Source organism: Elephas maximus, chromosome 10 (genome assembly GCF_024166365.1).
Source record: "Elephas maximus indicus isolate mEleMax1 chromosome 10, mEleMax1 primary haplotype, whole genome shotgun sequence".
Lineage (NCBI taxonomy): Eukaryota > Metazoa > Chordata > Mammalia > Proboscidea > Elephantidae > Elephas > Elephas maximus.
In genome coordinates, this window is record NC_064828.1 from 109,653,411 (window position 1) to 109,797,589 (window position 144,179).

General features: G+C 44.8%; 1 protein-coding gene across 1 annotated transcript; it reads left to right on the forward strand.

Moving 5' to 3' along the window:
* The first annotated feature begins 1,965 nt into the window (after nt 1-1,965).
* Nucleotides 1,966-60,249, forward strand: C10H14orf132 (chromosome 10 C14orf132 homolog). Its single transcript, XM_049897546.1, has 2 exons — nt 1,966-2,346; nt 52,387-60,249. Exons 1-2 carry the CDS (start codon nt 1,966-1,968, stop codon nt 52,603-52,605), a joined length of 600 nt encoding a protein of 199 aa, XP_049753503.1. The 3' UTR covers nt 52,606-60,249.
* Nucleotides 60,250-144,179: the final 83,930 nt, after the last annotated feature.

Below are 144,179 nucleotides of genomic sequence, written 5' to 3' on the forward strand. Positions count from 1 at the left end.
CTTTAGTAGATTACGGGCGGGGAGGTGTAAGGGAATGAGAAGACTGAAGAATGATTCCTGGCCCTACTGGTTGGATGGGGATGCCTGGTCCAACACTTGCCCTCATGAGGCTGTGATAGTTAGTTTTATGTGTCAGCGTGGCTAAGCTATGATAGTTCCCAGTGTTTGGCCAAACACTAGTCGTTGTCATGGAGTAGTTACATGTGATTAAATCAGGTAGCCTTGGGTACAGCAGATGTCCTTCCATAATGTCATGTAATGTAATCACGTTCCATAATGCAATATAATGTAATATAATCATTCAAGCAGTTGAGGCCATACTATTATAGTGTGTATCTTAAATCTCATCACTTCTGAGTTTACAAAGACCAGAATAGGACACAGAGGCACACACACACAGGGGAAGACAGGTGACACGTGAGGATCATCTACCAGTGAATGAACGCCAAGGTTCACTGGCAGACACCAGAAACTGGGAGAGAGGCTCACAGAAGGAATCAATGCAGCCCAGACCTTGATTTGGCCATTTAGCTTCCAGAACTGTGAGAAAATAAAGTTTTTTACTTTAAATTCATCCACTTGTGGCATTTCTGTTACAGCAACACTGGTAACTAAGGCAGGGGCCTTTGGGGGACCTAGCAGAGTCCTCCTTTACTCTGGGCAGACACAGCTCCTCACCCAGGCACCTGGCTCTGTGCGGGGAGAACGGGCTGGGTTTTAATCTCACTCGCCTCTCCTCCAGGCACCCTTGTGCAGTGTGCAGCTTGTAGGACAGTACTTGGAGGACATGGGTGGTACCATCAGCTGCTTGTGATGGAGCCAGGTGGGAGGGGGAAATCCTAGCTCAGCACTGGCCAGGTAAATTTGAAATGTCAATAGCCACCCAGGAGAAGCTGCTGGGCAGACAGTTGGATACACATGTCTGGTGCTCAGGGCAGAAGTCTGGGTGTCCTCACCTGATAGTTTACGTGTCTAGACGAGGTCACCCAGAAAGAGCATCAGATCTTTCTAATGTGTATGCCTGATTGGAAACCCTGGTGGCGTAGTGGTTAAGTGCTACAGCTGCTAACCAAAGAGTCGGCAGTTCGAATCCGCCAGCCACTCCTTGGAAACTCTATGGGGCAGTTCTACTCTGTCCTATAGGATCGCTATGAGTCGGAATCAACTCGAGGGCACTGGGTTTGGTTTTGGTTTGGTGTGTCTGATTCTGTCCCTATCCAGCCTCGAGCTTTTCAGCAGCTTACTGTTGCTGTCAGGATAAAGTCCAAACTCCTGGCCCAGCCCAACAGGCCCTTCTGGATATCACCCTTGGCCACCCCTCCAACCACCCCGTCTCCCCCCACTGCCCCATTATCCTCTATGCTCTGATCATACTCAACCACCGTCAGTTTCTCCACTATGCTGGTTCTTGCTCACCTCCCGGCCTTTGCAGAGGCTGTTCCCTCAGCCTGGAATCCTCTTTGCCCTTCTTCATCTTCTTCCCTCCTGCATCTTTCAGCACCCCCAAGTCTACCCTAGGTGAAATGTACTGGAAGGCAACTGCTCCTTTTACCACGTACCGGATACATTATCTCATTTAATCCTCAGGTTCTATTATCCTCATTTTACACATTAGGAAATCCAGGCTCAAAGAGATGACTAGCTTGTCCAAACCACACAACCAATACATAGCAGAGCTGAGACTGAACTGCGTTTTGCCCAGGAGTTCCCGCGCCAGGAACACACCGAACCCTGCGCGCCCAGGCACCCCGATCCTGGTGTTCGGGCCCCGCAGCCACGCAAGCCAGGCCCAGGAAGGCATTGTCCACGATCCCTGGTGAGCTAGGTTCCACCGCACTGGGTGGGCAGCAACAGCGCGGAACTGGAGTTCGAGGCAGGTCTTGCACGGACAAACTCGGCGACCTCGGGAATGCACCTTGGCAGGTGCCGGCCTCAGTTTCCCCACACCGCCCAAGCAGAGAGTTGATGCTGAGAGCGCGCAGGGGTTCCGCCGGGCCCCGCCTCCGGGGGTGGGGCTGGAGCGGTCACGTGGAGGGGCGCCTGGTCCCTGCGCCCCGCCCTGTCCCTGGTGCCCGGACCAGCCGCCCTGAGCCTGTCTGGAGCTGGGATCCCGGAGGCAGCCGAGGGTGCCGCGCGCGTACAAGACGCGCCGCCACGCCGGGACTGGTGAGGTCGGGGCCGAGGCCGCGAGGGCCCGGGGACGCCTGCTCGCTGCTCTGCCAGGGCCCGGCCAGGTGTGCGGGCGGCTGGATCGGCTGCAGCAGCTGCAGCGAGGACTCGAGGTCGTGGGGTGGCAGCAGCCGCGGCAGCAGCGACACCATGGATCTGTCCTTTATGGCCGCGCAGGTAACGGGGCGCCTCTCCGCGCGCCTCAGGCAACCAAGTTTGGGGAGGTCCCGGGGCGCGATCTCGCCTTCCCTGCCTGGGCTGGGCGCGCCTGCAGGGCTCGGGACCTGGCAGTGGTGAGCGTTCGAGATCCGCGTCCTGGTCCTTTGTCCCGAGCCGGGCGGATCCGTCACCCCCACCCGGGGCGCGTGTCGGGGTGGCGGGTACAGCTCCCCGGGGTGGGGCGGCTATGCGCTCTGCGAGGGGGTGAGTTCAGCCATTCCCGCCCGGGCCCCTCCCGCCAGCTGGGTTCCAGGAAGCTGCGAGAGGTCGGGGCACCGCGAGTCGCCCCCCTCTGAGCACCTCCCACCTGTCATCCTCCGCCCCTGTGCCCCAAGCCCTCCAAGGCCGGAGCAGCCCAGACCGGCTCCATCCCCGGTGGGCAGGCAACCTCCCTCTTCCCCTTCGGTCTCCGCGGCGCGGCGGGAATCTGTCATTCGCTGAAGACCTCGAGCTCCAGGGATCCTCACTTTTCTCCCCCGGGAGCGGGGGGCCACAGCCCTGCTGCCCACTCACCGGGGGCGAGGAAGGCGGTGAGACCGGCTTTGTGACCGCCGGCGCCGGCGCGCAACGGTGGCTTCATCTGCTTTGTTTTGTGCTGAGTCTGATTAGCCTTCAGCCTGGGGCTTGACCGTAACTCTTTCCTGGATAGGAAACAGGTTCCCAGTGGCAGAGCAAACAGATAACCTCTCAATGCTTGGCGGTTACACCAGGAGAATCCCCTTGAATTCTCCCTCTAGTGTTGGATGGTCTTTGTGTCTGCACCTTGATGGTCTTGAGCCAGAACAAAGGCAGACACCTGCTTCCTCGGGCTGACCCAGTGCTGACCACAGTGTCGCTCCAGTAAAGGACGGAATTGGTCCAGGACAATAAGTCCCAACGTGCCATATTCCAACCTTGCACCTTCCATGGGCTTGGTTACCTTGGGAGCAGAGAGGTATGGCAGCCACCCAGGTTCCCTTGTGCCTCCTGGTGTGTGGAAGAGGCCCACCTGCTGGTGCTGTCTGTTACAGGGAATGGGGTTTAAAAGGGCACTTTCCTATTCTCCAAACTTCACCCCTGGTGGAAGCCTGTGTTTAAAATTCACAGAGCCCCGACTGTAGGCCTGCAGGCTTCCCCAAACACAGGCATGAGAAGACGTAGACCCCTCCCCCCACCCCTTGGCTCCCAGCAGCACTGATTTTCACTCCTTGGCAGCCTCCTAACCAGTTTTCCATAATGCTAATTGCTCTGCCGAGAAATGCTGGCCTTTTTGTACTAGACTTTGTCTCCTGTTCCTAAACCCACGCTTATAAAAATTGGCAGGTGGACGTGATGTTAGAATAGCGGTGACTTCAGCAGGCTCTGCCGAATTTCCGGAGGGAGAGGAGCCCACATTGTATCTGCCCCTGCTTTCCCCCTGGACCCCACCCAGGGGAGTTTCCTTGGTTATGAAATAAATTGATCAGTGCCTGGGATGCTTGGAACATCAGGATTTGCAGTGGTAACTCTATAAAATAAACAGGGCTTTTCAGCGCCTATAAGCAGAGCGGGCAGAGAGACTGGCTACTTTCTTTTTTTTTTTTTTTTGCTTGTTTACTGTTGAAGTTTGTGGTCAGGAGATGCTGCCAGACTTTTGGCATTGATTACAAGCTCAGTACTGCACTAGGTACAGGGGCCAGAGACCTGAAGAGCCATACAAACGGGGAGAGTCACTAAGGTTTGTCAAGCACCTACCCTGTGCCAGCCACAGGGCACTTGGCTCACTTTATTACCTGAAATCCTTAGAAGTCTATGACATCTGCACTGTTATCCCCATTTTACGGATCGGAATGAAGTAATTTGGTGTGCCACGGACACATGATTTGAAAGAAAGAAAACGGCTTCAAATCTCTGAGCCTGTGCGTTGGCAGAGCAGCTGGGTTTTCCATCTTATTGCTTCACCTCGAGAAAGACACAATATAAGGGCCCAGTTTTTGTCAAGTCAACTTCAACTCATGGCAACCCCATGTGTGTCACACAACTGTGCTCCATGTGGTTCTCAATGGCTGCCTGCCTTCCAAGATACCTCTGGGACGACTCAAACTCCAACCTTTGGGTTAGCAGCCAAGGGCATTAACTATTTGTACCATCAAGGGACTCAACAGTGACCACTGAGTGTGTGTAATAGAGCCATCCCCTCTCCATCCCACCCCACACACAGCCTTTCCCTCAGCAGTGGGCAGATGACAGATAAATGTTAGTGCAATCATATACCTGTTCAACAAATGTTGAGGACCTGCCTTGTGCCAAGCTCTATATCAGGCACTTGGTTGGGGACGCTGGGGGACAAAGTTAAATGGGACTTAGATCTTTCTCTCTGGTTGCCTGAATCGTATTGGGGGAACAGTGAGCCAAGCCAAGGCCCCACAAGAGGAATGGATCAAGTGCTGGGCATGGTAAGGCACTTGGCACATGGTAGGCCCTCAACACACATCTGTTGAATGACTGGATGAGTACAAGACCAGATGTCTGTGCCTGGAAGACATTAACAGGAAGACAGTGAATGCGAGGTGTCACATACCCACCCCCTGAACGCCTGTTCTCACCAGGACTTTGAGAATGGGGTTCTAGATGGATTAGAACTACAGGCAGATTCTTCTGGTGGGATTTCCCTGGGAAGAGAGGCATTCTAGGCAGAGAGTCATGGGGTCAGGGAAGTCCAGAATATATTTAGAGTTCATCAGAGAGCTGGAAGGTAAGGGGCACAGTAGGCCTGGGAGAGGGAGACCAGGGCCATGTTCTGGAAGGAGCGAAAGCTGGGGAGAGAAGTTTGCATTGAATCAATAGTCAGTGGGAGGCATCACAGGTATCGAGCAGGGGTTGTTGCTAGCTGCCATTGGCTCGGCCCCTGACTCGTAGCGACCCCATGCACGATGGAACGAAGAGCTGCCCCGTCTGGAACCTTCCCTGTGATTGGTCACAGATGGGACTCTCGTGACCCATAGGGTTCTCATTGGCTGATTTTCAGTAGATCACCAGGCCTTCCTTCCTAGTCAGGAAGCCCCACCAAAACCTGTTCAGCATCGTAGCAACAGGCAGGGCTCCGCTGACAGATGGGTGGTGGCTTTGCGCGAGGTGCATCGGCCAGGAATTGAACCTGCTTCTCCCGTATGGAAGAATTCTACCGCCGAACCACAAGTCGAGCGGGGCAGTGATATGTGATCGAAGCAGTGCCTTGGGAAAATCCCAGCCCCTGCGGAGGATCGGAGCTGGAGGGGTGACAGGTGAGGTCGGGAGTGCTTGCTTGCTTGATAGTCAATTAAATGGATGAAACCAGGTCTGTGTGACTCCAAAGCCCAAGCTGCATACCATGCTGTGAAATAGGATTCCTAGTTGTGGCTCAAGGAGACTTAGAAGCATCTAAGCCATTTTAGAAGGATTTCCCTCTCAAATGCTGAACATTAAAAAAACCCTTCTTGAGTGTGTGGCGTACACATGAATTACCTGGCAAGTCCTCTTATGCAGAACGAGCCCTTCTTGGTGCAGGTAAATCAGGCTGTGTGTAAGGCTTAGGTGAGACTGTGGGCCCTGAAGGTTTGAAGAGGATGGACATATAGGGACTGTCCTAGATTCCTAGGGCTGCCATAACAAGATACCACAAAGTGAGTGAGTTTAAAGAACAGAACTGTATTTTCTCACAGTTCCAGAGTCTAGAAGTCCAAATCAGGGTATTGACAGTGTCATGTCCTTCTGAGGCTCCGAGAGAGGAATTGTCCCATGCCTCTCTCCTAGTTTATGGTGGCTGGTGGCAACCCTTACATTCCTTTGCTTGTAGACAGATCCTCACATGGCATTTCCCCCCTGTCTCCATGTCTGCCCTTCTCTTTTTGTAAGACACCAGTCATATAGGATTAGGACTCACCCTGCTCTGGCGTGACGTCATTAACTGATAACACCTGGGAAGAAAAGCCCTATTTCCCCAAACAGGGTCTCATTCACGGGTACGGGGGTTAGGACTTCAACATACATTTTAGGGGGACACAATTCAATCCACAACAGGAACCTCCTATATGCCGACCGGTGCTAGGTACGCCAGCATATGATGAAGAACTCAGAAAACCTGTCCTGTTGAACGAGCCATACCTGTGGCATAAGACCTTAATCTAAATTTTGTCTTGCTCTCTCCCTATAGTGACTACACTAAACCCAAACAGAAAAACCAAACCACTTGCCATTAAGTTGATTCCAACCCATAACAACCCTATAGGACTGAGTAGAACTGTCCCATAGGGTTTCCAAGGCTGTAATCTTTATGGGAGCAGACTGCCACATCTTTCTCCTGCATGAGTGACTGGTGGGTTTGAACCGCCGACCTTTTGGTTAGCAGCTGAACCCTTAACCACTGCCCCACCAGGGATCCTTAATCTAAACCCAGTAGTTATCAAATGTTACGGCCACTAAAATTACCTGGTGGCTTTTAAGGGTCCTGCTGCCCACACCCCACCCTAGACACACACATCAGAACGTGGGGGCGGGACCCAGGCATCAGTATTTTAATTTCCCAGTTGGTTCCAGCTTGCAGCCCACGTTGAGACCCAGTGCTTAAACCCACTCTGTAGCACTGTAGCACCAGAACCTTGGCTTTCTGGTCACTCTTAGGTCATAAAAAGCCATGTGGTCACTGGAAGTCACCAAACACAGTACCGATTGAGCAACTTAAAATATTTACACCACACCACACCTACACCACACCACACCACCAGTTGCCACCAAGTCGATTCTGACTCATGGCGACCCCGTGGGTGTCAGAGTGAACTCTGCTCCACAGAGCTCTCAACAGCTGATTTTTCAGAAGCCGGTTGCCAGGACTTTCTTCCGAGGTGCTTTTAGGTGGACTCAAAGCACAACCTTTTACTTAGTAGCTGAGCACATTAACCATTGTACCACTCAGGGACTCTTAGGCTTAGAATAATATAGCCTCGGAACTTGCTCTTGAATTGAGGCTGCTTTCTCCAGATCACACCTGCCAGAGGTGGGACACCTATAGTCAGAGTAGGTGACTTTATTATTGCCATCATACAGACAAAGCGGAAACAGAGAGCCAGGGTGGCCCAACCAGCAGCAGAGGAGTCAGGAGCGGAGCCCGGTCTGCTGTCACAGGACTCGTCCCACCTCATAGGGCTGTCCATGTGCTGGAAGGGGCCAGGGATCCTGCACGGATCCGCTTGAGGGAATCCCTCCATCCTCTGGTGTACGCAAAATGTTGTGTTCGTGTTCATCCCTTAACCAGTTCTTAAAGGGGCCTGGGGCCCCATAAAGAATAAGGACCTTTAAAGATTCTATAGAAAAGTCCTGATCAAAAAGGGGGAGAAACACAATTCCAACTTACCATGGAATCCAGATATTCGGGAGCCATTGAGGCTGGATGAACCCCCAAAACTGTTTCCCTGAGACAATCTTTAAACCTTAAACCGGAAATATCCCCTGAAGCCTTCTTTAAACCAAACAATACAAACACACACATACACCAGTTGCCATCGAGTCGATTCTGACTCCTAGCGGCCCTACGGGACAGGATGGAACTGCCCAATAGGGTTTCTAAGGAATGGCTGGTGGATTTGAACTGTCGACCTTCTGGTTGGCAGCCAATCTCTCAGGTGTTTAGCTCAATTAGTAAAGGATGCTTGCTTTGAGCATTGTGCTCTTTTAAGAACTATCTATATGGGATCAAATTGACAACAGCAACTCAAAAATTTAGATAAGAACCTTAGAGGGCCGTGAATTTATGTTAATGGAGGAGGAAGAACTCAGAGAAGGATGAGAATGGTTGCACAACTCAAAGAATATTATCAACATCACAGAATTGTACATGTAGAAATTGTTGAATTGGTGTATGCTTTGTTGTGCACATTCTCAACAACAACGACAAAAAAGAATAGGGATCTTGGCTCTTGTGTTAGGGGCCACTGGCCTCAGAGAGAGGCAATTGAAAGACCACTTCTCAGAACCTCAGTTTCATCATCTGTAAAATGGGGACAAATTGCCTTCCTCATGGAACCATTCATTCAGTCATTCAGTTTCCTGTGTGAGAGCTGTGTGCCAGGCCCTTCCTGTGTGAGGCACTGAGGGAGGGGGGGCAGACACAGACCCTGCTGTGTGATACATGACAGGATGGAGATGAACCCAGGTGCCCTGGGAGCCCAGAGGAGGCACCTAGCCCATCTCTAGAGCCCTGGCCTCAGGAGGTAAGAATTGAGCTGAGTCTGAAAGATATATAGATGTGTGTAGCCAAAGAAGGAATTGAGACCATTCCGAGCAAAGAGAACAGAGTGTGCAAACACAAAACCAAAACACCCAAACCCCTTGCTGTCTAGTTGATTCCAATTCATGGAGACCCCACGTGTTACGGAGTAGAACTGCTCCATAGAGTTTTCTTGGCTATAATTTTTTGGAAACAAGTTGCCAGGCCTTTCTTTCTTGGCACTGCAGGAGGGTTCTAACTGGCAACCTTTCAGTTAGTAGTTAAGTGCCAACTGTTTGCACCACCCAGGGACATCTGTGCAAAGACAACCCCCCTAAAAAACGAAACCCATTGCCATCGAGTCAATTCTGACTCATAGCAGCCCTGTAGGACAGAGTAGAACTGACCCATAGGATTTCCAAGGAGCGCCTGGTGGATTCAACCTGCTGACCTTTTGGTTAGCAGCCAAGCTCTGCAAAGACAAGGAGGCTTGAAATAGCATCTCCTATTGGGGGCGGGGGTTACAGACAGGTAGTTGGCTAGGCAGAGGGACAGGTGTCAAGGTGAGTAGGAGATGAGGCCAGAGAGGCTAGGCCAGGCAGGTGACCTCATGGAGTGAAGCAGGATCGGGGCTGGGGCATGGGGTTGTGGTGGACTGGAGAGCAGAGGCCTGGCCTGGAGGGGGTATAAGCTGTGGCCCCCAGCATGCCATACAGACCCATGGGTCCAGGGCTGCCAGAGCTTCTGGTTTTTTCAAGAAAGCTTAAAATTCTGATTTTCATACGAAGTTTCTAGATTGTTAAATGTTGGCAACAAGTTAAAAAAATTTTAACAAGCCAACCACCCACAATGTGGGTTGTTTCGGTTACTTGCTGCTCATTATTTCAGTTGCTTAGTGGCTTAAAATTTTATTTTGCTCACAGTTTTGTGGGACAAGAATTCAGGAGATCTGGGCTGGGTGTTTGTTTCCTCTGCACATGGCGTCAGCTGGGGCAGCCAGGGCTAGAGCCTCCACTTCCAGGGTGACCCCTCCCTCACACATCTGACCACTCTCTTTCCATCTGGCATTTCATCCTCCAAGGATTTCTTCCGGTGGCTTGGGCTTCCTCCCAATATGGAAGTCTCAGGCTTCTTGCACTTCCTGTGGGGCAGCCGGCTTCCCCTAGAGCAAGCATTCCAGGAGCTGCAGGCGGAAGTTGCAGGCTTCTCATGATGCAGCCTCAGGAGTTCCAGAATGTCACTAAAACCACATGCTCTCGGCCGAGAAAGTCACGCAGGCCAGTCCAGATGTGGGGGGGGGGGGGACGGGGGGGATATCACGCCACGTCTTGATGTGGGAAGCAGCATGTGCACACAGGAGGGAGGGAAGGAGTGAGTGGCGGCCGTCTTGGCGACTGGCTACCACATGGACCACAACAGAAAAGTTCTGTAGGCCAGGTTCATTCTGGGGCTGCCAGTGCAATATCTCTGGACTGGAAAAAGAGACCTAGGACAGGTGTGGGAAGAGCTCAACAAAACCTTGTAAACTGCCATGCAAGCCCAAGGGAGAAGCATACTACCAAGGAGGTGGCCATGACTTCATTAGGCTGAACCATATGAAATTGCCAATATTTGGCCCTTCTTGCTCTAAAAAATGGAAATTTCATATGGTTCAACCTAATATGTAATACATGATGAAAGAGGACATTTCTTGAACTGTGAAGGGGAACAGGGCTGTGGTACATGGGATAGGTAAGGATTCCTACAGACTGAGGGGGTGCAGAAATAACTGCCTTCTGGTGAGATCTGAGGAGGCTGTGTTTGAGGAGCTGGCCCTACCCCCTACCTACTCCCTCAGCCCTGCTTTAAGAATCTATACCCTGTTGGGCGGGAGGACACAGCCATAACTGGAACACCATGGTTACCCCAGATGTGTCTTTCTGGAAGACACGTCATGCATAGGATTAATCATCACTGAGATGCCGACATATCCCCCGTCAGCTCACCCTGGGAATTTGGGGGACATCATGCTTGTTAAAGTAGAGTGTCGGTGAAAGAGAGGAAAACCCTCAACAAGATGGACTGACACAGTGGCTGCAACAGTGAGGTCAAGCATAACGATTGTAAAGACTTCTCAAGACTGGGCAGTGTTTCATTCTGTTGTACATAGGGTAGCTATGAGTCAGAACCGACTCAAGGGCACCTAACAACAACAACATAGTTAATTTGCATTTTAATCATTTTTCATGGAGAAAAAAATCATTAAAAATATCTAGTGTTATTGGAGAGGCAATTCTGTTATTTCTTGAAACGGTCTTCGCTATACTAAAGGGCCTGTGGAATCGTTTCAACAGATCTGCAAGAAACTAGCAGAAGTTTTCCATCCTCAGAGGAATACACCACTGCCCAGAAAAGTAGAATTCCATGGAGTCTGGCAGTCTGCTCAGAGAAAGTTTTCCCCAGCCAGAGAAGTGCTCCTTTTTCTGAAAGCTAGAATTGTCATTAAAATTCAAATTACAATCTCAAATGTTTTTTAACCAAAGGGCCTGTCTTGTACTTCACATTCTCATTTAAAAGATTAAATATTTTATCATTCTAATTAGACCTGCCCTGGGAGAGGCAAGGGTGTAATGAGCAGTTAAAGAAGGAGTGAAAATCTGTAGTACACTGTGTAAATCAAATTTCTAGATCCCGTTTTAAGAGTCCAAACATTCCATTTGATTCGGAAAAAATCAGATCTCATGGAGCTAAGAGAACTGGGGCATCTGGAGTTGGATTCCAAGTTTCCACTTAAGCGGATGAGTGTTTATGGGGTAGTTGCTGTGTGCTCAGTCCTGTTTGGGGGGCACGGACTTCAATTCCTTTTACCCTGATGTGGAAGAACATCTCTTCCCCTCAAGATATCCATGTGTTTTCCCGTCATAACTGCCATTTATCAAATGCTTTTGTGAGGTACCAGGCAGCACAGAGTTGAATGGCTTGTACATAGCATCTCACTAAATCCTTAAAACAGCCCTGTGGAATAGATACTTCTCATATCCATTTCATGGAGGAGGAAACTGAGGCTTAGAGAGACAACAACACTATTTTTCTGTTCCCCCTCTTTCTCCTCTCCTTTGGGGACTCCAGTTACACGTATATTTGACTGCCTGAAGTTATCTCACAGCTCACTAGGGCTCTGTTCATTTTTTTAGTCTTTTTTTCTGTTCATGTTTTGTTTTAGATAGCTTTTATGGCTATATCTTCAAGTTCACCAATATTTTCTTCTGCAATATCTAATCTACTATTAATCCCATCCACTGTATTTTTTATCTCAGACATTATAGTTTTCATCTCTAGAATTTTAATTTGGGTCTTTTGTATTACATCTTCCATGTCTCTACTTTACATGTTCAATGTTTCCTCTGTCTTTTTAAACATATGAAGTACAGTTATAAAAACTTTTTAATGTCCTTTTCTGCTGACTCTAAATTCATGACAGTTCTGGGTCAGTTTTGATTGATTGATTTTCCAGATTATTATGGATCATCCTTTCCTGCTGCTTTGCATGCCTGATAACTTTTTTAATTGAATACCAAACACTGTGAATATTAACGTGTTGGATGCTGGATTTTTATTATTATTATTATTCCTATTTTTTTTTCTTTTTATTGTGCATTACGTGAAATTTACAGCTCAAGTTAATTTCTCATTCAAAAATTTGTACACATATTGTTTTGTGATATTGGTTGCAATCCCCATGATGTGACAGCATGCTCCCCCTTTCCATCCTTGGTTCCCTGTGTCCATTCACCCAGTTCCTGTCCCTTCCTGCCTTTTCATCCTGCTTTTGGATAGGCACTGCCCATTTGGTCTCATATATTTGATTGAACTAAGAAGCACGCTCCTCACATGCTTTTTTTTTTTATTTTATGGATTTATAAATATTCTTGACCCTTGATCTGGGTTGCAGTTAAGTAACAGTTTGATCCTTTTGGTTCTTTTTAAGATTTATTAGGTGAGATCATAGCCATATTTAGTCTAGGAGTAATTATTCCCACTTCTGAGGCAAGACCTTTCTGAGTATTCTACTCAATGTCCTATGAATATGAGATTTTAAAAGTTGACTGACGGAAACGGGCATTATTTCTGGCCCTGTATGGACGTCAAGCTCTGTTCCTTGCAGTAGTTTCAGGTGCTTCTTTGTCTGGTGTCTTAGATATCTAGTGCTGCTATAACAGAAATACCACAAGTAGGTGGCTTTAACAAACAGAAATTTATTTTCTCACAGTTTAGGAGGCCAGAAGTCTGAATTAAGGGCACTGGCTCTAGGGGAAGGCTTTCTCTCTCTGTAAGCTCTGGGGGAAGGTCCTTGTCTCTTCAGCTTCTGTTTCCTAGTTCCTTGGAGATCTCCATGTGGCTTGGCATCTATCTTGGCACCCCATCTCTGCTTACTCAATCTGCTCCCTTTATATCTTGTAAGAGATTGACTTGAAACACACTTTACACTTATCATGCTTCATGAACATAACAAAGACAACCAAATCTCAAATGGGATTATAATCACACACACGCATAGAAGTTAGGATTTACAACACATATTTTAGGGAGACCCAATTCAACCCATAATACCTGGCCTCAGGTAGTTTCCTTATCCACATGTGCTCATCAGTATTGTGCTGAATATTTGAGAGGTCCCTCTGCAGATCTCCAGGGTTCTCTCTCTGGACAGGTCTCTCCTCTCCATGCTCTACCTCCAGCTGCCTTGGTCTCCCCAGACCCTCAGCTGCTTCTCCTCAACTCAGAGAGTCCACTGGGATCCACCTGCCTGGGTTCCCCTTCTTCTCCAGAGCCTGGGAATATCTCCAGGCAGTAAGCCAGGGAAACTGAAGGGCTCACCTTGTTTGTTTCTCATCTCTCACGGGTCACTTTCCTTCACTGCCTGGTGTCTGATGTCTTGAAACCATTTTCCTGTGCTTTGTGTTTTTTTGTGTGTGTTTTTAGTAGTTTCAGCTGGGAGGGTAAATCCAGTCCATCATTGCATCTTGCCCAGAAGCAGAATTTTCTTAAGCCTGTGTTTTTAACAAACTACGCTTCCATCCGCCATCCTTTCCTCCCATTGTGGAAAAAGGAACATAATACTTGAATCTGAAGCTGGACCACTACCCCTCCTCCCAGCTCTAGAACCTTGGTCCAGCAGTTCTCTTTTCCCCCGCCAAATGCCGTAAAATGGGAAAAACATATTTATCTCACAGGCAAGCCTCTGGTACCAGAGACAGAAAGCCAAACCATGCATGGACTGGCCCGGTTTCTTTGCACCCTGCCATCCCCACTTGGGTCTCTCAGGATGTTCTGGGTGACACGGAAGGAGTTTGTGAGTCAGGTGTCAGGCCTGCATGCCAACAGCCAGAAATTGGCCAGGGCCAGGTTTCTTTAGGGCTGGATCCCAGGCACCTGGACTCAGGGAGATTCATTCCTCAGAAAGATGAAAGCAAGGGGGCAGAAACAGATATTGCTCTAGCCTCCAACCCAGGATGGCAGCCTCCCACTCAGCCAACAGCTGGAACCTTGTTTGTCCCCTCCAAACCCCACAAGATCCTTATCCAGGCCCTCATCCATCTCAGCACAGAGGTCTGGGAGCTGATTAGAAATGCATTAAGGCTTTGCTTCCAGCAGCTTGGAGGGAGACCTAAGGGGTGACTAATGCAGTCACCTGCCTCTCCTCACCAAGCAGAGTAATGCTGCCTGTGTCTCCCGCCCCCTTTCTGACTCTGAACACCTGCCAATCCTTCTTCCCTCTCTGTAGAGATTCCACCTGGGGCTCACTGTGTATCCCAACAGCCAATCAATCAGGCAAGGTTGGCCATGCAGACAGGCTGTGCTGCGGGTGCTAGGAGCCAAGAAGAAGGTATAGCCAGCCTTCGTCATCTTTGTCATCCTCACCACATCGTGTGCTTACGTAGAGAAAGGGTTCTTAGGATTGCAGACAGGTGAGCAGGAGCCCGCTCTCAGGTGGGAAGAAGAGGGGGACCAATGGTGTGGATGAATCTTGAACACCTACTAAGTGCCCTGCTCTGTGCTGCACGACCATCCTGTGAGGGAAGCTCTATTAAACCAAAAACTAAACCGATGGCTATCAAGTTGAGTCCAACTTATATGACAACCCTATGTGTCTCAGAGCAGAACTGTGCTCCATAGGGTTTTCATGGCTATGACCTTTTGGAAGCAGATTGCCAGGCCTTTCTTCCAAAGTGCATTTGGGTAGGTTCAAACTGCCAACCTTTGGGTTAGTAGTCAAGCACTTAACCATTTATGCTACCCAGGAACCCCTAAAATACTATTAGAGTGCCCATTTTAAAGAGGAGAATACTGAGGCTCAGAGAGTTTTAGTGTCTTGCAGAGTGCCACCAGGTAGGAAGGGGCTAGGCTGGGGTTTGAGGCCAGGTCTGAGCCCAGAGCCTTGGTGCCAGTGCTGTAAAGCAGCAGATGGATTGCAGAGTGCTGGGTGAGGGTCGGGGAGATTTAAGCCCCAAACAAGTGTGGCCTGTGTCGTAAACCTTTGCAGCCCAGCCCCTTGTTAGCCCATGTCCTCCTCCCTGCACCCTATCACGGGCAGAGTGGACTGTGGCTGGAGCAAGTTGTCCCAAAGCTCAGCCAGGCTGGCGCCAGGGGCAGGGCGCAGGAGGCCCCCAGACTAGAGAGGGGGATAGGAGGGGGGAAGCTCGTTCTCTGGGCAGAGATCTTGCCCCCACCCCCCACCTTCGGATCCCCATCTGAGGCCCCTGAAGGCAGAGGACCATGTCTCATTGATGTCAGGGTCTCCGGTACCAAGCCCAGGGCCAGACCCAGCAAGTATTTAATACATGAACCAAGGGACAGCAGGGGATCAATAAACAGATGAGAATAAGTGGGTAGAAAGCCACGTCTTGCATCAGCTGCCGGGCACTTCCTCCCTGGGTCTGGATCCTAGCTCTCCCCCAGGCTGGTAGTCCTGCACTCACAGCCCACATCCTGTCACTCAGACTCCCCAGTCCCTGCACGCACCCCCGTCCACCTGCGGGGTGTCCACTGTGTGCCAGCCCCGGAGGATGGCACGCTCTCCATGCTGTGTTCTGTTTCATCCTCTGAGCAGCCCCACATTGTCCCAATTTACTAACGAAGAGAATGACACCCAGAGAGATTGAGACACCCTCTCCAGGTCTCACGGTAGATCCCTGATGGGATTTGTGTTTGAATAGAGGTCTGGCTGGCCCGTTTTAGCCTCCAGAGGTCACTGTCAAAATGGTGACTCAAAGGTAAGGCGACCAAGTATCCCAGTTTGCCTGGGACTGAGGGACTTTCAGTGCTAAACCTGGATAGTCCTGGGCAAACCGGGGTGGCTGGCCATCTCACTAAAGGCCATCTGGGACTCAGAAGAGCCCATTGGATCCCCCAGGGAAGGCCGAAATGATGTTCCCAAGTTTAGTGCACCTCACCGTGTACTTCATGAATATTCTTGCTCTTTAAAAATAAATGGAATAGTATTCCATTGTATTCTAGTCCACTCATTTATAAAGAGGAGGAATACTCATGAAATGTGATGAAGCACACTAAACTCAGCACACGGATACTCCGTAACAGAGACAAAGGCTTGATTACATGCTACAATACGGATAGAGCTTGAGGACATTACGCTGAGCGAAACAAGCCAATCACAAAAGGACAGATATTGTATGACCTCATTTATATAAAAAGACAAGAAAAGGCAGATGTCTAGAGACCAAAAGTTATTAACGGTTACCAAGGGCCGGGTGGGTGGGGGGGACAGGGGGGTTGACAGTGATGAAAAAACCGCGTTGGATAAAGGTAATTTGGCGCAGCCATTTATTGCAGTTGCTGTCAATAAGCTGTGTACCTGTAAAAAGCTGAATTGACAAAAATCATGTTGGCTTTTAAGATGCAGTGAAAAAAAACAATTATAGGACAGAGTTGTAGGAAACGTTTTTACAGTTTCTTTGTTTCAAAAACTACTATTAATAAATTGAAATTATTCAACCATAAAAAATGAATGGAATAAATCAGATACAAAAGGATAAATGTTGTATGATCCCTCTTATACGAAGTCTCTAGACTAGGCAGATGCATAGAGACCAAGTTGATTAGTGGTTACCAGGGGTGGGCAGTTTAAGGGGCACTGAGCTTCTGTTAAGGGTAACGAAAAAATGTGGAAATGGACAGTGGTGATGGCGGCATGAATGGAGAACGTAGTTAATGTCACTGAATTGTACGTGTAAAAAGTGGTTGCCACCACCAGTCTTTCAGCATGTGGTACTGTGGTAGTTTGCGTGTTGCTGTGATGCTGGAAGCTACGCCACTGGTATTTCAAATAACAGCAGGGTCACCCATGGTGGACAGGTTTTGGTGTAGTTTCCAGACTAACACAGACTAGGAAGAAGAGCATGGTGATCTACTTCTGAAAATTAGCCAAAAAAAAAAAACCAATAGATCACAATAAAAATATTGTCTGATACAGTGCTGGAAGGTGAGCCTCCTAGATTGGAAGGCACTCAAAATACACAGTGGCTACAGCAATGGACTCAAGCATACCAGCAATCAGGAAGATGGTACAGGACCGGGCAACGTCTCGTTCTGTTGTACATGGGGTCACCGTGAGTCAGGGCCGACTTGGCGGCAACTTACAACAACCAGGGGAGCTGACCCCCATGTCCCACGGTAACACTAATACCTTACTTCGCGTCCCTCTCTTTATACGTACATACCTGACTCCTCTCTCTGTCTTTGAGACCATCAAAGGCAAAAGCTCTGCCTTCTTCCTCTTTGGATCTTCAGTCCTGGTCCATAATAAATGTCTGTGGAATGAGCACAAGGAGCCCTGAGTCAGGGAGCCCAGGTGTGAGTTCTGGCTCATGTTTGCATTACTCTAGGACCCTGGCCAAATCACCCATGTAGAATTATGGGCCAGAATATGCCAGAATCCCTCTGCAGCATTCCTTATGAAGGGTGCGTATTTTCAGTGATGGGAGGCTCACCACATCACAAGGCAGTGACTTCCACTGATGTCAGGTAGCTTTGGGTCCAAACATGGCACTCCCCTGTGCAGTGGACAAATCACTTCACCTCCCTGAGCCTCCCTAAGCATGTTCAGCTGTGCCGTGGGTGATGGTGGATATGATGATGGTGGTTATGGTAAGTTATGACAAACCTCAAGATTTTGAGGTTTAAATATGGTAATGGGGTATCTAGCAAATGCTTCCATCCACTGCCATCAAGTCGATTCCAACTCATACAGATCCTCTAGGACAGAGTAGAACTGCCCTTATAGAGTTTCCAAGGCTGTAATCTTTACGAAAACAGGCTGCCACGTCTTTCTTCAGCAGAGTAGATGGTGAGTTTGAACTGCCAACCTTTCAGTTAGCAGCCAAGCTCTTTAACCCTTGTGCCACCAGGGCTCCTCAGTAATTGCTCAGTAAATAGTAATTACTCACTACGAGCTTCCTCTCTTGGGCAAAAAGCCTTCTTCCCCTTAACTCTGCCTGTTGGTCCCAGCCTGGACTCAGGAGCCACAGGAAGTGAGTCTAATCCTGCTTCCATGTGGTGTGATTGCACGGGGCAATGGAGAGCACCTGAGAGGGGACGCAGGAGGCCTGGTTCCAGTCCTGGTCCTATCACTTATGACTTGGAGCGAGACGCTTTTCTTGGAGCCTAGGTTTCTTTGTTTAGTGGGAACGGTAACATCTAGTTCACTGAGTGGGCAGAGGAATCAAGTGAGGTGATGCGTGTAAATGCACAAACTACAGGATTGCACAGATTTCGGTAATTACTGTCAGGCGTGAACACAGCCATTCTGTATCCTCCTTCTCCATCACCCAGTTTTTGGACTGAATTTGCCATTTCCCTCAACTATTTTCCCAAATGAATATTCGTTTTGAATCTTCAGCACTCAGACTTCTAAGTCCAGGTCAGTGTCCCTATAAAACTGTTTTCTCAGAACAGGACATGGTGCTCCAGAGGGACCTATCACCTCCTTGAATCTGGTCTTGATACACCCATTAATGTGGCCGCTGAGAGCCAAACTCCGCCTTCTGCAATGGTGTGTACCTTTGACTTATACTGATGAGACATCTGTCTTTCCTGAATGCAACCATCCAGCCAGGGCACTCCTCCAGAATTTTTGCAACTATTTTTTGGAATCTTAGCACAAATATGTCAAGAACTGTGAAGGATCTGAGATTTTACCCTGCTCGTATGTTAGAAACCACTTACCGTCGAGTCATTTCTAACTCACGGCAGCCCCTGACATGTCAGAGCAGAACGGTGCTCCGTCGGGTTTTCAGTGGCTGATGTTTGGGGAGGAGGTCTCCAGGCCTTTCTTCTGAAGTGCCTCTGGGTTGACCCGAATCAGCAACATTTTAGTTGGCAACCAAGCATGTTAACCATTTGTACTTCCCAGGTACTACACTTGCATGTAAACGTGTTGCTGCCGGGTCGATTCCGACTCACAGCAACCCTATATAACAGGGTAGAACTGCCCCATAGGGTTCCCAAGGCTGTAATCCTTACAGAGCAGACTGCCATATCTTTCTCCCGTGGAGTGGATGGTGGGTTCGAACCGCCAACTTTTCAGTTAGCAGCTGAGTGCTTAACCGCTAATCCACCAGGGCTCCTGCTTGTACATTAGCCTGCCGCAATGTCATAGATGCTGGCAGAAGACACGAGACATTTGCCCCAGAGGGAGACATCATCTTTATCACCCTAGTCAGGAAACAAACGTGCCCTCTGCCCCAGAGGAAGACACTCTCTCTACCTTCACGGCTCTTGTGCAAACATCCTTGAAAAGATGGTCCAGAACAAAAGCTGTCAATGCCTTTGCTCAGATCACGTGCAGACATGCAGGATCCATAGAGAAGTGTCTCCCAACAGTGTATTTTCTTTTATCCCTCATAAATGGAGCTGCATGCATCTGGGCTTGCGCCTCAGCTGGGATCACCACTGCTGTGTTACCTTAGGCAACCTACTTAGCCTGTCTGATCCTCAGTGTCTACGGTCTGATAAAGGAGGTTTAGGTTTACTTCCTACCTTCCAGAAGTGCTACAAGGGAGTCCTTGAAGTAATGTTCTGGAATCATCCGCACTGTGCCTGGTATAGAGTAGACCATGGTGAGAAGGAAGCAGGACCCACTACCACCATGTCTAAGAGCCCATCCTTCAGGCCACTTGATTCTCTCCTCCTCTGCCCGTTGTTCCTTACTGACCCAGCCCTCCTGGTTCCTGTCACATGGGGCAGACTTGATGCATTTGAATTATAACATTGGTGAAGAATATTGAATACACTGTGGACTGCAAGGAGACAAACAAATCTGTCTTGGAAGAAGTACAGCCAGAATACTCCTTAGAAGCAAAAATGGAGAAATATCATCTTATTTACTTTGGACATGTCATCAGGAGGGACCAGTACCTGGAGAAGGACAACGCACTTGGTAAAGTAGAGGGTCAGTGAAAAAGAGCAAGACCCTCAATGAGATGGATTGACACAGTGGCTGCAAGAATGGGCTCAAGCATAACAACAATTGCAAGGATGGAGCAGGACCAGGCAGTGTTTCGTTCTGTTGTACATAGGGTTCCTAACAACAATAACATCTGCCATCCCTCCCTGACCCAGCCCTTGTGGTTCCTGTCACATGAAGCAGAAGCACCACTCTGGTCCCGAGCTCCCCAGCCAGTACTGAGGACCCAGTAAGCTGGTGGCAGGAGGCCTGGAGCAGAGAGCTCAACACCTGGGGTTCACACTTGGGCTCTGGGACCCCAGGGTGAGTTACTTTCTGCGTCTCAGTTTCCTCTTCTGTAAAATGGAACCCACCTTCTGGGATTTAAGAAAGGATTAAAGGGGATAATGGAGATGAAGCCCTTGGAATGTGCCCACATATGACAAGTGCTCAGTAAATGCCACTAAGGTGCCATTTCAGTATAAGAGGCTTGCAGAGAGTCACATCTGAGACTCAGGGAACGCAGTGTGGTGCTGAAGACAAGCGCCTGCTGCCTGGTGAGTAAAAGCACCATTCTAGCTGCTCCCTGGAGGGAGCTGATTAGGAAAAGCCAAACAGAAGCAGCTATGAGGGGTGAGCTAGCTTTGCAGGCCCCTCGCAGATCATTTGGCATGCTGGTGGCATTCCACGGCAATCTGTTGGGCACTCACCTCAGGCAGGGCCCTCTGAGCTTTCCGTGTGAGGAATAGAGAACTGCCCAGGGTACCCTTCGGGGGGTCAAGTGACAGGGGAGCTTCAAGCTGGGCCTCCAGAGCCTGCTCTTGGTCTTGGTGATGCTGCTCACATAGTGTATGCCCTTTAGGGAGGGGAAGGAGCCCTGGTGGTGCAGTGGTTAAAGCGCTCAGCTGCTAACCAAAAGGTCAGCAGTTTGAATCCACCAGCTGCTCTGCGGGAGAAAGATGTGGCAGTCTGCTTCCGTAAAGATTACAGCCTTGGAAACCCTATGGGGCATGTCATGGATTGAGTTATGACCCCCAAAAATGTGTGTATCAGTTTGGCTGGGCCATGATTCCCAGTATTGCGTGATTTTTCTATACGTTGTTTATGTCCTATATGTTCCTGTATGTTGATGTTAATGAAGGAGGATGGGCAGCAGTTGTTTTAATGAGGCAGGCCTCAATCTACAGGATTGAATTGTGTCTTGAGGCAATCTCTTGAGACATAAAAGAGAGAAGCAAGCAAAGAGACATGGGGTCCTCATTCCACCAAGAAAGCAGCACTGGGAGCAGACTGTGTCCTTTGGACTTGGGGTCCCTGTGCTTGAGAATCTCCTCGACCAGGGGAAGATTGAGAACAAGGACCTTCCCCCAGAGCAGACAGGGAGAGAAAGCCTTCCCCTGGAGCTGACGCCCTGAATTTGGACCTTTAGCCTAATTTACAGTGAAGAAATAGATTTCTCTTTGTTAAAGACATCCACTTGTGGTATTTCTGTTATAGCAGCATTAGATGACCAAGACAGGGCAGTTCTATTCTGTCCTGCAGGGTCACTATGAGTCGGAATCGACTCAATGGCAATGGGTATGTGGAGGGAATGCAGTGTTCCCTCTCTGGGCTCTGTTTAGGGACTCAGGCAGGATGGTGGTTAAGGGTTTGAGATGTAGAGTCAGACAGACCTAGATTTGAATTGGAAAAGCCAGTCCTTAAATTCACATGGAATTGCAAAGGACCCCAAATAGTCAAACAGTCTTTAGCACCATGCTTCCCTGAGTCCCTAACTGGAGCCCAGAAAGGTGATGTTACGCACCCTCCCCAAAGAACATAAAGTATGTGAATAGCATTGCCCCCCAAAAAGAGAACAAAATAGGAGGACTCACGCATCCTGATTTTAAAACACACAAAGCTTCGATGATAAAAACAGCCTGGTGCTGGTATAAGGATCAACATGTAGACCTATGAAATAGAATTAAGAATCCAAAAATAAACCCGTACATCAATAAACCCATATATCTATGGCCAGTTGATTTTTAATAAGGGTGCCACATCCATTCAAAGGGTAAAGAATAGTCTCTTCAACAAATGGTACTGGGACAGCTGGGTTTCCACACTCAGAAGAATGAAGCTAGACTCAGACCTCACTCCGTATACAAAAAATAACTCAAAATAGATCAGTGACCTACATATAAGAGGTAAAACCATAAAACTGTTAGAAGAAAACAGGGGTAAAGTTTTCAGACCTTCTTTTAGGCAATGGATTTTTAGATACAACACCAAAAGCACAAGCAACAAGAGAAAAAAATAGATAAATTGGACTTCAGCAAAACTAAAAACTTTTGTGCATCAAGGGACATTATCAAGAAAGTGAAGATGGTAGTTCTATTTTTAGTTTTTTGAGGAATCGCCACACTGTTTTCCATAACGGGTGTACCATTTTGCATTCCCACCAGCAATAGATAAGGGTTCTAATTTCCTCACATCCTCGCCCACATTTGTTATTTCTCTTTCTTTTTTTCTTAATCTTAGCCACCCTAACCCAGACCCAGTGCCATCAAGTCAATGGTACCTCCTTGTGGTTTTGATTTGCCTCTCTCCAATCGTCATAATATTGAGCATCTTATCATGTGGTTGGTGGCCATTTGAATGGCCTCTTTGGTGACATGTCCATTCAAGTCTTTTGCTGATTTTCTAATTGGGCTATTTGTCTTTTTGTTGTTAAGTTGTCAAAGTTTTATATATATTTTGGTTATTAGATTCTTATCGGATATATGGTTTCCAAAGAGATTCTCCCAGGCGGTAGCTTGCCTTTTCACTTTTTTGGTAACATCTTTTGATGAACAAAAGGTTTTAATTTTTACAAGGTCCCATTTATTTCTTTTGTCTTTTACTGTTGGTGCTTTTGTTCTTATAGTAGATAATCCACTGTTAAAAGATAGGCCCAACAGTGTTGTCCCTGCATTTTCTTCTAAGAATTTTATTGTTTCAGTTTCCACATTTAGGGCCTTAACCCATTTTGAATTTGTTTTTGCGTATGGTGTGAGGCATGGACCTTGTTTCATTTTTCTGTATATGGAAATCCAATTTCCCCAGTGCCATTTACTGAAGAGACTCTTCTTTCCCTATCTAATGAACTTAGCACTCTTGTCAAAAACCAGTTGACTATGTGTGGGTTTATTTCTGGACTCTCAGTTCTGTTCCATTGGTTTATGTGTCTCTTGTTATACTAGTATCAGGCTGTTTTGATGACTATAGCTGTACAATATGTTTTCAGATCAGAGAGGGTGAGTCCTACTTTGTTCTTGTCTTTCAACATTGCTTTAGCAATTCAGGGCTTTTTGCCATTCCGTATAAAGTCGAGGATTGTTTTCTTCTATTTCTGTTAAGAAGGCTGTTGGAATTTTGATTGAGATTGCATTGAATCTATAGATCACTTTGGGTAGCAATAACAACAACAAAATAAAGTTACAAAAAAAAAAAAGAAAGAAATTGAAGAGACAACTACAGAACGGGAGGAGATATTTGGAAAGCACATGTCAGATAAGGATTTAATATCTGGAATTTATAAGGAACTCTCAAAACTCAACCACAAAAAGACTAACAACTCAATGGAGAATAGGCAAAAGACTTTAGACATTTCCTCAAAAAAGACACACAAATGGCCAACAAGCACAGAAAAAGATACTCAGCTTCATCAGCTTCATTAGTCATCAGGAAAATGAAGATCAAAACTGCAAAGTGATACCACTTCACACCCACAGGATGGCAATTGAAACAAGTGTCTGTGAGGATATGAAGAAATCAGAACACTCATACATTGCTGGCGGGGTTTGTAAAATGGTGCAGCTTCTGTGGAAAACACTTTGGAGGTTCCTCAAAAAGTTAGACACAGAAATACCGTCTGATCCAGCAATTCAGCTCCTAGGTATATACCCAAAAGAATCAAAAGCAGTGAGTCAAAAAGATACATGTACACCACTGTTTATTGCAGTGCTATTCACAATAGCTTGGGTCGCACTGGGAAACCCAAGTGTCCATCAGCAGATGAATGAGTGAACAAATCGTAATATATATGCACAATGGACTATTATTAAGCTATAAAGAGAGATGAAGTTCTAATACATACCACCACATGGATGAACCTTGAAAACATTATGATGAATGAAATAAGCCAGACACAAAAGGATAAATATTGTATGATCTCACTTATATGAAATCTATGGAATAGGCAAATCCATTGAGAAGAAAGGACATTGGTGGATACCAGGGGATGGAGGAAGGGAGAAATGAAGGGAAAGATCATCACAGTGCGCCTGTGAGTTGGTGAATTGTATTATATGTAATTATTCCTCAATAAAGATGAAAAGCTTCTTTATTGAATAAGGAAGGCCAAAGAAGAATTGATGCCTTTGAATTATGGTGTTGGCAAAGAATATTGAATATACCACAGATTGCCAGAAAAATGAACAAATCTGTCTTGGAAGAAGTACAACCAGAAAGCTCCTTAGAAGTGAGAATGGCGAGATTACGTCCCACATACTTTGGACGTGTTAACAGGAGGGGCCAGGCCCTGGAGGAGCACATCATGCTTGGTAAAGCAGAGGATCAGTGAAAAAGAGCAAGACCCTCAGCAAGATGGATTGACACAGTGGCTACAACAATGGGCTCCGACACAGCAATAATTGTGAGGTTGGTACAGAACCAGGCAATGTTTCATTCTGTTGTGCATGGGGTCGCTATGAGTCAGAACCGACTGGACAGCACCTAACAACAACAAAGATGAAAAGAAAATGTCTCTTCCATACCGGTCCCCGTGGCTAGAACTGCCCAGCACTCTGCTCCACAGGCCAGGGATGAACTGTTTTCCTGAGCTTGCAGGGGATTAGTCCAGGTGGAGTCTAGGCTCTCCCACATACCTTCTCCTCCCACCTGGTAAGGCTCAGGGTTACTGTATTTCTCCCCACCCCCCACATTCCCCAATCACCTGTAATACACAAGGCCCATTGTCCACTGCCAGCTCAGAGCCCAGGAGGCCTCAAGCCTGCCAAGTACATGCTGAACTTGGCCTGAGCTCCTCCCTTAGACCCCTCTTGTGCAGATGTTCAGGTCCCTGGGTGTCTACGCTGGAGTCTTGGTCCACCTGGGAGCACTGGTTTCCCATTTAACCAGGGGAAGCTAAAAGGGAGACACTGAAGGCTTAGACCGTAATCTTAGATTTTGTTGCAACTGGAAGGATGTTGGCATCTGGGCTCCTTCTTCACAGGGTGGAGCCAGATCCTCCAGGGAACAGTTAACGCCAGGACAGGATCTGCACCCTTGGTTGGAGCCTACCTGTAGAAGACAGGCCCCTTGGACCACCTGCTCTTCTTCTACCTTCTATTCTCAGTCTTGACAACTATCCTGCCCTCATGATACCATAAAAAGCCTCCACTTTGGAGGAACACACTGTCCTGCTGGATCCGCTCCCCAGCTGTACTGCTGCCTTTAGAGGAAGACACCAAAAACACAAACCCATTGCTGTCAGTCAAATTCCGACTCCTAGTGACCCTACAGGACAGAGCAGAACTGCCCCATAGGGTTTCTAAGGCTGTAATCTCTGTGAAAGCAGATTGCCACATCTTTCTTCCTTGGAATAGGTAGTGGGTTCAAACCACTGACCTTTTGGTTAGCAGGCGAGTACTTAACCACCGCACCACCAGGGCTCCTTGGGGGAAGACACAGCTGCCTTCAAATCCCAGCCCCACCATAGAAGCCACAGGGTGACAGGCAGGGTCTTAACTTGGCTGTCACAGGGTGTGACTGACCTTTGTCTTGAAGGGCCGAGTGGAGCTTAGAAGAGCGAGCACACAGTGCCTAGCACAGCGTACTGCACCGCAGGTCATTCAGACCTAAGGAAGTGAGGTCCGGGGAGGGAAAAGGCTCCTGTGCGTCACTGACTCAGGGCCACACACGCAGGCATCAGTGCCGCCTGTCACCCACGCTGTCTGATGACTGCCCTGTGCTGCTCTGATTGGCCAGGCTCCAGCTGGCCCAGCCTCCCGACCCTGGCTTCTCCCAGGATCTTGTCTCCAACATTAAGATTCGGTTCACAATCTTTGAGCTCCTTCTAGGAGTCAAGGGTGGTGCTGGGTGGCCAAGAGATTTGAGCACTGCATCTGAAAACTCACCTGTCTGTCACTTTGTCTCACTGCTTTGTTTTTGCACAAAGCAGCAAAAGCTTTTAGCCACGTTCCTGATTTTAAGACAATTGGCACAGCTGAGTTTGTCCAGGAGCTGAGCTGAGCTGGGAGAGCAGAGCTGAGCTGCTGGGTGTCTGAGGAGTCAATTAAGATGAATGGAAGTAACAGGCAAGCCTTTAGTCACTTACTGCAAAAGTACAAAGCAAGAGAAACCCAGAGGAGGCGTTGACTATCCCCGTGCCTGATTTCCTCAGGGATGGCGCCCGGGCGAGGGCCACGTGGATAAGCATAGACATGGAGACCGTCTCAGTGTTGAGGGAGGCCCGAACAAGAGACTTCTGCTGTTTTACAGACCAAGCAGGGAGGGCTAGGGGCAGAAAAGTACTGAGCACAGAGTCAGAGTAGGGAAAAGTGTCTCGAAGGCTCACTCCCCTTCCGCCTGCCAAGGAGGCTTCAGCAGAGGCACCTGAGGAAGGCCTCTGCCAAAGGCCCTATAAAGAGCCCTCTGTAGGGAGGCACGTGGGCTAGGAATACAGATGTTTGAAAGAGCAAGGCTGGTGGGGCAGGGGGCTGAGACCTCAAGTCCTCGACCGCACAACCCTTCAGAGACTGCAGTTCCCGGGCTGTGCACCGGGCCTGGTTGGGAGGGCAGTGTCCCTTGAGGCTACCAGATAGAGCCATTGTGATTGCCTCTGGTCAGGCCTAAAATAATCACACACAGAGTTTTTTGCAGAAGCCGGACACCTCAGAGCTGACTCAGGCTAGTTCTAGGGGGTTCAAGACCATGGGCTACTGATCTCCAGGTAGAGAAATAGTCTCCTGAGGCAAACCTAGTTTATAACCTTGGGTGAGCAAACAGTTTTCTACAGCAAATATTCCCACAAATGGTAACAGATATCCATCGACTCAAGGTTATGAGGCAATAGTTCTTAACCAGTAATCAATTGCCATGGGGCTAACTCTGACTCATGTCAACTCTGTGTGTGTCAGACTAGAACTGTGCTCCACAGGGCTTTCAAGGCTCATTGTCCAGAAGCAGACTGCCAAAGCTTTCTTCTGAGGAGCTTCTAGGTGGACTGGAAACTTAGAATTATTAAAACAAATCTTTCATTATTACAGCAAAGCTGGTCGCTCTTGATAAAAAGAATGAAACTCGACCTTTTGAGGGTAAGACACAGAACAGATATGGCTTTAACTTAAATGTTACATAAATATTTAACAACTTTCCCTCTTATCTGTCTAAGCAAAGGGTAACTGTGGACTCAGTGCTTTGCATCCTCAAAAGCCCTGTGTCAATAGCCTCATAATCTCTTTCAAATTTCAAGCAAAAATATCTTGTGGATTCTTCTGTATTATCATTTGTCTGTTTCTGGTTTTGGTCTTTTATTGAGGGGTAACTTGCATACTAACCTTGTATCCTGCTACTTTGCTGTATTGTTTATTAGTTCCTGCAGTTTTCTTTGTTCTTTTTTTTTTGGAGGGGTAGTTCTTTGAGATTTTAAACATAGACAATCATCTGTTTTATCTCTTCCTTCCCAACCTGTATTCCTTTTATTTCCTTTTCTTGTCTAAGTACATTAGCTGGGACTTCCAGTGAGATGTTGAATACGAGTGGTAAGAGGGGACATCTTTGTCTTGTTCCCAATCTTAGGGAGAAAGCATCTACTACCTCCCGATTAACTATGATGTTAGCTGTCCATTTCTGGTAGATGTTCTCTGTCAAGTTGAGGAAGTTCCCCTCTTCTTAAATACAGTCAAGGGCATAACTCTTAAGCATACATACAGCCTGATGAACCTTTACACCTTATGCAGAGAAGAGTTAGGAGAACAGGGTTGAAATAGCTCTATCCTTTGAAAGACCTGCTGACAAGGTGGGCCAACTCATAACGACCCTGTGTACAACAGAACAAAACACTGCCCAGTCCTGCACCGTCCTTACGATTGTTGTTATGCTTGAGCCCATTGTGGCAGCCACTGTGTCAGTCCACCTTGTTGAGGTCTTCCTCTTTTTCACTTGCCCTCTACTTTACCAAGCATGATGTTCTTCTCCAGGGACTTGTCCCTGCTGATAACATGTCCAAAGTATGTGAGATGCAGTTTCACTACCCTTGCTTCCAAGGAGCATCGTGGTTGTACTTCTTCCAAGACAGACTTGTTCATTCTTTTGCAGTCCATGGTATATTCCATTTTCTTTGCCAACACCACAATTCAAAGGTGTTGATTCTTCTTCAGTCTTCCTTATTCATTACCCAGTTTTCGCCTGCATATGAAGAAACTGAAAACACCGTGGCTTGGGTCAGGCACACCTTAGTCTTCAAGGTGACGTCTTCGCTTTTCAGCACTTTAAAAAGGCCCTTCCTCCAGGCATCTGTCAGCTTGTCGTACTTGGGGGCTTGTGTGTTGCTGCAATGCTGGAAGCTGTGCCACCGGTATTCAAATACCAGCAAGGTCACTCATGGCAGACAGGTTTCAGCTGAGCTTCCAGACTAAGAAACTATTAAATGATGCAGGAAGCTTCAAAAGAAGATGGAAGGAATACACAGAGTCACTATACCAAAAAAATTGGTCGACGTTCAACCATTTCAGGAGGTAACGTATGATCAGGAACTGATGGTACCGAAGGAAGAAGTCCAAGCTGCACTGAAGGCATTGGGGAAAAACAAGGCTCCAAGAATTGATGGAATATCAAGTGAGATGTTTCAACAAATGGATGCAGCACTAGAAGTGCTCAATCATCTATGCCAAGAAATTTGGAAGGCAGCTACTGGGCCAACCAACTGGAAGAGATCCATATTTATGCCTATTCTCAAGAAAAGTGATCCAACTGAATGTGGAAATTATCAAGCAATATCATTAATATCACATGCAAGCAAAATTTTGCTGAAGATCATTCAAAAGCAAGCTGCAGCAGTATATCAACAGGGAACTGCCAGAAATTCAAGCCAGATTTAGAAAAGGACATGGAACCAGGGATATCACTGCTGATGTCATATGGATCCTGGCTGAAAGCAGAGAATACCAGAATGATGTTTACTTCTGTTTTATTGACTATGCAAAGGCAGCCAACTGTGTGAATCATAACAAATTACAGACAACATTGCGAAGAATTGGAATTCCAGAACACTTAATTGTGCTCATGAGGAATTTGTACATGGATCAAGAGGCAGTCATTCAAACAGAACAAGGGGATACTGCATGGTTTAAATTCAGAAAAGGTGTGCGTCGGGGCTGTATCCTTTCACCATACCTATTCGATTTGTATGCTGAGCAAATAATCTGAGAAGATGGACTATATGAAGAAGAACAGGGCATCAGAATTGGAGAAAGACTCATTAACAACCTGCATTATGCAGATGACACAACCGTGCTTGCTGAAAGGGAAGACGACTTGAAGCACTTATTGATGAAGATCAAAGACCACAGCCTTCAGTATGGATTACACCTCAGCATAAAGAAAACAAAAATCCTCACAACTGGACCAATAAGCAACATCATGATAAACAGAGAAAAGATTGAAGTTGTCAAGCATTTCATTTTACTTGGATCCATAATCAACACTCATGGAAACAGCAGTCAAGAAATCAAAAGACGCGTTGCAATGGGCAAGTCGGCTACAATAAACAATAGATCTCTTTAAAGTGTTAAAACGCAAAGATGTCACCCTGAGGACTAAGGTGTGCCTGACCCAAGCCAAGGTGTTTTCAGTTGCCTCATATGCATGTGAAAGCTAGACAATGAATAAGGAAGACTGAAGAAGAATTATGCCTTTGGGCTGTGGCGTTAGCAAAGAATATTGAATATACCATTGACTGCCAAAAGAACAAACAAATCTGTCTTGGAAGAAGCACAACCACAATGCTCCTTGGGAGCAAGGATGGCAAGACTGTGTCTCACATACTTTGGACATGTTGTCAGGAGGGATCAGTCCCTGGAGAAGGACGTCGCACTTGGTAAAGTAGAGGGTCATTGAAAAAGAGGAAGACCCTCAATGAGATGGATTGACATAGTGGCTGCAACGATAGGCTGAAGCATAACAACAATTGTGAGGGTGGGACAGGATCGGGCAGTGTTTCGTTCTGTTGTGCATAGGGTCACTGTGAGTTAGAAGCAACTCGACGGCACCTAACAACAGCAACAACAAAGAGGTCATTTGCAGCAGATTTGCCCAACGCAATGCGTCTTTTGATTTCTTGACTGCTGCTTCCATGGGTGTTAATTGTGGGTCCAAGTAAAATGAAATCCTTGATAACGTCAATCTTTTCTTCGTTTATCATGATGTTGCTTATTGGTCCAGTTGCGAGGATTTTTGTTTTCTTTATGTTAAGGTGTAATCCAAACTGAAGGCTGTGGTCTTTGATCTTCATCAGTAAATGCTTCAAGTCCTCCTCACTTTCAGCAAGCAAGGTAGTGTCATCAGCATAATGCAGGTTGTTTATGTGTCTTCCTCCAACCTTGAGGCCCCGTTCTTCTTCTTATGGTCCAGCTTCTTGGATTATTTGCTCAGCATACAGATTGAATGGGTATGGTGAAAGGATACAATCCTGACGCACACCTTTCCTGACTTTAAACCATCCAGTATCCCCTTGTTCTGTCTGAACGACTGCCTCTTGATCTATGTAAAGGTTCCTATGAGCACAATTAAGTGTTCTGGAATTCCCATTCTTGGCAATGTTTTTCATAATTTGTTATGATCCACACAGTTGAATGCCTTTGCATAGTCAATAAAACACGGGTAAACCTCTTTCAGCCAGGATCCATCTGACATCAACAGTGACATCCTTGGTTCCACATCCTCTTCTGAATCTAGCTTGAATTTCTGGCAGTTCCTTGTCAACGTACTGCCACAGCTGCTTTTGAATGATCTTCAGCAAAATTTTCCTTGTGTGTAATCTTAGTGATACTGTTGATCATTTCCATAGTCCATTGGCTGGAATCTTGGAACTTGGATTTTTTTTTTTTTAATAATTTTTATTGAGCTTTAAGTGAACGTTTACAAATCAAGTCAGTCTGTCACATATAAGCTTATATACACCTTACTCCACACTCCCACTTACTCTCCCCCTAATGAGTCAGCCCTTCCAGTCTCTCCTTTCATGACAATTTTGCCAGTTTCTAACCCTCTCTACCCTCCTATCTCCCCTCCAGACAGGAGATGCCAACACAGTCTAAAGGGTCCACCTGATACAAGTACTCACTCTTCATCAGCATCTCTCTCCAACCCATTGTCCAGTCCCTTCCATGTCTGATGAGTTGTCTTCAGGAATGGTTCCTGTCCTGGGCCAACAGAAGGTTTGGGGACCATGATCGCCGGGATTCCTCAAGTCTCAGTCAGACCATTAAGTCTGGTCTTTTTATGAGAATTTGGGGTCTGCATCCCACTGATGTCCTGCTCCCTCAGGGGTTCTCTGTTGTGCTCCCTGTGAGAGTAGTCATCGGTTGTGGCCGGGCACCATCTAGTTCTTCTGGTCTCAGGATGATGTAAGTCTCTGGTTCATGTGGCCCTTTCTGTCTCTTGGGCTCATAGTTGTCGTGTGACCTTGGTGTTCTTCATTCTCCTTTGATCCAGGTGGGTTGAGACCAATTGATGCATCTTAGATGGCCGCTTGTTAGCATTTAAGACCCCAGACACCACATTTCAAAGTGGGATGCAGAATGTTTTCATAATAGTATTATTTTGCCAGTTGACTTAGAAGTCCCCTGAAGCCATAGTCCCCAAACCCCTACCTTTGCTCCGCTGACCTTTGAAGCATTCAGTTTATTCAGGAAACTTCTTTGCTTTTGGTCCAGTCCAGTTGAGCTGACCTTCCCTGTATTGAGTATTGTCCTTCCCTTCACCTAAAGCAGTTCTTATCTACTAACTAATCAGTAAATAACCCTCTCCCACCCTCCCTCCCTCCCCCTCTCGTAACCACAAAAGTATGTGTTCTTCTCAGTTTATACTATTTCTCAAGATCTTATAATAGTGGTCTTACACAATATTTGTCCTTTTGCCTCTGACTAATTTCACTCAGCATAATGCCTTCCAGGTTCTTCCATGTTATGAAATGTTTCACAGATTCGTCACTGTTCTTTATCGATGCGTAGTATTCCATTGTGTGAATATACCACAATTTGTTTAACCATTCATCTGTTGATGGACACCTTGGTTGCTTCCAGCTTTTTGCTGTTGTAAACAGAGCTGCAATAAACATGGGTGTGCATATATCTGTTTGTGTGAAGGCTCTTGTATCTCTAGGGTATATTCCGAGGAGCGGGATTTCTGGGTTGTATGGTAGTTCTATTTCTAACTTTTTTTTTTTTTTAATAACTTTTATTAAGCTTCAAGTGAACATTTACAAATCCAATCAGTCTGTCACATATAAGTTTACATACATCTCACTCCCTACTCCCACTTGCTCTGCCCCTCTTGAGTCAGCCCTTTCAGTCTCTCCTTTCTTGACAATTTTGCTGACTTCCCTCTCTCTCTATCCTCCCATCCCCCGTCCAGACAAGAGTTGCCAACACAATCTCAAGTGTCCACCTGATATAATTAGCTCACTCTTCATCAGCGTCTCTCTCCCACCCGCTAACCAGTCCCTTTCATTTCTGATGAGTTGTCTTCGGAGATGATTCCTGTCCTGTGTCAACTGAAGGTCTGGGGAGCATGGCCGCCGGGATTCCTCAAGTCTCAGTCAGACCATTAAGTTTGGTCTTTTTATGAGAATTTGGGGTCTGTATCCCACTGATCTCCTGCTCCCTCAGGGGTCCTCTGCTGTGCTCCCTGTCAGGGCAGTCATCGATTGTGGCCGGGCACCAACTAGTTCTGGTCTCAGGATGATGTAGGTCTCTGGTTCATGTGGCCCTTTCTGTCTCTTGGGCTCTTAGTTGTCGTGTGGCCTTGATGTTCTTCCTTTTCCTTTGCTCCAGGTGGGTTGAGACCAATTGCTGCATCTTAGATGGCCGCTTGTTAGCATTTAAGACCCCAGACGCCACATTTCAAAGTGGGATGCAGAATGATTTCATAATAGAATTACTTTGCCAATTGACTTAGAAGTCCCCGCAAACCATGTTCCCCCGACCCCCGCACTTGCTCCGCTGACCTTTGAAGCATTCATTTTATCCCGGAAACTTCTTTGCTTTTGGTCCAGTCCAATTGAGCTGACCTTCCATGTATTGAGTGTTGTCTTTCCCTTCACCTAAAGCAGTTCTTATCTACTGATTAATCAATAAAAAACCCTCTCCCACCCTCCCTCCCTCCCCCCCTCGTAACCACAAAAGTATGTGTTCTTCTCAGGTTTACTATTTCTCACGATCTTATAATAGTGGTCTTATACAATATTTGTCCTTTTGCCTCTGACTAATTTCGCTCAGCATAATGCCTTCCAGGTTCCTCCATGTTATGAAATGTTTCAGAGATTCGTCACTGTTCTTTATCGATGTGTAGTATTCCATTGTGTGAATATACCACAATTTATTTACCCATTCATCCGTAGATGGACACCTTGGTTGCTTCCAACTTTTTGCTATTGTAAACAGAGCTGCAATAAACATGGGTGTGCATATATCTGTTTGTATGAAGGCTCTTGTATCTCTAGGGTATATTCCTAGGAGTGGGATTTCTGGGTTGTATGGTAGTTCTATTTCTAACTGTTTAAGATAACGCCAGATGGATTTCCAAAGTGGTTGTACCATTTTACATTCCCACCAGCAGTATATGAGAGTTCCAATCTCTCCGCAGCCTCTCCAACATTTATTATTTTGTGTTTTTTGGATTAATGCCAGCCTTGCTGGTGTGAGATGGAATCTCATCGTAGTTTTAATTTGCATTTCTCTAATGGCTAATGATCGAGAGCATTTTCTCATGTATCTGTTGGCTGCCTGAATATCTTCTTTAGTGCAATGTGTGTTCATATCCTTTGCCCACTTCTTGATTGGGTTGTTTGTCTTTTTGTGGTTGAGTTTTGACAGAATCATGTAGATTTTAGAGATCAGGCGCTGGTCTGAGATGTCATAGCTGAAAATTCTTTCCCAGTCTGTAGGTGGTCTTTTTACTCTTTTGGAGAAGTCTTTAGAGGAGCATAGGTGTTTGATTTTTAGGAGCTCCCAGTTATCTGGTTTCTCTTCATCATTTTTGGTAATGTTTTGTATTCTGTTTATACCTTGTATTAGGGCTCCTAGGGTTGTCCCAATTTTTTCTTCCATGATCTTTATCGTTTTAGTCTTTATGTTTAGGTCTTTGATCCACTTGGAGTTAGTTTTTGTGCATGGTGTGAGGTATGGGTCCTGTTTCATTTTTTTGCAAATGGATATCCAGTTATGCCAGCACCATTTGTTAAAAAGGGTATCTTTTCCCCAGTTAATTGAAACTGGTCCTTTGTCAAATATCAGCTGCTCATACGTGGATGGATCTATGTCTGGGTTCTCAATTCTGTTCCATTGGTCTATGTGTCTGTTGTTGTACCAATACCAGGCTGTTTTGACTACTGTGGCTGTATAATAGCTTCTGAAATCAGGCAGAGTGAGGCCTCCCACTTTCTTCTTCTTTTTCAGTAATGCTTTGCTTATCCGGGGCTTCTTTCCCTTCCATATGAAATTGGTGATTTGTTTCTCTATCCCCTTAAAATATGACATTGGAATTTGGATCGGAAGTGCGTTATATGTATAGATGGCTTTTGGTAGAATAGACATTTTTACTATGTTAAGTCTTCCTATCCATGAGCAGGGTATGTTTTTCCACTTAAGTATGTCCTTTTGAATTTCTTGTAGTAGAGCTTTGTAGTTTTCTTTGTATAGGTCTTTTACATCCTTGGTAAGATTTATTCCTAAGTATTTTATCTTCTTGGGGGCTACTGTGAATGGTATTGATTTGGTGATTTCCTCTTCGATGTTCTTTTTGTTGATGTAAAGGAGTCCAAGTGATTTTTGTATGCTTATCTTGTAACCTGAAACTCTGCTGAAGTCCCCTATCAGTTCCAGTAGTTTTCTGGAGGATTCCTTAGGGTTTTCTGTGTATAAGATCATGTCATCTGCAAATGGAGATAATTTGACTTCCTCCTTGCCAGTCCGGATGCCCTTTATTTCTTTGTCTAGCCTAATTGCTCTGGCTAGGACCTCTAGTACAATGTTGAATAAGAGCGGTGATAAAGGGCATCCTTATCTGGTTCCCGGAACTTGGATTTTAAAAGGGGTCCCATCATTCCCTCAGTGATAAGAGTGGCTCACTATGCCTAAATGGCTCGTACAAACAATGTTCTTTATGCGGAGTGCCTGCTTTCCTTCAGGGAGTCTGGAATTTTGGTATGTGCTGGGCAAAGGGTGCCTATGTGACCAGCCCCCAGTAGAAACCCCGGGCGCTGAGTCTCTAATGAGCTTCCCTGGTAGACAACACTTCGTAGGTGTTATCACAACTCATTGCTGGAGGAATGAAGTGCATCCTGTATGACTCCACGTGGAGGGAAGACCCCAGAAGCTCGTTCCTGGTTTCCTCTGGACTTTGCCCCGTGAGCCTTTTCCCTTCGCTGTCATTGCTTTTTGTCTTTTTGCTACAACAAATCATAGCCATGAGTATGACTAAATGTTGAGTCTTATGAGTCCCTCTAGAGAATCAGTGACCCTGGGGGTGGTCTTGGGGTTCCTGGACATAAGTATATAGATAGACGTCATGGTAACTTCCAACCAGATCAAGATGTAGAACATTTCCAGGGGCCCCAAAGGTGCCCTGTGCCACTCCTAGTCAGTGCCTCCAAGGATTCCATCACTGGTACCCATTGCTCTCACTGTCCCCCAGCCCTGCTGGAAGTGCCTTGGAGTGTATCCTTCACCTTCCACCACTCCTCTCTGTCTCTCTTTGTGCACAAAATAATTCCTTTTCCTTCCTTCCTTCTTCACTTCCTCTTTCCTTCCCTTCCTCTTTCCCTCCCCCCGCCCAAACTTACTCACAAACACGTCTTTTGGCTCCTGGAAAAAGCTGCCCCTTGACCCCATGCTGCTTTATTCCACCAGAAAGAAAATCCCTTGGTGACACCATTTCTATTTTCCATCCCCCACCCCACCCCCAGCACATAACTCTCCCTCTTTGCTTGTAAAAACCTTGTAAATACTGACTTACATGAAAGTTATGCATCTTATCAAGCCCTCCCAGGGGTTTTTAATCATCGGCCTTCTTGCTGAAGACTCTTAAAAGGTTTAAATCCCTCACCCCTCCTGAGAACATTTTAAAGCAAGGCAGAGCACATCAGAACAATTTTTCATTGCCATTCGCTTTGTGATTTTTTCCACACAGCCGGACACTCCAGCATGCTATAGAGATTAACAAGCAATGTTGAAAAAGGCTCTAGAGAGCCTGTTCTCTCAAGCAGAGAGCTTCTGGGAAGGAGGGAGAGCAACCACCTGGGCTCACTCCAACAGGCAATCCATTAGGGAAAAAGGGAACAAAACAGGAGTCAGGAGGACCGGCCTCCGTGACCTCCAGGCATTGGTTGTTCATCTTCCATGTGGGGTGGGCACAGGTTACCAAAGGGGTTCCAACTCCATTGTCAGGGCCCTGGCCTGTCCCCGCTGGGTGCCCTGAGCAACTCATAGCTCTCTAAGTCTGTTTGCATATCCGAAAATGGGCTGACTATGTCCTGCGGCATCCAGTTTGTTAGGAACATTGAATGTGCTATTGTGTACACACAGCTTAGTAAAAATAGCCATAGTGATAATGATGCCACCTAATACTTGTTGAGCGCCCACTAAGGGCCTGGCACTGCCCTAAGCACTTTATCTGTGTTAATCTTCGCAGCAGCCAATGCAGGAAGTGCTCTCATCATCGTTCCCATTCTACAGATGGGGAAACTGAGGCCTGAAGGTCCACCCACCTGTCCAGGTCACACAGTGAGCTAGTGGCAGAGCGGGATTTGAAGGCCTGCAGTTGGGCATATCAACCCCCGTGCTATGCTCTCCTGGTAACCTGCCAGACTGCACCGTGATTGGGATATTCTTTAACCTGAGGACAGTGCCTGCTGAAGGTGGTGCGTTCCTTGACATGGAAACACCCATCCCCAAATTCCTACTCCACTGCCACAGGCTCCCAGGTCCCTGCCCCACCCAGCCTCCTTATCTCTCTCTGGGCTGTCGTGAGTGCCTCTTACCTGCTGGGCTTGTCTCGCATCCTTTCCTGCTCCATCCCTTCCTCAGCTCCCCCTGCTCATGAGATAAAGTCCCAAGTCCTTTGGCTGACCCTCAGTCTCTGTGATCCAGGCCTCCCTCTAGGCCTAGAACCCAAATGCACCTTCCTGGCCCTGCTTCATGCTGAAGCCCATGCTTTGACCATGGAGCTTCCTCTGCCTGGAATGCCCTCTTCCCCTCCATTATGGATTGAATTGTATACCCCAAGAAAGATATGGTAAAGTCGTGACCCCGTGGTACCTGTGAACATGACCTTGTTCAGAGATAGAGTCTTTGCAAATGTTATCAGTTAAGTTAGCATGAGGTCATACTGGAGTAGGGTGGGTCCTAGTCCAATGGGAGTGACGCCTTGTACAAAGAGGAGAAGAGACACGGAGGGAAGATGGACATGTGAAGACAAAGGCAGAGATTGGAGTGATAACAGCTACAAGCCAAGGAACGCCAAGGGTTGCCGTGAGCCACCAGAAGCTACAAAGAAGATCTTCCCCTGGAGCCTTCAGAGGGAGCATGGCCCTGCGGACACCTTGATTTCAGACTCCAAGGAGCGGCTGGTGGATTTGAACTGCCTTATCGTTGACCCTGTGCTGGTAATTACACCCAGATCTTTCCATCTGTCTACTCATTAAATCCTCACAGCAAACCAATGAATGAGGAATTGTATTCTCACTATCCCCATTTTACAGATGATAAAAGTAAGGCTCAGAGAGGGCCAGGGTTAGTTCAAGGTTACACAGCGTGTTACTAGCCAAATCAGACATTGAATACAGGTGGCCCAGCTCCTTGTCTCTGTACTTTCTCTGTGCTGATGTGGGTGAGGTTAGCGTTACATGTTACCATTGATCATGTATGTTATCACACCTGACTTCTTTTTTTTAAGAATATTTTATTGTGTTTTCGGTGAAGGTTTACAGAGCAGTTTAGGTTCCCATCCAACAATTTCTACACAAGTTGTTCAGTGACACTGGTTACGTGCTTCACAATGCGTGAACACTCTCATTATTTCTGTTCTGGTTGTGCCATTTCCATTAATCTAGTTTCCCTGCCCCCTTACCTTCTCACCTTTGTTTTAACTCTCATATAGGTGATTTCTTAAAGGAGCACAGTACTTACTGGAGATATTCATTATTTTTTTGAGCCAGTTTGTTATTTAGCAACAAGGTGACCTCAAAGGTTAGTTTTGGTTTAAGGTTTGAAGAGTATCTCAGTGCAATAGTCTTGCAGAGTCCTCCAGTCTCAACCAGTCCAGTAGGTCTGATTTTTCATTTGTTTACGAATATGAGGTTCTAGTCTACTTTCTTCTCCCCTTCTATCAGGCTCCATCTGTTGTGGCCCTCATAGAATGGTCGCTAGTGGTAGCCGGACACCATCTAGCTCTTCTGTTCTCAGGGTAGATGAGCCGTGGTTCGTGTAGACTATTTGTCCTGTAAACTAGTTTCTTCTTTCACTCCTGATTTCTTTTCATAAATTCACTTAAGGAGCTGCTAACTGCTGTGGTTTCAGTGTTTTACAAATGGCAAACACAGCCCAGTCCTGTTGCTGTGGCTGCGTGTGGACGTCTGAGCAACAGTAACACCATTAAAGAGGGTTAAATTGGTGTGTGCATGTGTGTAACTTCCCATCTTCTTTTCTTTTAAGCAAAACGTGTTAGCCTCCATGTAACCAGTATGTAACAGACGATGCTTTTGGGTGAGCAATATTGAAGAAAGAAACGCCTCAGCATAATTCCACAGCTTTCTCGTGAATCCTCAGCAGAACAGTTATTCTCACACTTACTCCTCCATCTTGGTGGCCAGGGTCGTCCTGAATGAGGAGTAAATCAAACTTCCTGAGGATAAACCCTCTCTCCAGCTGGTCTGGGGCAGCAGCACACTCCAACTCAAGGTCTGCGCAGGCAGCTTTTTATATGCTGACGGCTTTTTGCCAGCAAGCTGCTCCATCCATTAAGTGCCTACTGTGTGCAACCTAGGGGACTCCTCTTCCAGCACTGTATTGGACAGTATTCTGTTGTAATCCTTAGGGTTTTCATTGGCTAATTTTCAGTCCTTTCTTCCTCATCTGTCTTAGCTTGGAAGTGCCACTGAAACCTGTTCACCATGGGTAACCCTGATGGTTTTTGAAATACCAGTGTCATAGCTTCCAGCATCACAGCAATGCAAAAGCCAGACGGGTGGTAGAAGATGAGCCCACTAGGTTGGAAGGCACTCAGAGACTGTGAAGATGGCACAGAATCGGGCAGTGTTTTGTTCTGTTGTACATGGGGTTGCCATGAGTTGGCACCGACTCACTGGCATCTAACAACAACGACAGTGTGCAAGCAACATGTCTGAACTTCCCCAGGGCCTTGAGGTCAGGGTGTCATCCCACAGTTGGGTAAAGAAAATGAGCTTGGGACGAAGTAAGCTATCTTAGTCGCCTAGGGCTGCCGTAACAGAAATCCACAAGTGGGTGGCTTTAAAGATCAGAAATGTATTTTCTCAACAGTTCAGGAGGCTGGAAGTCCAAATTCAGGGTGTCGCTCCAGGGGGATGTCCTTCTCTGTCTCTTTCAGCTTTTAGTATCCGGCAATCTTTGGTGTTCCGGGCTTGTAGATGCCCCTGGCATGTGTCTGTCTGTACATGGCGGCTTCCAAAATGTCTCTGGGTCCCATTCTGCTCTTTTTGTAACCCTGAAGGATCAGGTTTAGGACCCATGCTACTCTCGTATGACCTCGTTAACACAGCAAAAGAAAACCTCTGTTTCCAAACCGGGTCACATCCACAGGTGCAAGGGTTAGAATTTTAACACCTATTGAGGGGAGACAGAATTCAATCCATAACACAAGGCGTCTATGGCTACACCCCCAGCTAGGGGCACGGCCAGAATTTGCACCCAGACCCAAAGCTTCAGGCTCACTCTTTCCAGCTCAGCCATGCAGTGCGCATCACCATCTCCGATTGCTCCCAGTTAATCAGAAATGGAAAAAAAACTAAGAGGGCCGGTGGATCTTTGTGCTTTCCTGCCATTTAGCTACTCTTCTCTGCCTGTTACAGAGGCTGGCCTGGAGAGCATAGCCACCTACGTGTGCCATTACATTAATAATCTGAAACTCCAAGGCTGCCCTTTTCAATTGGAATGAAGACATTTTCCACCTCTTCCTAGAGAAAATTCTCCCTCCCCAGATCTCAGCCAGCCGCTGGTGATGATCACGGACACCCAGTACACTTCTCCAAGCGCGCAGGGACATGTCAACGGAAACCCAGCCAGGTTTCTTCAAAAGAGGACTGAAGAGCTTCCTGGGCCCCTGGGCTGCTGGCCACAGCCTTTCTTGGGGCCCCCTGTACCTCGTTAGCCTTCTGAGTGCTCTTAAAGAAGCCACAGAAGAACACAGCCTTGTGCTCTGAGGTGATTTTCTTTGTAACAGGCAGGTTACCCCTGGAGCATAGCATGGGCTTGCTTCCAATCAAACAAGCCAGGGAGCATTTATTGAGTGCGTGCTGTATGCAAAGCACTCAGGATCACAGATGGCAGCCCAGGTCCCTTCTGCACAGAATCACAAAAGGGACGGATGTCAGTACACCAAAAACCGTATGACTTCCTGCACAAATTGAAGAACGTCTTCATTCGATGCTCGAGAAAACCCTTGGAGGTGGATGAGGCAGGGGTTACCGTGTCTGTTTGCAAGTTTGGTCAACTGAGGCCTGAGCTGTAGCTGTGGGACAAGGACTCAGCTTTCCTGGGTCTGTGACCTTTGTCCCTGGCTGAGCCCCTCCTCACCCCCAGAGTGGATGGCTAACCTCAGGAACAGGGTTCATAAGGGGTAACCCTCTCACTGGACATGCCAGCTGAAAAGGAATTAAAGTGCCCTGTGGCACATTGGTTAAGCATTCGGCTGCCAACCAAAAGGGTGGCAGTTTGAATCCACCAGCCACTCCTTGGAAACTTATGGGGCAGTGCTACTCTGTTCTATAGGGTCGTTATGAGTTGGAATTGACTTGACAGCAACAGATTTGTTTTTTGTTTTACTTTTTTTTTTTTGGTAGGAGTGAACAGAGTCCTGGTGGTGCAGTGGTTAAGTGCTTGACTGCTAATCAAAGGGTCAGTGATTCAAACCCACTAGCTACTCCACGGGAAAAAGTTGTAGCAGTCTGCTTCCATAAAGATTACAGCCTTGGAAAAGCTATGGGGAAGTTCTAATCTGTCCTACAGGGTCACCATAAGACAGAATCGACTTGACAGCAATGGGTTTGGTTTGGTTTCGGTAGGCAGTTTGGAGTTCCTGGGTGTTGCGAATGGTTGACACACTTGGCTGCCGGCTGCAAATTGGAGGTTTGAGTCCATACATAGGTGCCTCGGAAGAAAGGCCTGGTAATCTGTTTCCCCAAAATTAGCCTTTAAAAACTTCGTGGAACACGGCTTTACTCCGACAGTCATGGGGCCGCCATGAGTTGGAGTCAACTCAGCTGCAACTGTTTTTTTTTTTTTTGGTGGGCCCACAAACCCAATGCCATCGAGTCAATTTCAACGCATAGCAGCCGTACAGGACAGAAATAGACTGTCACATCTTTCTCCCAAGGGGAGGTTGGTGGATTTGAACCACTGACCTTTCAGTTAGCAACTGATGGCTTCAACCACTATACCACCAGGGCTCCAAAGACATCCTCTTTACCCAAGGAACAGGACTGTGGGTCTTTTTGAGGAATAATGAAAATCACTTCCCAGTCTTCATTTTCTTTCCTGGCCGTTAGGTTTTTCATGCTGGGGTTGCATTCAGGCCCACTAACTTGGTCGGCTTTGCTCTTTGCAGGAATTCCGTGCATGGCACTGAGCTCCTTTGTCATCTCTGCTCTGCTTTATTTATAACACAATGGGCTCTCCTTTCCTCCTGTGTACAGGCAGGGAGTTTGACATGGCTTTCTGAACACAGATGGGGAAAAAGAGTCTTCCTCTGGCCTCTGACCCAGTTGGGTTTACCAAAATAACTATGAGTGTGGCTGCCCATGGCCCGAACTGGCTTATGTCAGCAACAATCAGCTTTCTGAGATGGTGACCAGAACAGCCAGGGGAGGACCAGGGAAAAATGTCATGGAGTCCCTGGTGGTAGAAATGGTTAATGCACCCGGCTGCTAACTGAAAGGTTGGAGGTTCGAGTAGACCTACAGGAGCCTTGGAAGAAAGGCTTGGACACCTCCTTCCAAAAAATCAGCCACTGAAAACCGTTACCCAATTGGAGTCCGTGCCCTGGAGCAGTCAAGCCAATGAAATGTACTCCAAGTCAGAAAGAGTGAGAACATTTATTCAGGAGATAAAATACATCAGTGGGAACCCAGCAGCAACACAGGCTGCCTCTGTGGAGTCCCAAAGAGCAGTTTTTTCATCAGAGTTTCTGTATCATTTTGGCAAGGATTACGTAATGTTTTTAAGTACATCGCCCACAGATGGTCATATACATCACAAAACAACTACAAGAAACTCTTCATTAAACTAAAGATATGCATGTTGGACATCTGGACTCTAATCTGTATGTTTGTAACAGGCTGAAAAAACCTACATAAGAATCTCTTAGCTAGTGGAACTGGTCTGCCAAGTCTGCCCTGGCTGAGATAAGGAGCAAGAAAGAAAGCTGCAGATCAAAAGCACCGGGCAGCTTTCCTGGCTGTCGTCTTGCAGGCTGAAGGCCCTTTCGCAAGAGAACAAAGAAGAGGAGAGAGACCAAGGCCACAGCAGCTGAGCAGGCTCCGCACCCCTTTGGAAGGGACTGGTGCAGCAGGTGCAATAAAAAATGCTTAGAGATGACTTAGAGCATCGTTAGGGCATTAGTTATGTCAAGCTCTCCATCACCCATTTTGAATAGGAGAAAACATGTTGCGAGGTGTTAGGGTCACAAAATCCTATGGAGTAAAGTTCTACTTTGACACGCAGGGTATCACCACGAGTTGGATCAAGTTAGTGGCAACTGGTTTAACTTGTAATTCTGGCAAGTGGTTGGACAGAACAACCCCCTTTCTCTGCCTGAGAAACTCCTACCCATCTGTCAGGTCCCAGTTCAAGGAACACCTCCTCATTGAAGCCTTTCAGGATCTTCCTGGTACAATTAGCCCTGCTCTGCTTCGTGCAGCCCTTGTCCCTCCTTCCCACTCTGAGAGGTATCCTTATGGGAAAGGGGTACAGCAGACTCACCGGAGAGCGTCATCAGGTCTGGCTGGGGGAGACTCTGCCATTTTTAAAAAGGAGTTTCAATGGCTGTGATCTTTCAGCCTTGTTTCCCAGGAGCCTGTGGGTGGATTCAAACTGCCAACCTTTCAGTTAGCTCTTAACTGTTGATCTCGCCTAGGGACTCTCTCCTGTTATTAGCATCTTGCATGAGTGTGGTACATTTGTTACAATTGAGGAATGAATGTTGATACGTTCGTATTAACTGAAGTGCCTAATTCACAGGAGGGCTCATCTTCCGTGTTGCACAGTCCTGCGGGCTCTGACGAGTGCGTGCATGATGTCGTGTGTCCACCGTGACGGTGTCATACAGAATAGTTTCATGGCCCTAAAAATACCCTGCGCTCCACCTATTCATCCCCCTCAACCTTCACCCTGGGCCGCTGGCAGCCACAGATCTTTCTTCTGTCCCTATTTTTTTTATGGTGTTGTTTTCTCCAGAATGTCAGGTAATTGGAATCATACAGTGTGTAGCTTTTTCAGACTTTTTTTCCCACTTACTTGTTAACTTTTCATAAGCCACTTGCACATACGATGCAAATCCATTGTACTTATTTTCATGAATGTCTTCCTCTATCAGCTAAACTCCTCCGGAATAGGGATCCCAGGCTGTTTTTCTTTGTGTCTCTGTCTTCCAGGCGGTAACCCTGGCATGTACCAGATGCTCAATAAAATGCTTGTTTAGCCACTGAATGAATGAACAATTGAACAAATTGGCTATCCATCCATCAACCCGAGACTTTATTCCACTCAGTGGATGCAAATTTAACACAACTAGAAGGACGACGAGGAGCCACAGAGGGGAACACCCATTGATGATGTTGGATCATTCCAAAGGTGTTATTGAATTAATCGCCATAAAATAGGTACCAATTCATGAGAGCCTTGGCTAGTGAATTCCCCAGAGGAAATATAAAAACTCCCCATTGGTTTGTGTTTGCTCAACTGCTGACATCCTGGGGAAATGGCACGAGCTTCTCAGAATCAAGCCAACAGAGGCAGGGCAGGCCCGCCTTCTTAATGTCCTGAATCTGCCATAACAAAATACCACAGTGGGGGGCTTTAAAGAACAGAAGTTTATTTCCTCACAGTTCTGGAGGCAAGAAGTCCAAACCAGGGTACTGATTGTGTCGATTCCTTCTGAGAGAGGAGGTACTCCGTGCCTCTCTCCAAGTTTCTGGCGGCTACCAGCAATCCTTGCCATCCCTTTGCTGCTTATGGATGCATCTATCTTTGTCATCACATGGAGCCTGTCTCCCCCCATGTGTGGCTCTGTTTCCATGTCTATCCTTCTCTTTTATAAGAGACCACTCAAAAGGGATTAGAATTAGGACCCCCACCATCATCTCTCTGGTAGAGGTCCCTGGGTGGTGCACATGGTTAACGTCCTCGGCTGCTAACCAAAATGTTGGAGGTTCAAGTTCCTTCCGAGGTGCCTTGGAAAAAAGGCCTGGCAATCTATTTTCAAAACGTCAGCCGTGGAGAAGCTAGACAAATGGAAATAGGGAACCCAAGGTCGAGAATGGGAGAGTGTTGGCACATTGCAGGGTTGGCAACCAAGGTCACAAAACAATATGTGTATTAATTGTTTAATGAGAAACTAATTTGCTCTGTAAACCTTCATCTAAAGCAAAATTAAAAAAAAGAATCAGTCATTGAAAACCCTGTGGAGCCCAGTTCTACTCTGATCCATGTGGGCTTGCCATGAGTCCACTCAAAGGCAACTGGATTCTTGTCCTTTGATATGATGTTGTTAACTGATTAGATCTGCCAAGAAAAACTATTTTCCCAAACAAGGTCACCCTCCCCGGTGCAGGAATAGGACTTCAACCTATCTTTTGGGGGGAACACAATTCAATCCTTAACACCCTCCACCTACCAGCCACAGAGCAATGGAGAAGAGGTCGCCCAGAGTAGTTAGGGAGGGTGGGGCCACCCTGAACTGGTCTGAGCTGTTTCTCCTTGGGGTTCTCAGCCAGGCTCCTTCAGAAACAAGCTGTGCTCAGCCCTGGGGCTCGCAGGGAGCCCCCTAAGTCTTCACTGTGCGTGGGGGGCACACAGTGGAGGACAGGGTCCCCGGAGTCCTGGACCACCACCTTGTGAGTATGTCTGTCTGCCCCAGGGCACGTGTTTCGCTCACCACTGGCGATCAGAAGTGTGCGCTGAGGAGCCAGCAGCTCCTCCCACTGCGTTGTGCCGAGTTTCTATAGTAACGCTTTCAAAAGTGGTGAATTTGCCTTTTCCCCTCAATTATGTGATGCTCTTAAGCTTTCCAAAAATATCCTTATTTTCCTGGTTCTACTGGGGGTTGAGGCATATTTGGCCCTCAGCGAGCAGTGCTGCCTCCTCTCCGTGTGTGTATGGCCCCCTTGGCATATACACCTCCTTAAGGAGAAGTCTTTAAACCTGGGCTGGTTGTAGTTTCTTCCCTCCCATTCCAAAGGTCCCGGGGGAGGAAATTAACAGAGCAAGATGGCGTCCTGCTTCCACTGAATATTCCTCGCCTAGTGCCCTGAGCAGGAGCAGGAGCTGCCTTTTGTACTCAGCCGGGCATGTTTGCAGATGCTCCCCCCACTCCCCACCTGGCCACCTGTAGCCTGGGCTCAGCCAGGAGCCTGTGTGCCAGGTGTGGACCATGTGGCCAAAGGAGGTTCCCCTCTCTGCAGGGTGGTTCCGATTGTCCTCTGAGGAGTTGCCCATTTTCCTGGGTGACCCAGAATCCTACAATCTCTGCCTGGCTGTTTTGAAATAAGTGATTTCCCACTTTAGCTTCCCAGGAAGCCCAGGTGGATGGCTTTTCCCTGGGTCACACCCTATGGGGTGGTTCCTATTGTTATCTTCATTTGACAGATGAGAAAACTGAGGCACAGAGAGGGTCAGAAACAGTCCCATGTCACACAGCTAGGAAGAAACAGCTGGGGCCTGCTTCTTCAGCCCTTGTCATTAACGCCAACCCGCCCAGCTCCTGTCTAGCTTTCATGTCTCCTGACACCACCCATTGTCTTGTTCCTGTCTCTGTTAATATGCATGTAATACCATTTCACGACTGCATGTCTAGTCTGTATCCCTTTAAATGTTGAGCCCTTCAAGGGCAGGGGTCATGGCTAACCTTTTCACCTCCCTAATGTCTTCCCAGCAGCACCTGGCCCAGGTAGGTCTTCAGTGTTTGTTGAATGAACAACAAATGGAAAGCTGGCACTCTGAACCCATCCAACCTTTTATTTAGACTGTAGTGATGAGAAAAATTATTTTTATAAAGTTTGCAGGCTGGTTGGTAACTTCTCCAGAATTTTCCAATGAACTAAGTCACCCAGAGAGCCTGGGCCACAGACAGTGTGCTCTGAAAAGACAAAACTTCCAATATGGTCCATCGGTGACATTCTGAAATTGCAGGTCTTTCTCTGATTGGCCCCTCATACACTCATCAGCTTTAGTAAATAAAAATACAGGAGGCCCAGTTAAATTTGAATGTCATATAAACAATGAATAGTTTTTGTATAAGTATGTCCCATGCAATATTTGGGATATGCTTATAGTAAGTATGTGTATGTGTGTGTGTGTGTGTGTGTGTGTGTGTGCTGGTTGCTTATCTGACACTCAGGTTTAACTGGGCCTCCTATATTTTATCTGGCAATCCTAGACACACAGAGCCTCACTTTAGGCCCAACCATGACTGACTTCTCCAGCCTCCTCAGTCAGTATTCGGAAGGACTTCTGAGTGCTGCAGTTCCCTGGGTGGCACAGGTGGTTTGCCATCAGCTGCTAACCTAAAGGTTGGTGGTTCAAACCCAACCAATAGCTCTGGGGATAAAAGGCCTGGTGTTCTGCTCCCGTAAAGAATACAGCCAAGAAAACCCTGTGGAGCTCAGGTCATCTCTGTAATACATGGGGTCGCCCTGAGCTGGAGTTGACTTAATTTAACGAGTTTGGTTTTGGCTTTCTGAGTGCCAGGCTTGACCTTAGAGATCACCTCTCCAAGCTGCTCCCCGGTAAGTAAGGCCCAGAGAGGGAAGCATGGCTCCAGATGGGAGAACCCAAGTCTGCTGGCCCTGAGCAGCCCTGCAGCCCCACAGCCTCCTGGGGCATAAGCCAGTCTGAATGCTTTTACTCGGCACAAATTTGACTTTAAAATCCACAGCCCAGGAGAATCAAATTCACTTGTGGCTGGGCCAGGAGCCTGCAGGCCAAGGCAGGCCAGGTGCCAAGAATGGCTTCTAAGAGAGGAGGGTTTCATGGAGGCCAGGATCTCTCCACAGGCCCACTTCACAGAGTCTCCACAAACAAACTTCTCTCTCAGTTCCTCTCCCCTCTGAAAGGTGCCCATTGTTCAGGAAAAGGTCTGGCAACAGCGCTTTGAAGATTTCTCTTTGAAGCATTTTCTGTTCCTTTCTCCAGGGGAGGCTGGCTTCTCAGAGATTTATGTAACCTCCGCCCCCTCAGCAGAAACAAATGGAGACCTGCAGGCTTCCCTCTCCTCAGAGAAGCTCCAGAGGAGGGGTGGGGGCTTCGTGGCCCCCTAGAGACAGTGCCCCAGTGTCCATGGCAACCCGCCCCTCCTAGGCCCCCTCTCTGCACACTCGGGTCACCACGTGCCATGCAGCCCCAATCCTGAAGGACAAAGATCCTGGGGGCTTAGGTGTATCCTGGGTTCAGAGATGTTTAGTCCCACAGTGATGATCTTAACTGTCACGTGTGGGGGACACGCCCCAATATTCAAAGCACTGGTTTCAATTTTATAAAATATAAAAACATGCCAAAAAATCACAGAGACCCATGTACCCACTGACCAGACTGGACCATGTTTAATATCTCATCATGTGTGCCTTATTTTTTCTTATCATAAAATATTACAGGCAAAAGGAGTCTCTGCCCTCCACACCCCCTTTCTCAGGGCACAGCCTCTACCTTGAACCTGGTTCATGTGGTCACAATTCACGTTTATACTTTCATTTACCTAGGTTTGGATCCATGCATGACACAGCGGTATCGTGTGTGTGTTAAACTTCAGGAATGGTATCGGAAGTTATCTGGGGACTTGCCTTTCACTCCCAGACAGTGGGAGAGCCTCCATGAGGCAGTTTTATTATTTTCCCTGCTTTTAAGTGACAAACCTGAGCCTCAGAGAGGTTAAGAAATGGACTTGGAGACAAGCCAACAGGGCAACATTGGTTCTGAGACTGAAGACACAGTCTGTTGACTCCACGTCTCACCGTGACCTCAGGGTTGCTGCTGATGGCCCTTGACTCCATTCCTTCACACGCTTTTATTTCAATTTCATTTGGGTAGAAAAGGACATCCTGGTTGGTAAAGTAGATGGTCATCAAAAACAAGGGACACCCTCAGTGAGAGGGACTGACACTATATTCACAATGGTCTCAAACATACCAACTATTCTGAAGATGGCCCAGGACCGGGCAATGTTTCCTTCTGTTGTACATAAGGTTGCCATGGGTCAGAGCCAACTAACAAGAACACACACACACTCTGAAAAACTCGTTGCTGTCGAGTCGATTCCAAATCATAGCAACCTCATAGGACAGAGCAGAACTGCCTCAACAGGTTTCCAAGGAGGAAAAGAGTGCCATCTTAACCTTTTTAAGTTTTCAGCTCAGTGACGTTAATTACTTCCACGATGTCGTGCTACCATCACCACTATCCATTTCCAAAAGTTCTCCATCACTCCAGACAAACTCAGCACCCTTCCAGTGATAACTCCCATTCCCTCCTGCCCCCAGCCTCTGGTAGCCGCTAATCAACTTTGGTCTCTATGCATTTGCTATTCTACATATTTCATATAGGTGGGATCCTACAATATTTGTCCTTTTGTGTCTGACATATTTTACGCAGCATAATTTTTTCAAGGCTCATACATGTCATAGCATGTGCCTGAACTTTATTTATGAAGTTTATGGCTAAATAATATTTCATCATATTTATACACCACATTTTGTTTATCCATTCATCTGTCGATGGACACTCGGGTTGTTTCTACCTTTCGGCTATTGTGAATAATGCTGCTATGAGCATTGATAGACAAGTATTTCTTTGAGTCCCTGCTTTCAAGTCTCTAGGGTATATACCTAGGAGTGGAACTGCTGGGTCATATGGTAATTCTGTGTCTAACTTTTTGAGGAACTGCCAAACTGTTTTCCACAGCAGTTACATCATTGTACACTCCCACCAACGATGCATGAGAGTTCCGGTTTCTCCACATCCTCACTAACACTTGTTAGTTTCCATTTTTTCTGATAATAGCCATCCTGGTGGGTGTGAGTTGGTATCTTATTCTGGTTTTGATTTGCATTTCCCTAATGGCTAACAACTTTGAGCATCTTTTCATGTGCTTGTGGGCCATGTGGTATCTTCTTGGAGAAACACCTATGCAAGTTCTTTGTCCGTTTTTTAATTGGATTGTTTGTCTTTTTGCACTTGAGTTGTAAGAGTTCTTTATGTATTCTGGGTATTAACCTCTGTCAGATATATGATTCCCAAATACACCACCGTTTTTTTTCAGTTTTTCAATGTCTGCTCTGTTCTAGGCATTGGGAATACTGCTGCAAAGTCCTGTCTTCATGGAATTTATGCTCAAAGAGTATAGTCTTCATAAATAACCTTGGACCTGGTTCCTCCCTTTAACAACCCAACAAGTGTTTTTTTCTGATCTTAACTTGAACTTCTCCTCTGATGGGGAAACAAGGCCCCCTATGTCATCCTCATTATTAGTGTCTAACTCGGCAAGAGGAAGCTTGTTTTCTTGTTCTACCTCCTTGGGCTATAGTCTTTTCTGCATGATAGCCCTCCTGGTATTTGAAGTTAGTGGTTGTACCCCCCAAACCTGTTTTGAGTGGAAACCTCATCCAAGGATGCCATTCACACGAGGCCAGTGACTACACGGTCCACTGGTGTGAGAAGACCCAGTTGCTAGAGTCCATTGTTGCAACCACTGAGTGCCTTTTTTCCAATCTAGAGGGCTCACCTTCCCACACTATATCTGACAGTTTCTATTATGATCCATAGGGTTTTCATTGGCTAATTTTCAGAAGTAGATCAGCAGGACTTTCCTCCTAGTCTGTCTTAGTCAGAAAGCTCTGCTAAAACCCATTCACCATGGGTGACCCTGCTGCTATTTGAAATATTGGTGACATAGCTTCCAGAATCATAACAACATGCAAGTCACCACAGTCCAAGTGTATGTATAAGGATGTTTACAAGTTCATTATCTGTAACAGGGAAAAATGGAAATACCTAAATGTCCAACTCTAGGGGAACGGTTAAATTATGGCATGTATTTGTGACAGAATATTACGCAATGGTATTTTTATGGACGCAGATGGCATTTTTTAATGATACAGGGATAGTAAACCACATGTTTGTGTGTGTTCGTTCTTTCTCTCTTACACACACACAAGAAAAAGACTGTTGTTGTTGTTGTTAGTCGCCGTCGAGTCAGTTCGGACTCACGGTGACCCCATGTGTGCAGAGTAGAACTGCTCCATAGGCTGTAATCTTCGGAAGCAGATCACCAGGCCTGTCTTCTGAGGCACCTCTGGGTGGATTTGAACCACCAACCTTTTGAGTTGAGTGTTTAATCATTTGTGCCAACCCAAGAACCTGAAAAAAAGATGGGGAAGAAAAATGTGTTGATATGTTTGTATCAAAATATGAACAGTATTTATCCCAAAGAGGTGGGATTATGATTTTCATTTTCTTCTTTTTCCTCTTTTGGATTTTCTTAATGTCCTCTGCTGAGTGTATATTTCTTTTAAAATTAGAAAGGGGAATAAAGGCATTCTTATCAGTCTGTGGTGTAGCAGGAAGGCCTGGTATGTAGAGGGAGAGGCCTGTACATCCTGATAAGTGGCTGCCGGATGAGCCAACGAGCCGATCTCAGCCTCAATGGCTGCATCCGTAAAGTGGGGTGAGAGTGTCGGTCTCAAAAGGTTGCTGGGAACATTCATATTTATAGACTGAAATATATACCTTAAATTGTTTAAAAAAAAAAAAGCAAAACCCTTGCTTTGCAGCCACTAGTAGAAGTTATATGGCTGTCCGAGTGGCACAAACAGTTAAGCACTCAACTAGTAGCTGAAAGGTTAGTGGTTCAAACCCACCCAGAGGTATATGGGAAGACAGGCCTGGTGATTTGCTTCCAAAAAGTCAGCCTTGAAAAGCCTACAGGGCAGTTCTACTCTGCACACATGGGTCGCCTTGAGCTGGCATCAACGGCAACTGACAACAAAAATAACCAAGTAGAAGTTACGGTTTTGTGCGGGATTGCCCCACCAGGCTGGTTTCCCTGTACAAGGGCAGCTCCTCTCCAGCCCCCACAGGCTACATCGTTGTGTCATTGTTAGGTGCTGGCGAGTCACTCTGACTTATGGCAACCTTATGTACAAGAGAACAAAACATTGCCTGGTCCTGTGTCATCTTCATGACCGTCGCTGTGTTTGAGTCCATTGTTGTGGCCACTGTGTCAATCCATTTCACTGAGGGTCTCCCTCCCCCACTTCGCTGCTCCTCTACTTTACCAAACATGATATATCCTTCTCCAGTGATTGATCCTTCCTGACAAGGCTTCCCAAGTAAGTGAGTCGAAGTCTCAGACAATATTCTGTCGTGATCTGCAGGGTTTTCATTTGCTAATTTTCCGAAGTAGATCTCCTAATCTTTCTTGCTAGTCTGCCTTAGTCTGGAAACTCCACTGAAATCTGTCCGTCATGGGTGACCCTGCTGGTATTTGAAATACCGATGACATAGCTTCCAGCATCACAGCAACACACAAGCCATCAGCACAACACACAAGCTGTACTGTAGTCCCTCCTTACACTCTCTCTCTCTCTCCTCCTTCACAGCTGCCCATGATGGGAGGAGCTTTCATGGACTCGCCCAATGAGGACTTCAGCACGGAGTACTCCCTCTTTAATTCCTCCGCCAATGTCCACACAGCCTCCAACGGCCAGCCGGAGGAGCCCCCACGGTCCTCCAACGATGCCGTCTTGCTCTGGATTGCCATCATAGCAACGCTGGGGAACATCGTGGTGGTCGGGGTGGTGTACGCCTTCACCTTCTGAGGGATGGTCACCCTGGGCTAAGCGTGGGACACCGCCAGGCTTTGCACTTGGCCATGTCTTGCCGCTGGTATTCAGCTGCTGCCACGTTGTAGAACCCAAAGTTTTGACTAGGCACATGGCCTCTGCAGGCGCGATGACCACGCATCCAGAATTTCTCCCAGCAGCCCTGGTTTCAGAGAATCCATCCTGACGTTGAGCTGATTCAGAAAGCATGGGAACGCAGTTGTCCAGCTCCCCCGGGCAGGACCCAGGGCAAGGCCTCAAGGAACAGAGTGGGGAATTCTTGAAACTAGGTTCCAAGCAATGAGACCCGATGAAGCAGGCAGTTACGTTTAAAATAGAGACATGGTTTGGAGATCTCTGGTAGCAAGTAATTACTCTTGTATCTTGTTTTTATGCAAACTTATCAAACCTGGTGGGCAGGTACCAGAGAGGAACAGTCCTCAGACATGTAGGGTTCCTAACCCAGGCGTGGTTTTCCATTCAGCCCTTGAAACATTGGTGCCGGCCACTTAGCAGTCCATAGAGCATTCCAGTTTGACTTAGAAATGGAGCCTTTGTCACTCCAGACACCCAAGCAATCAGGAAACCCAGAGATGGGGGCATTACTCTACGCAGTGGGTCTCCTGGGTGCTGGTGGTGGTTTCTATCTGCTGGGTGGACTTTCCTTTCCTTTTTAGGAAGAAAAGAGGCTGTCTTTAAAAATTCAGTCCACCAGGTAGTTCACTTTCCAGGCTACCGAAGTGAAGATGTTCTTTCTTCTCTGAAAATTCATGGGATTTTTGAGATGAGTAGACTGGGGTCCACCTGACCATTTGACCACGGGCCCAAGGAGGTGGGATTGCCTATGTCCCGGAGCAGGTTAATGGAGTCGGAGCAGAAAGGATGTCCCCTAACTCCTCTCAGCGCTCGCTCGACTGGGCTGTCCCCTAACTCCTCCCAGCTGTACAGAATGGGAAGCCACCGGCCGAGAGAATTTCTTCAACCTGTGTGCAAGAGCGGCAGGTGGTTTACACCCAGGATTTTAACCTCCGGTTTGGATACTGTGCTCTCTTGCAGGTGTGAGCGTGTTCCTGACTGAGTTGGTGTTTAAAAAAAAAAAAAACCCGTTGCCATGGAGTTGATTCTGACTAATAGCGACCCTATAGGACAGAGTAGATCTGCCTTATAGGGTTTCCAAGGCTGTAATCTTTACGCCAGCAGATCGCCAGGTCTTTTCTCCCTCAGAATGGCTGGTGGGTTTGAATAGCCAACCTTTCAGTTAATATCTGAGCACTTAACCACTGCGCCACCGGGTCTCTTAAAAATCGGTGACTCAGGGCCCTGGCCGTTAAGGAAGCTCCGCAGTGAAGACAGAGCCGGCTGGGACATGCTGGGGGAGCAGTGTAGGAAAGGGCCCACTTTCTTCCTGCCTTAGGAAAGGTCATTGCCACAGTGCTCCCCCGCCCCCCGCAAGGCAGCCCTCCCTGTAAAGCCAGCGTGGCTTTCTCCCTGTGTTTTCCCTACACTGTATAAAAGAAAATTAAAGACTCAGTTGCCACCGAGACAGCTCTGACTCCTGGCCACCCCACGTGTATCAGAATAGAACCGTGCTCCTGTTGGGTTTTCAGTGACTAATTTTTCCGAAGTAGCTCGCCAGGCCTTTCTTCTGAGGGGCCTCTGGGCAGACTTGAACATCCAACCCTTTGGTTAGCAGCTGAGTGCATGAAACATTTGCACTACCCGGGGACTCCAAAAAGAAAATAAATGGCACAGATTCCCCCTCTGTGAATGCGAAAGGATCAATAAGCCCTTGTGTGTGTTTGAGGACAATGGCCACTGTGGTCTCAGGAGACATGAGTATTCTTCATGACAGGCAAAGGGACATTGTAATTGTCCAGGGGCAGCCACTCATCTCAGGAGGCTGGCAATGAGCTGCCGTGGTAACAGGATCACCAGCCAAGCCTCCAGACAGTGCTGCTGCCGGCCGCCAGCTCTTATTGGCCACACCCGTCTCCAGCAGCCAAGTGTCCACTCCCAGACACTTCAGCTTCAAGTGGAGGCCAAGAGCGCCGAGAGCCATCTGACCTCTGCATCGAGAGAGGAGGGACGTGAGGCTGCGGGCCTGGGGAGCCTTCTGGAACCATTGCAGGGCCCTGCACTCTGCTGAACCAGCCCAGAGACTGCGGTGGGTAATTACTCAGGCCTTGCGTGCACTGGGGCTCCAGCAAACCCTGCTCCATCCAGCCCCCATGTCTGCCCCAGGAGCACAGTCTGTCTGAGGGGTATCTTCATGGTCGCCCCGACCCCAACGCTCTCTGACTTTCCTTCCTGAGGAACTTCCAGCCCTGGAAAGAGGAGGTGACTGCTCTTGTCTCTAACCAGCCCGAGGAGGTGGTGTTCTGTCTGCGAAGATGGAGGGAGGAAGGGGAGGAGAGAAAAGGATGGCTTCTGTCCCTAAAGAGGCTTCAGCATCCCTGGTGGGCAGGCTGCTCTGCGGCACTTCTGGCCCTGTGAAGTTTTGTTTTGTTTTTCCAAATGTAAATGTCACTTAAACTCAACTTTCAAGTCGTGCTCCCTTTTCTGCATCAGGGCCATCAATGGGGAGGCTTGTTAGAAGCCACCTTTCCCAAACCTTCCATCACATGCATGGCTGTGACTTGCTCTGTGTCACTCGATCTCAGCCCCCTGTGGTCTCTTTACCTATTTTTCCCACCATCGCTCAGCGAGCCATGAAGACAGATGTGTGTTAGGCACCTGATTAAGGAGTAGAGGGTAGATTCCAGCCAGGGGTGAGCTGCACCTTCTCTCCTGCCTTGGATGTTAAAAAGGGAAGGGGAAAAAAGACCAAGCATCACTGCTTGTTGTGTGCCAGGCGCTGAGCTAGATTCACATTTATGTAGCCCTTAAGTGTAGAGGACAGCATCTGTTGCTCAAATACACACATAAGGAACCAGAGGCTCAGAGAAGTGAAGAAAATTCCCCAAGGCCCCACCACATGCAGGCGGCTGAGCTGGATTTGAACCTAGAACCTTCCAGCTCTAAAGCCGGGCTTCTCCGTTGACACCATGCTGCCCTCAGTGGCTAAATGTCACCTCCAGGGCACATTTAAAGAGACTCCGAGTGTACAGAGGCCACTCCCCGAGGTCCAGGTCACTGTGTGGCCTGGGCGAGCTCCGGCTTCCACGAGGGTGTTCCTGGCCATCCTTGGAGTGGTGCTGGTGCAACCCCTGCCTCGTGCCCCCTCGTCAGGCCTCAGGGGTGCTGTCCAGGGGTGGTTAAACGCCTGCCCTGTTTAAGATTGAGGACAAATCCCCTCGTAAAGCCCCAGAGAGGTTCCCAGAGACCAGATTTCCAAGGTCCCATGCAGGCAGGGACCCCTGGCTGAGACCAGGGAGCCCAGCCGAGGGGTCCACATGGAATGCAACTCACTGCACCCAGCACTGCTGAGCAGATTCGAGGGGCAGTCAGTTCTGCAGGTCTGGCCCCAGCTAGGGCACATGCCTCTCATTGAGCCTCAGAGTAATACAGAGAGGGAGGTGGAGAGATCTCAGTCTCTGGCCCTGTCTGGCTTCTCCCTGGGTGAGCTGGCCCCAGAGTCCCCCTTGATTAGAAGAGTCAGTGCTAAGGAAAAAGGGGGCTTGCCTCTCCGTGGGCTGCCCCTCATAGAAGGGTCCTGTGTTTGCTGGAATGTTCTCTGAGCATGCCCTTCTGTGATTCCTCTATTTTCATTCTGTAAGCCCTAAGGTGCCCCATAAAAAAAGAAGAGAGTTGCCATGGAGTGGCTTCCGACTCATGGTGACCACCTCTGTGTCAGAGGAGAACTGAATCCCTGTGCTTTATTTCCGTCTGTCTGTATGTGGGACTCTTTCCACTTGAAAGAGCAACGTGCTGTCTGTGAGGCCTGGGTTGCCATCCCTGGAGACCTTTGAGAGGAGGGCTCCAGGGCCACTTGAACCAGACATGTGGTAAAAGCGCTCTTGCCTCCCGTAGGGGCCGCCCATTTGATGACCCAGCCTGTTCCTACTCTGTATCGTTGCTTTCCCTCCCCTCTTCTATGAAATCAAGGTGGAGAGGCGAGTGAGGCTCCTGTGCCCCCAGGAAGAGATGACTGCGTCTCCGAGCATCCCCATGACCCCAGGAAGAAAGAAGGGAAGGACAGCGAGGACCACTTACCTGGAGTGGCAACAGCCCTTCCCAACCCCGCTGTAAATGGAAGACTTGGATGGCAGCCAAACCCATTAACCGGTGTCACAATCCCTCTCTGGCGGCTGGAGGGGCGCGGCTGTGTCTGTCGTCTGTTGCTGCTGCCTGACTTCTTCAAGATGAGTGGTGTTTTCCTCCCTCAGGAGGGTGACCTTCATTCGATGGTATTAGTAAGGTTGTTCTCAGAGGTTTTTCTTAAAGGCAGCTGTTTCTGGACTCTCCTCCTCATGCTGTGCTTTATTTAGATCTCATTTCATTCTCAAAGCAACCCTAGGGGCACAGGTGAGGCTACAGAGAGGTGTATGCGAATTATCGTCCCATTTTTATGTTGAGTAAACTGAGGCGAGGTTGTGTGCCTGAGGAGCTGCCTCTGAGGAGTGGGGAGCTGGGATTCAGACCCAGCTCTGTCCTCTACCACTGGCTGGGTGGTTGTCCTTCCTCTTCGGCCAGCTGTAATCATCATCGGCCCCTCTGAAATGGAGCATCCTGGGCCAGTGGCTGAGGCTGAGTTTTGTGTCCTGGAAAGCCTATGACCAGATTCCTTATTCCAAGTGTCATTCCCAGAAAAAATCATCTCCCCTCCACATTGGTCAGGAGGGCCGGGCCGAGACACACGCATATTTATCAGAGGCCTTAGAGATCATCCACCCTCCGCTGCTAACCAAAAGGTCGGCAGTTTGAATCCACCAGCTGTTCCTTGGAAACCCTACAGGGCAGTTCTACTCTGTCCTATAGGGTTGCTATGAGTCAGAATTGACTCAATGGCAACGGGTTTGGTTTTCAGTTTAGAGAGCAACCCTGGGTGACACAAAGGTTAAGCACTAGGCTACTACCTGAAAGCTTGGTGATTCGAACCCACCTACAGGCACCTCAGAAGACAGGCCTGGCAATCTGCTTCTAAAAGGTCATGGCCTTGAAAACCCTATGGAGTACAGTTCTACTCTACAGAGGGGCCGCCATGAATCAGAATTGACTCAACAGCAACTAATAACGACAGTCAGAACCTTTCATTATCAAGAAAGGCAGCCGAAGCCACACAGTGAGTGGACTCCTGGCCCAGGGCTCCATCTCCTGGCGAGCTGCACTTTCACCAGGATCAAAGGGACCACCTGGACTACCAGCTTCTGCCTGGGCCTATGGTCTCTGCCTGGCGCCCTTTGCCCTGCCCTGGCAGAAGTCCACTGATTGTCCCCAGGGGAGTTCACAGCAGCAGACAGAGCTGCTGTGAGGGAGAAGCCCAAGGTCCTCTGCTCCGGGGGCCAAAGGGAGTAGGCAGAGCAAGAATGTTCCATGTTCACCTGTCCTGGCCCTCTCTGTAGGCCCCTGACCCTGTCCACTCAGTAAGAGGGACAGGAGGACAGGAGGGTATATTGAGAACCCAGAGGGACGGAGTCCATGGTCTTCAAGTAGAAAAGGGGCAATACTGGGGAACCCAGCTCATCACAGCACCCACACATGCCAGCGAGTCCCTTCTGAAATTAGAGCTTGAGCTTTACTGACTTTGGGGGAGGTGGCAGAGGACAAAACCCAGACTGTGGTGATTGAAGAAGATGAGTGCCCCCAGAGTGAGACTGTCCTTCAGGTCCTGCTGTCCAGTGGTGAGGTGCACACACCATGTGTTCCCATCCTCAACTGCCCCAGAAGAAAAAATGGTAACCAGCAGAAAGGTGACGGAATGGCCAAAACTACACAAAATAAACAACGTAAATTCTGGAATGTAAATCTGGGTTATTCTAAGTCATTGCAGAAGTCACACATTTTTATCAAGATAGAAAATGGAGGTAGAGAAAAGCTCGGAATACTGTCCTAGGAGAGGCCCCACAGACCCCCAGGACCCAGGAGGGGTGTACACTGGTCTTTGAGACCACAGGGGTGGTCCTTGTGTGGAACTCTCCATCCAAACATGAGGTAAGGCTCGCCATGTGTTTCTGGGTCCTGCTTCACGCTGACTTCCCACCTCCCCAAGAGGAGGCCTGGGGCCCATTCTGTCTTGGGAGTAAATCCTGACAAACACACCAGGCTTTGCAGGCAGTGGCTGTGACGTTGGCTGTTGAGGAATCCAAGGCCCTCATTCGACGCTGAGCCTGTTGCCACACACTGATCGGCCACCACAGGCACCTGTGTCTGTCTCACGGGCCCCCTTCTCCCAGCGTCTTAATGAGCCAGAGAATAGCAGCATTCACAGTCCAAAGCATTGCCCCAGTGATCCAGCTGGCTCTGACCAGGGCTCTGTGAGCAGGCAGGAGGAGGCTTCCCACCTTCACACTGGAGGACACCAGTCTCCAAGGGCTTTGGGGGAGTTGCCCGGTCAAGCTAGTCAGCAGGAGAGCAGAGCCTTGAACCCAGGGCTCCTGACTACAAAATTTCTGATTCTAGTGATTCCCAATGGGGCCAATTTTGCCCCCCAGGGGCCATGGGCCATGTCTGCAGATATTTTTGGTAGTCACAACTTTGGGACTGGGGGGGATGCTACTGACATCTAGTGGGGAGAGGCCGTGGATGCTGCTGCTAAACATGCCCCCACAACCAAGAATTACCCAGCCCAAAATGCCATGCCAGTGGTGCTGAGGGTGAGAAAGCCTGCACTAGGCCACACTATCTCTGATTCCAAAACTGTGGGTATTTTCCAAAACCCCACTTCTCCCCATTTGTGATTCATCGAATAAATCAAAGATTTGAGCCTCCTGCAGCTAATTGTAGCTACTACCCCGAGTTCAAAAAATTCCACGCGAGGGCAATGGTTTCAGTTCTTAGCAAGTCTGATGAACCTTGTGACTCCATTTCCGCTGTCTTGAGCTTTCACGAGGACCCCAGCCTGGAGGGAGAGAAGCCCTAAATAGCAGACAGCTGGCTGGGGCTGAACTTGTTTCCATCAGCGACTTTGTATTTCTGGGGCCTGGCCCACTCACCAGTGCATCTGAGAAGCACCCTTTTCCCTTTGGGGGAAAAGCTTAGGAATCAGGGTGGGAATGAGGAGGACTGATTAACAGCCTTTGGGGAAATCTCCATCTTTTATTTCCGACCCTTTTCTGTGAGCTCCAACCCCATTTCCCCCCAGTTGAAGGTATAGTAAAACTCTTTATACTATTTAAAATTTTACAGAAACCTTATTCTTGTAAGAAGCCCCTGGCCAGATACCAGTTCTTCATGAGGAGAAAATCTTAAATGTTTGTGTCTTCTTAAGGTTTTCATAATCAACTTGAACGTAAGCAGTTTACTTAATGAAAAGGTATTTTCACTATTCTTGTAGTCCTTTCCTACTCAGGCACCCAGTGTCGCCACGAGCTCACTAGCTTTTACTACAGTGAAAAGGCTATTTCTTAACGTAGGATTTCAATGTGCTCTTTTGATTAAAAATATCTAACCCAACAGGATGTAAAGACGTGTCTGTGAAACCCTCTCCCTTTGACCATTAGCGTTGTTGCTGTTGTCGTTTTCTATTATGATAATTAAAATGATGTTGACTCTTAAGTGTCTGTGTCCAATTTGTGATTTATGTAAAGAACGTGATCTGCTCATTTTTGAAAGACTCGGCTCCCACGTCACCTCTGTTCTGATGCTCCCCCTGCCCACCCCCGCAGCAGGATGGGTCCTCTCCTCCCCGATGCCCCGCTGAGCCCTCTCCAGCATCACACCTGGAACCTATCACAGGAAATATTACATCCCTTTACCTGTCAACTCCCCTACCACCTTCTGAGAGCAAACACTTTATCTTATGCAACTTTTTATGCCCAGCACCTAGCACGGTGCCTGGCTGATAGGAAACACCAAAGAGATGTTCAGCGAATGATACTGGAAAGGCCAGCCTGGTAAATTTCAACACTCTACAAAGAACATTGAGTGCAGAGATGTAGCTTCACTCATTCACTCATTCACTAATACTAGGCATCGTTCCATGCTCTTTACATATATATTAACTGACTTGATCCTCACAACAACTCTATAAAGTAGATATGATTATCACCCCAGGGACATTGGTGATTTAATGGTAGAATTCTCGCCTTCCACGTGGGAGATCTGGGTTCAATTCCCAGCCAACGTACCTCACACGCAGTCTCTCAGTGGAGGTTTGCATGCTGCTATGCTGCTAAACAGGTTTCAGTGGCACTTCCAGGCTAAGAGACTAGAAAGAAAGGCCTGGTGATCTACTTCTAAAAATCAACCAGTAAAAACACTATGAATGGCAATGGTCCCATTAGCAACGAATTATGGAGCTGGTGCAGCATTGGGAAGCGTTTTGTTCCATTGTGCATGCGGTCACCAGGAGTCAGAGGCCAACTCAATTGCAACTAACAACAACATTACCCCCATTTTACACAACTGGACCAATAAGCAACATCATGATAAACAAAGAAAAGATTGAAGTTGTAAGGATTTCATTTTACTCGGATCCACAATCAACACCCATGAAAACAGAAGACAAGAAATCAAACAACGTACTGCATTGGGCAAATCTGCTGCAAAAGGCCTCTTTAAAGTGATGAAGAGCAAAGACGGACCGAGGTGTGCCTGGCAGAAGCCATGGGATATGAAAGCTGGACAATGAATAAGGAAGACCAAAGAAGAACTGATGCCTTTGAACTACGGGCTGGCGAAGAATATTGAGTATACTATGGACAGCCAGAAGGATGAACCAATCTGTCTTGGAGGAAGCATACCCAGAATGCTCCTTAGAAACAAGGATGAGGAGACTTCGTCTCACATACGTTGGACGTGTTACCGGGAGGAACAAGTCCCTGGAGAAGGACATCATCCTTGGTAAAGTAGAGGGTGGGCGAAAGAGAGGAAAACCCTCCATGAGACGAATTGACACGGTGGCTGCAGTGATTGTGAGGACGGTGCAGGGCCGGGCAGTGTTTCGATCTGTTGTACGTAGGGTCACTATGAGTTGGAACAGGCTCAAGGGCAACTAACAATAACACAAATGCAGAAACTGAGGCTTGGAAGGTTTCTTGCCCAAGGCCACGTAGCTGGTGAGAAGCAGAATCCAGGACTGGCTCCAGCGTCTACTCCAGTGGCTGTGAAATACCCGCTCCCCGTTTGTTGAGCCCTTGCTGCTGGAGGCCCCATGCTAGGAGCAGGGTCGAAGGGGCCAATGAACAACTCCTGCCCTAGAGCTTGAAAGAGAGGCATGAATATTGTCACTGTCAGATGTTGTGGGCTGAAATGATGGGTTCTGCCTCAGGGTACCTTTTGCAGGGTCCGTATCAGACCCAACAGGAGGTCCAGTGTGGCTGCCAGGACTCCAGCAGGAATCGTGCAAGGGATTGGATCAGTGGCTTGTGCAGTCCTTGACAGTTGAGAGAAGTTTGCATCCAAAACTCTAGGTCCCAGGTCAGAGGCTGGCCATCTTAAAAGGCAGGAAGGGTTTACCTCTGGGGCAGGTGCAGGGTGGCTCATAGCAGTCAGGAGGTTCATGGGTCAAGTGCCGAGGGTTTTTGGGCCAAGAAGCCTTGGGCTGCAGAAGTGCCCAGCCCCAACTGCAGGCCCTGGTGCTGGCCCTCAGGGTGGCAGAGCTAGCAGGGGTCATTGTGTGTAGATAACCAACACCTGCCACCATCTGGCCCAGCTGCATGCTTTGCGGTGCCCAGAGTAAAGTGAAAAGGCGCCACCTCTCTTTGACACCAGGTGGAAATGGCCATCCCCCCTCCCCCCACCCGCCACCCCCGCACCATCTCCCAGAGCTGGGAAGCTGTCTGAGCCTTTGGGGGTGGGGGAAGTAGAGGGCAAGGGGAGGGGAAGGTTCCTAGGACCATGATGGACTCCTGCCTATTTGTATAGCTGCATGGTCTCCAAAGCCGGCCCACCAGTGATTTTCCACTTGACCTGGGCAGGCGCCTCATTGCTCGGGCGCCTGCAGAGTGCTGGCTGCTCCAGGCCAGCAGAGACGTCGAGATTAATATTTATGCGGGGCCAGGCTGTGGGGCCTTTTCTGCAAACAACACAAATCACATTAACTACCACGGTAACCAGCCCTTCCTGCCCTCAGGTCTTGCAAAGCATTTCCCAACCCCCAAGTTCCTGTGATCCTCTGGACAGGCCCTCGTGCAGTGTCCCCACCAGCCAACACCTGCCAAGCCGCCACCACACCAGGCATCTGGGCAGGGCTCTGAGACATGGTGGGGAACAAGGCAGGACCACTATTCTTGGTCTTGGGGTGAGGAGGTTGCAGAGAATCAGCTGAAGACAACAGGGTGTAAGTGTGTGACATGGGAAGCTGGGCTCCAGGGGACCCCAGAGGAGGCCTCCTAACCAGGCTGACATCTCAGAAACAGAGCTGTGACTCCAGTTCTTAGAAAAGCAAAGCAAAGTGCATTTACTTGTTCATTCAATAAACAATGTTTGAGGCCTACTATGTGCCTGGCACTGGGAACATGTCAGTGAACAAAATCAAGTCCCCGCCCTCTCATGGTGAGGTAGACAAGAAACAAATAGATACATAATATAGCAGGAAATGGTGAGACATAATACAGAGAAAAATAAAGCAGTTTCAGCTTTCCTGGCTGACGCATCGTCCCTGCCTTAGTATTGTCCCCCCCGGTTCCTTTGGTCTCTGACGGCCCCAGGTCCTGCCCATCCATGAGTCCCAGTGGCTAGGGCCTGACCCTGGTATCAGCCTGTGTTGGATTCTGTCTCCAAAGACTAGAAAGTATCAAACAAGCTCCTTCTTTATTATTTTTTCCATATCAGTAGAGTGGGGTCAGGCTGATGCAGCCCTGTGTAGTAAAGCCCCCCAAACTTCTAAACTGAAGTATTAAATAGAGGAGCATGAATGGTCCAACAAGGCTGAGATGGAACAACCAGAGAGAGAAGATGAGAACAAGGAGTCAGTGGAGTCATAAAAGTTGAAAGAAGAGAGGGCTTCAGGAGAAGGATCCAGTCTACTGTGTCGGGTTCAGCTGAGAGCTAGACAAGGGCATGGGCTGTGTGTGTGTGTGCGGGTGCATAAATGGTGTGTGCGTGCTTGCCCACGTGTATGAGTGAATGTATGTGTGTGTGCCCCATGCATGTGAGTACATGCCTGTGTGTGCAAGTGCACGTGTGTGCAAGCACATGTCTGTGTGGGCATGTGTCTTGTTATCTATCTAGTGCTGCTATATCAGAAATACCACAAGTGGATGGCTTTAACAAACACAAGCTTATCCTCTCACAGTCTAGGAGGCTAGAAGTCTGAATTCAGGGTGCCAGCTCTAGGAGAAGGCTTTTTCTCCCCGTTGGCCCTGGGGGAAGGTTCTTGTCACCTACCTTCCCCTCGTCTAGGGGCTTCTCAATGCAGGAATGCCAGGTCCAAAGGACACACTCCGCTCTTGGCGCTTCTTTCTTGGTGGTATGAGGTCTCTCTCTCCTCTGCTTGATTTTCTCTTTTATATCTTAAAAGAGATTGACTCAAGATACACCCTAATCCTATAGATTGAGACCTGCCTCATTAATATCACTACCTCTAATCCTGCCTCTTTAACATCGTAGAGCTAGGATTTACAACACATAGGAAAATCACATCAGATCACAAAATGGCGGACAATCACACACACCGGGAATCATGGCCCAGACAAGCTGACACACATTTCCGGGGGACACAATTCAATCCCTCACAGCACGCATGAGTGCCTAGACTGTGTGCATGTGTGCAAAGGCATGTCTGTATGTGTGCAAGTACATACACTGTGTGCACACATGTGCAAGCGTGTGTTCATGTGTGCGTGCATGGGCGTGTGTGCTTGTGAAAGCATGTGTTGCTGGGTGTGTCTGTGTACATGCGTCTGTACATGTATGGAAGTATGAGTGTGTCTCAAATGCATGCATGTGTTTGTCTGCACCTGTGTTGATGCTCAATTTTCAAACCCCTGGAAGCCCATTTAAAATTTTGCCTTGCCCAGGGAACTTGGTGCATTTAATTCATTACAAACAATTGCCCCCAGAGGGCACCATGACTTGTCCAGCTTAGAAAGTCAGGTGGAAAAACATAGTAATCTATGCCCAACAGGGGGCAGTGTGGTGTCAGAAATATGAGCTGTTGGAGGGGGCTGAAAGGTGCTGGGTGGTTTCAAACCCAACTCTGCTACTTACTACTTAGGAACCTTGCGAGAAACCTGGTGCCTGCTGGTGGGCGCAGGAAGGACCCACAGAGGCTCTGAGACGCCCCGGGTACCCTTCAATAGATAACACGCCCCTTTGGGAAGGGCCGCTACACTGTAACATCCAGGGAGGAAAAACTTGAAGAAAACTCTTCCCCACCAGCCCCTAGACCTCTCCTAATCTTGTTTACTAAAGCCTGGTACTGAAGCGTGACATACATAAAGGGAAGAAAGGCCTATCTGCTTGCACAATTCAGTGAATTTTCAGTCATCACAACCATGAACCCAGGAAACAGGTCAACAAGCCAAAAGTTCTCAGCACTTCCAAAAGTCCCTTCAGCCTGCACAATGCTGTAAATTTTATTTTTATTAGTTGGCAACAATAACAAAATAATTCAGACTTCTGCTTTTTTCTTGAAAAACATGGAAAGATTCACTAACGGTGGTTTGCCTGTCCTGAGTGGAGGGAGAGGGATGAATTGGCCAGAGTTTTAAGGAGGCACACACTTGCCAGCTCACACCAGGACCCCGGTGGCCTAGGCAAGAGGGGCCCCTGCCCTGGGTCCCACATTTTAAAGGGTCTTTCCCTGTCTTCTTCTTGGTGCCTCTTTCCTGCAGGCAAGGGGTCCAGGAGGCCAAGAGGGTGAACGTGCCCACCCGGAGTTCACATCCGCCCTTCTAGACCACACCTGGGAACTCAGGACCCCAGAATTCTCTGCCCTCTCCTAGCCTTGTGTGGGTTTGCAGTTTAACGGCTTTATTGAGATGTAATTCACATACCATACCATTCATCCATTGAAGTGCACAATTCAGGGGTGTTTAGTGTATGTGTGACCATCCCCACAGCCAATTTAAGAACTCCTCAAAAGAAACCCCATACCCTTTAGCTATCACCCCTGTATGTCCCCACCCCAACCCTCAACCCCAGCCCTAAGCAACCACTGTCTCTATAAATTTCCCTTTCTGGATGTTTCATGTGAATGAGATCATATAATATGTGGCCTTTTGTGACTGGCTTCTTTCGCTTAGCACAGTGTCTTCAAGAGACGTGCATGTTGTCACTTGTATCAGTACTTCATTCTTTTTATAGCCAAATAGTATTCCATTGGACAGATACACCACCAGTTGTTTATCCATTTGTCCATGGTGGACGTTTGGGTTGCTTCCACCAGAGTTCAGGTTTTGAGAGCAGTCTGCTATGGGTGTCTGCACCTGTAGGCTCCAAAAGGGTCCAAGGAGTGGCTGTTTGCCAGACGGGGAGAGGGACTTTGAATGGAGCTTAGATGTGCAGCCGAGAGTGGGAAGAGAATGGTACAGGCCCCACACAGCGCCCCTCAGAGTCAAGAAGCCTATGTTGTTGTGAGGGTGTATTTGTCAAGACAGGAGGAGGAAGCCTATTTTACTCAACAATCCTCTAGCTGACATGTAGCTTTTAAACACCTGGGCATGTGGCATGCACTCCTGCCCTGGCCCCCAGGTGTTAATGGCAGCTTGCCCACCTGTCATTCCAGATGGTCACAGCAGCCGCCTTCAGCCCCACCTTACTCACCTGGCCCCTATAGGCACTGGATTTGCAATAGTTTGCAAAGGGCAGGTGAAATGGTTTGCTTCCCTCTGAGGATCAGACTGGCTCCTGCTCTGTGTACACCACCCTCACCCAGCCCCAGGTTGGGCATTGGGGTGGGAGTGGAGAGGTCATTTACTGTTCTGATTTTCCAGGAGCATCCTCTGGGTTTAAGGAGACATGTCAGCAGCTGGCCTTGTGTGCTGCCCTGAGCCAGAGTAGTTACTATCATTCTGGATGCTCACTGCTCAACAGACCTGTCCAGCCTCCCATTCTGGTTGGAAAAGTTGATGCAGGGCCCGTTCTGCCTTACAGTTCGCCAGGAGCACCATCTCCAGACTCCTTGGTTAGTCTCCTGGGTAAAATGCCCTAGGAAAGGGGTTGGCAAACTATGGCCCGTGGGCCAAATCCAGCCCACTGCCTGTTTGTGTACATAAAGTTTTATTGGAACACAGCCACAGCCATCATTTCCGTGTTGTCTATGGCTTATTGAAAGCTACGACAGCAGAGTTGAGTAGTCACAACAGACATCCTATGGCTGGCAAAGCCTAAAATATTTAATAGTGGCCCTTTACAGAAAATGCTTGCCAACCCCTGCCCTAGAAATCAAGACTCAGCATTAGCCCTTCCCAAAGAGCAGGCAGGTCCACCTACCAGCCAAATAGGAGTACCTTTTCTCCTGGTCCCCCCTTTTTGACACCTTTGAGGGAGGCTACCTCCAGGGAGCTTACTGGTTCCAGAAGGAGACAGTGCTGTGCACAATTGGCACAGAGAAGGCAACCCCACATCTGTTTGCTCCCATCACCTCCATCTTTACCCCTAAATAGCCCACCCACTAGCCCTTGGAGTAAGAAGGAGCATATGTGGGAGGCAGCCTTGGTGGCCACATATGGTTGCACAGGTTGTGCACTGCACAATGACATGTGACCTAGAGGGTGTCTGAGGGCATGTAGTCCACGGCCCTCACCAAGCTATGTGCCTGCCATGAGCTGTATATGCCCCGAGAAAGAACCTCCTCTTCTTAATTCTCATAAAGCTGCCCTAGCAAGGGTATAAGTTATCATGACACCCCTGGAGGCAGCCTGGGCTTTAATTCCAACCCTGACCCTGACCTTACGCAAATGACACAAGTTCTCTGAGTCTCAATTTTCTCACCTGTACAATGGGAACAAGAGTAGCAGTGTGGTAGGCTAAATAATGGGCCCCCAAAGATGTCCCCTGCATCAAAGTTGTGGTGTTGGTGAAGGATATTGAAGACACTGTGGACTGCCGGGAGAACAAATAAATTAGTCTTAGAAGAAGTACAGCCAGAATGCTCCTTAGAAGAGAGGATGTTGAGACCTCAGCTCACTTCCTTTGGATGCATTATCAGGAAAGATCAATTGCTAGAAAAGAACATCGAGATTGATAGAGGGTCAGCAAAAACGAGGGAAGCTCTCAGTGAGAGGGATTGATGCCATAACCACAACAATGGACCCAAACATACCAACAATGATGAAGATGGCACAGGACCGGGCACCGTTGCCTTCCGTTATACGTAAGGTCGCCGCGAGTCTGAGCCACCTTAGGGGCAACTAACAACAAGACGTCCACGTCCTTATACAGCCAAAAGGACTTCACAGTGAATTAAGGATCCTGAGATGGGGAGGTTATTCTGCATTATCCGGGTGGACCCTAAATGTAATTACCGGCCCCTAGAGGGAGGCTGGAGATCAGAATCAGAGAAGGAGGTGTAAAAATGGAAACCAGAGGTGAGAGCGAGGCAAGGAAGGAGCCACCAACCAAGGAATGCAGGCAGCCTATAGACACTGGGGAAGGCAGGGAACAGGTTCTGCCCTGGATCGTCTAGAAGGAACCAGCCCTGCCCATACCTAGGGGCATACCTTTAGCCCAGTGAGACCTATTTGGTAGTTCTGACTTCCAAAACGGTAACATAATAAATGCGTGTTGTCTTAAGCCACTGACTTTATGTCCACTTGTTACAGCAGCTAACAATGAATCCAAGTATCTACCTCCAAGGTTGTTTAATAGTTAACAGAGATGGTGCCAGTGAGCCCCTGTGCCTTCTGTGGGAGCGCAGGGTGGGGCTCAGTGAACGGGGCCACTGCCACCCTGGCTATTACTAACGACACAACAGAAGGGCCCCTTCCTCAGGCTGCATGAGAAAGGGAAAGAGGCCGAACAGGGCCAGATGGGAATCATCACACCCAGCCCTTCCAGAGTTGCCACACCAAGGAGGCGGCCAGGCCGGCAGTGATGTCATCGCTGACCCCCTAGTGGCTGCGTAATCAGTTTCCAATGCAGCAAGCCAGTGAAAGCAAAAGTGAGCTTCAGACTGGTCACCAGTGGCCAGCGGGTCAGGTCATTCCCTGCCAAAACAAGTCTCACCAGAACCCAGGAGAGGCACCCCACAAGCCGACACTTTCACTCTGCATGTTCAGCCCCTCTGATCCCCAGGCCCTCAGCTACAGCTCCTGGAGGTCTCTCCCAGCCCCAGGGTGACCAGCCCAGCCCCAGGGTGACCAGCCCAGCCCCATGTGCCCGGATTTTCCCAGTTTTAGCACTAAAGACCAATGTCCCTGGAACGCCCTTGGTTGCAGGCAAACAGTGACTGCTGGTCACCCTACTCAGTTCTCAGCAACGAGACAGCCCTGCCCACATGGGCTCCATCCACTCTTTTCCACAACACAGGGCCTTTTCTCCCTTTCCTTTGGGTTCTGTCAGCCTCAGAGCCTGCCCACTCTGGCCTGCAGCCCAGAATTTTCTTCCTTCTGGCTTCATCAGGACCGGCTCTGCTTAGCTGCCCTGACCACTTGTCCACGACAAAAAGCCTTGTTGGGCATCACTTTGTGTCTTCCATCACAGGCCCGCTTCTAACGGCACATGTCTGTCTGTCAGTCTGTCTCCCCAAGGAGACTGTGAGCTCCCCTAGGACAGAGCCCCTTTCTGCTTTATTATCCATGGAGCTCCAGGGCTCACCATGGTGCCTGGCATACAGCTGGCACTCAATAGAGATTCGTTGAAGGGGGGAAGAAGAGAGGAAGGAGGGAGGGAAGAGGGAAGAGAAGAGGGAGAAAAGAAGAAAGGAGAGAGAAGAGGAAGGGAGGGAGAAAAGAGAGGAAGGGGGGAGGAGGGACAGAGGGAAGGGAAGAGGCAGATGGGAGAAAGGGAGTGTGGCAAGAGGGAGCACCCCAAGGAGCCTGTGCTCTTCAGCCTCACAGCCCCCAGCGTGACTGGTGCTATGGAAAACTCACTCCAAGAAGAAGACAGATGCCCCGTGCTGGTATGGTTAGGAATGGCCCCCATTGGTGTACCAGTTATCCAGTTTAACAGGCTGGAGAGCTTAGCAGAAGAGCCGAGACTTACCGAGAACTCTCAGGAGTATTGGCTGCCTGTTTTCAGGCCAATTAGGCCCTAACCCATATTATACTGAGACGTTACACCAGGCCCATCTACCTGTGGCTACAGACCAGCACCCAAGGAGACCCTCGCCCTGAGCTGGACAGGCTCTGGAGTGCAGCAGTGAAGGCCGGCACATGCAAGCTTTGATCCTCCACAGGCGAGCTGACCACCAGCCCGGGAACCTCTAAACTTGCTGAAGCCTATCCATCCCTTCCCCCGACCTGGGCAAGCACATTCATCCTGTGTCCCTCCCTGGCCATGCCTGAGGGTTTGAAAGTTTCCTCTAGCCCTTCGCCCATTGAGACGCCAGGCCGCGTGCAGACGGAATCCTCTCAGGAGCGTCAGGTGGGGCTGCTGTGTCTGGAGCAGGTTTCGGAAGTACTCGTTGCAGCTGTGGCTGTGCAGGTGTGTGACGCGGCCCTGCCTGCAGGCTGCAGCTCAAGCCTGGGTAACTGTCGCTGCCCACTGCGCAGGCCGACGTCCCTCAGCAGAGACCCACTGAGGGTGTTCTGTGTGCCAGGTATTAGGGCAGGCCCTGGGGACAGAACTGACACAGGACAGGAGATCCTGCTGTCTTCTCCATAGAGAGACAGCAGTAAAGCACTAAATGTACACACAAGTTCACGTAGCAGTTGGGACTCTAAAGAAGAGAAAAACCAGTCCTGCGGACAGCAACTGGCCCTTTTCCCAGTTCTGACAACGAGTACCTGTGTGATACCAGACAAGATGATCACCTCTGAGACTCAGTTTCCTCCTCTGTACATTGGGCATGATAACCTAATGATGGTACAACCCTGTGAAGACCAGGGAGATAGTGGAACGATTTTCTCCACCATTCTCTGAGGCTTCCTCCCAGTCCTGGGCTACGTGGCCAAAGGGGAACTAGTTGAAGAATAGGGACCCTAGCATATGTTGGAAAGACCGTGGGGAAATGGGGTGTGAGCGTGAACCGTAGAGGGCAGATTTGAAAGAACTACAAAACTTTTAAATCTGTGTTCAGCTCTATCACCCAGAAATTCCAGCTCAAGGTATCGACCTTGTAGAAACCTCTAACCTTATGCACAGAAAATATGTTGTTGTCCTTAGTTGCCACTGAGTCATCTCCAACTCATGGTCACCTTGTGTATAATAGCACCAAATGTTGCCTGGTCCTGCTGCGTCATTTTTATATGTATATAATTAAACCTTCTGAGGTAAAGTAGGGGGCGTTAATTACGTTCTGTGGTAAAGTGGAAACCCTAGTGGCATAGTGGTTCAGAGGTACGGCTACTAAACCAAAAGGTTGGCAGTTTGAATCCATCAGGCGCTCCTTGGAAACTCTATGGGGCAGTTCTACTCTGTGCTATAAGGTCGCTATGAATCAGAATCGACTCGGTGGCAATGGGTTTTTGTTTTGTTTTTTAGTGGTAAAGTAGAAGGTCTGCAAAAACAAGGGAAACCCTCAGTGAAGCAGACCGACACAATAGCCGCAATGACGGGCTCAAACATGTCAACGATCCTGAGGACCGCGTGGGACCGGCCACGTTTCATTCTGTTGGACCGGCCACGTTTCATTCTGTTGGACCTAAGATCACCGCGAGTCAGAGCTGCCGCAACAGCAACAGATAACAAGTGAGCTGGTCTGTGTAACGCGCCTCCTCGGGCACCTGGGGATACGGGTGCGTGTGCCAAGTCAAGAGTCAAGGATCAGTGCCGGCCCCTCCCCGCCCCAGGTGCTAAACGCCTGTGAGGCCGAGGACCCAGAGCCCCCCATCTCCCAGTGTGCCCCCCCACGCCACCAGCACTTCCCGCGGCCCTTGGCACACAGTAAGCGCTTCACGCATTTTTCTCAGAGCCCCCCATCTCCCAGTGTGCTCCCCCACCCCACCAGCACTTCCCGCGGCGCTTGGCACACAGTAAGTGCTTCATGCATTTTTAAATAGAGACAAAGTTCTAATAGTGATGGAGGTACTTTGTGAAGTGTTTCCAAGATGAATAGTTGTCTTGACTGTGTCCACTGCTGAGAAACAACAGATCTGCCATGAGGGACTGCTGCGGGGGTCTTGGGTGGGCACTGACATGATCAGGTCTGGGATTTAGGAAAGCAACTCAGGTGTTGGCCTGAGGACAGGGGGATAAAAGGAAGAGAGACAAGACATGGGCCAGGGAGAGCCATTGGGCAACTACAGGGTGGTCTGTGCCAAGAATATAATAGCTGTGGTGGAACTTGTATGAGAAGAAGCCAGCAGGCTTAAGAGCTTGAACTCGGGAGCGAGGTCCTGGGTTCAAGTCCTGACTCTGTGAGCTCTGGCTGGGTGGCCTTGGGCCTCTTCTCTCATCTGTGAAATGGAGATAGCACCAGTCCCCACTGCATGCACATGTAAGGCGTTTATAATGGGCTGGCACCTCGTCAGCCCTTGGTGATACTGGCTTTCTGATGTGCTGGGGATCACACAGATGTTTTACCGGAAACAAGCAGCACGGAGGGAAGAGTACAAGTTTAGGGGCCTGTTTGAATCCCAGCTCTGCTCCTGGCCACACGGATGAATTTGGGTCAGTCGTTTAACCTCTCTAAGGCTTAGTTTCCCCATCTATAAAATGGGATCCACCACCTGTCTGTCAGTTTGTTGTGCTGGGGTGGCTTTTGTGTTGCTATGATCTAGAAGCTGTGTCACCAGTATTTTAAATACCATGGTGGGCATGTTTCAACAGAGCTTCCAGACTAAGACTGACTAGGAAGAACAGCCTGGCAATCTCCTGAAAAATCAGCCAGTGAAAACTCTATGGATCACAACAGAATATTGTCCTACACAGTGCTGGAAGATGAGCCTCCTAGGCACTCCAAATACACAGTGGCCATAACAATGGACTTGAGCACACCAAAGATCATGAAGGTGGACAGCATTTAGTTCTATTGTACGTGGGGTCACCACAAGTCAGAGCCGACTCAAAGGCACTGACAAACAACAAAATGGGGTAACATCTATCCTCCAGGGTGGCTGTGCAGATGGAATTCAACACTGCAGGGGAGTGTGGCACAGGTAAAGGCTCGGTGGAAGCTGGTGCCTTTTTCCCTGACCAGATACAGAAGAGCCCACAAGTCCCTTCACGGGACCTGGACGGTCACACAGCCTCCACCTGCCCCAGGCCAAACATTTCACAACCCTTCAGTTCTCCTCTAAGAACCTGGGTGCTGAGACTGCGTGGCAGGAGACTCTAGGGGGAGTTCACTGGTAAACATCTTCATCTGCTCTGACCTTGGGCCAGTGCTGAGTCAAAGCAGAGAAATTCACATTTTAGAAGCAAGTGCGTCAGCAGCAGACCCAATCAGAAGATAGTTGAAAGCCTCTTCATCCGGCCTGACTGTGGCCTCGTCCAGGTCAAGACGTATGTATCTCATTATCCACAGCGTTACTGAAAAATCATTTGTTTGGCCTTCCACAGAATAAGCCTTTATTGAGCACTTGCTGTGCGCCAAGCCCTGCGCTAAACACTAAAGGACCAGTTGCTGTTTATTTGACTCTGACTCAAGGTGACCCCATGTGAATCAGAGTAGAACTGTGCTCCATGAGGTTTTCAATGAATGATTTTTGGACGTCAATAGCCAGGCCTTCTTCCAAGGTGCTTCTAGGTCAAGTTGAATCTCCAACCTTTTGGTTAGCAGCTGAGCATGTTAACTGTTTGCACCCCCCAGGGACTCCCAACACTAAAGAGATGGAGCTAGATCCAGGAATGCCCTCCCTCAGTGGCTTTTCCAAAGGACATTTCCTGAGTGCCTGCTATGCACTGAGCACAGGCACACAGTGCAAGCCCAGTAGACACAAAGATGAGACATCCAGGGCCTGCCCCAAAGGATTCCATAGTGCCAAGTGCAGGCAGACAAGACACGCAAGCAGGAAAAATTACCCCTATCTCCCACCTGTTCTCCAGAGCCTTCCTTCACACTGAAGGTTAAGGACAGTTCAACAGGGAGCAAAGCTTTAAGCCACGAGCAGTTGTGGGAGAATTTCAGGCATCCCAGGAAAGGTAATGGGGGATTTGGGAGTGGGGAGTGGACCTCCCACAGAAGCTCTGAAAATCAGAGCACGTAGGTGATATCTAGTACGCTGAGTCATCCATCCACTGGACAAATACTGTTGTGTACCAGACACAGTGGCAAGAGCTCAATGCACAAGTTTTACTTCTTGTTTGTTCTTCATTTCAGATGGAGCACCGGAAATCTACAGGGACACACCCAGTCTTATGCGCATCAGCTCCTTCAGTGGGGGCCCAAAAAGCATCGTTGACCCAAATGACCCGTTGCCATTGAGTCAAATTCTGACTTACGTTGTTGCTGTTGTTAGGTGCCATTGAGTCGGTTCCTACTCATAGCATCCCTAGGTACAACAGAACATAACACTGCCTAGACCTGCGCCATCCTCGCAATCTTTGTTATGCTTGAGCCCATTGTTGCAGCCATGTGTCAATCCATCACGTTGAAGGTCTTCCTCTTTTTTGCTGACCCTCTACTTTACCAAGCATGATGTACTTACTTCTCCAGGGATTGGTCCCTCCTGATAACATGTTCAAAGTATGTGAGACAAAGTCTCGCCATCCTAGTTTCCAAGGAGCATTCTGGCTGTATTTCTTCCAAGACAGATTTGTTCATTCCTCTGGCAGTCTGTGATGTATTCAATATTTTTCACCAACACCATAATTCAAATGCATCAATTCTTCTTCAATCTTCCTTATTCATTGTCCAGCTTTCGCATGCGTAACAGGTAACTGAAAACATCATGGCTTGGGTGAGGCACACCTTAGTCCTCAAAGTGACATCCTTGCTTTTCAACACTTTAAAGAGGTCTTTTGCAGCAGATTTGCCTCATGCAATACGTTGTCTGGTTTCTCATAGCTACTCTATATAAACATCATTGAGGCCCTTTTAAGAAAATAACGACTTTCCTCTCGGGAGACCCATTGCCATTATTAATTCAAGAACATCTTAGAGAAACATCTCCCTAACAGGGATTTCAGCTTGGAGAGAAGATCTTTCCCTCTTCTGTTGAAATCAGAGTGTGCTGTGGGATTATCTTTACAGCTTTTGGGTGAATAAGCCCCAAACCAACATGATTCAACTTTAAATTATTGAAGTGGTTTCTAGCTTGACTCATCCTGAGACTGGTGCGCTTGTGCTGTAAGTTAAATGGTAGGCGTGTAGCCTCAGTGTGTATATATGAAACATGGAACTGGCAATGTAACCATGGGGGAACTGTATTCATTTCCTGGGACCGCTGTAACAAAACACCACAGACTGGCTGGCATATAAGAACAACTCATCATCCGTCAGCTCGTACTGTAGTGGGTTGGGTGTTGCTGTGATGCTGGAAGCTATGCCACTGGTATTTCAAATACCAGCAGGATCACCCGTGCTGGACAGATTTCAGCAGAGCTTCCAGACTAAGACGCACTAGGAGGAAAACCCTGGCAACCTACTTCCAAAAATTACCCAATGAAAACCTATGGCTCACAACAGAACACTGTCTGAGATAGTACTGGAAGATGAACTCCCTGGGTTGGAAGGCACTCGAAATACACAGTGGCCACCACAGTGGATTCGAGCATACAAACAAAGATGATGACGGCTCTGGACCAGGTCACGTCTCATTCTGTTGTGCATGGGGTTGCCACACTTCGGAACTGACAACAGCAACTAACAATAACAACAACAAAATAAGCAGAGAAATGTATTGTCGTACACTTCTGGAGGCTCGAGTCTGAGATCAAGGAGTTGGCTGTGCTAATCACTTCCGAGGCTCTGAGGGAGAATCTGTTCAACGCCTCCCAGTTTCTGGTAGCCCCACGTATTCCTTGGCTTGCTGCTGTAGCGTCATGTGGCATTTTCCCTCTGAGTCTATTCTCCTCTTTTACAAGACATCACCCATATAGGATTAGGATCCACCCTACTCCAGTGTGACCACATGTTAACCTAACTCATAACATCTTTAAAAACCTTACTTCCAAATAGGGTCACATTTCACAGGTACAGTAGTTATGACTTCAGCATATCTTTTTGAGGGGAATACAATTCAACCCATAACAGGAAGTAATGTAAATGATTCTTTATTCTAAAAAAAAGGGGGGTGGGGGATGCCAATCCTTTCAGAGTTTGCATGTGGCTCCCAGAAGCAGCACCATCAGGACAGGCTGGAGCCAAACCCCCACCAGGACAGGCTATTGACAGGGGCTGAGGACACAGGACTGGCTAACTACAGTAACCCTGGGTAGTTCCCTGAGCTCCCAGAGAAATTGCCAGCCAAATTAGCGGTGGTTCAGTGGTAGAATTTTTGCCTTCCATGGGGGAGACTGAGTTCAAATCCCGGCCAATGTACCTCATGTGTAGCCACCACCCAGCTGTCAGTGGAGCCTTTCGTGTTGCCATGATGCTGAACAAGTTTCAGCAGAGCTTCCAGACTAAGGCAGACTAGGAAGAATGGCCTGGAGATTAATGTCCAAAAATCAGTCATTAAAAACACAAAGGTTCTACCTGTAACCAATCACGGGGATGGCGCAGGACTGGGCAGTCTTCCGTTCCATTGTACATGGGGTCATTATGAATCCGAGGCTGACTAGATGGGGGCTAACAACAACAATAACATTTTACCACATGCAGAGCTGAAGCCAAAAGTCTCGTGGAACAGAGCACAGGAGCCCCAAGGAATCCTCAGTTCCTTGAGGACAAACCGTGGCCGACTGAAACCAAAAAACCAAACCCATTGCCATCGAGTCACTTCCAACACATAGCAACTCATAGCGACCCTGTAGGACAGAGTAGAACTGCCCCATAGGGCTTCCAAGGAGTGGTTGGTGGATTCCAACTGCTGACCTTTTGGTTAGCAACCAAGCTCTTAACCATAGTGCCACCAGGATTCATTGGCCAACTGAAGAAGGCCAGTAATGAAGTGATCCATTCAGGGGCAGTAGAAAGGACTTGGCTTCTAGAAAGAGAACCTGCTACCCCCACCCTAATCTTCCTAGCTATTAATTTGTAATTTAGGTGGCACAATGAAGAAACGGGTTTGGTGAGATGTGTGCCTCTCGAGTGCTGGTCACCGTTCTCCATGTTAACCAATCCTCTTTGTTCTGCTTTGTACCGTGATGCTTGCTTGCAAGGTGCCAAAGAAGGATTCCAACCATTTGTCAGGAGAATAGCAAATATTCACATGGTTTCAGGCCATTGATTGTCACCTACACTCAAATCAGGATTAGAGTGAAGAGAGTGAGGCACTCACCACAGCCACAAAATTTAAGGAGGTGCCAAAAAAAAAAAAACTGTAGGAATGAAGACAAATATTATTTTAAACAATCAAAATTGATGCAAAAAAAAAAAATCCATGATGAACAAAACGTCAAAACTTTACATAATGCACATAAGTATTTAGCACCATGCCTGGCACACAGTAAGGTCTCTGGGTGGTGTAAACAGTTTGTGTGCTTGAGTGTTTACCTAAGGGTTGGCAGTTCAAACCCACCCAGCAGTATTGTAGAAGTCCTGGCGGTCTGCTTCTGTTAAGTTTACACCCCCAAAAATCCTATGGAGCAGTTCTACTCTGTAACAAGTGAGATCACCATGAGTCAGAACTGACTCCACGGCCACTAAAAACAGCAACCAAAGGAGCCCTGCTGGTGCAGTGGTTAAGCACTTAGCTGCTAACCAAAAGGTTAACAGCTCGAACCCACAAGCCACTCCAAGTGAGAAAGATTTGGAAATCTACTTCTGTAAAGACTACAGCCAAAGAAACCCTATGGGACAGTCCTACTCTGTCCTATAGGGTTGCCGTGATTCAGAATCATCTGGAAGACATCCAACAACAACAGCACAAATGACAGCTGTTGTTATGGAGCAACAGAACAAGAGTTCATAAGAATAAGACGAGGCTTCCTGTTTTCAGATAACTTACTCTCTAGGTTGGAAGACCCAGCTGTGAGCCCAAAGAATTCGGGGAACCATTGTATCCACCGCTCTTTGCCCAGCACTGCCACGTAGTAGGTGCTTAGTTAGTATTTTCCAAAGGAATGAATAAAAGAACAAGGCAGCTCACTGCCACATGCAGAAGCATAGCACTGAGCATGTTGCCAGAGGAGGAAGTGGCTGGAGGGAACACGCCTAGGGGTCTTTCCTGCTTCTCAGTATCCTTACAAGCCCCCTGCTTTATTGGTGGTAGCTTCTGGGTTTGTTTTTTTTTTTAACATTTTTATTACAGAAAATTTAAAATCTACCTAAAAGTAAATCAAATAACATAATGAAGTTCTCCCATGTATCCAATAATTACCAGCATTTTGCTAATCTTGTTTCATCCATGCTCCCCGCCGCTCTCCCCACCTGCATTTTTTTCTGGGTTATTATAAGTAAATCCAAGACATCATATTATTTCACTTTTAAACACTTTAGTTTATCTCTCCAACAGATAAACACTTTAAAAATATATAGCCACGACGTGGGGCCAAGATGGTGTAGTAGTCATATGCTTCCAGTGAACCCTTTTGCAACAAAGACCCAAAAAAACAAGTGAAATGATTACATTTATGACAAGATAGAAGCCCTGAACATCAAACGCAAAGTTAGAAAACATACTGAGCAGCAGGGGGAGGAAGAGATAGTTCAGAAATGGAGAGGAGTTTCCAGACCTGAATTGCTGGGACCCCTCAGGCACCATTCCTGGGAGCAGCAGCAGCAGGCTGGTGGTAGCATTCAGCCGCAGTTTCCTCAGGGAGAAGCAGCCAGCCACACAGCCTACTCACACCTGTGGAACCAGAGAAGAATGGTGCTCTCGGCAAAAGCTATGTACTTGCGTATATTTTTCTGCACCCCCAGCCCCGAAGCTGGCTTCGGTGGCTATCGATTTCCTTGGGCCTGAGATAGGTCCGGTTGCATAAGCTGAGCCATTGTCCCAGTCATGGAGAAGGAATAAGTTCACAATTGCGGAAAAGATAATCTGCCAGCTCCACTAACCTAGGGAGCTCAGGATGGAAGCGGCTCCTGTCTAGGCATAAACAGTCCTTGGACTTTGAATACATTTTCCCTCTGCATGGACCTGTGTGGGCCTATTTCAGGAGAATACGCCCTTGTTGGCACACTGTAACCGTTTCAGCTGTGTTGTGGAGAGGTCGGTGTTTGATGTTTGACACTGCTTTGTCTATTAAACAGGGTCCTCACCTTACCCACATCAGGGGCCTAAGGACTGATGGCCCCACTCAGGTCACCCACCCACCCACCCACAATAGGGGTACAAGGATAACTGGCACCTCCCAGTCCTTACAACCAAAAGCATTGGGTGCCCAAGGTCCATATGCAGAACTCACCCACCTGTGTGCTCTAGGGAACAGGGACATGCTTTCCTCACAGACACTTGGGGGACAGTTGTCAGCACCCTGCCTTGTTCAGAATGTGACCCCCTGCTGCAACCAGATACTGGTACCTAAACCAATCCTCTCTGCCCCTCTAAGACTGTATGACAGAGCCTGTACCACACACTTGATGACAAACTACCTGGACACCTAAGCTGAAGCCATACAAGAAAAGTGAATGGACTCCTGGGCTCAGATACATGGTAACAGCTCTAGCCATCTGATGACAGGGCATTAGATCTTAAAAGGCAAAACTAATCAAGCTAGCTCACTCAAGCAACCTATCTGGACAAATCAAAATGAAACAAAACAAGAAGCTAGGATATAGTAAGCAAACATAAAATAAACTAATACAATAACTTACAGATGGCACAGAGACAACAGTCAATATCAAATTACATAAAGAAGCAAACCGTGATCACTTCAACAAGTGCTCAAAACAAAGAATCCAGGGATCCTCTGGATGAAGGTGCGTTCCTAGAATTACTGGATGCAGAATTCAAAAGATTAATATACAGAACTCTTCAAGACATCAGGAAGGAGATCAGGCAATACGCAGAACAAGCCAAGGAACCCACAGATAAAGCAGTTGAAGAAATTAAAAAGGTTATCCAAGAACACAATGAAAAATTTAATAAGCTGCAAGAATCCATAGACAGACAGCAATCAAAAATTCAGAAGATTAACAATAAAAAAAAAAAACAGGATTAGACAACTCAATAGAAAATCAAAGGAGCAGAATTGAGCAGTGGAAGGCAGAATTGGCGAGCTTGACAATAAAGCACTTGGCACCAATATAGTTGAAGAAAAATCTGATAAAAGAATTTAAAAAAATGAAGAAACCTTAAGAATCTTGTGGGACTCTATCAAGAGAAACAACCTACGAGTGATTGGAGTACCAGAAGAGGGATAACAGAAAGTACAGAGAGACTTGTTGAAGATTTGTTGGCAGAAAACTTCCCTGATATCATGAAAGATGAGAAGATATCTATCCAAGATGCTCATCAAACTCCACAAAAGGTAGATATTAAAAGAAAGTCATCAAGACATATTATAATCAAACTAGCCAAAACCAAAGATAAAGAGAGAATTTTAAGAGCAGCTAGAGATAAACAAAAAGTCACCTACAAAGGAGAGCCAATAAAAATAAGCTCAGACTACTTGGCAGAAATCATGCAGGCAAAAAGGCTATGGGATGACTTATATAAAGCATTGAATGAAAAAAATTATCAGCCAAGAATCATATATCCAGCAAAACTGTCTCTCAAACATGAAGGTGAAATTAGGATATTTCCAGATAAATAGAAGTTTACAGAATTCATAAAAACCAAACCAAAACTACAAGAAATACTAAACGGAGTACTTTGGTTAGAAAATCAATAATATCAGGTATCCACCCAACACTAGAACACTGGATAGAGCAATCAGATGTCAACCCAGACAAGGACATCACAAAAATAAATCAAGATTAAAAAAACACTCAAAACAGGGAAACAATGATGTCATTATGTAAAAGAAGGCAACATTAAAACAATAAAGCGGGGGACAAAGAAATGTAGTCATAGATCTTTCATATGGAGAGGAAGACAAGGCGATACAAACAAATAAAAGTTAGGTTTAAACTTTTTAGAAAATAGAGGTAAATATTAAGGTAACCACAAAGGAGACTAACAATCCTACTCAACAAAATAAAATACAAGTAAGAAATACAGACTCAGCAGAAACAAAATCAACAACAATGAATAAAAGGAAAAGACAATATGTAAAGATAAACTACTCAGCACAACAAAATTAAGTGGAAAAAAGAAACTATCAACAACACACGAAAAAGACATCAAAATGACAGCACTAAATTCATACCTATCCATAATTATGCTGAATGCTAATGGACTAAGTGTACCAATAAAGAGACACAGAGTGGCAGAATGGATAAAAAAAACACAATCCGGAGGCGGGGCCAAGATGGCGGACTAGGTGGACTCTACCGCGGATCCCTCTTGCAACAAAGACTTGGAAAAACAAGTGAATCGATCACATACACAACAATCTACGAACTCTGAACAACAAACACAGATTTAGAGACGGAGAACGAACCAGCACGGGGAGACAGTGATTGTTTTCAGAGCCGGGAGCCAGCGTACCAGTCAGCGGATTTTCTGGAAAAACTAGTTTCCCAGTGATGGCTCGGAGACAGCAGTCCATATCAAACCACTTAAAGAAGCAGACCATGACAGCTTCTCCAGCCCGCCAAACAAAAGAATCAAAATCTTTCCCAAATGAAGATACAATCCTGGAATTATCAGATACAGAATATAAAAAACTAATTTACAGAATGCTTAAAGACATCACAAATGAAATTAGGCAAACTGCAGAAAAAGCCAAGGAACACACCGATAAAACTGTTGAAGAACTCAAAAAGATTATTCAAGAACATAGTGGAAAAATTAATAAGTTGCAAGAATCCATAGAGAGACAGCATGTAGAAATCCAAAAGATTAACAATAAAATTACAGAATTAGACAACGCAATAGGAAGTCAGAGGAGCAGACTCGAGCAATTAGAATGTAGACTGGGACTTCTGGAGGACCAGGGAATCAACACCAACATAGCTGAAAAAAATCAGATAAAAGAATTAAAAAAAATGAAGAAACCCTAAGAATCATGTGGGACTCTATCAAGAAGGATAATTTGCGAGTGATTGGAGTCCCAGAACAGGGAGGAGGGACAGAAAACACAGAGAAAATAGTTGAAGAACTCCTGACACAAAACTTCCCTGACATCATGAAAGACGAAAGGATAGTTATCCGGATGCTCGGCGAACCCCATTTAAGATTGATCCAAAAAGAAAAACACCAAGACATATTATCATCAAACTTGTCAAAACCAAAGATAAACAGAAAATTTTAAAAGCAGCCAGGGAGAAAAGAAAGGTTTCCTTCAAGGGAGAATCAATAAGAATAAGTTCAGACTACTCAGCAGAAGCCATGCAGGCAAGAAGGGAATGGGACGACGTATACAGAGCACTGAAGGAGAAAAACTGCCAACCAAGGATCATACATCCAGCAAAACTCTCTCTGAAATATGAAGGCGAAATTAAGATATTTACAGATAAACACAAGTTTAGAGAATTTGCAAAAACCAAACCAAGGCTACAAGAAATGCTAAAGGAAATTGTTTGGTCAGATGACCAATAATATCAGGTACCAGCACAATACAAGGTCACAAAACAGAACGTCCTGATATCAACACAAATAGGGAAATCACAAAAACAAACAAATTAAGGTTAATTCTAAAAAATAAATAAATAAATAAATAAAATAATACACATAACAGGGAATCATGGAAGTCAATAAGTAAAAGATCACAATAATCAAAAAGAGGGACTAAATACAGGAGGCATTGAACTGCCAGATGGAGAGTGATACAAGGCGATATAGAACGATACAAGTTAGGTTTTTACTTAGAAAAATAGGGGTAAATAATAAGGTAACCACAAAAAGGAATATCAACTCCATAACTCAAGATAAAAGCCAAGAAAAACTGTAACGACTCAACTAACATAAAGTTAAACATTATGAAAATGAAGATCTCACAATTTACTGAGAAAAACATCTCAGCACAAAAAGTATGTGGAAAAATGAAATGGCCAACAACACACATGAAAAGGCATCAAAATGACAGCACTGAAAACTTATTTATCTGTAATTACGCTGAATGTAAATGGACTAAATGCACCAATAAAGAGACAGAGAGTCACGGACTGGATAAAGAAACACGATACATCTATATGCTGCCTACAAGAGACACACCTTAGACTTAGAGACACAAACAAACTAAAATTCAAAGGATGGAAAAAAATACATCGAGCAAACAGCAATCAAAAAAGAGCAGAAGTGGCAATATTAATTTCTGACAAAATAGACTTTAGACTTAAATCCACCACAAAGGATAAAGAAGGACACTATATAATGATAAAGGGACAATTGATCAGGAAGACATAACCATATTAAATATTTATGCACCCAATGACAGGGCTGCAAGATACATAAATCAAATTTTAACAGAATTGAAAAGTGAGATAGACACCTCCACATTTATAGCAGGAGACTTCAACACACCACTTTCGGAGAAGGATAGGACATCCAGTAAGAAGCTCAATAGAGACACGAAAGACCTACTTACAACAATCAACCAACTTGACCTCATTGACTTATACAGAACTCTCCACCCAACTGCTGCAAAATATACTTTTTTTTCTAGCGCACATGGAACATTCTCTAGAATAGACCACATATTAGGTCATAAAACAAATCTTTGCAGAGTCCAAAACATTGAAATATTACAAAGCATCTTCTCAGACCACAAGGCAATGAAACTAGAAATCAATAACAGAAAAACTAGGGAAAAGAAATCAAATACTTGGAAAATGAACAATACCCTCCTGAAAAAAGACTGGGTTATAGAAGACATCAAGGAGGGAATAAGGAAATTCATAGAATGCAACGAGAATGAAAATACTTCCTATCAAAACCTCTGGGACACAGCAAAAGCAGTGCTCAGAGGCCAATTTATATCGATAAATGCACACATACAAAAAGAAGAAAGAGCCAAAATCAGAGAACTGTCCCGACAACTTGAACAAATAGAAAGTGAGCAACAAAAGAACCCATCAGGCACCAGAAGAAAACAAATAATAAAAATTAGAGCTGAACTAAATGAATTAGAGAACAGAAAAACAATTGAAAGAATTAACAAAGCCAAAAGTTGGTTCTTTGAAAAAATTAACAAAATTGATAAACCATTGGCTAGACTGACTAAAGAAATACAGGAAAGGAAATAAATAACCCGAATAAGAAACGAGAAGGACCACATCACAACAGAACCAAATGAAATTAAAAGAATCATTTCAGATTACTACGAAAAATTGTACTCTAACAAATTTGAAAACCTAGAAGAAATGGATGAATTCTTGGAAAAACACTACCTACCTAAACTAACACATTCAGAAATAGAACAACTAAATAGACCCATAACAAAAAAAGAGATTGAAACGGTAATCAAAAAACTTCCAACAAAAAAAAAGCCCTGGCCCGGACAGCTTCACTGCAGAGTTCTACCAAACCTTCAGAGAAGACTTAACACCACTACTACTGAAGGTATTTCAAAGCATAGAAAAAGATGGAATACTACCCAACTCATTCTATGAAGCTACCATCTCCCTGATACCAAAACCAGGTAAAGACATTACAAAAAAAGAAAATTATAGACCTATATCCCTCATGAACATAGATGCAAAAATCCTCAACAAAATTCTAGCCAATAGAATCCAACAACACATCAAAAAAATAATTCACCCTGACCAAGTGGGATTTATACCAGGTATGCAAGGCTGGTTTAATATCAGAAAAACCATTAATGTAATCCATCACATAAATAAAACAAAAGATAAAAACCACATGATTTTATCAATTGATGCAGAAAAGGCATTTGACAAAGTTCAACACCCATTTACGATAAAAACTCTTACCAAAATAGGAACTGAAGGAAAATTCCTCAACATAATAAAGGGCATCTATGCAAAGCCAACAGCCAATATCACTCTAAATGGAGAGAACCTGAAAGCATTTCCCTCGAGAACGGGAACCAGACAAGGATGCCCTTTATCACCGCTCTTATTCAACATCGTACTTGAAGTCCTAGCCAGGGCAACTAGGCTAGACAAAGAAATAAAGGGTATCCGGATTGGCAAGGAGGAAGTAAAGCTATCACTATTTGCAGATGACATGATCCTATACACAGAAAACCCTAAAGGAATCCTCCAGAAAACTACTGAAACTAATAGAAGAGTTTGGCAGAGTCTCAGGTTATAAAATAAACATACAAAAATCACTTGGTTTCCTCTACATCAACAAAAAGAACACCGAAGAGGAAATAACCAAATCAATACCATTCACAGTAGCCCCCAAGAAGATAAAATACTTAGGAATAAATCTTACCAAGGATGTAAAAGACCTATACAAAGAAAACTACAAAGCTCTACTACAAGAAATTCAAAAGGACATACTTAAGTGGAAAAACATTCCCTGCTCATGGATAGGAAGACTTAACATAGTAAAAATGTCTATTCTACCAAAAGCCATCTATACATATAACGCACTTCCAATCCAAATTCCAATGTCATATTTTAAGGGGATAGAGAAACAAATCACCAATTTCATATGGAAGGGAAAGAACCCCCGGATAAGCAAAGCATTACTGAAAAAGAAGAAGAAAGTGGGAGGCCTCACTCTACCTGATTTCAGAACCTATTATACAGCCACAGTAGTCAAAACAGCCTGGTACTGGTACAACAACAGGCACATAGACCAATGGAACAGAATTGAGAATCCAGATATAAATCCATCCACATATGAGCAGCTGATATTTGACAAAGGCCCAGTGTCAGTTAATTGGGGAAAAGATAGTCTTTTTAACAAATGGTGCTGGCATAACTGGATATCCATTTGCAAAAAAATGAAACAGGACCCATACCTCACACCATGCACAAAAACTAACTCTAAGTGGATCAAAGACCTAAACATAAAGACTAAAACGATAAAGATCATGGAAGAAAAAATAGGGACAACCCTAGGAGCCCTAATACAGGGCATAAACAGAATACAAAACATTACCAAAAATGATGAAGAGAAACCAGATAACTGGGAGCTCCTAAAAATCAAACATCTATGCTCATCTAAAGACTTCACCAAAAGAGTAAAAAGACCACCTACAGACTGGGAAAGAATTTTCAGCTATGACATCTCAGACCAGCGCCTGATCTCTAAAATCTACATGATTCTGTCAAAACTCAACCACAAACAACCCAATCAAGAAGTGGGCAAAGGATATGAACACACATTTCACTAAAGAAGATATTCAGGCAGCCAACAGATACATGAGAAAATGCTCCCGATCATTAGCCATTAGAGAAATGCAAATTAAAACTATGATGAGATTCCATCTCACACCAACTAGACTGGCATTAATCCAAAACACACAAAATAATAAATGTTGGAGAGGTTGCGGAGAGATTGGAACTCTCATACACTGCTGGTGGGAATGTAAAATGGTACAACCACTTTGGAAATCCATCTGGCGTTATCTTAAACAGTTAGAAATAGAACTACCATACAACCCAGAAATCCCACTCCTCGGAATATACCCTAGAGATACAAGAGCCTTCACACAAACAGATATATGCACACCCATGTTTATTGCAGCTCTGTTTACAATAGCAAAAAGCTGGAAGCAACCAAGGTGTCCGTCAACAGATGAATGGGTAAATAAATTGTGGTATATTCACACAATGGAATACTACGCATCGATAAAGAACAGTGACGAATCTCTGAAACATTTCATAACATGGAGGAACCTGGAAGGCATTATGCTGAGTGAAATGAGTCAGAGGCAAAAGGACAAATATTGTATAAGATCACTATTATAAGATCTTGAGAAATAGAAAAAACTGAGAAGAACACATACTTTTGTGGTTACGAAGGGGGGAGGGAGAGGGTTTTTTATTGATCAATCAGTAGATAAGAACTGCTTTGTGTGAAGGGAAAGACAACACTCAATACATGGAAGGTCAGCCCAATTGGCCTGGACTAAAAGCAAAGAGGTTTCCGGGATAAAATGAATGCTTCAAAGGTCAGCGGAGCAGGGGCGGGGGTCTGGGGAACATGGTTTGAGGGGACTTCTAAGTCAATTGGCAAAATAATTCTATTATGAAAACATTCTGCATCCCACTTTGAAATGTGGCGTCCGGGGTCCTAAATGCTAACAAGCGGCCATCTAAGATGCATCAATTGGTCTCAACCCACCTGGAGCAAAGGAAAATGAAGAACACCAAGGTCACACGACAACTAAGAACCCAAGAGACAGAAAGGGCCACATGAACCAGAGACCTACATCATCCTGAGACCAGAAGAACTAGTTGGTTCCCGGCCACAATCAATGACTGCCCTGTCAGGGAGCACAACAGAGAACTCCTGAGGGAGCAAGAGATCAGTGGGATGCAGACCCCAAATTCTCAAAAAAGACCGTACTTAATGGTCCGACTGCGACTAGAGGAATCCCGGCGGCAATGCTCCCCAGACCTTCTGTTGGGAGGACAGGACAGGAACCATCCCCGAAGACAACTCATCAGACATGAAAGGGACTGGTCAGCGGGTGGGAGAGAGATGCTGATGAAGAGTGAGCTAATTATATCAGGTGGACACTGGAGAGTGTGTTGGCAACTCTTGACTGGAGGGGGGATGGGAAGATAGAGAGAGAGGGAAGATGGCAAAATTGGCAGGAAACCAGAGACTGAAAGGGCTGACTCAATAGGGGGAGAGCAAGTGGGAGAAGGGAGTAAGATGTATGTAAACTTACATGTGACAGACTGATTGGATTTGTAAATGCTCACTTGAAGCTTAATAAAAGTTAATTAAAAAAAAAAAAACACACAATCCATTTATATGCTGCCTACAAGAGACACACCTTAGACTTAGAGACACAAACAAACTAAAATTCAAAGGATGGAAAAAAATACATCGAGCAAACAGCAATCAAAAAAGAGCAGAAGTGGCAATATTAATTTCTGACAAAATAGACTTTAAAGTTAAATCCACCACAAAGGGTAAGGAAGGACACTATATAATGATTAAAGGGACAATATACCAGGAGGATATAACCATATTAAATACTTATGCACCCAATAACAGGGCTGCAAGATACATAAAACAAACTCTATCATCATTGAAAAGTGAGATAGACAGCTCCACAATAATAGTAGGAGACTTCAACACACCCCTTTCAGTGAAGGACAGGACATCCAGAAAGAAGCTCAATAAAGACACGGAAGATCTAAATGCCACAATCAACCAACTTGACCTCGTAGACATATACAGAACACTCCACCCAACATCAACCAAGCATACTTTCTTCTCTAGTGCACATGGAACATTCTCTAGACTAGACCACATATTAGGTCATAAAGCAAGCCTTAGCAGAATCCAAAACATTGAAATATTACACAGCATCCTCTCTAATCATAAGGTCATAAAAGCAGAAATCAATAACAGAAAAGCAGGGAAAAGAAATCAAACACTTGGAAACTGAACAATACCCTGCTGAAAAAAGACTGGGTTATAGAAGACATTAAGGATGGAGTAAAGAAATTCATAGAATCCAATGAAAATGAAAACGCTTCCTATCAGTACCTTTTGGACACCAGGAAAGCAGTGCTCAGAGGCCAACTTATATCAATAAATGCACACTTACAAAAAGAAGAAAGGGCCAAAATCAAACAATTATCCCTACAACTTGAACAAATACAAACAGAGCAACAAAATAAACCCTCAGTCACCAGAAGAAAACAAATAATAAAAATTAGAGCAGAATTAAATGAAATAGAAAACAGAAAAACAATTGAGAGAGTTAAGAAGACCAAAAGCTGGTTCTTTGAAAAAATTAACGAAACTGATAAAACATTGGCCAAACTGACAAAAGAAAAACAGGAGAGGAAGCAAATAACCTGAATAAGAAATGAGATGGGGATATCACAACAGATGCAACTGAAATTAAAAGAATCATATCAGATTACTACAAAAAATTGTACTCTAACAAATTTGGAAACCTAGAAGAAATGGATGAATTCCTAGAAACCCACTACCTACCTAAACTAACACAAACAGAGGCAGAACAACTAAGTAGGCCCATAACAAAAGAAGAGATTGAAAAGGTAATCAAAAAAACTCCCAACAAAAATAAGCCCTGGCCCAGACGGCTTCACTGCAGAGTTCTACCAAACTTTCAGAGAAGAGTTAACACCACTACTACTGAAGGTATTTCAGAGCATAGAAAAGAACAGAATACTACCAAACTTATTCTATGAAGCCAGCATATCCCTGATACCAAAACCAGGTAAAGACACCACAAAAAAAGAAAATTACAGACCAATATCCCTCATGAACTTAGAAGCAAAAATTCTCAATAAAATTCTAGCCAATAGAATTCAACAACTTATCAAAAAAAATAATTCACCATGACCAAGTGGGATTCACACCAGGTATGCAGGGATGGTTCAACATTAGAAAAACAATTAATGTAATCCATCATATAAATAAAACAAAATACAAGAATCACATGATTTTATCAATTGATGCAGAAAAGGCATTTGACAAAGTTCAACATCCATTCGTGATAAAAACTCTCAGTAAAATAGCAGTAGAAGGAAAATTTCTCAACATAATAAAGGGCATTTATACAAAGCCAACAGCCAACATCATCCTAAATGGAGAGAGTCTGAAAGCATTCCCCGTGATATCTGGAACCAGACAAGGATGCCTTTTATCACCACTCTCATTCAACATAGTGCTGGAAGTCCTAGCCAGAGCAATTAGGATAGATAAAGAAATAAAGGGCCTCCAGACTGGTAAGGAAGAAGTAAAAGTATCTCTATTTGCAGATGACATTATCTTATACACAGAAGACCCTAAAGAACCCTCAAGAAAACTACTGAAACTAACAGAAGAGTTCAGCAGAGTTTCAGGATACAAGATAAACATACAAAAATCAGTTGGATTCCTCTACGCCAACAAAAAGAATATCTAGGAGGAAATCACCAAATCAATACCATTTACAGTAGCCCCCAAGAATATAAAATACTTATGAATAAATCTTAGCAGAGATGTAAAAGACCTAAACAAGGAAAATTACAAGACACTACTGCAAGAAACCAAAAGAGACCTACATAAGTAGAAAAACATACCTTGCTCATGGATAGGAAGACTTAACTTTGTAAAAATGTCTATTCTACAAAAAGCGATCTATAGATACAATGCTATTCCGATCCAAATTCCAATGATTTTTTTAATGAGATAGAGAAACAAATCACCAAATTCATATGGAAGGGAAAGAGGCCCCAGGTAAGTAAAGCATTACTGAAAAAGAAGAACAAGTGGAGGCCTCACTCTACCTGATTTTAGAATCTATTATACCACTACAGTAGTCAAAATGGCCTGGTACTGGTACAATAACAGATACATGGACCAATGGAACAGAATTGAGAATCCAGACATAAATCCATCCACATATGAGCAGGTGATATTTGACAAAGGCCCAAAGTCAGTTAAATGAGGGAAAGACAATCTCTTTAACAAAGGGTGCTGGCATAACTGGATAACCACCTGCAAAAAAATGAAATAAAACCCATACCTCACACCATGCACAAAAACTAACTCAAAATGGATCAAAGACTAAATATAAAATCTAAAATGATAAAGATCATGGAAGAAAAAATAGGGACAACGTTAGGAGCCCTAATACATGGCATAAACAGTATACAAAACATTACTAACAATGCAGAAGAGAAACCAGATAACTGAAAAAAAAAACTGGGAGCTCCTAAAAATCAAACACCTGTGGTCATCCAAAGACTTCACCAAAAGAGTAAAAACATTTCCTACAGACTGGGAGCAGTTTTTAGCTGTGACATTTGCAATCAGCACCTAATCTCTAAAATCTACATGATACTGCAAAAACTCAACAACAAAAAGACAAATAACCCAATTAAAAAATGGGCAAAAGATATCAACCGGCACTTCACTAAAGAAGACATTCAGGTAGCTAACAGATACATGAGGAAATGCTCACGATCATTAGCCATTAGAGAAATGCAAATCAAAGCTACAATGAGATTCCATCTCACTCCAACAAGGCTGGCATTAACCTAAAAAACACAAAATAATAAATGTTGGAGAGGTTTTGGAGAGACTGGAACACTTATACACTGCTGGTGGGAATGTAAAATGGTACAACCACTTTGGAAATCAATTTGGCACTTCCTTAAAAAACGAGACATGAACTACCATACAATCCAGCAATCCCACTCCTTGGAATATATCCTAGAGAAATAAGAGCCTTTACATGAACAGATATATGCATACCCATGTTCATTGCAGCCCTGGGTACAATAGCAAAAAGATGGAAGCAACCAAGGTGCCCATCAACGGATGAACGGATAAATAAATTATGGTATGTTCACCCAATGGAATACTACACATTGATAAAGAACAATGATGAATCCGTGAAACATTTCATACCATGGAGGACTCTGGAAGGGAGTATGCTGAGTGAAATTAGTCAGTTGCAAAATGACAAATATTGTATAAGACCACTATAATAAGAACTGGAGAAATAGTTTAAACAGAGAAGACAATCTTCTTTTATGTTTATGAGAGGGGAGAGAGAAGGAAGGAGGGAGAAGAGTTTTCACTAATTAGATAGTAGACAAGAACTGTTTTAGGTGAAGGGAAACAACGCACAATACAGGAGAGGTGAGCACAACTGGACTAAACCAAAAAACGAAGAAGTTTCCTGAATAAACTGAATGCTTCAAAGGCCACCGTAGCAGGGGCGGGGGTTTGGGGACCATGGTTTCAGGGGACATCTAAGTCAATTGGCATAATAAAATCTATTAAGAAAACGTTCTGCATCCCACTTTGGAGTGTGGCATCTGGGGTCTATAACCTCTAGCCAGTGGCCATCTAAGATGCATCAATGGGTCTCAACCCACCTGGAGCAAAGAAAAATGAAGAACACCAAAGACACAAAGTAATTATGACCCCAACAGGCAGAAAGGACCACATAAACCAGAGACTACATCAGCCTGAGACCAGAAGAACTAGATGGTGCCCAGCTAAAACCGATGACTGCCCTGACAGGGAGCACAACAGAAAACCCCTGAGGGAGCAGGAGAGCAGTGGGATGCAGACCCCAAATTCTCGTAAAAAGACCAGACTTACTGGTCTGACTGAGACTAGAAGGACCTCGGAGGTCATGGTCCCCAGACCTTCTGTTAGCCCAAGACAGAAACCATTCCTAAAGCCAACTCTTTGGACAGGGTTTGGACTGTACTATGGGATAGAAAATGATATTGGTGAAGAATGAGCTTCTTGGATCAAATAGACACATGAGACTATGTCGACATCTCCTGTCCGGAGGGGAGAGGAGAGGGTGGAGAGGGTCAGAAGCTGGCCAAACGGACACGAAAAGAGAGAGTGGAGGGAAGGAGTGTGCTTCCTCATTAGGGGGAGAGCACTTAGGAGTGTATCACAAGGTGTACGCAAGTTTTTGTATGAGAGACTGACTTGATTTGTAAACTTTCACTTAAAGCAAAATAAAAATTAAAAATATATATATATAGCCACTAACCATTATCACACATAATAAACCTAATAATAATTCCTTAATCAAAAAAAACCAAACCCATTGCCCAAAGATGAGATCGGACATGGGTTGTATCTGTCAGCCCTTGTAGTATTGTTTTCCTTATGACAGACAAATAGTTCTCTGTTCTGCCCTAAATATAAATGCTGTTGTTTCTAGGTGCCATTGAGTTGGTTCCAACTCAGCAACACTAGGTACAACGGAACGAAACACTGCCCAGTCCTACGCCATCCTCACAATCATTGTTATTGTTATGACTTGAACCCATTGTCGCAGCCACTGTATCAGTCCAACTCCTTGAGGGTCTTCCTCTTTTTCACTGACCCTCTGCTCTACCAAGTATGATGTCCTTCTCCACGAACTGGTCTCGCCTGTTAACATGTCCAAAGTATGTGAGACAAAGTCTCGTCATCCTCACTTCTAAGGAGCATTCTGGCTGTACTTCTTCCAAGACAGATTTGTTAGTTCTTCTGGCAGTCCATGGTATATTTAATATTCTTCTCCAACACCGTAATCAAAGGTGTCAATTCTTCTTCAGTCTTCCTTATTCGTTGTCCAGCTTTCACATGCACCTGAGGTGATTAAAAACACTACGATTTGGAAATATAAATAGTTCTGCATTAAAAGTTGGAAACTGTCATGGATTGAATTGTGTCCCCCAAAAATATCTGTCAACTTGGCTTGCCCATTATTCCCAGTATTGTATGATCGTCCACCATTTTGTCATCTGATGTGATTCTCCTATGGGTTGTAAATGATGTTAGTAAGGTGGAATTAGAAGCAGTGATGTTAATGAGGCAGGACTCAATCTACGAGATTAGATTGTGTCTTCAGTCAATCTCTTTTGAGGTACAAAAGAGAGAAGCCAGTAGAGGCAGGGGGTGCGGGGGCCTCATACCACCAAGAAAGCAGTGCTGGGAAGCAGAGCGCATCCTTTGGACCTGGGGTTCCTGCGCCTGAGAAGCTCCTAGTCCAGGGGAAGATTGATGACCAGACCTTCCCCCAGAGCTGACAGAGAGGAAACCTTCCCCTGGAGCTGGAGCTGGAGCCCTCAATTCAGACTTCTGGCCTCCTAGACTGTGAGAGAATAAATTTCTCTTTGTTAAAGCCAACCACTTGTGGTATTTCTGTTATAGCAGCACTAGATGCCTAAGACAGAACCTAAAAGATGTACCAAAAGAGAAGCTAGTTTCAAGAAAATTAGGAAAAAGAACATTTCTTTGTGAAAATATCTTTTTTTTTAGAAAATGAGTGTAATAGTCAAATAAAGTGTATCTGTGTTAAAAGAATATAACTTAAAATGCTATTGTTTTACTACCAGCTCACTTTAAAATTAGGAACGAAAACATTTCTTTGTGAAAGTGACATCTTTTTTTAATGAATATAATACCCAAAGCGTATCTGTGTTAAAAGAATGTGGCTTAAGATGATTTGCTCATTTATCTGTAGGCTCTGGGGTTTGTGATGCCTGCTTCTCCCTCACCCTCTGTGAGATCATCCATTTCCATGACTTCAGCCGCTATCTCTATGCTGAAGGTCCCAAATTCATGTATTCGGCAGACAGTGTTGTCCTGGGCTACAGACTGGGATATCCAACAGCCTGCAAGACAACTGCCAGCAAAAAATCTTGCAGGTGTGAGCAAAGGTGCAGAGGCAGGAATTGACTGTGGTGGGGGAATACAGGCACAGCTAGACAAGAGAGGAAAGGGAAAGAAGTCTGAAAGGTAGGCTGCAGTGAGATCATGAAGCGCCTTGAACGCTGTGCTCAGAAGCATCGATTTTCCCTGTCTCCAAAGATTTACAAACCAAGTTCCATTTTGGGAAGACTAATCCTGCAGGTGTTACCTTTCCTTATTAGGAGATGTTCACATGCTTTAAGAATGTTTCCTTGTTGTAAATTAATCCTCAGTGCCACCAACCAAACATAGCAGACCGCAATAAACATTTGTTCAGTTCAATGGACTCAAGTCATGCCACATAGGAACAAAAGGGCAGCACAAGCCCAAATTAACATTTTCCCAGGTTATGCAAAGAACACCTATTAATGAATTAACTGCTCCAGGGAAACAGTCCTGAGCTATGGATCAAGCCACGATGGGGGTGCAGCCTACAAACTCACGAGAAAATGAGAATTTCATCTGAGGCAAGTTACCACTGGGCTTCTGGAGGAGATGGGGTAATTTATGCTTCACCTACCAAAAACCAGTTGCTACCCAGTTGACTCCAGCTCATGGTGAACCCATGTGTGTCAGAATACAACTGCATTCCATAGGGTTTTCAAGACTGTAAACTTTCAGAAGCAGATAACCAGGCTTGTCTTTCTGAGTGGGTTCCAATCACCAACCTTTCAGCTACTAGTCAATATCTTAACTGCTCATGCCATCCAGGGAATTTAAAGGAGGCAGAAAGGGGCTCAAAAGCAAGATACCCACCTTTATGAACTAGAAAGAAAACAGAAAGCATTGAGGGAAATTCAGGGTAAAAGGGAAGAAGGGCTACAGCCAGACACTGATAGGGGGGGAAAAAATGGGCTCAATTCACAAAAGGGCTGGAACAAAATAGCTCACCTGCCTGTGACTATAGCTTTGTTTGAAACTTTGAGGATGAGGAGGGAGGGTAGTAGGGAGAACAAGGGTTCAACTATAAGCCAAGGCCCTCCCACTCTACTGCCTCCATAACTGATGGTCGTATTGAGACAGGGAAGAGATTGGGCTGGCTGAGTTAAATAAAGGCTACATTTCAAGGCCCTGTGTGCTTGACCAGCTATAATCAAATAGTCTCCGAATCTAAACCTAAGTGCAGACCACCATATAACTTTTGCTCCTAGCACCCGAAAACTACTTGTGATTAACAAACTAGGTGCTTAGACAACATAAGGGGTTACGTTTCAAAGCCCTGTGTGCTTGACCAGCTATAAATTACTGATAAGCCTCCTGAGTTGTTTTTCAAGGCCTCACCAGATGCAGAGCGTGTGCAGTAAAGATCAACGTGGACTATGAGTAACCGTCCACATGAGACAAACACGAACAGGGACCCCTCGCCAGGGCTCGAACCAAGATCCAGAGGCATCACACATGCACTACATCCCAGAGTAAGTCCTGTTCGACCTCCCAGCAGCCTTTGTGACAGACTCCATCTTGGTTCCAGCAACCTCTGCGAGGAAGTCCATCTTGAATTCTAACTGCATACGCTTTTGATTTTCATAGTCCCTCCCCTTTTCCTGGAAATCTCCACCCATCCAATGAATAAAGATAATGCCTTTTTCCCACCTAAAAACTTTTATAAGCTCTAGGAAGTCCATTGTTCAGTGAGAGACTGGAGGCTAGCATAGGTGGAAACCCCTCTCCCTCTCTCCCTCGTGAGCCTTTTACTGTGTCCCTAATAAACCTTTGTCCTTGTGGAACCTCTGGGCCTCTCCTGGCCATTCTTGGTCCAGAGGAAGGTAAGAACCTAAGCAGGGCTTAGTCCCAAGCTGAGAAGCCCTGCCCTGTAACAGAATTTGGCGACCGGGGCAGGAGTTATTTTTTTTCCCTCAGACCCGGGTCTGGGGGCAGATAAGGAGACCTACTAAACCCCGATGGATGGACAAGCAGCTGCCAGGATACCATTTATCCTGCGCCCCTTCCTCTGGTGAGTAGATGTCTGTGCCTGCTCCTCTCATCCGGGTTTCCATAAGAACAAAGGATATTTCTCTCTGTCTTGATCTGACTGTTTTTCCTGAGCCTGAGAGTCCTGACCCAACGTTTACAGTGAGGGGCTTAGCCCCAAGACCTGGTAAATCAGGCATGCTTAATAGATACTCTTCCCAGATTGAGTTGAAAAGCCGCCTGCCCAGACCCATGCAATCTGGGGAGTCTCACGAGTGAAGTGATTCCCCTCGACTGAGACTTGGTGTCTGCAGTGAGGAGGAGTCACCCCGAAGACCTGTTAGACCTGTTATAGTCTGCAGTGGGGGGGTCACCCCAAAATCCGTTAGACCTGATATAGTCTGCAGACCTGATAACTGACTCTCATCTTTCTCTATCTCAATTTCCTTTTGATTAAGTGCCGGCTGGTGGGTGATAGCCCTGGCGTTTTGCCCAGTTAGTGCATTTGTATCAGTTCGGTCCCATTACTGCATCTGTGATCACAAAGAGAGACTCTTGGTGACTCTAGATTTTGGACAGATATATGAGTATGTGTGATGGCCATTAATTTTGTGTGTCTAGATGTTGTCCGTCTCTGGTTCGTGCACTCTGGTTCTGGGGAGTGGATGTAGACACCTCTATCTGTTTAGGCTGGGAGATTAAAACAGCCCCATCTGGTATTGGAGATAAGAGACATCTGGAAGATTGAAGTGGAGATTCAGAACTCACTAAAATCAGCCTCATTTCCCCTTTGCCTTTCTGGCTTTTCTGGTCCAAGCACTCTCTGTTTGTTCATCTTATTGTGAATTTTATGTGTGACCAGGACTGTCTGGGAGGTTCAGACTGCAAGATTATCTCCTTCGCCTCTGTCTGTGTCTTATTTTCCATTTATGTGTGATGTATAGAAATTAATTGATGAAAAGAAATTAAGGTTAAATTAAAACATACTTATAGAGACTCCTGAGAATTTATCGATTAGGCTGAAAAAAAGAAATGCACGGGGAGAACAGATTTTCTGTCTAGACTGGGATTTGAATCACAATACAGAGAACACTCTGGGCAGAGTGCTAAGATTTTAAAAAGAGGTTCTCTCCCAGAACTGAGAAAACTCTTGGCTGCAGCATGAGAAACAAATAAATTCCTGTGGACTAAAAGAAAAAGAAAGCTTCAGAAAAAGAAGGAAATATATAAAAATCTCTTGGCTAATGAGACTGGTCTGCCAAGTCTACCCTAACTGAGATAAAGAAAAAGACTTACAGACCAAATTGCCAGGTAGCCTTCCTAACTGCTGCCTTGCAGGCTAAAGATCATCCCCCAAGAGAACAAAGAAAAGGAGGGAGACTAAGGCCACAGGAGTGGAGAAAACCCTGCACCCCTTTAGAAGGAGACCAGTGCAGCTGCTATAAATAAATAAATAGAAAAATAATAACAATAATAATTGTGTCTAAAAGTAAAAGTAACAGTTCCAGAACAGTAAAAGGGAAAGAAATTAGTTACTTTTTGCCTTTCAAAAGTTTTATTTGTCTGACTAAAGTTTAATGGTTTAATTTACGAGGTTTTTAAGAGCTTTAATGTTAAATAGCATATAAAACAAAGGGTTAGGTTTCTTGTTAAAATAACAAAGTTTTCTTTGATTACTGAGTTAAAGAGTATAGTCTGCTTCAAAGACAAAAGTTCAGTCTGCCCGTAGAATCAAATTTCTGAGTCAAAAACCAAGCCACATGGCTTTAGGAAAAAAGAAAAAACTAAGATTTTTATTTTAAGATCTTTGGTTAAACAACTAAAGTATTGTTTCTCGGTAACTTGTGATAAACTTCTGATCAGTCTGAAAGCCACGGAAATTTTTTTATAAAGAAAAAGTGCTAAAAAGGCTTATTTAACAGGATATAAATTACATGGAACATGTTGTTAAAACCAAGAGAAGTGTCCGATTCTCTTTGGGTTAAAATTTATATGTTAATATTTCCTCTTGTGTTTTTGCCTAATATTAGACAGCAAATGATTGCCAACTTCGTTGAAACTTTTTTTTTTTTTTTAATCTAGCAGCATCAAAGCCAACGGATTAATTGAAGAATTACTATTCAGGTATTTAGAGACTTGATAATCTGAAAATGTTCTTGGTATGTCCTGCCTACATGACATTATGCCTCAAGATTGTTATGTGTCACATCTGAAGTTCTTTAAAAATGTGGTTAATGGTTATTATTGAAAATATTTTCTCTAAAGTTTTTTTCAACTGATTTTATTTGGCCTTTGCGTTGCGCTTGTAATTGATTTCTATCAGGTCTTTCATCATTAAGAATTGTTTATAAACTAATCATGACCGTATTAAGTTTTGTCATCTGCAGATAAGTTTTTACTCTGCTGATCTCCTGAAAACATCTGACCAGACTATCGCAACAAAAACGTGGACTATTTTGGACTTATGAAAGGGATTGTGACTAGGCTCGATCAAAATTTCCAGAGCTCTTGTACAGATGCTGGTGGGGTCACAGACTGCAGCTGATCCCGTATCACGTGGAACAGAAGTTAACTCCATAAGGCTGAGCAAACAGAATGATACTATGGGTTTATGTGAGAATATTGCTGATGGTTTAAGGTCTTTATTTCTAGAAATAAGAAATGCTATACGAATCGGAATCGACTCCACGGCACTGGGTTTTTACTGGGTTATAAGGTCCTACTTTCTGGAGATAAGAAACCACATTCCTCTTTTCTCCTAAACGATATAACTAGTAAATTTAGATACTATAACTCTTGAATTGAACATCCCTGTTGACAAACTTAAAGTTATAAATATCATAACCAGAAAAGTGTCTGAAATTTGAGCCATGATTTTACAAATTAGAATAACATTAGATTTCCTACTAGTTCTCTCAAAGAATAGTTTTGTGCCTTAATAGATAAATGTTGCAATCTTAGGTTTGGCTGAATCTAGTTGCTGCTGATGTACCTGAGAAGAATAAGAACCTGTCTAAGGCTGGAGAACAGGCAACTGGTGTAAACGGCCTACAACCCACACATGTTATTTAGAGACTAGGAAGAGAAGCTGTCTCTGACGTGGAGCCAAACTGGGGTTACAATGGAGATGGTAAGGAAGGGGCCAGACATTTAGTTCCATGTGTTATAGGTGGGATTCAAAAGTGTGTAGCCAAGCCTGTTAATCATGATAGGGTAAAAGAAATTACTCAGATAACAGAAGAGAACCCAGCGGTTTTTCTCATCAGGCTGAGGCTTTTAGGAAATACACTAACACTGGCCCTGAGAGCTCAAAAAGAAAGACTTTGCTAGCAATGCATTTTATTACCCAGCCTGCAGCAAATATTAGGAAAAAGCTGCAAAAAGATAGAAGCAAGACCCTAGACTCCACTCTCACGATTGGTCAAGGAAGCCTTTAAGGTCTTTAATAACAGAGATCTGACAGCAGAAGAAAAAATGAAGAAAAAGGCCCAATTGTTGGCAGTAGCACTTCAAGGCCCACCTCAAGGTAACCCTGGAAGATCTCGAAGACCAAGACCTCCGTGAGAATTTCTTCATTGGCCGGTGAGTATTGAGCCAGACCAATGTAAGTACTGTAAAAAGAGAGGCCATTGAAAGGTGGAGGGTCCTGAGCATCCTAAAACAGGGTGCCCAGTTGACTTCCCCCGGAGGCCAGTCCAGGCAGGCCCACAGCACTTGATGTCCCTCTCAGAGGAAGAAGACCAGCCCTATTGAAGAGGCCCAGAAGTCTGCTCAGCTCCCGGCCAGAAGACTATCACCACTTCCGCTACAAAGCCTCGGATTACTCTTGACGTGAAAGGTAAATAGGCTGAATTTTTACTAGACACAAGAGTGGCCTTCTCTGTTCTGACCCAAAATCCAGGCCCATTCTCCAGTCATGACTACACGGTCATTGGGGTAGACAAAAAGTCTAAGATAAAGAATTTTACTTTCCCCCTTTATTGTGAAGTGGGCCAGAGAACTCTCTCCCACTCTTTCTTATATGTCCCTGACTGCCCTGTTCCCTTGTTAGAGAGAGATTTATTAACTAAGCTGAGAAAGCAACAGTATATTTAGAAAAGGGGGAACTCACTGTAGCTGTAGACAAAAGTCAGAGCTTGGGGCTACTCCTCATGTTAACTAAAGAGAAGACTTCTGAGCTTGGGAAGTCACCACCCAAAGAAATTTTAGAACAGGTAAATCCAGAAGTGTGGGACACCGCAACTCCAGATCTGGCTAAAAAGACACCCCCTGTGTTAATCAAGCTGAGACCCAACATACCCTATCCCTGGAGGAGATAATACCTTCTAAAACCAAAGGCTCCAGAGAAAATAAGACCAGTGCTGGAACATTACTTACTCAAGAGACCACCCAAAATACTTAGACTTACTTACCTCAAGGTTTTAGAAACGATCCTCACTTATTTGAAAATGCCCTGGCTAGAGAATTGAGGGAATTACAGTTGCCAGGTAGAATATTATTACAATATATAGACAATATATTAATAGCCAGCCCAACTAAAGAAAGTTCAGAGAAAAATACTATATTAGTGTTACACTTCTTGAGAGGATGGAGATACTCTGTGTCCCTGGAAGAGGCCCAGATGTCTAAACAACAGGTACAGTACCTGGATTTTATACTGACCCCGGGGAGACGGATGCTGGCTCTGGAGCAAAAGAAGGTTATCACTGCCCTACTGGCATCTACCACCAAGAAGCTGTTTAGGGGCTTCCTAGAGATGGTTAGATTTTGCCAAATCTAGATCCCTAACTTTGGTCTTATAGCAAGACCTCTGTATAAGGCTCTTAAAGGGGAAAAAAGAGCTCCCTTAGACTAGACCCTGGAATGTCAGCGGGCTTCTGATAAACTAAAGACAGAATTAGAGAAAGCACCAGCCCAGATTTAAGAAAGCCCTTTAAACTATTTGTACAGGAGAAACAAGGGATCCTCACTCAAGAAATCGGTTCCATAACCAGGCTAGTAACTTGCTTTTCAAAACAGCTTGGCCCTGTGGCTCAAGGCTGGCCAGGGTGCCTCCAAGCAGTTACAGCTTGGGCCCTATTAATAAAAGAAACACCCAAGTTGTCCTTCAGACAACCCACTGAGGTATTAACTCCTCATCAAGTACAAACAGTATTGTCTGAGAATAAAAAAGACAAAGGGGCCAAAAGCAGATATACCCAACAAGGCCCAGGTAGGTAACTAGTCAATGATAAAAGAATTCTCTATGCTCCCTAGTCTAGACTACAGACCATTGTTAAGAGCTTTCTTTACGCCACCCACTAAGAAGGGATACATTAGTGAACTTGCTGAGTAAGTGCCCTTATGAGAAGAGCTTATATAAGGTGGTTAAACAAGTGGTGCTCGATTGTGAAACCTGCCAAAGGAACAAACCTCAGTTGCATCTGATACCCCCTCTGCTTGTAAAACCAGTCCAACACAGAAGAACCTACCCAAGAGAGGACTGGCAAATAGGTTTTACTGTCATGCTTCCATGCCAAGGCTATAAGTATCTGCTAGTTCATTTCGACACTTTTACAGGCTGGATAGAAGCTTTCCTTGTTAAGACCAAGAAGGCTACTGAAGAAGATAGAGATTTCCCTAAAGAGCTCCCAAACTATACCTGCGAACTGGTAAAAGACCTAAAGTTCCTGTTTAAATGGAAAAAAAAGACACCGCCCAGCGGTAGATAAGTATCTACTGAGGTGAGAAAAAAGAGTAGAAATCTAACCCTTGGTTCTGGGTAGTTGCTATACTAGGGATGGGCCTAGTAATTCTCTGGCTGTGTATGAGTCTCTGCATACTGCCTAAGGGTTGGAATCATTTCAGCTGTTCTTCAACAGCGGTAGATAAGTTAGAAAAATTTCACCTGCTCAAACTTCTCCTGCAGTGAAATAAAGCTAATTAAATGTCACCAGTGTACTTTTATAATTAATTTTTGAACCATGACTTTTTAACTTCCTTGTAAAGTTTATCTCCTCACAGCTTCAACAATTTCAGGTCAAGCTAATGATAATGCAGAAATTCCGACCTATACCCAGAGAAGAACCTGCCAGCCCTTACTGTCATTAGAACAGGTAGCGAGAGACTTTTACTCAGTTAGGCAAGAACAACACCCTAGTTGAGCATGAAGAAGTTCCAGAAGCAGAGACCTCCATTCACATTCCCGTAAAGATTTATGGGTTTAAAGTCTCTCAGGGGGGAAGTGAGACAGGGAAGAGATTGGGCTGGCTGAATTAAATAAAGGCTACATTTCAAGGCCCTGTGTGCTTGACCAGCTATAATTCAATAGTCTCTGAATCTAAACTTAAGTGCAGACCACCATATAACTTTTGCTGCTGGCACCCGAAAACTACTTGTGATTAACAGACTAGGTGCTTAGACAACATAAGGGGTTACGTTTCAAAACCCTGTGTGCTTGACCAGCTATAAATTACTGATAAGCCTCCTGAGTTGTTTTTCAGGGCCTCACCAGCTGCAGAGTATATGAAGTAAAGATCAGTGTGGACTATGAATGACCTTCCACATGAGACAAACACGAACAGGGACCCCTCGCCAGGGCTCGGACCAAGGTCCAGAGGCATCACACATGCACTACATCCCAGAGTAAGTCCTGTTCGACCTCCCAGCAGCCTTTGTGACAGACTCCATCTTAGTTCCAGCAACCTCTGCGAGGAAGTCCATCTTGAATTCTAACTGCATACGCATTTGATTTTCATAATCCCTCCCCTTCTCCTGGAAATCTCCACCCATCTAATGAATAAAGATAAAGCCTTTTTCCCACCTAAAAACTTTTATAGGCTCTAGGGAATCCATTGTTCAGTGAGAGACTGGAGGCTAGCGTAGGTGGAAACCCCTCTTCTCCTCTCCCTTGCTAGCCTTTTACTCTGTCCCTAACAAAGCTTTCTTCGTGTGAACCTCTGAGTCTCTCCTGGTCATTCTTGGTCAGAAGAGGTTAAGAGTATAAGCAGGGCTTAGCACCGAGCTGGGAAGCCCTGCCCTGCAAGAGTATCCTTAGCATCGCCAAGAAGCAGGAACTCCAAAACACAACTGTAGGTCCAGATTCTAGCAAGACAATCCATGGGGCCAGGAGGAAGCAACAGGAAAATATATACACACACATAAATATACATATTACATAGATAAACAAAATAAACACAAAACTAAAAACTCTCAAATTTATTCTGTTTGTGAACCAAATTCAGAAATATCTTTAAAAAAAAAAGTTAACCACAACTACCATGACCTCCACCAGCCTGAGTCCATACAACTAGATGGTGCCCAGCTACCACCACTGACTGCTCTGACAGGGATCAAAATAGAGGGTCCCAGACAGAGGTGGAGAAAAATCTAGAACAAAATTCTAACTCAAAAAAAAAAAAAAGACCAGACTTGCTGGCCTGACAGAAACTGAAGAAAGCCCGAGCGTACTGACCCCAGGCACCGTTTTAGCTCAGTAACGAAGTCAGGCCCTAGGTTCACCCTTCAGCCAAAGATTAGACAGGCCCATAAAACAAATAAAGACTAAAGGGGCACACCGGCCCAGGGGCAAGGACTAGAAGGCAGGAGGGGACAGGAAAGCTCATAATAGGGACCCCAAGGTCAAGAAGGGGGAGTGTTGACATGTCGTGGGGTAGTTAACCAAAGTCATAAAACAGTATGTACTAACTGTTTAATAAGAAACTAGTCTGTTCTGTAAACCTTCATCTAAAGTACAATTAAAAAAAAAAAAAAAGAAGTTAATGCTAAACAAGACAGTCAACAAACCAAACAACTGGAACTTTCATTCCAGATGAAAAAAGAATTGTGGACATTTTGATAAGACAAAGAGTTTAAGGAAGGCATTAATTTAGTAAAAGAGGAAATATCAAAAACAAGGTGGATACAGAAAGGAAAAAATAAAATCTTTGTTCTGCTACACAAAGCCAAACTTGCATTCTCAAGAAGCCTAGCAAAGAGTTTATTTTCATTAGAAATCAGTATCAAATGTATTACACCTTAAAAAATTAAAACAACTCTTGATAACGTGCTGATATTGGGTGGCACAAATGGTTAAGCACTTGACCATTAGCTGGAAGGTGGGTGGTTCAAACCCACCCAGAGGTGCCTCAGAAGACTGACCTGGCCATCTGCTTCCAAAAGGTCACAGCCTGGAAAACGCCATGGAGCACAGTTCTATGCTTCACACATGGGGTCGCCATGAGTCAGAATCGACTTGACAGCAAGTAACAATAATGCTGATAAAAGTGCACTGGAAAGCAATACAGTAATACGTAGCAAGAGCCATGAAGCTATTGATAACTTTGGACTTGATAATTCCGTGTTGAAATTTTTATTTCATAAAAAGAATTTAACAGAACCAAAAAACTATATGCATTGTTATGGGTTAAACCGTACCCACCACTCCCCCTCCAAAAATATGTTGAAGTCCTAATCCCAGTACTTGTAAATATGAGGGTCACTATGAGTCAGAATCGACTCGACGGCAGTGGGTTTTTTTGGTAAATATGATTCAGTTTGAAAATAAGGGTTTTCTTTTGTTATGTTAATGAGGGCATGCCAGTATAGGGTGGGTCCTAACCTAATCACTTCTGAGCGGAAACTTATAGAAAGAACAGAGTAGACACAGAGACATGCATCAAGGGGAAAGACAGACACCATATGAGGATCATCTACAAGCAAAAAAAATGTCAAAGATTGCTGACAGCTACCATCATTAGGTGCCGACAAATTGGTTCCGACTCACAGTAACCCTATGCACAGCAGAAAGAAACACGCCCAATCCTGCACCATCTTCACAATCGTTACTGTGTTGGAGCCCATTGTTGCAGCCACTGTGTCAATCCACCTCCTTGAAGGTCTTCCTCTTGTTCACTGACGCTCTACTTTATCAACCATGATGTCCTTCTCAGGAGACTGGTCCCTCCTGATAACATGTCCAAAGTACATAAGACAAAGTCTCACCATTCTCGCTTCTACGGAGCATTCTGGCTGCACTTCTGGCAAGAGATTTATTCATTCTTCTGGCAGTACATGGTATATTCAATATTCTTTGTTGTTGTTGTTGTTGGGTGCTGTCGAGTCAGTTCCCACTCCTAGCAACCCTGTGCACAACACAACGAAACACTGCCCAGTCCTGCACCATCCTTACAATCGTTGCTATGCTTGACTCCATTGTTGCAGCCACTGTGTCCATCCACCTATTTATTGAGAGTCTTCCTCTTTTCCGCTGACCCTGTACTTTGCCAAGCATGATGTCCTTCTCCAGGGACTGATCCCTCCTGACAACATGTTCAAAGTATGTAAGATGCAGTCTCGCCATCCTTGCTTCTCAGGAGCATTCTGGTTGTACTTCTTTGAAGACATGTTTGTTCGTTCTTCTGGCAGTCCATGGTATATTCAATATTCTTCACCAACACCACAGTTCAAAGGCGTCAATTTTTCTTTGGTCTTCTTTATTCTTTGTCCAGCTTTCACATGCATATGATGTGATTGAAAATACCATGGCTTGGCTCCGGCGCACCTTAGTCTTCAGGGTGACATCTTTGCTCTTCAACACTTTAAAGAGTTCCTTTGCAGCAGATTTGCCCAATGCAATGCATTTTTTTTATATCTTGACTGCTGCTTCCATGGCTGTTGATTGTGGATCCAAGTAAAATGAAATCCTTGACAGCTTCAGTCTTTTCTCTGTTTATCGTGATGTTGCTCATTGGTCCAGTTCTGAGGGTTTTTGTTTTCTTTATGTTGAGGTGCAATCCATAGTGAAGGCTATGGTCTTTGGTCTTCATTAGTAAGTGCTTCAAGTACTTTTCAGTTTCAACAAGCAAGGTTGTGTCATCTGTATAAGGCAGGTTGTTAATGAGTCTTCCTCCAACCCTGATGCCTGGTTCTTCCTCATATAGTCCGGCTTCTCAGATTGTTTGCTCAGCATACAGATTGAATAGGTATAAAGAATACAGCCCTGACTCACACCTTTCTTGACCTTAAACCAATCAGTATCCCCTTGTTCTGTCCAACAACTGCCTCTTGATCTATGTAAAGGTTCCTCGTGAGCACAATTAAGTGTTCTGGAATTCCCATTCTTTGCAATGCTATCTGTAATTTGTTATGATCCACACAGTTGAATGCCTTTGCATAGTCAATAAAACACAGGTAAACATCATTCTGGTATTCTCTGCTTTCAGCCAGGATCCATATGACATCAGCAGTGATATCCCTGGTTCCATGTCCTTTTCTAAATCTGGCTTGAATTTCTGGCAGTTCCCTGTTGATATACTGCTGCAGCTTGCTTTTGAATGATCTTCAGCAAAATTTTGCTTGCATGTGATATTAATGATATTGCTTGATAATTTCCACATTCAGTTGGATCACTTTTCTTGAGAATAGGCATAAATATGGATCTCTTCCAGTTGGTTGGCCCAGTAGCTGCCTTCCAAATTTCTTGGCATAGATGATTGAGCACTTCTAGTGCTGCATCCATTTGTTGAAACATCTCACTTGATATTCCATCAATTCTTGGAGCCTTGTTTTTCCCCAATGCCTTCAGTGCAGCTTGGACTTCTTCCTTCGGTACCATCAGTTCCTGATCATACGTTACCTCCTGAAATGGTTGAACATCGACTAATTTTTTTGGTATAGTGACTCTGTGTATTCCTTCCATCTTCTTTTGAAGCTTCCTGCATCATTTAATAGTTTCTTAGTCTGGAAGCTCAGCTGAAACCTGTCTGCCATGAGTGACCTTGCTGGTATTTGAATACCGGTGGCACAGCTTCCAGCATTGCAGCAACACACAAGCCCCCAAGTACGACAAGCTGACAGATGCCTGGAGGAAGGGCCTTTTTAAAGTGCTGAAAAGCAAAGACGTCACCTTGAAGACTAAGGTGTGCCTGACCCAAGCCACGGTGTTTTCAGTTTCTTCATATGCAGGCGAAAACTGGGTAATGAATAAGGAAGACTGAAGAAGAATCAACACCTTTGAATTGTGGTGTCGGCAAAGAAAATGGAATATACCATGGACTGCAAAAGAATGAACAAGTCTGTCTTGGAAGAAGTATAACCACAATGCTCCTTGGAAGCAAGGGTAGTGAAACTGCATCTCACATACTTTGGACATGTTATCAGCAGGGACAAGTCCCTGGAGAAGAACATCATGCTTGGTAAAGTAGAGGGCAAGTGAAAAAGAGGAAGACCTCAACAAGGTGGACTGACACAGTGGCTGCCACAATGGGCTCAAGCATAACAACAATCGTAAGGACGGTGCAGGACTGGGCAGTGTTTTGTTCTGTTGTACACAGGGTCGCTATGAGTTGGCCCAGCTTGTCAGCAGGTCTTTCAAAGGATAGAGCTATTTCAACCCTGTTCTCCTAACTCTTCTCTGCATAAGGTGTAAAGGTTCATCAGGCTGTATGTATGCTTAAGAGTTATGCCCTTGACTGTATTTAAGAAGAGGGGAACTTCCTCAACTTGACAGAGAACATCTACCAGAAATGGACAGCTAACATCATAGTTAATCGGGAGGTAGTAGATGCTTTCTCCCTAAGATTGGGAACAAGACAAGGATGCCCTCTCTTACCACTCGTATTCAACATCTCACTGGAAGTCCCAGCTGACGCACTTAGACAAGAAAAGGAAATAAAAGGAATACAGGTTGGGAAGGACGAAATAAAACAGATGATCGTCTATGTTTAAAATCTCAAAGAACTACCCCTCCAAAAAAAAAAAAAAGACCAAAGAAAACTGCAGAAACTAATAAACAATACAGCAAAGTAGCAGGACACAAGGTTAGTATGCAAGTTACCCCTCAATAAAAGACCAAAACCAGAAACAGACAAATGATAATACAGAAGAATCCACAAGATATTTTTGCTTGAAATTTGAAAGAGATTATGAGGCTAATTTGTTATGATCCACACAGTCGAACGTCTTTGCGTAGTCAATAAAACACGGGTAAACATCCTTCTGTATTTTGGTAAACATCCACTACATCTGTGGAAAGAGATGAAGGAAAAGCTCCATATCATCAGTCAGAACAAGGTCAGGGACCAACTGCAGAACAGATCATCAATAGCTCACACGCAAGTTCAAGTTGAATCTGAAGAAAATTAAAATAAGAGCCAAAGTACCACCTTGAGTATATCCCACCTGAATTTAGAGACCATCTCAAGAACAGATTTGATGAATTAAACACTAATGGTCAAAGACTAGACGAGTTGTGGAATGACATCAAGGACATCATACATGAAGAAACCAAAAGGTCATTAAAAAGACAGAAAAGAAAGAAGGGACCAAAATGGATGTCAAAAGAGACTCTGAAACTTGCTCTTGAATGTGGAGTAGCTGAAGTGAATGGAAGAAATGATGAAGCAAAGGAGCTGAATGGAAGGTTTCAAAGGGCAGTTTGAGAAGACAAAGTATTATAATGAAACGTGTAAAGACCTGGAGCTAGAAAACCAAAAGGGAAGAAACACTCAACATTTCTCAAGCTGAAAGAACTAAAGAAAAATATAAGGGTCAAGTTGCAAAATTGAAGGATTCTATGAGCAAAATATTGAACAACATAGGAAGCATCAAAAGAAGATGGAAGGAATACACAGAGTCATTGTACAAAAAAGAATTGGTCAATGTTCAACCATTTCAGGAGGTAGCACATGACCAAGAACCAACAGTATTCAAGGAAGAAGTCCAAGCTGAGCTTAAGGCATTGGTAAAAAAACAAGGTTCTAGGTATTGATGGAATACCAATTGAGGTGTTTCAACAAAAGTGTGCAATCATGAAAGCACTCATTCATCTATGTCAAGAAATTTAGAAGACAGCTACCTGACCAACTGTCTGGAAGAGATCCATATTTGTGCCCATTCCAAACAAACATGATCCAACAGAATGTAGAAATTATTGGACAATATCAGTACTATCACACTCAAGTAAAAATTTAGCTAAAGATAATTAAAAAATTGTTGCAGCAGTGTAATGACAGGGAACTGCCAGAAATTCAAGCTGGATTCAGAAGAGGACATGAATGAAGGGTATCATTGCTGACATCAGATGGATCTTGGCTGAAAGCAAAGAATACCAGAAAGATGTTTACCTGGTTTTATTGACTATGCCAGGGCATTTGACTGTGTAGATCATAACAAATTATGGATAACATTTTGGAGAATGGGAATTTCAGAACACTTAATTGTGCTCATGCAGAACCTGTACATAGACCAAGAAGCAGCCGTTCAAACAGACCAAGCGAACACTTGGGCTGTATGAAGAAGAACTTGGCATCAGGATTGGAGGAATACTCATTAACAATCTGTGATATACAGATGACACAACCTTGCTCGTTGAAAGCAAAGACGACCTGAAGCACTTACTGGTGAAAATCAAAAACTATAGCCTTCAGTATGGGTTGCACCTCAACATAAAGAAAACAAAAATCATCACAACTGGACCAATAAGCAACATCATGATAAACAGAAAAAATACTGAAGTTGTTAACGATTTCATTTTACTTTATCCACAATCAACACTCATGGAAGTAGCAGTCACGAAAACAAATAACTTATTGCATTGGTCAAATCTGCTACAAAAGATCTCTTTAAAGTGTTAAAAAGCAAAAATATCACCTTAAAAACTAAGGTGCACCTGACCCAAGCCACGGTGTTTTCAATCACCTCATATGCATGTGAAAGCTGGACAATGAATAAGGAAGTCTGAAGAATTGATGCCTTTGAACTATGGTGTTGGCAAAGAATATTGAATATACTATGCACTGCCCGGAGAATAAACAAATTTATCTTGGAAGAAGTACAGCCAGAATACTCCTTAGAGGCAAGGATGGAAAGACCTCATCTCACATACTTTGGACATGTTATCAGGAGAAACCAATCCCTGGAGAAAGCTATCATTCTTGGTAAAGTAGAGGGTTAGCAAAAGAGAGGAAGACCCTCAACAAGAAGAATTGACACAGTGACCGCAACAATGGGCTCAAGCATAACAACAATTGTGAGGATGGCATAGGACAGGGCAGTGTTTCATTTTCTTGTACATAGGGACACTATGAGTTGGGACTGAGTTAACTGCACCAAATGACAACAACAGTTTAAAGAGCGTGGAACATCAAATGAGTGGAGTAATACAGATTCATCAAACCAATTTTATGACTGCAAAAAATATTTTTAAATATTTATGATAAAAAGGTTCAGTTTAAAAGTAGATTTTATTTTTCTGGGATGATGAGTAATACTAAACTAATCCTCCCACTATAAACAACCATAACACTTGAAAAAATATATGAGGCAGTTGTTCTTAGTCAGGAGACAGCAAGCAGAGCAAGACTACAATCTCTGAGAGAAGAGAAATTTTCAGGGTGAGCCCTACAATCACCTCAGACCCCTCCATCTGGACAATTTCCCAACTGTGATACCGCAGGCTATGACCCAAGCACGAACATTATTCCACTGATCCAAGAGGGCAAAAGTCAGCATTCAGGGAAGATGAAGTGGTTGGGATCAATGGAATAGGTCATCAGAGAGGAAGAAATTTTGTCGGGGAGGTGGCAAAAATCTATAGAGGATTCTCATATGTCCTTCTCTGAGGACTAGGCTGCAAGACTCACGTATCGGTCCATTTGTCCTACTGTGGTAGTTTGCATCTTGCTGTGACGCTGGAAGCTATGCCACTAGTATTTGAAATACCAGCAGGGTCACCTATGGTGGACAGGGTTCAGCAGAGCTTCCAGACTAAGATAGAAGGGGCTGGTGGTCTACTTCTGAAAAAATTGACCAGTGAAAACCTTATGAATAGCAGCAGAACATTGTCTGGTATAGTGGTGAAAGATGAGCCCCTCAGGTTGGAAGGCATACAAAATACAACTAGGGAAGATCGGCCTCCTCAAAGTAGAGTCAACCTTAATGACAGGGTTGGAGTGAAGCTTTTGGAACCTTCATTTTCTGATGTGGCACGACTCAAAATGAGAAGAAACAGCAGCAAACATACATTAATAATCAAAACATGGAATAACAATCCAGGATAATTGAAAGTTGTAAAAAATAAAATGGACCACGTAAAAATTAGTATCCTAGACATTAGTGAGCTGAAATGGACTGGTATTGACTATTTTGAATCAAATAATCATATGGTCTACTATGCCAGGAATGACAAATTGAAGGGGAATAGCATTGAGTTCCTCATCAAAAAGAACATTTCAAGATCTATCCTGAAGTACAATGCTTCTTCACTGCGAATGCCTTTTTTCAATAACATATATGGCAACTTTACCGGTGGACCTCACCAGATGGAATACACAAGAATCGAATTGAGTACATCTGTGGAAGGAGACAATGGAGAAGTTCAATATCATCAGTCAGAGCAAGGCCAGGGGCCCGTTGTGGAATAGACCATCAATTGCCTATATGCAAGCTCAAGCTGAAGCTGAAAAAAATCAGAGCAAGTCCAAGAGAGCAAAAACACAACCTTGAGTTTGTCCCACCTGAATTTAGAGACCATCTGAAGAATAGGTTTGACACATTGAACACCATTGACCTACGACCAGATGAGTTACGCAAGGACATCATACATGAAGAAAGTAAAAAGTCATTAAAAAGACAGGAAAGAAAAAAAGACCAAAATGAATGTCAGAAGAGACTCTGAAACTTGCTCTTGAAAGCAGAGCAGCTAAAGCAAACTAAAGAAATGGTGAAGTAAAAGAGCTAAACAGAAGATTACAAAGGGCAGATTGAGAAGACAATGTAAAATACTATAATGAACTGTGCAAAGATCTAGAGTTAAAAAACCGAAAGGGAGGACCACATTCAGCATTTCTCAAGCTGAAAGGAATGAAGAAAAAATTCAAGCCTCAAATTGCAATATTGAAGGATTCTAGGAGAAAAATATTGAATGTAGCGGGGAGCACCAAGAGAAGATGGAAGGAATACAGAGTCACTGTACTAAAAAGGACTGGTCAACGTTCATCCATTTCAGGAGGTAGTATATGATCAAGAACTGATGGTACTGAAGGAAGAAGTTCAAGCTGCACTGAAGGGAATGGCAAAAAACAAGGCTTCAGGAATTGACAGAGTACCAATTGAGATGTTTCAACAATTGGAAGCAGCACTGGAAGTGATCACTCATCTATGTCAAGAAATTTGGAAGACAGCTACCTGGTCAACCAGCTGGAAGAGATCCCATGCCTGTGCCCATTCCAAAGAAGGATGATTCAACAGACTGTGGAAATTATCAAACAATATCATTAATATCACACAAAACTAAAATTTTGCTGAAGATCATTCAAAACAGTTGCAGCAGTACATCAATAGGGAAATTCCAGAAATTTGAGCTGGATTCAGAAGAGGACGTGGAAAGAGGGATATCATCGCTAATGTCAGATGGATCTTGGCTGAAAGCAGAGAATACCAGAAAGATGTTTACCTGTGTCTTATTGACTATGCAAAGGCGTTCGAATATGTTGTTGTTACTGGTGCCGTTGAGTCAGTTCCAACTCATAGCGAACCTATGTACAACAGAACACTGCCTGGTCCTGTGCCATCCTTACAATCGTTATGTTGAGCCCATTGTTGCAGCCACTGTGTCAATTCTTCTCATGGAGGTTCTTCCTCTTTTTCAATGCACTCGACTTTACCAGGCACGATGTCCTTCTCCAGGGACTGGTCCCTCCTGATAACATGTCCAAAGTGCACGACATGAAATCTCACCATCCTTGTTTCTAAGGAGCATTCTAGCAGTACTTGTTGCCAGGCAGATTTGTTCGTTCTTTTGGCAGTCCACAATTTGTTCAATATTCTTCACCAATACCATAATCAAAGCATTATTCACAATAGCAAAAAATGGAGACAACCTAAGTGCCCATCAACAGATGAATGAATAAACAAACTAGGTACATACACACAATGGAATACTACACAACAATGAAGAACAGTGATGAATCTGTGAAACATCTCACAACATGAATGAACCTGGAGGGCATTATGCTGAGTGTAATAAGTCAATGCAAAAGGACAAATATTGAATGAGACCACCATTATAAAAACTCAAGAAAAAGTTTACACACAGAAAGAAAAATCTTTGGTGGTTACAAGGGAGGGGAGGGATGGGGAGGGAAAAACACTAACTAGACAATAGATAAGCAGTAACTTTGGTGAAGGGTAAGAGAGTACACAATTCCGGGGAAGTCAGCACAACTTGACCAAGGCAAGGTCATGGAAGCATCATAGACACATCCAAACTCCCTGAGGGACCAAATTACTGGGCTGAGGGCTAGGGACCATGATCTTGGAGGACAACTAATTCAATTGGCATAACATAGATTATAAAGAAAATGTTCTACATCCTACTTTGGTGAGCAGTATCTGGGATCTTAAAAGCTTTTGAGTGGCCCTCTAAGTTACTCCACTGGTCTGACCTTGTCTGGAGCAAGGAAGAATGAAGAAAACCAAAGACACGAAGAAAAGATTATTCCAAAGGACTAATGGACCACAACTATCACAGCCTTCACCAGGCTGAGTCCAGCACAACTAGATGGTGCCTGGCTATCACCACTGACTGTTCCGACAGGGATCACAACAGAGGGTCACAGACAGAGCTCGAGAAAAATCTAGAACAAAATATTAACATACAAAAAAAGACCAGACGCACTGGTCTGACATAGACTGGAGAAACCCTGAGAGTATGGCCCCCAAACATCCTTTTATCTCGGTACTGAAGTCACTCCTGAGGTTCACCTGTCAGCCAAAGATTAGACAGGCCCAAAATTGCTGGGCACACCAGCTAAGGAGCAGGCATGAAAAGACAGCAGGGGACAGGAAAGCTGGTAAAAGGGGACTCAAGGTTGAGAGGGGGAGAGTGTTGACATGTCATGGGGTTGGCAGCCAAGGTCACAAAACAGTAAGTGTATTAATTGTTTAATGAGTAACTAATTTGCTCTGTAAATCGTCATCTAAAGTACAATTAAAAGAAAAAGTCAAAAAAAGAAAAGAAAATGGAAGAGAGAACATTTCTTAACTTGTTTTATGGGATTAACATTACCCTGACACAAAAATCAAACAAACATGTTGCAAGACGAGAAAATTACAGACCAATGTCCCTCATGAACACAGGTGCAAAAATCCTGAATGAAATATTAGAAAATCAAATCAACAATATGTAATAAAAAGAAATAAATAAGTATGCTACGCCATGACCAAATGGAATTTATCTCAGGAAAGCAAGATTGATTTAATATTTTAAAAATCTGTCAGTGTTGCAACTTTGGAAAACCGTTTGACAGTTTCTCAAAAAGGTGAACATACAGCTGCTAATCAAAGTGTTGGAGCTCAAGCTCTCCCAGAGGGGCCTCAGAATAAAGGCCAGGCAATCTACTTCCAAAAAATCTACTTCTAAAATCCCTGTGGAGCCAAGTTCTACTGTGCCACACATGAGGTCACCATGAGCCACAATCAACTCAGTGGCAACTGGTTGCTAGTTACCTTGACTTTCAAAGAAGATGACACTGTTGGAAGAAGATGGATTACCTCTTTTTCCACTTTTGTTTAATAATAATTAAAATAAGCTTTTTCTACTTGAATAACAAAAGCTTTAAATAAAAGATTTATTAATATCAACTCAAAAAAAAAAAAGGTTAACATAAAACTACCATCCAAAAAAAAAAAAAAAAAAAACCCCATTGCTGTCGAGCCAGTTCCAACTCATCACGATCCTTTAGGACAGAGTAGAACTGCCCCATAGGGTTCCCAAGGCTGTAATCTTTATGGAAGCAGACAGCCACATTTTTCTCCCACAGAGTGATTGGTGGGTTCAAACTACTGACCTTTTGGTTAATAGCCAAGTGCTTAACCACTTCGCCACCAAGTCTCCTAAACATTCCGTTGAAACCAAAAACCGAACCCATTGCCTTTAAGGCAATTCTGACTCACAGCAACCCTATAGAACAAACGGAGTAGAACTGCCCCATAGAGTTTCCAAGGAGCACCTGGGGGATTCAAACTGCCAACCTTTTGGTTAGCAGCCATAGCTCTTAACCATTATGCCACCAGGGTTTCTGTCAGGAACCCATATTTCTTCATCCTTCAGAAAAAAAAAGAACATAAAAACGCCAAGCAGTCAATTTACTGAGAGCTGTTAGGGATTCAGAGAACACTCCCGGGAAGCAGCCACAATGCTTATACGCAGCCACCTCAGCTCCAGGGAACAAGGGGAGGGGAGAAGCACCCTCCCCTGTAGCCTAGGCTACCAATTCCTGTGCTGCGATCTCAAGATTCAGACAACAGGACACACAGAAATTCTCTCCATGTTTAGAAACATTATCAGATCGTTGCCAAAGCAAGCCATTTTGGAAAGTGAGCTGAACAAACGGACGTTTGGGGTTGAATGCTACCTGGGGAGCCCACTGTTTCTGGGATCCCAACATTGGGACGGGGCCAGGCAAGTGGAAAGCATTGCTCATGGAATGCAGCCAGTCCAGATAGTGATTGCTCAGGAAGCGAGGGGAGGCACAGGTCTGTGAGAAGCAAGGGGTCTGAAAACGTACACCTATACATCAACAAAGGCAGGAAGTAGCTGTAGAGGAATGTAAGTCGTTAGAGCCATGAGCTTTTGTCTTTAAAGTGGCTTAACTTTGAGAACTAGAGTGCAGTGGCCCTCGAGAGAGTTACCGACGGTTGAATCCCTAAATTTGAGTGAGTTGTTTCTTCTTACTAAAATAAATGGGGTGCACAGTGGTTCCCAAACTTGCCCAATCGTGGAATTCATCTGGGGAGTTTGTGCACAACACACCTTCCTAGGGACCTGCCAGGAGATTCAAGGCAGTAATAGGTCAGGGTAGGGACCAGGAGCCTATGCTTTTCCCTAAAGAATATTTAATAAATAATAAATTACATATATATTATAGACATAACTACATATATGCATGTACATGTGTGTACATATACATATGCATACATATATGTGCTCATGAGGAATCTCTACATAGATTAAGAGGCAGCTGTTTGGACAGAACAAAAGGATACAGCGCGGTTTAAATTCAGGAAAGGTGTGAGTCAGGATTGTATCCTTTAACCATACCTTTATTCAATCTGTATGCTGAGCAACTAATCCGAGAAGCTGGACTATATGAAGAAGAACGGGGCATCAGAATTGGAGGAAGACTCATTAACAACCTGTGTTATGCAAATGACACAACCTTGCTTGCTGAAAGTGAAGAGGACTTGAAGCACTTACTGATGACAGCCAAATACTACAGCCTTCAGCATCACATCTCAACATAAAGAAAACAAAAATCCTCACAACTGGACCAATAAACAACATCATGACAAAAGGAGAAAAGACTGAAGTTGTCAAGGATTTCATTTTACTTGGACCCACAATCAACACCGATGGAAGCAGCAGTCAAGAAATCAAAAGACACATTGCATTGGGCAAATCTGCTGCAAAGGACCTCTTTAAAGTGTTGAAGAGCAAAGATGTCACCCTGAAGACTAAGGTGCGCCTGACCCAAGCCATGGTATTTTCAATCCCATCATATGCATGTGAAAGCTGGGCAATGAATAAGGAAGACCGAAGAATTGACGACTTTGAATTGTGGTGTTGGCGAAGAATATTGAATATACCACGGTCTGCCAAAAGGACGAACAAATCTGTCTTAGAAGAAGTACAACCAGAATGCTCCTTAGAAGTAAGGATGGTGAGACTGCGTCTGACATACTTTGGACATGTCAAGAGGGGTCAATCCCAAGAGAAGGACATCATGCTTGGTAAAGTACAGGGTGAGTGAAAAAGAGGACGACCCTCAACAAGATGGATTAACACAGTGGCTACAACAATAAGCTCAAGCATAACGATTGTGAGCATGGCACGGGACCTGGCAGTGTTTCGTTCTGTGCGACATAGCGTCGCTATGGGTCGGAACCGACTGGACAGCGCTTCACAACAACAACATACATATGCATATGCATACACATAAAATACCCCAAATTAAGTTAATGCCAGGTTAAGAATAAGATTTTGATTAAACCAAAGTCTAAAGATTCAGAACTACTGTTCCCAAGGAAATCATAATCCTTTTCCCTTGTGTATAACTGTTTTTGGAAGTTTTTTTTTAATTGAGGAGAAATTCACATTATATGAAATTAACTCTTCTAAAGTAAACAATTCAGTGGCATTTAGTACTTTCGTAACATTACGCAACCACCATCTCCACCTAATTCTAAAACATTTCCGTCACCCCGAAAGCATACCTCATACCCATTAGGCAGCTAGGCATCTGTGTGTTTGACGGGAGCTCCAGGCGATGGTGATGCTCAGGCAAGTGTGGAATGTCCTGGTGCGCGGTTGTCCATGACTTCCCAGCCCTTTTGTCAGTGGGGTACACATAGAAAATACCACGAATGGGGGACTAGTGAGCCACTGCTCTTGGCACATAGCAAAGTGCTCAGGGGCTCTGAACCCTCAAAAGTTCAGGGATCAGTATCTTAGCATTCCTTAATGGGTGTGATATTCAAAATACACAGTCACACCTAGGGCACGGCCTGTGACCCATAGTACTGGAGCAGAAGCTAGGAGTTCCCCTGCTCTGCCAGGGCAACTGTACTGTGGGGGACTCTTGGGGATTCCAGGGAGAGGACTTGGGCCAGCAGGATAAGGCAGGAGGCTTCGGGAGTCTTGGGGCCTTATTTATCACCTTATAAGGAAGATTTTCAACATTCGACATAGCTGGCACGCCCCACTGAGTTATCAGCACTGCCTGAAACAAAGGCATTAGCCAGACCCCAGTTCGCAAGCTTTGAGGTTATGGCAAGAGTTTGGCATTTGGAATCCAAAATCCTGGATTCCTACGCAAGCACCAGCATTTACGAACTCTGCGATGCTAGCCACGTCTAAGCCTCAGTTTCCTCATCTGCTAGAGGAAAAAAAAATGATAATTCCTCCTTCATAAGGTTGTGGTGAGTACCAGCTGGAGAGTGGAGCTATGAGTACTTTTGTCAGGTCTAAAATACTGTTGTAGGTGTTGGTTTTTCTCTTTCTACATGAACTTTAAAGATCTCTCAGTTTCTTTTGTTTAAAAAATTGTTTTCCAAATCAATGGAATATTCTGAACATTCACATGCAGATCCATAATCCCTTGTCCACAATGCCAAACCCCCAAAAGCTCTGAAAACCAAAAGCCTTTCCATATTTGGTGGGAAGGTCTGACCTGACCTGAATTTGGTTTGCAGCAAAACCTGATATGAGGCTATTCATGGTTTTTATTTATTATCTCCATATGATTTACTCCCAAAATATTAGTGTGTTTGAGAATGTTTCCCTAGCCCCACTAGAGGTGTTACATAGGATATGGTATATGCACGGTGTTTTATTTGTAAAACCTGTAATGTTAGAATTCTGAAACACATCTGGTCCCAGGGGTTTCAGAGGAGAAACTGTATACCTGTCCTCACCTCACTAAAAATCCCGAAATCATTAGCCTTTGAGATCACTCGCACCCAAGGAGAATCTCTTCTACTATATTCCCTACAGGAATATTCTAATTTCTCCTTGAACTCTTCCAGAGACAGGGAGTTCACTACTTAAGCACTGAAATAATCGTTTCAATATGAGACCGCTTGCACTTTTGGAAGATCTCTTGGAATTTGCACCAAATCTCTGGGCCCACTTCATTGGCCCCCCTTCTGTCACCTGGAACCACAGCGAATTCAGTGGTCCCTTTTCAACCAGCTCAGGGTCTTCAGAGGTGGGCTGATCCTGTCCTTTCTGCATTAGGATTGTCAAACTTCAGGAACGCAGAGACATCTAAGTCGCATAAGGGGATGTAGGGGATGACGTCAGCAAAAGTGGTAGAGTAAAGTTGTCTCTGAAAATTCTATCATCGGTAATAGGCACAACACTAGCAAAAAAAAAAAAAACATGAGAATCAACTTCTTAAAAACTGAAAATTACCCAAAGTCTTGCAGTAATCCCAGGAGTGTTCACTCCAGAAAAGTGGTTGAACCTTGGTAAGAACAGTGAGGTTTCTTGTGCTTCTGCTTGACCAATTTTCACACCCCCTGCTGTGCTCTGCAACAACCACTAAAAAAAAAAAAAAAAAACACTCAATCCTGGTGAAAAGCAGTTCTCTGGCAGCCATTGGAGGGCAAAAGCTGTCTCTGAGGAAGGCCAGGTGTTGGACTGGCAAAACAAAGAATTTAAGTCAGCTATTTTATGTACAAAGAACTAAAGGAAACTGCCTAAAGAACTAAAGTCAAGTATAAGAACAATATCTCACTACATAGAAAATATCAATAAAGAGATAAAATTATTTTAAAAACAACCAAATAGTAATTCTAGAGTTGAAAAATACAATTATCCAGAGTATCCAGTGAAGGAACATCATCAAGCATACTGTTATTGTTGTTGCTGTTAGGTGCCGTTGAGTTGGTTCCAACTCCTGGAGACCCTGTGTACCACAGAGCGAAACACTGCCTGCCTGGTCCTGCACCATCCTTACAATGGCTGCTATGCTCTAGTCCATTGTTGCAGCCGCTGTGTCAATCCTTCTCCTTGAGGGTCTTCCTCTTCTTCGCTGACCCTGCACTTTACCAAACATTATGTCCTTCTCCAGGGACTGATCCCGCCTGACACCATGTCCAAAGTATGTAAGATGTGTCTCACCATCCTTGCTTCTAAGGAGCATTCTGGTTGTGCTTCTTCTAAGAGATGTGTTCACCAACACCACAATTGAAAGGCATCAATTCTCCTTCAGTCTTCCTTATTCATCGTCCAGCTTGCGCATGCACATGATGCAATTGAACATACCATGGCTTGGATAAGGAGCATCTTAGTCTTCAAGGTGACATTTTTGCTTTTCAACACTTTAAAGAGACTCTTTGCAACAGATTGGCCCAGTGCAATGTGTCTTTTGATTTCTTGACTGCTACTTCCATGGGCATTGATTGTGGCTTCTAGTAAAATGAAACCCTTGACAACTTCAATCTTTTCTCTGTTTATCATGATGTTACTCATTGGTCCAGTTGTGAGGATTTTTGTTTTCTTTATGCTGAGGTGTAATCCATACTGAAGGTTGTAGTTTTTGCTCTTCATCAGTAAGTGCTTCAAGTCCTCTTCACTTCCAGCAAGCAAGGTTGTATCATCTGCATAATACAGGCTGTTAATGAGTCTTCTTCCAATCCTGATGTCCCGTTCTTCTTCATACAGTCCAGCTTCTAGGATTATTTGCTCAGCATACAGATTGAATAGGTAAGGTGAAAGAATACAACCCTGACACACACCTTTCCTGACTTTAAACCAGGCAATATCCCCTTGCTCTGTCCAAACAACTGCCTCTTGATCTATCTGTAGGTTCCTCATGAGCACAATTAAGTGTTCTGGAATTCCCATTCTTTGCTGTTATCCATAATTTGTTATGATCCACACAGTCGAACGTCTTAGCATAGTCAATAAAACACAGGTCAACATCCTTCTGGTATTCTCTGCTTTCAGCCAGGGTCCATCTGACCTCAGCAATGACATCCCTGGTTCCACGTCCCCTTCTGAATCCGGCCTGAATTTCTGGCAGTTCCCTGTCGATACACTGCTGCAGCTGCTTTTGAATGGTCTTCAGCAAAATTTTACTTGCAAGTGATATTAATTGATTTTGTCCGTAGAATCCTTCAAAACTGCAACTTGAGGCTTGAATTTTTTTTTTTCAGTTTTTTCAGCTTGAGAAATGCCAAGTGTGTTCTTCCCTTTTGGTTTTCTAACTTCAGGTCTTTGTACATTTCATTATAATATTTGACTTTGTCTTCTCAAGCTCCTCTTTGAAATATTCTGTTCAGCCTTTTACTTAATCATTTCTTCCATTTGCTTTAGCAATTCTACATTCAAGAGCGAATTTCATAGTCTCTTCTGACATCCGTTTTGGTTTTTTCTTTCTTTCCTGTCTTTTTAATGAACTTTTCTTCTTCGTGTGTAAGGTACTTGATGCTTTCCCACAACTCATCAGGTCTTGGGTCATTAGTGTTCAATGCATCAAATCTATTTGTGAGATGGTCTCCAAGTTCAGGTGTGATAAACTCAAGGATGGGAGACTGTGTCTTACATAGTTTGGACATGTTGTCAGGAGGGATCAGTCCCTGGGGAAAGACATCATGCTTGGCAGAGTACAGGGTCAGCAGAAAAGAGGAAGACCCTCAATGAGGTGGATTGACACAGTGGCTGCAACGATGAGCTCAAGCGTAACTATGACTGTGAGGTTGGCTCAGGACTGGGCAGTGTTTTGTTCTGTTGTGCATAGGGTTGCTATGAGTCAGAACTGACTCCACAGCACCTAACAACAATAACAACATACTCAAGGTAGTATTTTGGCTCTCAGGGACTTGTTTTAATTTCCTTCCGCTTCCACTTGAACTTGCATACGAGCAATTACATACTAATATATGCATAATGGGAGTCCTAGAAGGAGAGGAGAGATTGAAAGGAGCAGAAAGAATATTTAAAGAAATAATGGCTAAAAACGTACCAAAATTGCTGGAAGACATTAGCCTACATGCTCAAGAAGCTCAACAAACTCTAAGTTAGATAAAATTAAAGATACTTAGATACTTCATAATTAAAATTAAAGATACTTAGATACTTCATAATCAAACTGTCATAAGACAAAAACAAAGGGAGAATTTTGAAAGCAACAAGAGATAAGCTACTTATCACATACAAGATGTCACAGGTTGAATTGTGTCCACCAAAAATATATGTCAACTTGGCTAGGCCGTGATTCCCAGTATCGTGTCATTGTCCACCATTTTGTCATCTGATATGCTTTTCCTACGTGCTGTAAATCCTGTGTCTACAATGCTGATGAAATGGGATTAGCGACCATTATGTTAATGAGGCAGGACTCAATCTACAAGATTGAATTTTGCCTTGAGTCAATCTCTTTTGAGCTATAAAAGAGAGAAGTAAGCAGAGAGACATAGGGACCTCATTCCACCAAGAAAGCAGCTCCAGGACCAGAGCACATCCTGTGGACCCAGGGTTCCTGCACAGAGAAGCTCCTAGACTAGATTGAAGACAAGGATCTTCCTCCAGAGCCAACAGAGATAGAAAGCCTTCTCCTGGAGCTGGCACCCTGACTTTGGACTTCTAGCCTTCTAGACTGTGAGAAAACAAATTTCTGTTTGTTAAAGCCATCCACTGTGGTATTCCTGTTATAGCAGCACTACGTAACTAAAACACAAAGGATTCTCAATAAGAATTAGCAGCTGATTTTCAATCAGAAACCAGGATGGCCAAACAGCAGTGGGATGACATATTCAAGGTGCTAAAAGAAAAAATTGTCAACCAAGAATTGTATGTCCAGAAAACTATCTTTCAAAAATGGAGAAATAAAGACATCCCCCAATTAAAAAGACAAAAAAAAAAAAAAAACCAGAATTCATTACCAGTAGACCTGCCCTATAGGGAACTCTGAAGAGAGACTGAAATAAAAGAACACTAGATAGTAACTTGAACTCATAGGAAGAAATAAAGAGCACCAGCAAATGTAACTACATAAGTAAATGTAAAAGACAGTAAAAATGTATTTTGTTTGTAGCTCCTTTTATCTTCTATCAGGTTTAGAAGACCACCCTAAAAAGCAATAATCACAAATCTGTGCTGATGATATATATACACAGATGTAATATGTATTAAGAGCACAAAGGAGGGAGAGAGAATGGTGCTACATGGGAACAATATTTTTGTAAACTATTGTAATTAAATTGGTATTAATCTGAACTATACTTTTATAAGTTGTAAATTGAATCCCTAGGACAGCCATGAAAAAACTCAAAAAATATATAGCACGAAAATAGCTCACTAGGGGAGGACATGGCCAGCAAACAAACACAGAAGGCACGCTTCACTGGTTTTGATGTAGTAAGTGGAACCTGAAAGATAACTTTTTCAGATTATATGTATTTATTATAGAATCAGCTGATATTAAAATATCCAATATAAAATTGTTTAATCTACATAAACCAGAGCTTCTTATTGATGCACAACACACACACACATAGATTCCTTTGGGGTGGAGTAGATGAGGAAATTAAAATATGCTAGAAAATATCTATCACAAAAATAGGTTGTAATGGAGGAAAAAAGAGTGAAGAAACAAACAAAAATAAAACAAGACATATAGAAAACAATACCAAAATGACAGATGTAAGTCTTATCAGTAATTACATTAAATGTAAATGGGCTAAACATTCCAGTTAAAAGAGATTGGCAGAACAATTTTTTTTTTAATGATCCAAGTATATGCTGTCCACAAGAGATACACTTAAGATTCAATAACACAAATATGTAGAAAGTAAAAGGATGATAAAACATATACCAAATATATCACCAAAATATATGACCAGAAGAGATCTGAAATACTATACTAATATTAGATAAAATAGATTTTAATATAAAAATTGTTACTAGAGACAAAGAAGACCTTTTATAATGATAAAAGGGTCAATCCATCAAGAAGATATAATAATTATAAATGTATATGTACCTAACAACAGAACTCTCATAATACATGAAACAAAAAATGATAGAATTGAACAACAATAATAGTTGGAGACTAAATCACATACAGCTCCTAACCTAAGGAAAGATTACATGCATAATTTTTAACAACTTAAAATGGCTTCCTGTGCATTCTCCAACACCATTTGCATTTTACCAGATCTTCAACACCTTGACTCATTTCAATGAGTAGGGCATTTCAGGCCCTGTGGTAGTCATGATCCCGGCCGCCTGCCCCTTCATTAGTCCAATCCCCGCAACTGACTCCATTTAGCCTCTCTCTGCAGTCTGAAACCTGTCCACACTCTGCAAAAGATCTATGGCTATGGTGAAAGAAGATCTGGATCAGAGGCTCAGGCCTGGTTGGTAGTCTGGTTTCTGACCCCACTCTGGACTTAGTACTCTTCTTTAGTATCCTACTGTTGTGATTATCCATTTTTGCATAACAAACTATCCCTAAAACTTAGTGGTTATAAAAGTACAACCATTTTATTTTCTCATGATTATGTGGGTCAGGGACTCAGGCAGGGCTCAGCTGGGTGATTCTTCAGTTCCATGTGGTATTCAGCTGGTGGATGGGTCCGTGACAATTTCATCCTTATGTCTGTCATCTTGTAGGAGATAACTGGAAGGCTGGGCTCAATGGGACTGTTGACCAGAGCATCTATTTATGGACTCTAAAGAAAAAAAAAATTTTTTTTCTTTTTTATACATGGCTTGGGACTCCTCACAGCATGGCGGCTTCAGAATAGTTGGCGTTGGACTTCTCACACGGCAGCTCAGGGCTCTAAGAGGGCAATGCAGAAATATCCAATACTCTTAAAAGTTAGGCTCAGAACTAGCATAAGGTCACTTCTGTTCTACAATAGTCAAGCAAGTCACTAAGGCCAGCTCAGATTCAAGGGGAGAAGAAATTGATCCCTCCCCTCAATGTCAGGAATAACAAAGAATTTACAGCCGTCTTTAATCTACTAAAGCTATGCTTCCCTTGTTTCTGTGGCCCAGACTTTCCATATGCCATGATTCTAGGAGTCAGGTCTGAGAAGTGTGTGTATAGTGTTAGACTTCCCACTTGCCCAACCCATCATGACCTTAATTCACAAGGAGCTTTACCAGACTGGAACAGCCAGAACAAGAAAACATGGTTCTGGCTCACCATTAATGCCAACCCAATGCTCCAGTGACTACTGATTCAGTTCTGGGCCTCCCACCGAGGTATTTGCTGGCCTGGGTTGTCTGGAACCAGCATACCTTCTCCACTTGTGAAGGCCATTTGGTAGCCAATCTAACAGTTGGGGAATTGGGGGAAAGGGCTACTGGGGAGTGCTCACTGGACAGGAAGAAGGTGAGACCTCAGACAACCCCATGAGAAGCTCTGGAGCTAAGATTGCTCTTTACAGTTGCCCCAAATTAAGACAAATGGACTGAATATTTGTATCCCAAATCAGCCAGTCATTGGCCATGAGCCAGTCCCTGGGAAGGAGTGTTAACTATACGTAAGAGTTTCCTGTGGCAGAGGGCAAGGCTCAGTAAAGAACACAGCTGTGAGTCATCAGTAACCTCAATTAGGTTAACCATTATAATTTATCATCCAAACCAGGACATTTTTGAGAGATAAATGAGGCATTATTAATAATTGTGCCAGGACAAGATGTTAGGTTCTATCATTACCCTTATCTCATTTTACAGATAAGGAAATTGAGGCACAGATAGTTTAAGTAACGTACTCACAACCTCTCACCTCAAGCAAGCAGTTAGTAAGTGTCAGAGCCAGGCTTCACGCCCTGTCAGTCTGGTTCCAGAGACAAATTTTTAAGACATTGTAGAGGTGGAATTGGCAAACTTGGTGATTTTTTGGTTGTGGGGTATAAATTGGGGGGTCCAAGAGACGCTAGTGTTCAGACTTGAGCAACTGGGCAGATGGCGAGGCATTTACTGAGTAAGGTATCAAATCGGGTGAGGTGTATTGCAGGAGGGAAGGACAGAAAGGTGCATCTAAGACTGTCAATGGACTGCTTTACCATATTTTACACAAATGACGTGCACCCTCTACTTCTGTTTGCCAGCTGCGGCCTCCCCCTGCAAGGTACACTTACAAGTGCCGCCATTCCAATCCACACGTTCTGTAAAAAAATTAGCGTAGTACCTATGAAAATAACTCACAATGCGGGGAGGGCACTGCCAGCAAACAAACGCAGAAGGCACACGTTACTGGTTTTGATGTGTTAAGTGGAACCTGAAAGATAGCTTTTTTCAAATAACAGGTATTTATTATAGAACCACCTGATATAAAAATATCCAGTATAAACTTGTTTAATCTATCTAAACCAAAGCTTCTTATTGATGCACAACATACACACATACAGATTCCTTTGGGATGGGGTAGACAGGTACATTACCTCTTTAGATGAGTGTCCGTGAAAGCCCGTTAATCACCTGGTAGCTGTGGATGCTCCCTTCCCTGCCATGGATTGCAAATGGTATAAGAGCTCTCTCAGAGCAAGGAACTTCCAGTCAGGGGCTTGCCCTTCAAGCACTGGGAGAGGAGGCACAACATGCACCCCTCGGGTGAGAGTAAGAGTCACTGGGCTATGAAAGCTCAGAGGGGCATGGTGGTACAATGGTTAAACCCTAGGCTGCTAACCAAAAGATCAGCTGTCAGAACCCACCAGCCACTCCCAGGGAGAGAGATGTAGCAGTCTGCTTCCATAAAGATACAGCCTTGGATAGCTATGGGGCTGTTTTACGGCACACAACCACAACAATAGCGTGGAAGCTAAGAGTTTTTCCACTCTTAGTGGGATGTTCCCTTCCTGGGATCATTCCCCTTAGGAATACTGCTGCTCACATCCTTGCTATGACTGGCTATATGCAAACTAGCTTGACCCTATATCCTTCAGTGTACATGTCGGCTCAGCTACTCCCACCCATTTGGCTATTGGTTTACTGATATACAAATTAGGCAACCTTTTTAGAGCAAGGGGTTTTTTTCTTAGAGCAAGGGCTGCTAAGATGCCTGGCCAAAACTAGAGCTTAGAGTCACTATTGATATACTTAGGTGCTCTAATAAGAGAATCCTAGAGACAGATAAGTTTGGAGATGAAGGTCAAGGCTTCGGCTTTGGACGAGGTGAGTTTGAAGTACCCGTGAAGTGTTCAAAGGCAATGTGCATCTCCCTCAGGAGACATGGCTTCCTGTTGCAGTTCAGTCACTACCTGGCAGATCTTGAGGATGTCCCTGAGTCTTTCTGTTTCCTCATCTGTAAAATGGGGGGAGGAAGTAGACAATACATACTCCCCAAGGCCCCAAATCAAAACCTCTGCAAATGTGTCAAGCCACCCTTGGGGAACTAGTCATGGCCTCTCCAAGCCTCCCCTCCCCTCCCCCACATCTGACTAATGAGCTCAAGCCCACATTACTAGACATAACATTCCTTCCTTGATGACCAGCTCAAAGGTCTAACTGTCTCTCTGCCTTCCCTTTCCCCAATTCTGCCCCTGAAATCTTCATCCTTTCTGGAAGACGCCCTTCCCTCAGTGAGTAAAATAGAGCCACTTCCCAAGCATCTATCTTGGGAGCCGGCCCAGAGCTGAAAAACCAAGCACCATATAGGGAGACATTCCCTTGCAAAGGCACTCAGCTGGCCTGAGGCCAGAGGGTGGATCCTTTTCCCTGGAGCTGGGAGTTGAGGAAACAGACACTTGAAGGGTTGGCAGAGACTGCTGCCCCGGTTTCCTGTGACCTGGAAAGTGACTGGAGAGGTTGGTGTCCCAGGCTTTGTCCAGTCACATGGACCTGGATGTGGAAGTAGGCACACCCTGGCTTCGTTTCCCAAGGAGGGGGCTTATGTACAAATTGATTCTCAATCAGTTTTCCTGAAGAACTATGGAGAAGGTGCTATTTTCAACCCCTCTTTGAAATCCACATATGACACTGGATGGGGGGGCAAGTGGTAGAGCAACAAAAGACAATCAACTGGAAATAGGAAGGGGGTTCCTGAGCCAGAGCCCCAACTGTCGGGCTACCTCATTGGGTGACCTTGAGCAGACCCTTCACACTTAAAGTGAAGGTTTTACATCAAACTAGACAAAATGAAGAAAATTACTAAATCCCAGTGGAGGTGAGTTTACAGTCAAGCAGATGCTGCCATGCATCACTGATCCTTGTGAAAAGCAATATGTTTGTGACCGGAGTGTCTCCAGATCATTTCACTTAAGAAAATTGGGCATCGATACAGTCACAAAATACAGTACAATGAGCAATAAAAGTTGATTTCGAGACGATGCTGTGCAGTGAAACTAGCACAAGTGTTGGAATTCAGCACCTCCCAGGAAGTCCATGGTGTAGATATTCCTACCATGGCCACCTGGAAGCTTCCAACCTACCATCACTCACTTCTGAGCTGGGCAAGACAAGAGGCTCACAGTCCACTCCTGTGAGTCTGTGTGAGCTGGCTCCAGCACACCACTGCTCCCCTAAGTGTATGAAACTTCCAGAAGTAAGACAGAATGCTAAGCAGGTCCCCAAACTATTTTGAACCTGTTACAATGTTTCTGCCCCTCCAGGTGTTCCTGTTGTACCTCCTCCTGTGTTAGCCACCTGGTCTCAGAACGTTCACAGGGAATTCAGAGCCTTTTGTTGATCTGGCTTTGGGTTTGCCTCCTCCTGAGCCTAGTGCATCTCTGCAGCTAAGACCAGGGTTTTGAATGTGGACTTGGAGGTACCCCTCTCATAGCAGGCTCTTGGGTAGCCCTCCCACGTCCCAGCCACCCCTGACTCCTCTTATTGCCAGCTGTGTCCAGCACAGTGAGGGGAAGCTAGGCTTAGTTCTACCTGGAACCCCAGCACGAAGCCTTTATTTGGAGGGGTTTAGGGGTGAGGGTATTCATTATTAAACATCCTTATATAAAGGTAGTCAAGCACACACACACACACGCACGCATGCACACGAAGTCCAGAGGATGTACAAAGCCGGTGGCTCTTTACTTTGGATTTGAGCCATATCTTCTAACCCACAAAATCTATAGGAGGGCAGATCTGGGGGTCAGGAACAGGTCATTCGCCATATGGAACTCACCTCCCTCTAGCTCCTTAATTCATACAAGTCTCTGCGTATTGCTCTTGCTCCCTTGCAGACACTAGAGAGCTAAACAGTCTCTCCTCTCTCTGCTCCACTCCACAGGGTCCTGCCTTTTTCCATCTCTAGAGCAGTTGTCAGTCACTCAGTGCTTTCTGGCTCCAGGCTCAAGGAGAGGCACCTCTAGGACCTGCTAGTGGAACATCAGAAAGAAACCCAGACCTTCCGTGGGTCTCTGGTGAGCGCCACTGTGTTCTTTGACTAGAATAGTTCCTGTCAGCCCCTTCCCTGGGGCAGACTCCTGAAGGTCCCTTTGTGGCCCCAGCACAGGTGTGCCACAGGCCCTGAGAAGCAGGATGAGAATCTAGACTACATCACACCCCAGACTGCTCACAATGTGCACGGATTCCTCCATTTCTGGGCAGCTTCCAAGAACATTTGCCTCCTTCCTAGACTACAAAGTGTTTATGAAGCCCAACTTAAGGATGGGGTCTAGTTTTCTAATTGAGGAAAAACCCTGAATCATTTTGTGTCTTGAACTTCTATTTTTTATCCCCTCTATACACACATGACTCAAAATGAGAAGAAAGAGCTGCAAACATCCGTTAATAATCGGAACATGAAATGCAGGAAGTATGAATCTAGGAAAACTGGAAATCATCAAAAATGAAATGTAACACATAAAGATTGATATCCTAGGCCTTAGTGGGCTGAAATGGACTGGTGTTGGCCATTTTGAATTAGCCAATCATATTTTTATGGTCTACTATGTCAGGAATGACAAATTGAAGAGTAATGCCATTGTATTCATCATCAAAAAGAACATTTCAGGATCTATCTTGAACTACAATGCTGTCAGTAATAGTGTGATATCCATAAGCCTACAAGGAAGACCAGTTAATACAACTATTATTCAAATTTACGTGCCAACCATTAAGGCCAAAGATGAAGAAATTGAAGTTTTTACCAAATTCTGCAGCCTGAAATCAAGATAGATTGGTAATTACCAGTGACTGAAACATGAAATGTGAACATTGGAAACAAAGAAGAAGGATTGGTAGTTGGAAAATATGACCTTGGTGATAGAAATGACACCAGAGATTGCATGATAGAATTTTGCCAGACCAAATACTTCTTCATTGCAAACATCTGTCTTCACTAATGTAAAAAGTGACTATACATGGACCTCACCAGATAGAATACATAGGAATCAAATCAAGTACATCTGTGGAAAGTGACTATGGAAAAGCTTAATATCATCAGTCAGAACAATGTCAGAGGCCAATTGCAGAACAGACGATCAATTATTCATATGGAAGTTCAAGTTGAAGCTGAAGAAAATTAGAACAAATCCACAAAAGCCAAAGTACGACCTTGAGTATATCCCACCCGAATTTAGAGGCCAATTCAAGAAGAGATTTGACACATTGAACAACTAATGACTAAAGGCCAGACGAGTTGTGGAATGACATCAAGGAGAGCATACATGAAGAAACCAAAAGTTCATTTAAAAGGGAAGAAAGAAAAGACCAAAATGGATGTCAGAAGAGAATTTGAAACTTGCTCTTGAACTTCGAGCAGCTAAAGCAAAAAGAAGAAAAGATGAAGTAAAAGAGCTGAACAGAAGATTTCAAAGGGCAGCTCGAGAAGACAAAGTAAAGTATTATAATGACATGTGCAAGGACCTGGAGATAGAAAACTAAAAGGAAGAAGACACTCAGCATTCCTCAAGCTGAAAGAACTGAAGAAAAAATTCAAGCCTCAAGTTGCAATACTGAAGGATTCTACAGGAAAAATATTAAACTACATAGAAAGCATCAAAAGAAGATGGAAGGAACACACAGAGTCACTGTACCAAAAAGAACTGGTCGACGTTCAACCATTTCAGGAGGTAGCATACAATCAGGAACTGACGGTACTGAAGGAAGAGGTCCAAGTTGCACTGAAGGCATTGGCGAAAAACAAGACTCCAGGAACTGACGGAATACCAATTGAGATATTTCAACGAACAAATGCAGTAGAGGTGCTCACTCATCTAAGCCAAGAAATTTGGAAGACTGCTACCTGGCCAACTGACTGGAAGAAATTCATGTTTGTATCTACTCCAAAGAAAGGTGATCCAACAGAATGCTGAAATTATCAAACAATATTATTAACTTCACACAGAAGTAAAATTTTGCTGAAGATCATTCGAAAGCAGTTGCAACAGTACATCAACAGGGAACTGCTAGAAATTCAAGCCAGATTCAGAAGAGGATATGGAATGAGGGGAATCATTTGTGATGTCAGCTGGATCATGGCTGAAAGCAGAGAATACCAGAAAGACATTTACCTGCGTTTCATTGACTATGCAAAGACATTCAGCTGTGTGGATCATAACAAATTATGATAACATTGCAAAAAATGGGAATTCCAGGACACTCAATTGTGCTCATGAGGGACCTGTACATAGAGCAAGTGGCAGTCATTCGAATTTAACAAGGGAATACTATGTGGTTTAAAGTCAAGAAAAGTGTGCATCAGCACTGTATTCTTTCTCCATACTTGCTCAATCTATAGGCTGAGCAAATAATCTGAGAATCTGGACTGTATGAAGAAGAACACAGCATCGGGATTGGAGGAAGACTTATTAACAACCTGCATTATGCACATGGCACAACCTTGCTTGCTGAAAGTGAAGAGGGCTTGAAGTACTTACCGCTGAAGATCAAAGACCACAGCCTTCAGTATGGATTACATCTCAATATAAAGAAAACAAAAGTCCTCACAACTGGACCAATAAACAACAACATGATAGAGAAAATATCGAAGCTGACAAGGATTTCATTTTACTCAGATCCACAATCAATGTCCATGGAAGAAGCAGTCAAGAAATCAAACAATGCATTGCATCAGGCCAATCTGCCACAGAAGACCTCTTAAAAGCATTAAAAAGTGAAGATGTCCTTTAAGGACTAAGGTGCCCCTGACCCAAGCTATGGTGTTTTCAGTTGCCTCATATGCATGCTAAAGCTGGGCAATAAATAGGGAAGACTGATGAAGAACTGATGCCTTTGAACTATGGTGCTGGCAAAGAATGTTGCCTATACCATGGACTGCCAGAAGAAGGAAAAGTCTATCTTGGCAAGACAACCAGAATGCTCATTAGAAGCAAGGACGGTGAGATTTCATCTCACATATTTTGGTCATGTTGTAAGGTGGGTCCAGTCCCTGAAGAAGGACATCATGTTTGGCGTGGTAGAGGGTCAGTGAAAAAGAGGAAGACCCTCAGTGAGATGCACTGATACAGTGGCTGCAACAATGGGCTGAAACATATAAAGATCATGAGGATGGCAGAGGACCAGGCAGTGTTTCGCTCTGTTGTACCTAGGGGCTATGAGTTGGAACCGACTCAATGCCACCTAAGAAAAACAAAAACAACCACGCATACACACACGTTTTTTTTTTCCCTCTATGAGTCAAAAAAAGGAAATCTCTTAGAGAAATCATTAAAAGGAAACAGAGAAGATTCTGATCTTAAAGTATAGCTTCATGGAAAATCTTTGACATTTTAATAGAGGAAGCCCGACACTGTCTAGTGTTCTCAACAACAGAAAGCTCAGCTGTGAGGAAGACTTGTGTCAAACTTTGGCTTAACCAGCACAACTTGTATAAGGCAAGGTCATGGAAACTCTATGTTGTTGTTGTTGTTGTTGTTGTTGTTAGGTGTCATCGAGTTGGTTCCAACTCATAGCAACCCCGTGCACAACAGAACAAAACATTGGCCAGTTCTGCACCATCCTTGCAATCCTTGTTATGCTTAAGCTCATTGTTGCAGCCACTGTGTCAATCCACCTCGTTGAGGGTCTTCCTCTTTTCTGCTGACCCTGTACTCTGCCAAGCGTGATGTCCTTCTCCAGAGACTGATCCCTCCTGACAACAGTCCAAAGTATGTAAGACGCAGTCTCGCCATCCTTGCTTCTAAGGAGCATTCCAGTTGTACTTCTTCCAAGACAGATTTGTTTGTTTTTTTGGCAGTCCATGGTATATTCCATATTCTTTGCCAACACCACAATTCAAAGATGTCAATTCTTCTTCAGTCATTCTTATTTATCGTCCAGCTTTCACATGCATATGATGTGATTGAAAATACCATGGCTTGGGTCAGGCGCACCTTAGTCTTCAAGGTGATATCTTTGCTTTTCAATACTTTAGAGGTCTTTTGCAGCAGATTTGCCCAATGCAATGTGTCTTTTGATTTCTTGACTGCTGCCCCCATGGGTTTTGATTGTGGATCCAAGAAAGATGAAATCCTTAACAACTTCAAACTTCTCTCCATTTATCATAATGTGGCTCACTGGTCCAGTTGTGAGGATTTTTGTTTTCTTTATGTTGAGGTGTAATCCATACTGAAGGCTGTGGTCTTTGATATTCATCAGTAAGTGCTTCAAGTCCTCTTCACTTTCAGCAAGTAAGGTTGTGTCATCTGCATAACACATGTTGTTAATGAGTCTTCCTCCAATCCTGATGCCCCATTCTTCTTCATACAGTCCAGCTTCTCGGATTATTTGCTCAGCATACAGATTGAATAGGTGTGGTGAAAGGATACAATCCAGGTGCACAATTTTCTTGACTTTAAACCACTCAGTAGCCCCTTGTTCTGTCCAAACAACTGACTCTTGATCTATGCACAGGTTCCTCACTAGCACAAATTAAGTGTTCTGGAATTCCCATTCTTCGCAATGCTGTCCGTAATAATGTCATGTTCCACACACGCGAATGCCTTTGCATAGTCAGTAAAACACAGGTAAACATCCTTCTGGTATTCTCTGCTTTCAGCCAGGGTCCATCTGACATCACCAATGATATCCCTGGTTCAACGTCACCTTCTGAATCTGCCCTGAATTTCTGGAAGCTCCCTGTCTATATAATGCTGCAGCTGCTTTTGAAAGATCTTCAGCAAAATTTTGCTTATGTATGATATTAACGATATTGTTTGGTAATTTCCACATTCACTTGGATCACCTTTCTTGGGAATAGGCACAAATATGGATCTCTTCCAGCTGGCCAGGAAGCTGCCTTCCATATTTCTTGGCATAAACAAGTGAACACTTCCAGCACTGCATTCATTTGTTGAAACATGTCGATTGATATTCCGTCAATTCCTCGAGCCTTGTTTTTTTTGGGGGGTGCCCTCAGTGCAGCTTGGACTTCTTCCTTCAGCACCATTTATTTCTGATCTTATGCTACCTCTTGAAATGGCTGAATGTCAACAAATACCTCTTGGTATAATGAATCTGTGTATTCCTTCCACCGTCTTTTGATGCCTCCTGTGTTGTTTAGTATTTACCCCATAGAATCCTTCACTACGGCAACCTCAGGCTTGAGTTTTTTCGACAGTTCTTTCAGCTTGAGAAATGCTGAGCATGTTCTTCTGTTTTAGTTTTCTATCTCCAGCTCTTTGCACATGTCATTATAATACTTCACTTTGTCTTCTCGAACCACCCTTTGAAATCTTCTGTTCAGTTCTTTTACTTCATCATTTCTTCCTTTTGCTCTAGCTGCTTGACATTCGAGAGCAGGCTTCAGAGTCTCCTCTGATGTTCATCTTGGTCTTTTCTTTCCTTCCTGTCTTTTCGATGACCTTTTGCTTTCTTCATATATGATGTCCTTGATGTCATTCCACAACTTGTCTGGTCGTTGGTCATTAGTGTTCAATGAATCAAATCTAGCCTTGAGATGATCTCTAAATTCAGGTGGGATTTTGGCTCTCACGGACCTGCTCTGATTTTCTTCAGTTTCAGCTTGAACTTGCATAGGAGCAATTGATGGGTCTGTTCCACAGTTGGCCCCTGACCTTGTTCTGACTGATGATATCGAGTTTTTCCATTGACCCTTTCCACAGATGTAGTCAATTTGATTCCTGTGTATTCCATCTGGTAAGGTCCATGTGTATATAGTCGCCGCTTATTTTGGTGAAAAAAGGTATTTGCAATGAAGAAGTCGTTGGTCTTGCAAAATTCTATCATTCCATCTCCAGCATTGTTTCTGTCACCAAGGCCATATTTTCCAACTACTGATCCTTCTTCTTTGTTTCCAACTTTCTCATTCCAATCACCAGTAATTATCAATGCATCCTGATTGCATGTTCGATCAATTTCAGACTGCAGCAGCTGATAAAAATCTTCAATTTCTTCATTTTTGGCCTTAGTGCTTGGTGCATAAATTTGAATAATAGTCATTTTAACTGGTCTTCCTTGTAGACCTATGGATATTATCCTACCACTAACAGCGTTGTACTTCAGGATAGATCTTGAAATGTTCTTTTTGATGATAAATGCAACACCATTCCTCTTCAAGTTGTCATCCCCGGCATAGTAGACTATATGATTGTCTGATTCAAAAAGGCTAATACCAGTCCATTTCAGCTCACTAATGCCTAGGATATCAATGTTTATGCGCTCACCCTTCAGCCAAGGATTTAACAGGCCCTTAAAGCAAGAGACTAAAAGGGCACACCAGCCCTGGGGCAAGGACTAAAAATCAGCAGGGAACAGGAAAGTTGGTAATAGGGAACCCAAGTTTGAGAAGGGAAAGTTTTGACAGTCCTTGGGGTTGTTAACCAATGTCATAAAACAGTATGTGTACTAACTATTTAATGAGAAGCTAGTTTGTTCTGTAAACCTTCATCTAAAGTACAATTAAAAAAAAAATAGAAAAATAAAAACTTTGGCTTAAGTCAGCTTCCCCTGCAATTAGAATCAGCTTTTTGGATCCTTCCAGATAGTGCAGTTACTCAAGTCCCTTGTCACCTTGGAGACATTCTAATTGTTCTCCTTATCTGGATTTTGTGTGTTAACCCCTCAGAGATGGGAAGTGGGGGCCGACAGAATGAGCATCACAGGCGCTTGAAAGTAGGGTCTTAGAACTGAATAAATTTAGCCCGCAGCCTAGGATTTGGCAGACCCAGGGGATTGGCCAGACCCAAGCAGAGGAGATGGGACAAACTAGTGGAAGAGGGTGGATGTCCTGGGATGGATGGGGCAGACAGAGGGTGGGAAGGAGTAACCAGCAGGGGGTGGGCCATCCATGTCTCCTCACCAGAGCCCAGGCTGCTTCCTCACCCCAGCAGATCCCTCCAACCGAGGCCTCCTCAGCCGGAAAGGCCACATCACGAGGTGGTTTTAGAGCCAGGCAGTTGTCGTTGTTAGGTGCTGTGCAGTCGATTCTGACTCATAGTGTGCCTATGTGACAGAATATAACTGCCCTATACAGTTTTCTTGGCTGTAAACTTTACCGGAGCAGGTCACCAGGTCTTTCTGCCACAGAGCCACTGGGTGAATTTGTACCTCCAACCTTTCGGTTAGCAGCCAAGCACTTAGCCATTGTGCTGTCAGGGCTCCAGGCAGACTGGGGTTCAAACTCTTGCTCTTCTCATACAGGTTGGTGTGAACGCAGGACACCACTGAAACCCTCTGAGGGCCAGCCTTATCTGTTGTTGTTGCTAGGCTCCGTGGAATTAGTTCCAACTCATAGCGACCCCATGTATAACAGAATGAAACGTTGCCTGGGCCTTTGCCATCCTCACAATAGTAAGTGATTGAGCCCTTTGTTGCAGCCATTATGTCAATCCATCTTATTGAGGGTCTTCCTCTTTTTCACTGACCCTCTACTTTCCCAATTCTCTGAAGTCTTGTCTACTGTATTAAAAAAAAAAAAAAAAAGAAAAAAAACACCAAACCCATTGCTGTCAAGCTGATTCTGACTGGTGACGACCACTTGTATGTCAGAGTAGAACTGTGCTCCATAGGGTTTTCAAGGCTGTAACCTTTCAGAAGAAGATCAGCAGGTCTTTCTCCTGAGGCACCTCTAGTGTTCAAACCAACTTTTTGGTTAGTAGTTGGGCACTTAACCATTTGCACCACCTAAGGACTCCATCTACTGTATAATGGAGGTAACTGTATCCCCTGACTCAGCATGGAACACACAGTGGACACTAGAGAAAAAGTCACTTCACTTATGATTACGGGTGGAGTGAGGCCTCATACGGAGGGTTTATATTTAACTCCCTTACTTTTCACCTTGATAAAAATCATAGCATTGTTAGCAATGTCAAAGTTCTAAAAACAACCTCCAGGCCCATCAACAAGGAACATATGAAATAAATTTCAGAGCCATCCATACAATGGAAGATTTCGTTGCTGTTAGATGCCGTCAATCTGGTTTCTACTCATAGAGACTCTGTGTACAACAGAACAAAACACTGTCCAGTCCTGAGCCACCCTCACAATTGTTGCTATATTTGAACCCATTGTTACAGCCACTGTGTCAATCCATCTCATTGAGGGTCTTTCTCTTTTTCGACGACCCTCTACTCTACCAAGCATAATGTCCTTCTCCAGGACTGGTCCCACCTAATTACATGTCCAAAGTACAGGAGACAAAGTCTTGCCATCCTTGCTTCCAAGGAGCACTTGGGCTGTACTTCTTCCAAGACAGATTTGTTTGTTCTTCTGGCAGTCCACAGAATATTCAAGTGCCAACACCATAATTCAAAGGCATCAATTCTTCTTTGGTCTTCCTTATTCATTGTCCAGCTTTGGCAGGCATAAGAGACAATTGAAAAGACCACAGCTTGGGCCAGGAGCACCTTAGTCCTGAAAATGACACCTTTGCTTTTCAACAAAGAGGTCTTTTGAAGTAGAATTCCCCAATGCAATGCATCTTTTGATTTCTTGACTACTGCTTTTGTGAATGTTGATTATGGATACAAGTAAAACAAAATCTTTGACAACTTCAATATTTTCTCCACTCATCATGATGTTGTTATTGGTCCATTTGTAAGGATCTTTGTTTTCTTTTTGTCAAGGGTTAATCCATGCTGAAGGCTGTGGTCTTTGATCTTCATCAGTAAGTGCTTCAAGTCCTCTTCACTTTTAAAAAGCAAGGTTGTGTCATCTACGTACAGCAGATTGTCAATAAGTCTTCCTCCAATCCCGATGCCAAGTTCTTCACAGAGTCCAACTTCTCGGATTACCTGATCAGCATACAGATTGAATAAGCATGGTGAAAGAATATAACCTTGATACACACCTTTCCTGATTTTAAACCATGCGGTATCCCCTTGCTCTGCTTGAATGACTGCCTCTTGGTCTATGTACAGGTTCTTTATGAGCACAGTGAAGCATTCTGGAATTCCCATTCTTTTCAATGTTAATAATAATTTTTTAAAATCCACACAGTGAAATGCCTATGCATAGTCAATAAAACACAGGTGAACATCTTTCTGGTATTCTGTTTTCAGCCAAGATTCATCTGACATCAGCAATGATATCCTTTGTTCCACATCCTCTTCTGAATCCAGCTTGAATTTCTGGCAGTTCCCCATCAATATACTGCTGCAATAGTTTTTGAATTATCTTCAGCAAAATTTTACTTGTATTTTGTTGGATCACCTTTGTTTGGAATGGACACAAATATGGATCTCTTCTGGGCAGGTTATGTAGTAAATAGATGGAGAAATGTGATCACTTGAAATGGTATATATACTTTATTATTGAGTGAAAAGGGCAGTCTACAGAATTGGAATGGCATCAAGGACATCATACATGAGGAAAGTAAGAGGTCATTAAAAAGACAGGAAAGAAAAGACCAAAACAGATGTCAGAAGAGACTCTGAAACTTGCTCTTGAACTTTGAGCAGCTAAAGCAAAAGTAAGAAATGATGAAGTAAAAGAATTGAACAGAAGGTTTTAAAGGGTGGTTTGAGAAGACAAAGTAAAGTATTATAATGACATTGCGAAGAGTTGAAGATATAAAACCAAAAGGTAAGAAGATGCTTGGCATTTCTCAAGCTGAAAGAACTGAAGAAAAAATTCAAACCTCGAGTTGCAATGGTAAAGGATTCTATGGGGAAAATATTAAATGACACAGGAAGCATCAAAAGAAGAGGGAAGGAATACAGAGTCACTATACCAAAAAGAATTGGTTGACATTCATCCATTTCAAGAGGTAGCATATGATCAGGAACTGATGGTACTAAAGGAAGAAGTCCAAGCTGCACTGAAGGCATCGGCAAAAAGCAGGGCTCTAGGAATTGACAGAATACCAGGTGAGATGTTTCAACAAATGGAGGCAACACTGGAAGTGCTCACTCGTCTAAGCCAAGAAATTTGGAAGACAGCTACCTGACCAACTAACTGGAAGAGATCCATGTTTATGCCTAATCCAAAGAAAGGTAATCCAACCGAATGCAGAAATTATCAAACATCATCATTAATATCACACACAAGCAAAATTTTGCTGAAGATCATTCAAAAGTGACTGCAACTGTATATCGACAGGAAAATTCCAGAAATTCAGGCCAGATTCAGAAGAGGACATGAAACCAGGGATACCATTGCTGATGTCAGATGGAGCCTGGTTGAAACCAGAGAATACAGAGGATGTTTACCTGTGTTTTATTGAATATGCAAAGGCATCCAACTGTGTGGATCATAACAAATTATAAATAACATTTTGAAGAATGGGAATTCCAGAACACTTAATTGTGCTCATGAGGAACCTGTACATAGATCAAGAGACAGTTGTTCGGACAGAACAAAGGGATACTGAGTGGTTTAAAGTCAGGAAAGGCGTGCATCAGAGTTGTATCCTTTCACCATGCCTATTCAATTTGTACACTGAGCAAAAAATTCGAGAAACTGAACTATATGAAGAAGAATGGAGCATCGGGATTGAAGGAAGACTCATTAACTACCTGCATTATGCAGATGACACAACCTTGCTTGCTGAAAGTGAGGAGGACTTGAAACACTTACTGATGAATATCAAAGACCACAGCCTTCAGTATGGATTACACCTCAACATAAAGAAAACAAAAATTCTCACAACTGGACCAATAAGCAACATCATGATAAATGGAGAAAAGATTGAAGTTGTCAAGGATTTCATTTTACTTGGATCCACAATCAAAACCCATGGACGCAGCAGTCAAGAAATCAAAAGATGCATTGCACTGGGCAAATATGCTGCAAAAGACCTCTTTAAAGTGTTGAAAAGCAAAGATGTCACCTTGAAGACTAAGATGCACCTGAACCAAGCCATGGTATTTTCAATCACATCATATGCATGCGACAGCTGGACAATGAACAAGGAAGACTGAAGAAGAACTGATGTCTCTGAATTGCGGTGTTGGCAAAAAATACTGAATATACCATGGACTGCCAAAAGAACAAATAAATCTGTCTTGGAAGAAGTACAGCCAGACACTCCTTAGAAGCAAGGATGGCATGACTGTGTCTTACATACTTTGGACATGTTGTCAGGAGGGATCAGTCCCTGGAGAAGGACATCATGCTTGGTAAAGTACAGGGTCAGCAGAAAAGAGGAAGACCCTCAATGAAATGGATTGACACAGTGGCTGCAAAGATGGGCTCAAGCTTAACAAAGATGTGAGGATGGCACAGGACCTGGCAGTGTTTCATTCTGTGGTACAAAGAATGGCTATGAGTTGGAACCAACTCAATGGCATCTAACAACAATAACAACAGAAGTGGAAATTTGAATTTCCATTTAAATTTAGGCACACACACAATGTCTGAAAGGATATAACAAATTATTAGAGATGGTTATCTCTGAGGAATTGAAACATGAACAAGGGACATATAATTTCCTTTACAAAAGTGTTCTACATCCTACTTTGGTAGGTAGCGTCTCCGGTCTTAAAAGCTTATGAGTGGCCATCTAAGATACTTCACTGGTCTCACTCTTTCAGGAGCAAGGGAACATGAAGAAAACCAAGGACACAAATGGAAAGATTAGTCTAAAGGACTAGTGGACCACAACTACCAAAGCTTCTATCGGACTGAGTCCAGGACAACCAAGTGGTGCCCGGCTACTACCACCAACAGTTCTGACAGAAATCATAATAGAGGGTCCCAGACAGAGCTGGAGAAAAATGTAGAACAGTAATTCTAACTTAACAAAAAAAGACCAGACTTTCTCATCTGACAGAGACTGGAGAAACTCTGAGAGAATGGCCCCCAGACACCCTTTTAAAGCAGTACTGAAGTTACTCCTGACGTTCACCCTTCAGCCAAAGATTAGACAGGCCCATAAAACAAAATGGGACAAAATGGGCACACCAGCCCAGGGGCAAGGATGGGAAGGCAGGAGGGAACCAGAAAGCTGGTAACGGGGAACCCAGGGTTGAGAAGGGGAAAGTGTTGACATGTCTTGGGGGTAACAACCAATGTCACAAAACAATGTGTTATAGTAACTATTTAATGAGAAACTAATTTGCTCTGTAAACCTTCATCTAAAGTACAATAAAAATTTTTAAATTAAAAAAATTTTTCCTTTTCTTTTTATTTATATCTTTCTGCTTGAATTTTTACAAGCAAAACATAGTCATATAAAATATTCAAGGTATCTCCATTTGGGAGAGCAAAAGTCACCTTGTTAGAAGGTGCTGCCTCTTTCAGCCTGTCCCCATATCTGGGCCCCTGGTTGAAGAAGGATATTTGCCAAAGTGGACAGGAATACCCACATGGTGCTTGCAGGGGCTTTGGCCACCACTGGTGGACCCACCTGATGGTACACCCTCATTGGAACAGTGGCTGGGCAAGGGCTACTGGCAGGGAGACCTCATTGCTCAGGGCCTCAGGCCCTGCCTGCCCGTGACACTGGGGGAGGGAGAGTTCTGGGTCAGGGGGGTTCTCACGGAAGGGAGAGAATGGCATCTGCTCCCCACCCAGGCTAGGGCCATCCAGTAGGCTCAGGCTTGTGAGGTTGAGGGGAAGGGACATGAGTTTGATGTTAAAAATTCACCTATTCTCAGGCAAAGCCAATAAGGAGTCCCAAGGCCATAAAAAAGGAGCCCTAGTGGAAGCACCAAAAGAAAGTGGAAGGAATACACACACTCACTGTACCAAAAGAAGAATTGGTCGACGTTCAACCATTTTGGGAGGTGACATATGATCAGGAACTGATGGTACTGAAGGAATAAGTCCAAGCTGCACTGAAGGCATTGGCAAAAAGCAGGGTTCTAGGAACTGATGGAACAACTGAGATGTTTCAACAAATGGAGGCAACACTGGAAATGCTCAGTCATCTAAGCCAAGAAATTTGGAAGACAGCTACCTGGCCAACCAGGTGGAAGAGATCCATATGTATGCCTATTCCCAAGAAAAGTGATCCAACCAAACGCAGAAATTATCAAACAATATCATTAATATCTAATGCAGGCAAAATTTTGCTGATGATCATTCAAAAGCAGCTGTAGCAGTATTCCAACAGAGAACTGCCAGAAATTCAAGTCAGATTCAGAAGAGAACTTGGAACCAGGGATATCATTGCTGATGTTAGATGGATCCTGGCTGAAAGCAGAGAACACCAGAAAGATGTTTACCTGTGTTTTATCAACTATGTTAAGGCATTCGACTGTGTGGATCATAACAAATAATGGATAACATTGCAAAGAATGGGAATTCCAGAACACTTAATTGTGTTTATGAGGAACCTTTACATAGATCAAGAGGCAGTTGTTCGAATAGTACAAGGGGATACTGCATGGTTTAAAGTCAGGAAAGGTGTGCGTCAAGGTTGTATTCTTTCACCATACCTATTCAATCTGTATGAAAAGCAAATAATCCAAGAAGCTGAACTCTATGAAGAAAAACGGGGCATCAGGATAAGAGGAAGACTCATTAACAACCTACGTTATGCAGATGACACAGCCTTGCTTGCTGAAAGTGAAGAGAACTTGAAACACTAATGACGATCAAAGACCGCAGCCTTCAGTATGGATTACACCTCAACATAAAACAAAAATCCTCACAACTGGACCAGTAAGCAACATCATGATAAATGGAGAAAAGATTGAAGTTGTCAAGGATTTCATTTTACTTGGATCAACAATCAACACCCATGGAAGCAGCAGTCAAGAAATCAAAAGATGCGTTGCACTGGGCAAATCTGCTGCAAGAGATCTCTTTAAAGAGTTGAAAAGCAAAGATGTCACCACCTTGAGGACTAAGGTGTGCCTGACCCAAGCCATGGTGTTTTCAATCGCCTCATACGCATGCAAAAGCTGGACAATGAATAAGAATGACTGAAGAAGAACTGACACCTTTGAATTGTGGTGTTGGTGAAGAATACTGAATATACCATGGACTGTCAAAAGAACTAACAAATCTGTCTTGGAAGAAGTACAACCAGAATGCTCCTTAAAAGCAATGGTGGTGAGACTGCATCTCACATACTTTGGACATGTTGTCAGGAGGGATCAGTCCCTGGAGAAGGACTTCATGCTTGGTAAAGTAGAGGGTCAGCGAAAAAGAGGGAGACCTTCAACAAGATGAATTGACATGGTGGCTGCAACAATGGGTTCAAGGATAGCAACAATTGTGAGGATGGTGCAGGACCAGGAGGTGTTTCGTTCTGTTACGCATAGGGTCACTATGAGTCAGAATCAACTCGACGGCACCTAACAACAACAGTGGCACGATGGTTAAGTGCTTGGCTGCTAATCAAAATGTTGGTGGTTTGAACCCACCCAGTGGCTCCGAAGAAGAAAGACCTAGAATCTGCTCCCATAAAGATCACAGCCTAGAAAACCCTATGGGCAAGTTCTACTCCTTCGCATGGGGTCGCCATGAGTCGGAATCGACCTGATGGAACCCAGCAACAACAACAAGGCCAGAAAGGAGTCCCTCAGTGATACCAATGGTTAACACTCTCAGCTGCTTACAGAAAGGTTGGGGGTTCAAGTCCACAGAAAGCCCCTTGGAAGAAAGGCCTGACAGACTGTTTCCAAAAAATTAGCCATTGAAAACCTTATGCACAGCTCTACTCTGACACACATGGGGTCGTCATGAGTCGGAAGCAACTCGGCGGCAACTGGTGTTGCTACTGCTAAGGCCATAAAGCCTTCATTTTCACACTCTGCACACTCTCCACACTCTCCCTCTTCCTGTGTGGGGTACCTTGGGCAAGTTCTCCACATCTGTGAGCCTCTGTTTCTTCCTCTGTAGAATGGGGGTAATAATGTGCATTTCCAAGATCATCAAGAGAGTTAAACAAGAGCAAATGAATCCTGTATATAAATGATATGTATATATACCTGGTCCTGAGCACGGTCCAAATATAACTTTTAAAAGATTAAAAACATGACTCTCATAAAACCACTCTGTATTTGAATGAACACGTGTGAAAGATCTGTCCACCTATACAGAGGGAACAGACCCCGGGTGGCACAGTTGTTAAGTGCTCAGCTGCAAACCAAAAGGTCAGCAGTTTGAATCCACCAGCTGGTCCTTGGAAACACTATGGGGCAGTCCTACTCTGCCCTATATGGTCGCCATGAGTCGGAAGGGACTTGTCGGCAATGGGTTTGGTTTTGGTTAATGAGGGAACTGGAGCCTTGGTGGCACAATAGTTACACACTCAACTGCTAACTAAAAGGTTAATGGTTCGAACCCACCCATCAACTCTGCTGGAGAAAGACTTGGCAATCTCTTCCCGTAAAGATTACAACCAAGAAAACCCT

Coding starts and splice junctions, on each gene's coding strand:
- C10H14orf132 (XM_049897546.1), top strand. CDS start 1,966: ATGCTGAGAGCGCGCAGGGGTTCCGCCGGGCCCCGCCTCCGGGGGTGG. Junction 2,347..52,386: donor TGTCCTTTATGGCCGCGCAG/GTAACGGGGCGC, acceptor CCTCCTTCACAG/CTGCCCATGATGGGAGGAGC.